The 144179-nt window shown below is 35.7% G+C and overlaps 2 protein-coding genes across 2 annotated transcripts; both read right to left on the bottom strand.

The window, feature by feature from the left end:
• Nucleotides 1-11139: 11139 nt before the first annotated feature.
• On the bottom strand, nt 11140-45977 carry bmp5 (bone morphogenetic protein 5). Its single transcript, XM_034017342.3, has 7 exons — nt 44704-45977; nt 36550-36742; nt 31178-31326; nt 23975-24172; nt 15773-15849; nt 15145-15255; nt 11140-13934 (listed from the first exon to the last, which is right to left on the bottom strand). Exons 1-7 carry the CDS (start codon nt 45191-45193, stop codon nt 13785-13787), a joined length of 1368 nt encoding a protein of 455 aa, XP_033873233.1. The 5' UTR covers nt 45194-45977; the 3' UTR covers nt 11140-13784.
• An 11643-nt stretch (nt 45978-57620) lies between these two features.
• LOC117410412 (collagen alpha-1(XXI) chain) lies at nt 57621-143971 on the bottom strand. Its single transcript, XM_059025029.1, has 29 exons — nt 143673-143971; nt 134449-134585; nt 133166-133726; nt 127940-128105; nt 127536-127761; nt 120480-120653; nt 119506-119583; nt 113826-113915; nt 108857-108919; nt 100682-100735; nt 100533-100586; nt 98280-98333; nt 95509-95562; nt 94977-95030; nt 94372-94425; nt 92992-93045; nt 77705-77749; nt 77288-77341; nt 75882-75935; nt 74734-74787; nt 73740-73811; nt 72060-72095; nt 68412-68456; nt 67988-68020; nt 67405-67551; nt 64220-64274; nt 61580-61771; nt 61285-61362; nt 57621-60633 (listed from the first exon to the last, which is right to left on the bottom strand). Exons 2-29 carry the CDS (start codon nt 134546-134548, stop codon nt 60446-60448), a joined length of 2889 nt encoding a protein of 962 aa, XP_058881012.1. The 5' UTR covers nt 134549-134585; nt 143673-143971; the 3' UTR covers nt 57621-60445.
• Nucleotides 143972-144179: the final 208 nt, after the last annotated feature.

The raw sequence follows: 144179 nt of genomic DNA, 5'->3' as shown, positions 1-144179 counted from the left end.
CATAGCAGCTGGGTCACTCTCATGCTTTCTGGCAAACTCCAGACGTGCTTTCAGATGGTACTTTTTGAGTAACGGCTTCTTTCTTGCCACCCTCCCATACAGGCCAGTGTTATGCAGAGCTCTTGATATGGTTGACTGGTGCACCATTACTCCACTCCCAGCCACTGAACTCTGTAGCTCCTTCAAAGTGATTGTTGGCCTCTCTGTGGCTTCTCTCACAAGTCTCCTTCTTGTCTGAGCGCTGAGTTTTGAGGGACAGCCTTTTCTTGGCAGTGCCTGGGTGGTGTGATGCAGCTTCCACTTCCTGATTATTGATCCAACTGTGCTCACTGAGATATCCAAACACTTGGATATTATTTTGTACCCTTTCCCTAATCTATGCATTTGTATTACTTTATCTCTAACTTCTGTAGAATGCTCTTTGGTCTTCATTTCCTTCAGATTTACAGCCTGACCAATGATCCTTCAACAGTGGGGTGTTTATCCAGAAAATGTGACAGCAACTTTAATGGTTCACAGGTGGAGGCCAATGGTAAGGTAATTGTGTCCTCGATAGGGCAATTTCTTTCATCGGTGTAAACTGGGAGCTTCCACAGTACAGGGGTTGAATACTTATGCAAGCAAGATATTTCAGTTTTTTATTTTTCTTAAAAATATTTCCCAACATAAAACCAATGTCACCTTACAATAATTGATTTTGAGTTTCAGTGTTTTAAAATAAAATATCAAACAGAACAAAATTTCAATGTACCATTTGTAATTCAGTAATATGAGAGAATTGGTCAGGGGTCTGAATACTTATGCAAGGCACTGTATATATAATTAAATAAGATGTGCATATCTCATAAGCACATTTCTTTTTGAGTAGAAGTTCAGTCCTGTTTATATTATATAGTTGTTTGGATAATGTGGCATGGATTTTTAGATCAAGCCTGCATCTGTGAGATTTTATTTGGGTTTTGAGACAGACAGACAGACAGGCATCTCTTAGAGTAGAGGGAATGATGTACTGTATAGTTGTTTAATTTAGGTATGTTACACAGTTTTTTTTTTTACAGTTATATATTATAATAAATATGCCAAAAAACTACTGATATTTTAAGGTCAATTTTACAATACATTCATACTAAATTTGACAGAAACTCTATATAGTGTACCATACATTGTTCAATCTATATGGTTACATTGTTTTAATTGTATTTTCTCTATTTTTTGCTGTAATGCTTCATCTGTATTCTTTTCCATGGTGAAAATATGAAATAATTGTTCTTGGTTTTAATAAAGGTCCTTAATTTTCAGAGCAAATAATTCTTACTAGTATTACTAAATTTAAATTTTCTAACAGGTACAGCACAATTCTAACCAAACTTCTTATTGAGGTCGATTGCCCTCTCTGTAGCATATCCCAGTAAATGGGATGATACAATGCAGAAGCCCAAGTGCTTAAACTGTATCAGTTGAGGGTTGTTTATCAGTGTTTCCTGTAGCACAGCAAGAATTTTACAACCTCTCCGGAACTTTAACAGCCTTCATAAAAAAAGCCTGTTTTAGTCACAGAGGACAGTGTTCAAACTGTTCCCAGAGCATACAGGCAGTGTGTTAATCTACGATCAGGGTAGCAACTGTTTTCCTTTTTCTTATGTGGTTTAGGATTTACGTTAAGAAGTTCATACACTTACATAGAATGTCCCTTAAATAGGAGTCTATTCATTTTAGCTGTGTTATAGAAAGGAAGATAGTTTGCATGATTGGAAGGAATCCATGATATTAAACAGTACATGGGATTGTGAAGTGCGAAGGGTACTCATGCAGAGTAACAGGCCACAGGAATGCAAATCTTCCACACAGCCATGAGTAAAGTTAGCAGGTGGCCTCCTCTATTCATCTAATGTCAACACTCTTTTGAGATCAAGCCCGCATAACATCTGGGTAGGCTGGTGCCTGCTTTTAATTAAGTGAAATACAGTCACTCAATGTTCTTACATGCAAGCAAACCACACAGTAAAAAAAGGATAACTGAGTACATATCCTGTGTTCGATGAAGGTCAACCCAGTTATGTAAATAAATATTAATCTTTAACCTAATCCTTTGGTTACCTCAGTTTCCAAGGCTTTTTGCTGTTGTAACGTTTATGTAAATTCCATGGAAAATTGCATGTTCTTACGCACTTCTGCCTTTAAGAAAACGCTTTCCTGGTCATTGTGGAATATATTTTCCTTTCATTCAATTTAGTCTTTTTTCCCTGTCCAATATTTTCATAGCATTATGCTTCCAGGTAATAATCAAATTACTACATTATACTGATGCAGCAAAATGTAATATAATGTACTGTTTAATCCTCAACACAGAATAATGAATTATTGGCTATATTCACAAAACATTTCCCACTATTTAACACCACTTTCTTCAAAATGCAAATCAAAATGTTTAAAATAAATTATCCAGGGGGCTCCTGCATGCAACATAATTGCTTTGGCTAGTTCTGTAACAGAAGTAGTTTGGTTTTCATCTTATAAAAAAAATGGTGCAAACTTCACACAGTGGTAAACGCTCTGTAAATATTGTCCTACTGTATGTAGCTAAAAGTCTTGATTAAATAAACACCTTTTTTTTTTTACCAGAAATCACAGCAGTATAGTCAATAAAGGCCATTGCACACCATATCTGTTTTTATATCCAAATTTAACATATTAAATTATCATACTGTAAATGCATTGGGCTTCTAGGGTTCATGAATGCAGCCCAGGTTCTTCACTGAGAACAATAGCACTAAATATATGTAAATAATGAATACCCAATTCCACTATATACAATGTTTATAAACCGTGTACTGTAGTTGCATGCATGGATTCTATTGATTGATTCTAAATACACTGGTTTATTGTATAATATGCTAATAACATATCTATAGGATGACATGTCAAAGTACAAACAAATTAAGAAGAGTTTTGCAAGCTCTATTGTCTTTTTGATGACAGACTATAATAAATGTTTTTAATTTGAAGTCACAGTTTTTGGAGCGTACCATTTTTTCCCATTGTAAACACAGCCACAGCATTTGCTGTGTGTAGAACATTTAAATGTAAACAGTATGTAGAGAGCCCATCAAGTCATATTCCTGTAAATGTGTCAGTTAAGGGTTAAAACATCAGTTGTTTCTTTTCCGTATGAATAGGGTGTTAGTTGTAACGATAACAATGTGAGTGGCCATGTTACTGATATAAAACACATTGCCTTTTTTTATCTTAAATAGATATCAGCCTCAGCAAATGAAGCATTCAAGTAGTACATGGGATTTGGAAGCGTAACAGCTTTTTAATTTTAATCAAAGAGGATGTGATCTCTTTTAACATGATTTTATCAATTAAATTGACTAGACTTAGATAAGCCCATTATATGTCTATATACTAATCGGGGTCTGTGAAACCAGACGTATAATTCTTAAGATACAGTAGAGATCTGTATTTATTTTCTCTGCTTTGTTTTTTCTCATGTTTAAATAGATACTAGTTATTGCCCCTTTCCCTGATGTTTGCATTCGTTCTGAGTAGTCCTTATTGAAATTATTCAAATACTGGGTGTGGTTTTCTTTGCTTTTTTTTTTTACTGGTCTCTGTTAAGCTGCTTTCATCTGAGTTCCGGAGCCGCTCTTCATTTCTACAGTAGTTGCCGCCATAAAAATATATAATGTTGGCAAGAGTGCCTTTTTAGAAGTAAGAGCCATCTGGTAATCTGCCACTTTGTAGCAAGTCCCTTTAGTTTTGCTGGCACTTGTGTGCTCTAGATGGTGCTGGTGTTTGCTAATATGAAGACATTTTGGCTGATCTAGCCTAGATTGCTTATTTCTATGAGGAAACTAGAACTGAAGAGCAGCTCCTAAACCCATAGTAACCTATAAGCACCTTTATTTACTGCAGATGCCAACAAATAAAATCACAATGTTTAAGCAACAGAACCACTAAAAAAGCACACAAAGCAAAGGGAACAGTGAACATTTAATTTGAGTCCACTTACTCTTTATGCAATCTGTGTTGACTGATGTATTGATTATTGTTTCTAGGCTGTGATTTAGTAGCACTTTTTTATTATCCAAGGTGACTTACAGAGACTAGGGTGTGAAAACTATGCATCAGCTGCAGTCATTTACAATAACGTCTCACCTGAAAGACAAGCACAAGGAGGTTAAGTGACTTGCTCAGGGTCACACAGTGAGTCAGTGAGTGAGCCGGGATTTGAACCGGGGACCTCCTGGTTACAAGCCCTTTTCTTGTAAAATATAAAAAATAAAAAAGGAACTACTGCTTACTACTAACTTATTGAAGGTACCTCTCTCATTCACTAGTACTGAAAAAAGGAATCGCTTCATGGTCTGCATGGCATAGTTTGTGAGTATTACCAAAGGGTTTACTGTAAAATATATATTGATAAAAGCTATATCAATAACAAAAGGCAAAAATAAATCTGTCTAAAAAAAATCTAAACACTTATGGCTTAAAAGCATTTGCAGACTAGTATTTCACAATACTGCAGCGAGCAGTGGGCCAGCTTGTCCTGAATAAACACACCAGAGGGAAGGATGATCTTTAACCTAAGAAGCAGCGGGTAGATGTATTTAGCTTTCCTATATTAAAGCAGAGATGAGATTACACGGATGTGATGAGATTGCGAAATTGATGAATTTCAGTTGAATATCATAAATTATCTTTTAAGTGAGCAAGGAAAGAAATCCTGCCTGAAGGGTGTCGGGTAGATACAATCTTGCTTGCACAAGGTTGTGAAGGCACACCAGCCGAATGCGTAGGAGACGCGAGAATGCAGGAAGAGAGCTGAAGATGACAATTTATTAAACATGCTTCCTGGAGCTTCAGTTATGTTATAGAAGAGGAAAGCAGCAGAGTAAGCACTGGTTCTAGAAGCTATAGCAAAATGAAGGAGAGCTGGGGGGGGGGGGAGCAGGTTCCAACAGTAAATGCATAGAGAATCCTAAGATTTGTGGACGGTAATGACATTTTTTTTTTTTTTTTTTTTGCTGCTATGAGGACATATACCGTACTGTATCTATTCCTGCATGTATCTATGTCCTGAAACAGTGGAAGCAGTTTATCAAGAATATTATTTCTGTTTACCTTCAGCAAGCTGCTTTTGAAGGAGCCATTTCTGTTTCCGCTCAGCAAGTAGCGTTTCTTTCCCCATGGAGAAGAGGGGCTGACTTGTTTAAATGATTGAGCCAATAATATGAATGTGGTGTTAGAAAAGACACAGAATTGCGAGTTAGATTTATCCTGCACACTTTTTTATGTCCTGGGCATCTACAAGATTTTTTATCAAGAATATTATTTTACCTAGATTACTCAAAGTGCCTTCTCTATCATGTGCACAGCTGTGTATTGCCAGTAATACAAAAAAAACATTATCCTTTGTACCTATTCATTAGTTGGTACTGGTTCCTACTTTTATAAAGACATGTTGGCTGGTCCAAAATACTAACATTTTCTGAAAGCTTACAAAATATCAAGATGAAAAAAAACCAAACAAACACATTTAAGTAATTTAAATAAAAAACACTCAGAATGATTTCAAACATAATAGAAGATCAAGGGACAGTTAAAAAAAAATGATGGTAGATATAATATAAGCTAACTCCAAGTAACTGATAGCCCAATTTCCCTGTGAAGAAAATAAAGGCCTAAACACAAAAGGATTCTAAGCAACAAGAGACAGCGTTTATTAAGTAAGAGGATCTAAGGGAAGAAATGCTGTGAAACAATTAAATGTTATTGAGCCTCTTATCATCGAATCACTGGTGATGAAGGAAAAGAAAGTGGGTGGAAGGCTAACAAGAAAAGACAGAAATTCTTAAATTTATGAGTAAATTTAGACTTATGAGAACCTCAACCATTCAATATTAACATTGTACCATGACACTGAGTTTTTTTATTGAGAGAAAAATGACTCTGTTTGATAATTTTATACTATAAATAAATGGATTGACATAGTATTATTTACAATAGTACGCTTTATAGAAAGGAAACAAATATAAAAGCACAGTACTTACATACTGCTCTAACAGTTAATACCGTTTTTATTAAAAGGAATTTGTAGTCTGTCATGTTTAATGGTATGTACTGTTAGTGATATTGTGGTAATTATTATTCTTAAAACAATAACTGCTTTTATACATTATAAATGTATACACCCATTCTCAAATACATATAGAACGCACTGTAGCAAAACAAATGAAATTAAAAGGACTCCCATCACCATATACGCGGGAAATATACTGTAATAAGACTAAACCAATCCTAGAAAAGTGGCAATTTGCTAAAGCCGGATGTTTGTTATCTTTGTTAAAAGCCTTTTTTTATGTGCATACTGTGCAGCATGAGTTAAACAAGATCCTTAAAAATGTATAATGGCCCTTTTTATTTTAAGGATGTGGATAAATTACTAATGGGTATTTTAATCTTGTGAGTTGCCTATGGTAAGTATATTGGTTTTATTGGTTTGTATTACCATTTTGCTTGGAAGACCTTTAATAAAACAGTGCTTTGCTGCTACATTCCCCAACGCAACTTGTGGTCAGCTAAAAATTAACTCACTTCCGGGCCAAGTACAAAATTAAGAACTATGGGAGATCGTGCCTTTTGCTCTTTGGCCCCTCGTCTCTGGAACTCCCTTCCAAGGGTAATCAGGGACTCAGAGTCTTTGGCCCGGACCAAACCAAAACTTTGACAACCCGCTAATCGCACTTAACAAAACTGTATTTAATAGCTTTTTCTTTTTTTGTAAGTATCTTATTTCTTCTACTCATAAAAAGGAAACACTATTTAATACAGTTTTGTTAAGTGTGATTAGTGGGTTGTCAAAGATTTGATTTGGTCCCAGCCTATGCTTAAATTGCGCCTCAAGACCCATTTTTATTCATTGGCTTACTGCTCTGTATAGTTTTTATTGTATTGTTTGATGTATATTTATGTATTTTTATGTATTTTATGTCTTTTAAAAAAAATGTAAAGCAGTTTGGGATTTATTTTAATGAAAGACGCTATACAAAATAAATATATTATTATAATATTATTATTACGTTGACAATTTTTGTGATATATTTACATCTCATTTTTATTTGCTTTGATTTATTTTGTCTGTGTTCAAAACAATTTTCACAGGGCTTATGTAAAATACAAAAAGAAAAATTAAGGAAGATAAACAAATATAGGAGAGAAAACGGTAAATTAGATTTAATTGTAGTCAGCAGTAAACTGTACTAACAGTTGAGTATGCTTAACTACAAAACAGTACTTTCTTCAGCCAATCTAATTAAGTCGTAAACCTGGTTTATTTACAACTGCTGGTCACTCCCCATTCATTGGCCCTACGCTAATGTTTAAACATCTTGCCACATTGTTACATTTGCTATGTATACATTTTCCTGTTTCTAAGCATTGAAATCCAGTGCCCTTTTCTGACCTTTTATAAACCACCTTTGACTTCCACATTAGAATAAAAATAATGAGATACTCTGTCCTGATGTAACTTTCACTATTATCTGCTGTATTATTGAATTGTGGTTTGTCACACTTGAGAATTATTGTATTTCCTGTTCTTATTGTATGACTTATATTGTAACACTTGAATGTATTTGTATTTGCTTGCGATTGTAAGTCGCCCTGGATAAGGGCGTCTGCTAAGAAATAAATAATAATAATAATAATAAAGTGAAATGAGTCAGTCCCCTATTGAAGTAACCACACAGCTGGAGACAGATGTACAAGTCTCCCTGGGTGGACCCTGGTGTTTATATCATGCTTGTCAGGCATTTTTCACTCTCAGAAAGTTACACTGTAAATGTGCGTAAAACATGCAGAGAATTTAAACAATAACAAATCATATCTGAATTAGGAAAACGTGAAAGACTGCAGCTCGACAAAATAAACCTGCTGCTGCTTTTAACATGCAAGTGAACTAAAAGTAAGTTGTTCAAAAATATACTGTGGCTCCTATTCACAAAAATGCTCATTAGGAAACTTCTTCCTGCTAAGGAAGCTGTAGACACTAATTTCTACTGACCCACAATCTTTTAGACTTAGAAGATACTAGATAAATAGAGTATAGTATACAGGATTTACGGTATTTATGTGATGGGTGGACGCAGTGATAAAAAAAGAGTGAATTTGGTCTTCTTCCGCCACTCACATAAATACCATAATTTATGTTTTTTTCCTGACAAGATTGCTGACATAAAGAAGATTTCAAGCGGCAGGAGCCAGGCCTACTAAAATAAGGACAAAGTGCTTGTGACTTAGTAATAGAATAGGGGTTTCCACTTGACTACTCGGAAAACCACCGTCGCGGAGGTGAGGCTGAATCAATCGACCTCCAAGGCCAGGAAGCGACGGGCTTCCCCCAAGGGGAAACTAAGGAAGGATAGAAGGACAAACCAAGGTCTCCCTGGCTTACTGAGTCGTCTAGTCGAGAGAGGTCAGACTCGGCTGACGCTCCGATGCCACATGGAGAGCCTTGCAATCTATGCAGGGAGAACCAAAACGCTGGAAAAGAGAATAAGAAATAAGCACATATAGAAGGCCAGGGGTCCGTCCCCCCCCCCCCCCCCCCCCAGCTATAAGAGCCACCTTCGATAGGCTGAGTCAAATGACTAGCTCGAAAGTTGGGAGCAAGCTTTGCTCTCCGAAGGGGGAGACCGGCAGGTGTGCAAATGAATAGATTAGCATGAGAATGGAAAACGAAATATAGTCAAGTTATTTGGCCAAGGGTCCCCTCTGGCCAGCGGGAACCTTCCTCTCGGAGGGCGAGGCGACGTAGTCAGCCTCTAAGGTTGGGAAGTGAGCTTCATTTGCCCCTAAAAGAGAACCCCAGGCTCCCCGCAACTGGCCACCAATGCAAAAAAGAAAGAAAAATGTTAGTTAGAAAAGAAAGTTAGTGATTAATTACAATATACAGTACTGTGCAAAAGTTTTAGGCAGGTGTGAAAAAATGCTGTAAAGTAAGAATGCTTTAAAAAATAGACATGTTAATAGATTATATTTATCAATTAACTAAATGCAAAGTGAGTGAACAGAAGAAAAATCTAAATCAAATCCATATTTGGTGTGACCACCCTTTGCCTTCAAAACCTGCCGAGTTCCTTCAAAAACTGTGTGCAAGTGTACTTAGAAGAATTGATGCTGTTTTGAAGGCAAAGGGTGGTTACACCAAATATTGATTTGATGTAGATTTGTCTTCTGTTCACTCACTTTGCATTTTGTTAATTGATAAATATAAACTATTAACATGTCTATTTTTTAAAGCATTCTTACTTTACAGCATTTTTTCACACCTGCCTAAAACTTTTGCACAGTACTGTATATTTTAGACTAATCTAACCGCTTGGCGGAGAGGAACTGGAAGGAAACATCTGGTGGTCCTGACAGAGAGATAGCCCCCACTCCGGGCATGCTAGCTATAATTTGTTGAGCAGAAAGAATAATGGGGAGAGCAGAGCGAATGTAAGAATCCACTGCAGATGACGACCAACGCCCAAAAACTGGCTGATCTTAACTTTAGCTGCTGATGTTGATGCAGTTATAAGGAATGAATGGGGGAATCGAATTGGGGAGGAATACCAGCTTTAGAAATGAGTGAGGAAAGATGAGTAGAAAAACAGTTTATTGTTATGAGAGAATTGTTAGTTAATAAAGAGAGGAACGGATGGGTTAGAGGGGTTTGATGGGAAAGATAGCAGGATAAAAAGGAATAAAGGTAAAGAGGAGAGTTGAGTTTCCACAGCTGAATGATCTGCCCCTGACGTAGCTGATCTGTTTTAGAAATGTGAAGGTAAATTAGATAGTGAGAGTCAGGAATGAGAGAGAGGTTGCAGGAATGGAGACCCAGAGATGGAAAACTTGAGGGAGAGGGGACAGCAAACTCAGAACAATGAAGAAAACCAAAGAATGCAGAAAAAGGGATTCCATGACTAGATCATCAAAAGGAGAAAAACAACCTTGGTGCAGAATTGATATGAGGCAATAGAGTATATATCTGAAGTGATAGGTAGACGGGAGGAAGAGGGAGGAGGGAAACTTTTTGCCATTCCCCTAAACAAAAGGCAAACAGCAGGGATAGAAGAGAGAGGAGGGCAGGGAATGCACACTAGGCGTTAATGGTGTTGTATTCCTGCTAGATATGTTTTGATAGTTCCCAGGGAATCTAGACTGTTCTCCTTGTATATTAGGGGCTGTCCAAAATACCAACATTTTCTGAAAGCTTACAAAGCATGCATTGGAGAGGTTGAGGGCAGTGTGCGCTTTTTGATCAAAAAATGAAATTTTTATATAGTTTTTATATTGCTAATATGTTTTTATTTGTTACTGTATTCCCCCACTTGGCAAATATGTGCATGTAAAAGAGGGTAGGTTATCCACTGACAGATAGGGAGACACACAGATGTGATAACACTGCTCAGGTGTGCAAGATTTATTTACAGGAAATGCACAAAAAAACAATGTGACTCTAACAGCAATGGTGGCTGATGGGGTCACATACAACAAATGTATAAAAGCAAAATAAAACACTGTACAAAACAAACTACTTTTATCATGAGGTACTCTGTTTAGTTATTGTAGAAAGTTGCAGAGTTACGTCACAATCAGGATCTTCACTGCTGAAGTCTAATGAACATATGGTACAGCTTTCGACTGTGTTACCATGCAAAACAAAACAAAAAACTTAATTTTAGTCAATTTGCGCAGCTCTTTACCATGAGAAGTAGGGATGGGAATTTTTAATAGTTTCCTATTCGAATACACAGGGTCCAAAATGTCACTGGCCCCTGCTCTTACACTCCCAAGAATGAAAGGCAAATGCGCATTTGTACTACAAGCAGACAGCATAATATTGTAAGCTGGTAAAGTTACGAAGAGTACAAGTAACATCCAAGGTGAGATTTCTTCGTTCAATACTCTTTATTTCCGTAAGCACAGGTTTTTCCTTTTATTTACTGAATTAATGAAACTTGTACCAAATGCAGTTGAGCAGCAACGTCACAGTGCGTATCTCTTCCAATTAAAACTAAGGTACACTGGGACAGAGCTTGTGTCAGGTGGCGAGTGGTGTGGGTGACACAAAAAATGTCCAGATTGTACTTGGTTTTTAAAAATGTCCATGTTTATTTAAATATTAACCATAAAGCCGGTCCTCTACCACAGATAGTACATGGCAGGTTTAGAGCTGAAGATGATAATTGCCTTTGTTTCCTTCCTTATCTGTTAAAGGCTACAATAACATTCATAAAATAATCTGAATAGTGCACATATTGTAATCTGACCAAAACAATAGAAAACAAATTTCAACGTTACAGTAGTTTAACATTACTAACAATTAACACATTTAAAGTTTGCCGGTGCCATGCTCAGAGAAGTGGTTGACGACTGCCTAGCAACAGCACAGAAGCTGCTGTGTGCAGTTATTACAGGGCAACTCAAGCAGGGATCTGTTAACCCTTTGCGGTCCATTTATTCAGGTGTCTCAGGCGAGTCAGGTCCAATTTATTTTCACGCGTGCAGTTTATTTTAGAGGCGCTGTTTAAAAGTATTTTTTTAACAGTAAAACAGGTGTAAAAGGCCCTGCATATCAACAGGACACTCAGTACTGCATCTCCTGCCCCGCCCCACCCCTTGTTTGCTGTATTTTTCACATACCTCTTCATAGTAATGCATACTGATAAATCATCTCCTGGTCACTCGTTTTATCACCAAACTCCTCAATAATGCGATCCAAGTCATTATTTTATTACTATAACATCTCAAAAAGCTCTGCAAATATCAGTGATATTCTTTGAGTGCTGGATGTGGAAGAAACTATCTTGTTTGTTTATGGCCGTGTTATCTCTGTGGTGCTGGGGCTATGTGTATTGCTCAGATCCGCCCCTTTTTTTCAGCTTCTCTCGGCTCCTATTGCTCTCACTCGGCCATTGAATGGTTTTCTCAGCTTTTTCCAGAGAAAAAACGACTATAGATCTGTGTTTTACGTCTCTTTGATGATGTCGAACAGGGTCCGAAATCGGATCGGAAAGGGAAAATTGTAATGTCGGACCTGGTCCGACATAGGACCGCAAGGGGTTAACATTAGCTAAAAACAAGGCAACAAAATTGGCAACAATTTCAAACAGAATACATTTACTGTAGAATTTTGCTGTTACAAACATTGCATAATTAATTAGGATCCTTCTATTTAATATGCAAATAGCAGTCTGACTTTTAACACTTGTCAAGCCTCAGCATTTAAAAAAAACAAGATGCGTTTTCTTCTACTAGTAGCTCATATATAAGGCTTTTTTGTGTAATCAAATATGTAATATGCTATGTAATATCCTCGCAACTATCCTCGCAATATTCTCACGACAATGGAGAGAGGATTTAGAGTTCCTAAACTTCATGCAAAACAAGCCACAGGGCGCCAAAAAGGTCAGACTTATTTTTATGTTTGCAAGAAAGCCAAGCCATAGCCACATCTATTGTTGTAAGTATTTCTCCTTGGCAAAATAAACATTGCTTGTTGCATACAAGGACGTATCAAAAAATTATGTTTACATAACAACAACGGTTACAATTTTCATCAAGATACTGTACTTTAATATTCTAGTCGAAAACTCCCTATCGGAATCTTATTTTTTCCGGAAACACAAAGATTACTGGAAAAGTTCCTTTGTTCGTAAGCTGTAACTGTAGATTACACAAAAAATGTATATAATTTAGCTTTAATAAAACATAAACACACACCTCAAAAAATAACAACGGTACATCTTTATTTAAAAATATATTACTCAAATACCAACGTCAATTTTAATAATACAATAAAATGAAGGATGAACGTACTACACAAAGGTGATACATTTAGCAAACGACAAGGTACTAATCCTTATATATTAGGCATGTTTTTATTTCCTCAAATCTTAAAAGCATTTCAGTATAATTTGAAAGCTAATAACAAATCTGTCAGGCGCTGTGTCTTTTATATTTCCATACAATGCCAAGAAAGGATTGGGCTATTTGTTTTGCATTGTATTTTTCAATCCAGAACACTACATGCATGCAGATATTTCAGAATATGAAGGCCAAAACACATGAAACATAAAGATCAATATTTTCTTATCTATTACTTTGTATTGTTTTATACTGATTATTTTTTAAATAAAGATACTCTTGGTAAAATGAATACTTTATTGAATAGTTAACTAAACGTTTATAGACTAAGCACCATGTTATGGTACTTGTTTCTCAAAATATATTTAACAAAATATAAATAAGGGGTTTGTTTACCTTAAGCCCCTTATACTGAGTCAGTTCAATAAAAAAAAACAAAAAACCTTTATTTTTATATGTTAGCTGCATTAGCTGCATTAAAAGGAGTTCATGCCTTTTAGGATTAATGAGAGAGCATGTGGTGTTCTAAATTATAAACAGTGTAATGGCCAGCTGTAGATTTAGAAATATTAATTATAGGATTAAACTAATCACTTCAAAAGTTGTAATTAAAATATTAAATCAATCAAATCATTTACCAAGTGTTTTCCAATTGTCAAGGTTTTATCTGTTTTACATTTAAACATTATAGAAAAGAATATTATCACCAAATAAAAATAAATAAATAACACGTACAGGGAACTACTATATACATAATACTGTACATAAAACCAAAGATTAAATAGGTATAACGTTGATATTCTTTTCCAGTAATAGCAGACATCTTGAGAGCTGATAACAGCCATTCCAAAAGCAGCCCTCCCCTTTTAATGACATCCACATGACCGTACAACCATATTCCTGTATTTTTTTAAGATCACGTTTGAACTGTCATCAAAGTACAGCACTGAGATAGCATTCAGTTTGGTTGGTGCACAGCAAGGCTTTGGTACATTGTCTGGGAACATCAAATGAACCTGTAAAAAAATAAGAAGACATAAGAATAAGAAAAAATAATAAAATTCTGCTTCATATAATTAATTTGCATTTATTGCAAAGTATGTTATATAGTCACTTTTGGAAGCTTGTTCACTGTTTATTATCCGGGAATTGTCAGCTGGTAAACAAAAGTTTTTATTAATGTGTCTATTATTTTAATTAGTTTAAGGGATAAAGTTGCATTTTGCCTTCTCTTCAGTTCATTCTAAGTACTGACTTTCCTTAATGTGGCAAATGTTCACTTTAGCAAACAACATACATTCAAGTTGAACACAGAAGTAGTTCTTAGGGTGGGTTACTAATCAACAGAAATCTCATAGTCAGTTCCAGGAAGCTTCAGGGTTCACAATGTCATGAGTTATAGATTGCAACAGACCACTTTTCATTCAGAAGACATTAATAAATTGCACACAGTATCTATTGCATTGCTGAACAAGGCTTATATATACGACTTGTGGTGCATGTTTGGTCAAACTGCTTATAGATTTTTGGTGTCTTTGAGGGCAGTTTTTCGTTAGAGAAATGTGATTTCATTATTCAAAGTACTGTTTAAAAAAAGCATTCCCTTTAATATCTTTTGATCCCTTCCGCTACGGTGCCACTAGAAATCATTCATATATGAATGATGATGTAAAGGTGATGTTAGATGCCCATTTTAAGCTGTTTTAAATCACCATTAGATAGACAGAAAGCCAGACAAGTGAGGTTTTTTTTTCTTTTTCTTCTGTTGGCAGCTTCGACGATCACAAGTACAAGCTTACCAGAAATCATACTAAATTGTACAAAATGTTTATAAACCCAAATATAAATTAAAAAAAATATTAACTGTAGTGAAATATTCATAGGATCAATATCATGGATGACTCTCCAATCAAAATGCATTTCACTAAAGCTCCAGGCCAATAGACCTTTTATTATAAACATTTTATTATGAGGTGCAGCATTTCAGTATCTTAGGTTTCGGTTTCGATTACCATATATACAATGATTTTAAAGCGCAACATTACCAGAGAGCATACTAAATTGCTTTACATAACCAAGAATGCTTACCGACCCAAAAGAAAAAAAAGATTTTTTACAGAAGATGCTGATGAGCTGATGGCAAACTTCTTCACATTACGCATCCGTCAAACAATTTTGTGTTCAATCAAAACTTAAGTGAAAACTAAATAGCAAAACATCACATACCAGGGTCTGCACTATAGCATGGTTAGTAGCATTCATATGAGCATTGAGGGGGAAGGAACATTCTCCATCACAGTAGAAAGCAGCATAGCCCTCGGGTGCGATAATCCAGTCCTAAAAGAATTGAAAAAACAGAATACATTATATTTAGAAACACTAGATTGAGAAATCCTGATCTTTGTCACCTAGAAAATCAGAATTATTACTACTTCATTTTGGATCAGAATTAGTATGTTAAGAAAGCAAAACTATATAAAAGTCAAGTGGGCAGATGTTTCAGCTTGTGTCATTAAAAGTTTATTTCACTTAGTATAACAAATAAAAACCATTCGTGAGAAGACACTTCAACAGGCTGTCATGTATCTAGCGCCCCGTGCACCACATTATCACCCCCAGAAACATAAACCTAAAGAAAATAAAAGTCATGTGGTTTTCATTACAGATGACCTTTCATGCTAAAACTACTGAGGTACATTTTTAAAATGAAAACACATGATAAAATACATAGTGGTGCCATAGAATGTACCTGTTGTATGTGTTGAAATAATGCAAACTTCTAGGTGGTGTACAGTATAAAGAAGATGTTATTCACAACTTAATCACAGAAGAAAGTTACATGAATGTCGCTTACCTGCCAGCCAAGGTCACGAAAGCTTACATAGAGTTCATGCTTCTTACAGGCTTGCTTTTTTTCACTGGTGTTGTAATCTGATGGATGGTAAAAAAAAAAAGCAAAATCATATTATACAATGCTTTCAATGTTAAAGTCAGTAACAATAGCAGATAAATACCACAAAACTTCCCGGTAATCATAACATTTGAATAAAACTAAACTTCTTGGTCTCAGTAGACAAATGCAGGGTAACCACCTGGCCCCACATTTCTACAGTAAGATGCCTTTATCCTCTCCTCTAAACCACAAATTGATTTTAGGAAACACTACAAAAAAAATGAATATTAAATTGCAGGAGTTACCTTAGTAAATGTGTTTTATTGTTTTATATGATTGTTCAATCAATCAGATCTACCTGTATACTATTTGCTGATTTACTGTATTTGTTTGATTGGGTGAGATTGTGTAAAGCAGGACTAACAATGAAATATAGTTTTATTAATATTAGGGAAAATAAACTATATTTCTGTTCCTTTTTTTTAAATGTATTTCTAAAGCATCGGTTTACACAATTTTAATTCCACAAGTGTAGTTTATTGGAATTCTGCAGAAACGTTTTAGCTGAAATTGGTTTAAAGATTTTATCGGTTTGTTCATTTTATCGGTTTGCTAGTTGTTAAATTAGCAACAACATGGATGTTCTAAGCACTTGGAGTGGTATCTTAACTTGAAAGTAAGTGGTATAACTGTATTTTGGTTTATTCATTATGTTTCAAGTAAAATATAAGCATCTCATATCAAAAGAACAGTATATAACTCTAAATACTGTACAACATTAAAAAGAGAAATTCAAACAGTAGTTTTCTTGGCAATATTATAAGGTTTTTTATGGGTGTAACAGGGGAGATCTGTGCTGACTGTCTGGCGCATGCATGATTCTGCAGGAAGAGGGCAGCAACCCGTAAGATCCGCCTGTCAGTCATGGCAATGACACGGACGAGGGTCTGTGGTCTCTCCCTATCTCTGAATGGTTGGGAGGCGGGCCTTGGGGGATTGCTGGCCTATAAAATAACGCTCTGTTGTTCCCTCAGGTCGGCCCCTATAGGACGACAAACAAGCAAGCGGGAGCTCTATTGCCGGACCGAGAACAGCAGGAGAATGAAAACAAAACAAAATAAAATAAAATAAATATAGGGGTAGCGGAGAAACCATGGGCAGGCCCAAAAGTATAGACCGTAGTCTGAGGGAACGGTGGAGTGTAGGACTGAGACCTGGACCGTGTGGGTAGCGACGGTCGGGGAAACGCTGCAGTGGAGCACCTTTATTTTGTAGTTTTGTTAAGAGTGTTTTGTTTTCCTTTTTTCTTTGTGCCTTTTTGCTTTCATTATTATTTTAAGCACTTGTATGTGCACTGGACTGTCTACCGTATTGGTAACCCTGTGGTCCTGATTACTGTTGGCAGTATTCAGGCCACGGACAACAGCGCCCTCTGCGGGTAAAAATAAATCAGTGTGCCTGAGCGGCGTTACAAATAAAGTTTAGTCTCCTGTGTGTCAGTGAATTGCCCACCACCCTTCCACAATAGGTTTAAGCAATGTAACACCACAACACAAAAGGGAATGTAGGCAAACATCCTCCTGGCATCAAACATTTAATAAACATGTTCTGCAAACCAACCAACAACACAAGTTCTCATGTTTGCACAGACATGCTGAGGGAAGTTCCTGTTCAATCAGTTCTGGTTGTATTTGGAATAGCCTAAATCTGTATGGCAATACAATCTTTAAAACATTATTTTGGATGGTATATTTCAATTCATAAATCAGAAACACTTTAAGTTGTGTCTGAAATTATGCAATTATAACACATTTTATATGGAAAATGTAGTTACAGTATGTTGTTCGTTTTTACCACTGACAAGTCCAGTGTGTCAGAGTTTGGGGAATATTGAAAAAATCAAGATACACTAACCATAAACCTCTTTGAGTTAAATTAAATTCTTATTTTCACATCTGTATTCACTTAACCATAGTTAACTACTACATTCTTCTTTCAATCATGGCTTTGATTCCAGTTACAGCACTGTCAACACCGTGCCTTTAAACTGTATTAGATGCCTTTAAACCGGCTTAAAAGTGCTAAATACGGTTAGCGTCTACACTACACAGCGTTTAATACCGTACTCGAGAACCAGACGAGACCACCTCAGGGGGTAGTCTCGAGTCCGGTTCTAAATATCCCAAAATGCTTTCCGGTATGTTTTGGCGCGTGGACATTACAAATACTGTACTCGGAACAGGCATCTGAAGGAGCTGGGAATGACTATCATTACTGCGGTACCACATACAATTTCTGAGGCTTGTTGTAAAATGGTGGATCATGGAATTATTAGATGCAGGAATCAAGGCACATTGATATCAGGAGCGATGAAATCGGTCAAGGAGAATTATGTACCTTATATTTTTAAGAAACAAAGCAATAACAGTCATGCTAAGAAGCGCTATGTCTTCCGTCAACACAGGCTCCATATTTGCCAGGTTGTAAACATAAAATACAGTGAATGGTGGGATAATGTCATATTAAGTCCCACAGTCCATTGTGCTACTAGGAACTGTAACCAGACTATTTTATTAGTATTCGCATTAAGCCTGACTAAACATGAAACGGTACTTTAGTGTGGACGCTTTGAGCTGGATTAATTCAAACATTTGAGTATGGTTCTCAAGATCGGTTATGTACTGTGGACATGGCCTTGTACTACCAGGATTTTTTTCTATTTCATTTATCTTAAACTTTCACATGTTCCTTGTGATATGCAATATCTACTGCCTTTCAATTAGAGAGTTTAAAGATTGAAACAAGACATTTTCAATGTGCTGTGAATAGGGAGGGTAGGCAAACAACCTTGTCATGATTTCATTCATCATTCCTCAGAGGATGAGTTGATAACTGCTGAGAGCCAGCTGTGACCCAGGGGCAACACAGTGTTACACAGCAGTACAACAGAGTGGTACACTAGCTCATAGACACAGGAAGTAGGAAGTCATTTCTGTTGTCATCCTGCTCTTTAATTATGTTTTTGAAGCCCCATGGTCAAAGATAACAGATATTTTTTGGATTTATTATAGAGCTCAGATTAGCAAGAGTTTTGCTTACATCATACTGTACTCTTCATACAAGAAGCAGAACTGCACAGATTTAAAACAAGGGACCCGATGTAGAAAGTTGGCAGTGAAATACAGCAGTAGTAGACATAACATCCTGTACTGTGTAATGGGGGAACCACTTTTAATGTAGTAACAGAAATTGAAAAAAATGAGTCTGACAGACACACAGTTACTAAGCCAGTGATCTTTGTGCCAAGTCGTAGGCTCTAAAATCAGACACGGATCTGTGATTTGTAAAATTATACAAAAGTGGCAGGGTAAACTTCTTTACAAACTATTCAAAGAAAGTAAAGCACTGTATATTAGCAGCATTGTTACCAGTATTATTATTATTTTTACTAAGTACTATTAGAACTATTAGACAGATAATGCCACGTTTTTCTTATATATATCTCCAAGCTAGCAAGTACATGTTAGGAACATTGTGGTTCTGTTATATCTTGCTAGTTTAAATATATATTAAGAGGTGAAAGCTTAATCTCAAACAGTAGCCTTCAGTGTAGTAAGCAGATCTTATACTAGGTCCTCTATTTATAAAGCCTCACATTATCATTACTTCAGGTGACCAGACATCCCATTTTGGACGGGACAGCCCCACTTTTGGAACACTGGTCCCAGTGTCCCCAGAATCTTTCTTGGAATGCTTATTTCGTCACGTTTTTTTTACCACAGCATCGTCACGCTGGTAACAGAATATTGTATTTTCATGCAGGCTGCTGTGTTACTACCATATCTACCTTATTACAGTACAGCACATGATGTGACTACAGAAGGTTGAACAGCTAGTAGCATTAAAAGCAGCTGTACAGCGTGTGCAAATCTGGAGTATTACTGAACAGTCAACGTTCATATTTGCAACCAGTCACAGACCCGAGAGCCAGAAGGGGAGAAGGCTGAAACCCCTCAGCAGCCCTAGCACATGCTGCTGAGAGGAGCTCACAGGAGGCGCACCCGATTGCGACGGCAGGAGGTGCCAGCCCGACTTCAGAGACCGCTAGAATGGCCACAGCCACCACCGCCAATGCCGGAGTGTCTGGAACTGTTGCCACTGGAGGAGCTGGAACTGCTGTTGCCGGAGTGGCCGCCGTCTCCGCCTGCTGTCCCAGAGGGTCTGTCTACTGTTCCTGAGGGTCCACCGTCTCCACCTGTTGTTCCAGAGGGTCCGCCTGCTGTTCCTGAGGGTCCGCTGTCGCCGCCTGCTGTTCCTGAGGGGTCGCCGTTCCTGCCTCGTCCACCAGAGGGAGACGGGCCGCCGTTCCCGCCTCCGCCACGAGAGGGAGACGGGCCGCCGTTCCCACCTCCACCACCAGAGGGAGACAGGCCGCCGTTCCCGCCTCCAGAAGGAGACGGGCCGCTGTTCCCGCCTCCGCCACCAGAGGGAGACGGGCCGTCGTTCCCGCCTCCGCCACGAGAGGGAGACAGGCCGCCGTTCCCGCCTCCGCCATGAGAGGGAGACGGGCCGCCATTCCCGCCTCCACCACCAGAGGGAGATGGGCCGCCGTTCCCGCCTCTGCCACCGGAGGGAGACGGGCCGTCGTTCCCGCCTCTGCCACCAGAGGGAGACGGGCCGCTGTTCCCGCCTCCACCACCAGAAGGAGACGGACCACTGTTCCCGCCTCCGCCACCAGAGGTGCCATCAGCGTTTCTCCTGCTGGCGGGTCCAGGCTCCCTGCCAGCGTTCGTGTGCTTGGAAGGTCCGGGGCCCCCGCTATTGAAGAAAGCTTGGGGGATCCGACATCAACCCCGCCCACTGAAATAGCCCACCCAAGGGACATACTGGGACTCTTGGGGGGAGGGCTTGGGTTCAAAGGGGGGGGGGGGAGTTAAATTCTCCTCCCTGCCCAGGTTGATTGTGTCAGGTGGGAGCAATCAACCAATTAATTGGCATTTAACTGGCATAAAAGGAGGCCTCAGCCTCCCATTTGGGGGAGAGTTCTAGAAGGGGAGGAAGCAACTGTGTTTTTCTGTGTATGCTGTTTTTTTCGTTTTTGCAAACCAGTGAAGGCAATGCCCAGCCTGGAAGCCGTATTTTTGTAAGTTTTGTTTTGTGCTTATTGTCTATTATTTCTGTTTAAAACCTTTTTGTTTGGCCCTCGTGCCGGTTAATTTTGTATTTTTTTGTATATTAAAAACTTTATTTTTGAACCTTTCACACTGTCTCTGAGTCTCAACCTCTATCATCCTGTCACAGGTATCCTCTGAGAAATATATATGCTCATGAATAATACAAAATAATTTATGAAGTAGTTATTTTCATATTTGTGATATTCATATTGTATAAGTTTCAGAACATTTATTATTTCTTTAAGTATATATGTTATGTTGTTTTTAGCAATAATGAAATACAATAGTTTCAGGTCTCCTGGTGCCAATTTAATTTATTTAAAAATATATATTTACATTGATAGTTGAGTAGGCCTACTGTATAGGATACAAATAGTTTAAAACAATTACAAAAAAAGAACCACATCCTCGTTTCATTTTACTTTTCTTTAAATATGTTAATAAGCTGCCTTAGAGGTAGGATACATCTCTTTTTAATTTGGTGAATTGTTAGTATAAATGTATTACAGAAGAAGTATATTTACCCTCAAAAGTTTAAGAATAAAGTAGAGACAATGGAGTACTCATATTTAAGATGAATGCTATCTGTTGCATAGGTGTGATAGTTACATAAGGTATTTTACTTTATCACAGCTATTAGTTTAATAGAAGAAAAACAACACTGATAAAAACATATGTTTGTCCTTCAGAAAAAGAGGCAAATGTCAGGGCTCGAATTATTGGGGATCCCTTTAAGTTTCTCCAGATAGTTTTATTTCCAAATGTCCTTTAACATGTTTTAAGCTGACAGGTATCACTTAAAACAGAAAGGAAACTGTTAAAAACGTTAATTGTATGGTGACATTTCCTGCCTTGTCTATGCAGCTTTTCAGTACCAATCAATGATAATGAGAAAGCATCTCCTGACAATCTGAAAACTTCTCTGCGCATTTTAAATAGACTAATGCTTATATTAAGGAACATTAAATAGTATTCCTTTCATAAGTAAAGAAGTGACAACATTTAATTTGATCAGAACAGGAATACGATTTAATCTTATTAAACGTTGATCCATATCTCGGCCTATACCGTTGACTCAGAAAAAAATAAACTCCAACCAAGATCAGCAAAGAAGTTAAGAAGGCGCTTTCTCATGATCATTGATTGGTACCATAAAATGGAATAGGCAGGATATTTCATCATGCAGCTAACACATTTTTAACAGGTTCCTTTCCGTTTTAGTGACGCCTGTCAGCTTACAGCATGGTAAAGTGTGAATTTGGAAATACAACTATTCAGAGAAACTTAAAGGGTTTACTATTTACCAGACTTAATAACTATTTCAGAAGGAAATTCCTGTTTCTGCAATCAGGGCAGCTTCTAAACAAAACAGAAAAGCTGATTAGAGGGCTTCATTTATTGCACACAGTCAAAAGAGGGTATTTAACACATTTAAACACCTTTAATTAGTAATCATTTAATAGTATAAAGTGGCTGAAAAAAAATCCTAGTAACTGTTAAATCACAGCACACTAATGATTCAAGCAGAAACTGCAATAGAAAAAATACCAGGCCATATTAAATGGTAAGAAATGCAATATTTTAAAATAAAATAGGATTCTATGAAGTAACCATTTAATAAATATAAATATTGAGATATGTAATGTTTTCATAAACGAAGGGCCTGGTTTGCAGATTGGACACTGGAGGATAGCATAGAGATAAAGATAGAGTGAGATGAAAAGTGGAAATCAAAGAGAGAAGATGCAGTTTCTTAGGCAGAAAAGGGACTAGATTTGCAGCAGTAATCAGCAATAAAATAGAATCTTGGAATTTGATATTATTGAATTGGTATTGTGTAATGTAATAACTATACTTGTTGTGTAGAAATGACATTAAAGACAATAAGATCATTTATTCATAAATTCCTAAAAAACATTTTTGAAAGTATAATATTCCACTTTTGAATATCACCACAAGTCTCTGCATTCACTTTCAATATGATATTAGATCAAACATTGCCAAAGTGAAGATAAAAATCTGAGATCTTCCCCATAGCTTGGACGTTGGAAGTTATTCTCAATATTTCCGTACTGTCCCAGTTTCAGGAAATCTGGTCACCGTATGATTACTGCTCTATTGCTTGTCAGGCTTTGTCACCGTATGATTACTGCTCTATTGCTCGTCAGGCTTTGTCACCGTATGATTACTGCCCTATTGCTTGTCAGGCTTTGTCACTGTATGATTACTGCCCTATTGCTCGTCAGGCTTTGTCACCGTATGATTACTGCCCCATTGCTTTTCAGGCTTTGTCACCGTATGATTACTGCCCTATTGCTCGTCAGGCTTTGTTACACCCAGTCGTGAAAGGGAGTTGAAAGAACTACAGGAAATCAATCAAAGGGTGGTAACCTGGGAGGGGCACTTATAAGAATTACAAATAAAAGTATAAATGGTGCATTTAAATGCAAACCAGCAATAAGTTATTTGACTTGCTTCATATAACTAATTCATGCCATTTTCCTTTCCTTGCAGGCCTGCGTGCACTGACTGTACCCTAAAGGCTGGATGATTTATTATTATTATTATTATTATTATTATTATTATTATTATTATTATTATTATTATTATTATTATTATTAACTTGTTTTTATTATTTTTAATCTATGTGGGAGTATACAATGCAATGGGTATATTCTCCTTGATCAGTACTAATAGAGATTTATGAAATTCTATTAAAAAGGTAATTTTGTAATTAAACTCTGTACTGCAAGACAATTCTAAATATCGCTTTTGATTTTTAATTCAATGCTCACGGACATATGTATCTTTCTGAAAATAAGACCCTATTTTGTGTAAAGCCATACATACATACACATTTCTACACCACCCTAAGTATTTGGGCAGTACTGGTGTGCAAGATTCTATCCCTTTTCAAACGCTAATCTACTTTGCAAATGTTGCCTGGATATCAAGACGGTTTAGGAAGGTTAAAGAATGTTGACCTTACCGCCAGCATTGGTTACCCGCGAGGAGTCCTGATGACGACCAGCTTTGTTCTTGTTTAGATTTTTTCTTTTATGGTTGGCAGCCCTCACTGATCGAACCAGCACTCCACTTGCCTTGAAGAAAGCCACCATGAACGGCTGCTTCGACTGAGGCCCACTTCTTCCGACCATGCCTGCAGATTTGATGTGGAGGCTGCGACCTACAACAAAGTGATGTGTAAAGTTAAAGATAAAACTGTAGCTTTAAATGAAAACACCACAGTTTTCATTGTATTATGTTTTGTTATTTCAATATGAGTAGGCTTGTATCACTCACTAACCTTTACTTGTTGTAATGAAACACATAACTAAAGTCTCTAATGACACAGAGACAAACTATACATTACATAGAATAATATTGAATGTCTGTTATGTTGGCTAAAGGAGGGCACATAAATCCTATAAATACAAGCAGCTGCTTAACTTCACACGGCAATGCCTTCTTTTCTAACTTAAAGTGGCCTCTGGTACACCAAATAAACTTTATCCTGCCAGTTCAAATAATTTTACAGTTGTGGTTTATTTATTTAAATCTATAAAATGTGATATCAGTGATTTGTTCTGTTTCTGTATCTTTTGGCAAAACTGTAACATGGTAATAATTGCAATTAGCTGGATTTAGAAAGTATTTCTGTTGTGGTCATGGTTTAGCCAATGTACTTGGAACATTCATTCAAATATTTCTGATTTAGAAGTGAGATGTTAATGACATCCTGGAGTCTTTAAGTGGAGCTGAAGTTTTTAGTTTCTCAGATCTCCAATCTGGTTGGCAGGTAGCCATGGAAGAGTCCAGCAAACTGAAAATTGCCTTCACCACTCCTTTAGGCCTGTATCCATTTTGTGTTTGCCATTTGGATTAAAAAATGCTGCTGCAACATTTCAGGCAGTGGTGTAGTCCTAAATCTGAAAGTACCAGAACGGCAATTAAAATATCGATTTTTCTTTAACAAATTATGCAAATTTCAGTTTTCTTTGTTCATTGAACTTGAGATAACATTTAATAGGTAATGCATGTGTCTCGAATTCGACTTTCAGGCTACTCCCCCCTTGTTCGGTGCTGCCAGACTGGCATTTTTCCAGCCAAATTGGACTTGTTTTGAAAGCAATTAAAGCGGGCAAATGTTGTCTTTGGTGGTTTGGTCATTTTTCGGCTATTTTTATCATGTGTGTATTTTTCTATTCCTTTCGATTTTGAGGTCGTATACGATACCCTGTATAGTGTATTACGTCAACCCCCTCGTCTTTTATCTGGCGCTCTGCGTTCAATAAAATTACGAATTACACAAACGCTCAGTTCTTTTTTATTAGTCAACAATTTAATAACTGTATCAGTACAATTAGAATTGATTTTACATTTATTTTTGAAGACTGTGATGACTGTTCTGGACAGTTTAATGTTACACTACATTCTGAAAAAAAAAAATCCCCTACCTTCAGCAATTGATCTGATTAACCAGTGGTTCTGGTACTGTAAATTGTGAGAAAAAACAAGCAAAGCAGATAAATAAATAGTTTATACCATTATTACTTACCTATGTTGAAAACCGCTGGTCTAAACCATGACTACGACAGAAATACTTGCGCCATGAATTTTACCCGTGAAAAACATGTTTTTTTCCGTTTTTTCCCTCTGCCTTCAAAAAAGCCTCTATCACTCCCCTCCTCAAAAAACCTACCATCGACCCCACCTCCCTCCAGAGCTACCGTCCTGTCTCCCTCCTACCCTTCCTCTCCAAAACCCTCGAGCGGACTGTACACCGCCAGCTCTCTGCTTTCCTGTCCAACCACTCTCTGCTTGACCCTCTCCAATCTGGCTTCCGCTCTGCTCACTCCACTGAAACCGCCCTCCTGTCTGTCACCAACTCACTTAAGTGTGCCCGAGCTGCCTCTCTCTCCTCTGTCCTAATTCTCCTCGACCTCTCTGCTGCCTTTGACACTGTTGATCACTCTATTCTACTATCATCATTCTCTCTGCCTCGCTTCGCCCACGCTACTCCACTACTCTGCTCGCTCCACTGGCTCCCGATCACCGCTCGCATCCAGTTCAAGACTCTTGTACTAGCCTACAGATGCCTTGACCAGACTGCACCCAGCTACCTCCAGACCCTCATCTCTCCCTACACCCCCACTCGACCTCTCCGCTCCGCCTCCACTAGAAGACTGGCTCTACCTCCGCTACGCTCCCCTGCCTCCAGAGCCCGCTCCTTCTCCACCCTTGCTCTGCAGTGGTGGAATGACCTTCCTACAGATGTCAGGACTGCCCAGTCCCTGACCACATTCCGGCGCCTCCTTAAGACTCACCTCTTCAAACAGCACCTGTAGAACTCCTCTGTTTGTATCCTGGGACACTATCACCCTTCATTTAAATGTGCTTTATTTTGCTCTTATCTGCCCCCTATCTTACTGCATTTAATCCTGTACTTCAGAATACTGTAATCTGCCAAGTGTTTAACCTGTAGTATTTTGTATTTAATCATATCCTTATGTAACTATCACTATTTAATCATATCCTGATGTAACAATCACTATTATCTGCTGTATTATTGAATTGTGGTTTGTCACACTTGAACAAAAGTTATTGTATTTCTTGCTCTTATTGTATTGCTTGTATTGTAACACTTGAAATGTATTTGCTTACGATTGTAAGTCGCCCTGGATAAGGGCGTATGCTAAGAAATAAATAATAATAATAATAATAATTTTCACAATTTTAAGAGTCTCACGCCGGCCGTGCAATGGATTCTCACGTTTGTGCATTACGTTTACTACTGTTGGCGAGGCTGCGAAACCCTTTATACAAATCCAATACAACTGTCTAAGTGTATTATTTCATTTGGGCAGGGGGGTCACCATGAAGAGGTGTACATTACCATTCTATATTCCTGTAGCTGCTACGCAAACTCCCCCCTTACTCCAAAGATAGAACTGCCTTTGTTGTCTCAAATTGACGGTTTATTTCTGTAAACAACACGTCATTACTCATACAGAGTCGAAGGAGAGGCTGTCAGACTGTCACTGTTTCGTTCACGCATAAATTACCACAGAAATAAGAAAAATGGACATCAATGAGAAGTTACTTATTAAAGATGAAAAATATAATGTTCTTTATGACGCCAGTGTCAGTGGTTATAAACATGATAAAAAGAAAGACGCCATACAGTAAGAAATATCAGAACAATTGGAAATTGATGGTATGTCTAACTCTCTTTATTTCACTTTAATTTTAGTCAAAGTGACAGGGAGCGCCAAACACTGGTTTTCGTATTTCTGTAAAATGATGGTTCTTTGTTTTAGTAATATTGACCAATAATAATAATAATCACATTCACACACTAACTAAAGATTTTATTAAAACTGCAAATCAATAAAAAAAAAGGTATATTAAACTAATTCTCAGTATTTACAAAGAAATGGCTTATGTGTAGATGTGTTCTTTTTGAATAATTTACATGTTAAACCAGATCACATATAAACATTCACTGTTAAATGTCATTTTTTTTGTGTGTGGTGTACCCTGACTATTTTTTTTTGTCTTATTTATTTTATTTCGACTTGCCTTCTCAAAAGAAGCAAAAGCAGACCGTATTTTATTTTCATGACTAGCTACAGTTGTGTTTTCTTTGTATGTACTCGTGCTGTATTTGTGTCGTTTGCTTCACTCCCGGTGTGCATAGCCCTTAAATCTAGGTCAGTGGCGTAGCTGTCAGCCATGTGGAAAAAGCTTGATCCGCCACCAGCACCCCACCACCCAAAAAACATAATCGAGTGGTCTAGGGTAAGTTTCTTTTTTTTTTTTTTTTTTATCGATCCCAAGGTTTTTCAGCAGGGGTCTCACTGGTATGAACACTTAGGGGTTGACATGTCTGACTTGCACTGGCAGGATAACGGTATTTGGTGTACCAGAGACCACTTTAAGTTAGAAAAGAAGGCATTGCCGTGTGAAGCTAAGCAGCTGCTTGTATTTAAAGGATTTATGTGTCCTCCTTTAGCCAACACAACAGACATTCATATATTATTCTATGTAATGCATAGTTTGCCTCTGTGTCATTAGAGACTTCAGTTATGTTTTTCTGTACAACTAACATTATTTAAGGCTTATAGAAAGCATATGCGTCCCAAATTGGCAATATGACTTTAACTCTGTATTACTGGGTAGAGTAAACATAGGAAAAATCCTAGAGCAAATAAGCCAGGAAGATTCCTCATATAATTCTAAAGTTACTTACTGATGCTTAATGTTAAAGGTATATACACAAATATTGATAATAGACATGAAATAACAAAGGGGCTGAATTTGTGGCTACAATGATGCCGTTCTTTTTTATTATAACAATTTGGTTCAGATTTCCTTTCCCTGACTGAATATTTGACAGTTACTAAAAGAACAGTCAAACACCATACGTCAAACTGACCCACTTCATATATAAACACTTTTACAACATGTTTCTGCAGGTGCTTCTCTCTAAATTGTTTGAAGATGTAGTCAGTGTCATGCAGTAGAGCTCCAACATACAGGAGTATGGTACAGTAAAAGCAAAGACCATATTGACTCATTCAGTAAATGTTTAGTGAAAAGACAAAAGTTATAATAAGTATCACAATGTAACTTGCCTTTTTTATAGACATATACAGACGTGCTCAAATTTGTTGGTACCCCTCCACAAAAAACGAAGAATGCACAATTTTCTCTGAAATAACTTGAAACTGACAAAAGTAATTGGCATCCACCATTGTTTATTCCATATTTAATAGAAATCAGACTTTGCTTTTGATTTTTTATTCAACATAATTTTGTAAATAAGAAAACAAATGAAAATGGCATGGACAAAAATGATGGGACCCTTAACCTAATATTTTGTTGCACAACCTTTAGAGGCAATCACTGCAATCAAACGTTTTCTGTAGCTCTCAATGAGACTTCTGCACCTGTTAACAGGTAGTTTGGCCCACTCTTCCTGAGCAAACTGCTCCAGCTGTCTCAGGTTTGATGGGTGCCTTCTCCAGACTGCAAGTTTCAGCTCTTTCCATAGATGTTCGATAGGATTCAGATCAGGACTCATAGAAGGCCACTTCAGAATAGTCCAATGTTTTGTTCTTATCCATTCTTGGGTGCTTTTAGCTGTGTGTTTTGGGTCATTATCCTGTTGGAGGACCCATGACCTGCGACTGAGACAGAGCTTTCTGACACTGGGCAGTACGTTTCGCTCCAGAATGCCTTGATAGTCTTGAGATTTCATTGTGCCCTGCACAGATTCAAAGCACCCTGTGCCAGGCGCAGCAAAGCAGCCCCAAAACATAACCGAGCCTCCTCCATGTTTCACTGTAGGTATGGTGTTCTTTTCTTTGAAAGCTTCATTTTTTCATCTGTGAACATAGAGCTGATGTGACTTGCCAAAAAGCTCTAGTTTTGACTCATCTGTCCAAAGGACATTCTCCCAGAAGGATTGTGGCTTGTCAATATGCATTTTAGCAAATTCCAGTCTGGCTTTTTTATGTTTTTCTGTCAAAAGTGGAGTCCTCCTGGGTCTTCTTCCATGAAGCCCACTTTCGCTCAAAAAGCAATGGATGGTGCGATCAGAAACTGGCGTACCTTCACCTTGGAGTTCAGCTTGTATCTCTTTGGCAGTTATCCTTGGTTCTTTTTCTACCATTCGCACTATCCTTCTGTTCACTCTGGGGTCGATTTTCCTCTTGCGGCCGCGCCCAGGGAGGTTGGCTACAGTTCCATGGACCTTAAACTTCTTAATAATATTTGCAACTGTTGTCACAGGAACATCAAGCTGCTTGGAGATGGTCTTGTAGCCTTTACCTTTACCATGCTTGTCTATTATTTTCTTTCTGATCTCCTCAGACAACTCTCTCCTTTGCTTTCTCTGGTCCATGTTCAGTGTGGTGCACACAATGATACCATTTAAATAGGCTGAATGACTGATTACAAGATTGGAGACATGTGTGATACTAATTAAAGAAACTAATTCGTTTGAAATATCACTATAATCCAATTATTTATTATCTTTTCTAAGGGGTACCAACAAATGTGTCCAGGCCATTTTAGAATATCTTTGTAGAATAAGCAATAATTCATCTCTTTTCACAGCTTCTTTGCTTTATTCTATGACATGCCAAAGGCATGCAAGTATACATGATAAAATAGCTTTTAATTTCATCACCTTTCAGGAGGAATGAAGCATTATTTCAATGAGATGTAAGGGTACCAACAAATTTGAGCACGTCTGTATGTGCAATGAACTAGGATTTAAGAAACTTATTTTTCCTCCTACTTTTAAAATTGCAATACGATATTTCAAGCATGATGTAAAAACATGTATTTAACATTTAAGAGTCTAATAGCTGTAATATAATATGACTTTTTTAATTTTGCCCCAAAGAAAAACTGTATTATCCTATTAATGTGACATCAACTTTTGAATTCATCATATGCAAAGTCTGAAGTGGATAGTGTCTTTATTCAAAACCAATTCATACTACGCTTTTCAGAAGCATAACTCATGGGTAAGGAGAGAAGTAATGGGGGCTCTGTGCTGTGGAACTTGTCAGAAGGACATACAGGAAAAAATATATATATTTTTCTTTAAGTCCCTCTATAATCCCCCAGCCCTTGTTATGATGTTTTTTTCCATTCCTAAAGTGACTCCCTCCACCCCTGATGGGAGAAGTGTGGCTGGGGTAACATACAGGCTCCCTGAAACCTAGCCGTGCCATTGCCAACACCTGATCCACAGCCAGTCATGGGGCTGCCAGTAAAGAATCTGCTGGAACTGCCAGGTTTTTATTCTTCTGGTGACCTCTTGCTGTGCACTGTTGAGTCCTGGAAACCTTCCCCATTCTGGGATGGATTTGAATCCCAAAACCGTACTGAAAACTGGTAAAAGTCACCGCTTTTGATAAAAAAGGGCAACACTAAAGCTGTAGAATGTACAGTCCCTTCACCAGCAAAGCGTGTTTTTAAAGAACTTTTTTTTTTTTTAAATCCCATCTAAACTACTTATCCGAGCCTTAGGCGACAATAAAATCTGTTTTAATGATGCTTCTTGCTTTCCTGTTTAAACAATAGTTCCCAGCAACAGACAGCCAAAAATAATAGTTAACTAGAATCTGGCAGGACACACAAATCATGCATTCAGCTACTTATTTTTTTTTCTTACCTTCCGTTGTTTCAATACAAAGTTGAAGGCCCATGTTTTGTTGGGGGCTTAGCACCCAGTGGTTGCTTGTAGCAGTTATATCAAAAACCAGCCAGCCACCATCAGAGGCATTTACCTTCTTTGAGTCTAACAAGAAAATGCTTGAATCTCTGAAAATAAAATACCAAAACACATAAATATATTACTATTTACAATGTATTTATATGATATATCATACATCGGAAATGTCTATATGGGTTTTCAAAAAATGTAATCACTCATGATTTTTCCATGTTGTGATCCACCTCATTAAATTATCAACTATTTGCATTAATTCTAAAGTAAAATTCTTCCACATTCCACATGTATGTTTCTTCTAGAAGTCTGTATTAGTGTCTTCAATTGAGTGCACACTAGTTATGGATGCTCAAAACATTAAGATAAAATACAACAAAGTCAGGATGATGAGTGTGTAGGATGTCTGTTACTGTTTAAGAGACGTCCTCTTCTGCAGTTGGCCTGCTCAAACTGTGTGAAATGACATCTCTTGTTGTAAGAGACACCATGCACACAACATACTAACTTATACATATAAATACATCACAAAAGCTAAACTGTATCCGGAAACTACTATAAAACATAAAAAGTGTGAATTATAACCAGAAATTATTTCACACAGATTGAGCAAACAAAATATATTAATAAGAGACCCAAACACACATTGTATTAACTTATAGCACCAGACAAAAAATAATAATATGCTAACATGTGTCTATTCTCCCATACTAAACATACTGTGACAAAATTACTTGTTGCTAACTAAACTTTTCACCAGTTCTCAAACTAACACAAACAGCTACGCCGTTTACCAGTAACCAAACACATACTCTACAAGTATTACAATGCCTTTTCACAAGCATGTTTTCCAGGTTTTTGTTCAGGTCTCAGCCTTAACACCGACCCTGATAAATGCACCAGCCCCACTTAAATGCCTGTGCCAACTGTTAACAGGTGTTTAAACACCTGGGGAAAAATCATGTTCGGCCATGCTACCTAACAGCGTTCTGGGAAATGTAGTCTCTTTATGTCGCATCACGACTACATTTTCCTTTTGCTGAGGATGCAGGCTGTGCAGTAACTGCAAACCAACATATTTGCCATCGACTACTTTACCCAACATTCTGTTACAATACTTAAACATACTTAAAGGCTTTCAGAAGCAGTGGACATACAGTATAAATGACATACAGTGAATATGAAGGGATTGCAAAGCAATGTTGTTTATCTGTAGCTAAACTTATATTGGGCCTTAAAATACAGATCAAAATAATCCAACTGTACACTGTACACAGTATATCTGCTTGCTGTCAGCTCGTGCCAAATCCTTATTTTGACCATTCACAAACTTTCAAAACTTTTGCAACAATAAACCCTTTTATATAGCATTTTATTTCTTTCAAAGGTGATGTGGCGGGGCAGAATCCCTGCTGGTGTAAATACAGCTGGTGCATTTTGTGTTTAATTCCATCCCTGCCAAATACATGTGTGGAATGTGGCTGGGTCTTGATTGAATAATTGATCATCAATCAAGTCCCAGCAACATGGTATAAAAAGGAAGCTAAATCTTCTGTTTGGTGCAGGAGGCAAAGGCGATAGCGATGGCGATGGCGAAGGCGAAGAATCTTTTATTTTAGTCCCTGTGCCTTCTTTCTTTGTTTTGTTTATTCTGTTTTGTTAATAAAAGTGTGCATTTGTGCTAAACTGTAGCTTCCTGATGCTGGGTTTGCTTTCCTGCTGCTGACCAACGCTACCCTGCTACAGGTGGTGTACCTACTAAAGTAGCAGCTGGTATTAAATATGTGTCACGTTAGCTGCAAAGCAGATACTACTGATGGAGGAGTGGTTATTAATGAGGTGTAAACATGTTAAAGCAATGCTGACATTGTGTGACCTGGATACCAAACAAGTCAAAGCTGTTAGAGAAAATATTTTTGGTACTCATGCAAAAGCATAGTTTAATTAGAACCAATGAGTCTGCCCTTTTTACCTAATCTATAAGGCTACTCAGATCTTTTTTAATGGTTGCTTTTGGGTCACTAATACTACAAAATGGGAGATTATTAGAGCTAAAGCAATATTCATTAGTTGATAAAACCTGAAATCAGTATATATTTTGTTAGTTGATTTTAAAGGGACATGATTGTCACAGCATCTGTATCCCAGACATGTACTGTAACTCTGTTTCATACTTCCCATGAGAAAGCTGGTGACTGATTGGGTATGATTGTGACATCTGAAAGCCGTCAATGAATATGCACAATAACCCAAATACTGTGAGCACGTTGTATCAACGATAATAGTTTGCAGCAGAGTGTTTTCACCAAATCGGCACACCCTGTGTAGTAGATACGGGATTATGAAATGTATCTGGTGCTTCAGTTTGTTCAGTACAAGTGGGGCTGTACCAAAGCATCAGTTAAATGCTAGCTGATATTAAGTGGGGGGGGGGGGAGCACACTGGAAAAAGTACTGTTATAAAGACATTATCAGTTACATTAGGGCAGCAGTGTGGAGTAGTGGTTAGGGCTCTGGACTCTTGACCGGAGGGTTGTGGGTTCTATCCTCTGCTGTTGTACCCTTGAGCAAGGTACTTTACCTAGATTGCTCCAGTAAAAACCCAACTGTATAAATGGGTAATTGTATGTAAAAATAATGTGATATCTGTATAATGTGAAATAATGTATAATGTGAAATAATGTATAATGTGATATCTTGTAACAATTGTAAGTCGCCCTGGATAAGGGCGTCTGCTAAGAAATAAATAATAATAAATAAATAATACATTAAAATAATTTCCTTTTTAATTCCCTTCAGTTATGGTTCAAACAAATGAAGGGCCACACACTGAGAAAACATTGACCTCCCCTTTGTGTAAGTAACATGGAAACGATCCTATATTTCAAGAGGCTCTGGCCTACCACTCGTGCACTAATTACATAGACATGGTACCACTGGCTAACAAATGCAACCCGCTGGGGTCTTACATTTCAAATGTATTCCTAATGTAATCCCTAATGAGTCCAACATAGTTAACTGATCGACAGCTTTCAGCAACAGCTTCAGAGTCACCTTCTAAAATACATTATTTCTACATAAGTAACTAATGGATTGTTAGTTGTAATGTACTCTGAACTTTTATGTGAATGATTCTGAAAACAGTTTAAAAGAGTTGCATTCTGTTGGAAAGCCTTAGTAAGTGATATCCATTGAATGGACGTAAAGTAGGTGGTATCTATTACATTTTAGTCAATTAATCTCTAAGATTTATCTGAGAGGTGCTTTCGCGTTAACTTTAGTGATTTATGATGCTTTGACTCCCTTACTTCACAGACACAGGCATGTATAATTACAACCATCTCATTAGTTAAGGTGATTCCCCCTTATCAGCAGGTTTTATGAGCTAATTTTAACAGTACACGGCATTCTCAACAATTCACTAGTAGAAAGAGCACTTGTAATGTTCTCTCTTTGAACAGGAGTAAAACAGGATAGCAGGAGTAATACGTCAATAATTGCTTTTAAAGCTGACTGACACTCATGGGTCAGCACCCCCTTCCTTTTTCCACGATTAGTAGAACTAGCAAATACACAATTAAAACACAGTCCTTTTTGCTACACTGAATTTAAAGTAAGTTCCCGTTATAAGACTGACTTTTGATTGCATTGTTGTTGTTTTTTTTGTTTTTTTTTCATAAATGTCCTGTTATTATTTATAAATTGTGCAGTTATTATACTCTTATAGCATTTTCCAGTTTATATTCTGGCTCAACCTTTTACAGACCTCTTGACCACCCATGGTGTTTACAAAAGACAATCCTATACTACAGTAAACAAGGTCAGCGGTACATATTTACTGTAGCATATGGGATTTAATGTAAATATTATTTCAATGTGGTTGTATCATTTTCAAAGACTGTGAGGAATGTATACAGAACTAACGCATCAAAATGTGTAGGAGAAAATAAATTGTCTAAATATATATATATTTTTTTACCATTTAGGGGCATGTTCAATTATATTGGAATGTTCATTACCCAGTAACAGGCTAACAACAAACAGGCTCATAAGTTGTTTTAACATTCCATTTGAAATGCTTGTGTTTCCCTCCATCTCATGGTAAACAATAAGTGAAATACAAACTCATCAAAGTTTGATTGTTAATATGCAGCAATGACTCAACAAAAGTGTAAGGTTCCCTCCTTTTCTATGGAAAACCCCACTCATTCTGTGACTTTATGTATCTATATAAACCATAAAGATAAAAGGAAACTTGAGACTCATAATTATTCTCTTCCTCAGAAAAAGGGTATGAGAGATTGTTTTTGCCAAGAGACCCATAAAACCATTGAGTGATAAACTGCAGTGCTAAGCACAATGCTGGCTCCCAGTTAGAAGCAGGTGAAAACCATAAGCAGTTTCAACATACAGTTTCTCATTTCTTGGCTATTGTTTAACACAGCTGGCTGTGTAACCAATGAAAGTGTATCTATCATTATTATAAAACAAAACACACAAAAAATGCTTTTTCAAAGAAAAATGAAAAATACAAATGGAACCAAATTTGATACGGAGGGTCCTCAGAATCTGATTAGATAAATCTGTTAATTCATTTGTATTAACAATGTTATTGATTATACCCAAATGTTATCCCCACAGGTATATGAGACAGCAGGCCATATTCACAAATCATTTACCACCATGCTGTTAAGGCCTAATATTACTGAACTTGTTAGAAACCGTTTATTTAAAGCTTTACCACATCATTATATGGTAACTTATCATGGTGGCAGATGTGAATATGCCCCAACAAGAAAAAGTTTGGAAAATTAATGGTAGTTATCATTGTGAGAGATAGACAGACGGACACCTAGATAGACAGATAGACAGACAGACCAAATCAGTGCCATAAAAAAAAATGCCTTGCTTTTATGATACTGTAGCATACAAACATTTGAAACACCTACTGTTTTTCTTTCTTTAATACAATCAGTCGTTAAACAAATGAAGTTAAAATCTACAAATAAAGTCGTATTTTAAAGAAACAATAAAAAAGAATACTGAGAAAGACTTTTAGTCTAAACATTTATTATGTTATTTTAGTATTTCTAAATGTAACACTATTGAGAGTTTAATGGTTATGAATCATATGTATTGTTTCTGTATGCAAAGGCAACTTAACTGACTCCTTGCAGATTCAAAGCAGTTATAATTTACAGTTCTGAGTAGTTTTTTGCTAGTTGTATGACTTTAGAATGTAATTCAATGCAGAAATGTAGCCTTTGTCTTTTCACTCTTTCAAGCAGGGCAATATGTGTTGATATTTTGGTACTTACCTATTTTGGTATTCCTTGATGACTTGATATATGCTAATCTTTAAGGTTTTGTTCTCGTATCGAGCGTGACTGCGATCTTTATAAATCCTAAACTCTGCAGCCGTTACTGCTTCTCCGTCGGGGATTTGAGTGAGATCAAACCGAAACTCCTTGTAATACCTTCTCTGATAGGAGAAATCCTTGTCCTTTTCAACTGAAAGAAAAGGGAAAATAACACATATTGGAGTTACAGCGTACACATAAATCATTCTTACTTATAGTACACAGTGTAAATACTGACATGCCAAATATGCTATTAGGATGTCTTTTAAATTTATCCTCATCACTTTAGAACCTCATTTTTAATAGGACTGTCAAACAAAATCCATGCTTTTTAAAAAAAAAAAAATTGTGCAATTTCACTACAAAAACAAATACTTTATATTTTATAAAAGAAGCCAATTGACTATGGGTAGCAGCTCACCAAATCCTAGCATTTTTTTCTCATCTGGTGATAAATGGTCTGTCAATGAAAAAAAAACAGGCCATCGTAAATTAAAGACACCTTCCCTTGCTTTCTAATTCATTGAAAAATATATCTGAATTCTTCCAAAGGATTCCTTAAACTGAACAACAACCATGTTTGCACATCTTTGACGCACATACATTTGTATTTTAAATAAATGAAAAGGTTTCAATGGTTCCTATTCACACAGATTTAACTTTTTCCAAAGTATGTTTCTATGAATAAAATATTTTGATATTCAAAAAAACTTTCCTAGACTTTATTAAATAGTTACATGGATATCAAAATATATTTTATGTATAAAAGCAGACTTTAAAAAAAAAGATTTGTAAATAGAACTCATTACCGTATTCCTTTGAATTTAAGTCGCCCTCGAATTTAAGACGCAGCCCAAATTTACCACCCTCAATTTGAGGAAAAAACAAAACATCAAATAAATACACATTTATAAAGATACAACCGCAATTATGCTGTTGTATCATACAAAACTGACACGAAACAGTATTGCTGTAGATTACCCACGGAGTTCGTTTATCGTGCTGCGCACTGTATAATACTTAAGATGGCGCCTCTGTCGTACACATACCATCACTCGCTTACGGTATCACACATCCTGGCAACAGCAAGCACGACACAACACTCCACGGCATCAGGCAACATGTAACCCAGCAACCACAACAGCACTGAACTGTGGTATTGCTTGGCATGTTGAAAAACACGGGGTCTGATCAGCATTTCCAATCTGTCCAAGCTGGTACTGTTTGTTAGAAATGCTTAAATTGTCAACGTTTCTCTTGGAATTCCTCAGGAAGCTTGGTTTGTCTTTTCTCAGCAGTCAGTCATGTTGTTGCTTGTGTGTTCGGGCAGACACCTTTGTTGTCTTTTCTCGGCAGTCAGTCACGTTGCTGTCTGTGTACTCGGATAGTCACGTCTTTTGTTTGGCGATTTTAATAGACGCATCACTATACTGTACTTGAATTTAAGACGCAGGCTATTTTTGAGAAGCAAAAAATGGTTAAAAAAGCACATCTTAAATTTGAAGGAATACGGTATTTCTGTCTGTTTTTTTTTTTTTTTTAAATCATTTGCAACTTGTGGCAAATATGTTTTTTACTCAATAATGCATGGTACTGTACAATTACCATCAATTCAGATTCAAATCTGAAAAAGAAAATGCTTTATTTTACTTTGTTTTAGCATTTAATGATGATGATTATATATAAATATGCCACACTGTATACTGAGGTTACTGTATACTGTATATACAAAGCTGAATCTCTCTGTTGCAAGCCAGTTTCAGTCACAATCTGATAGACAGCTTTGATAGATTGACAGTCTGCACTCAGTTAGCAGGTGCACACTGTAGCTTCCTGAGCTTAACAAAGCTTGAATATGATTTTAACCTTCAGCTGCTGCACATATTTTGTTCACAAAATAATAGCAAGCAGGTTTCAGGTGGAGCAAAGCAGTAATAAATTGAATGCACAGTTTTTATTCTGGGCACAGCGAAATGATAGTTTATCTTCAGTGGAAGCTTGTGGTTACTTAACACAAGAATGTCAAAGGTTGTGTGAGCGTTTTACTGGCATTACTCAGTATAGCCTGTAATGACTGGTAATTGGAAGCAGAGGCTGAACATATCCAACATGTTGGGTGACAGATAAGCAACAGATTAATGTAGATGCCTCAGTTACAAGACACTAAAAGGTCAGAGGCTTCTGGAAATCACTCTAATGTTGCTTTTAAGAAACAGAAACCCCATTAGTATTAACCCTTTGATAGCTTGTTTTGTGGGACTAAATTCCTTTTTTTAATAAAGAGCTACACTTACTTTTTATAATTGTATAAGTTTTCATTATTTTGGGGGTTTAGGCATAGACAACGTACTTAACATAAGAATAATGTTTGAGTTTGAGTATAGTTCATGACAGGTTATCAGTAATCTATGTTTAAGTTAAGACTGGACCTGCATTTGTTGCTCCTGACTTAACATTCAACTCCTAAATGTTCTAACAGTACAAGTGTTCAAATTATTTGTTTTACATTTCAGTCTGTAAAATGCCAAATATCACAATCAACATTTTAAGTAACATTTCATTTATGAACCAAAGTGTAATGGTACATTAATTCTAAGTACACAGTTTCAACAGTTTCAATATTGTATTGTGTGCTTTAAGGTACTTCAGGTTAACATGTGGCACTTTGAAGGAACTTTTAACACGCCAGTGCATCTTTACTTAAAGTATCTTTACTATTTTCAATATGCATATGTTTCTCTGAGAACTGGAGAGATTTTGTAATAAGTAACATAAAAATTCAAAGTGGCTGATGGCCATGATGCCTCTGCTAACTTTGAGCTCTGAGATAATTAGTACCAGCTGGTAAATTAAATATAATTTCAAAGAGGCCATTTTGTCATGTAAATGTATTGTATATTGTGTTTCATTTGAACAGTTTCTGGAACAAATGAACATATAGTTAAAAGCTTTTTTAAAAAAGTATAGGCCTCTTCTTCCAAATAAAAGGCAGTTAGTTCAAATTATTTCAACCATAAAGTCATCTCAATGTAAACTTCAGTAACATAAGTAATGTCTGTTTTATGCGTACTATATGAAACGTTGAGGCAAAACACCACACGTGCAATTTTAGGACAGATTGTATTATGCTGTGAATCTCCATATAAAATAGGTCATTTTTGTCAATATGCCATCTGGTGGATATCTATGGAAGATCACATGGGTTAACAGCATGTAATTTAGTACACATTTGAAATATGTAAATTTGCCAGTTTACAATATCTTATATATAACAGTAACTTTTTTTCCCTAATTTTACCGTGTATTATTGAATAAGGTATACTGATCCAACTGCTACAATACGATTGATTAGACTACATCAACATTACCCGTAGCCTGTGGTCGGCCTGCCCTAAGTAAAAGATTGTAATTAATTTACATGTTTTTAGAAAACGTGTACTTATTGATTTAGAACACATCCTATTTTATGTTATGTGATTGTTCCAAATGTATGACATGTAATATTTCAAATTAGAATGCCTTTTAAAATATTTCAAACTTGTACTAAAATACATGCTTTTGAACCTGGTGGCCTTACATAAATACCTGCTGCTACTACACTTACAGAAATTGTAAGATGAATAAAGTGGAACTTGATACATTGTTTGATCAATTAAAATTTGAAAAGTAATTAATATTTCCAAACTGCTTGGAATGCAGCGCACAATTATTTGCCTGAATGCTTCATAATATGTCTCTATCCATATTTATGCACCTCTTGATTTAAAAAAAAAAATGTATTTAGTTACTGAGACTACATTTGGTTAAAAAATATTTTAAACATAAAACAGTTTATTTGTATTATTATTTTGTATCACTGATTTAACAATGTATACCTTTTTTAATCAAATACTGGTAGATATATTCATGATAAGCTTATTGCATATGTGTTGTCCATTCCATGTTTCACTTACAGGTTACTGACTCTTTGGTATGTTTCACAGGCATTTGCCAAATTTCTAATTTTTAACAAGTTACGATTGTTTATTAATCATTAGACAAGTGGTACTGTATATACAAGTATGTACCCTCAGTTAGACATGAATTCAATTTGGTGTGTGGTCCAGTGGTTAAAGAAACGGGCTTGTAACCAGGAGGTCCCCGGTTCAAATCCCACCTCAGCCACTGACTCATTGCATGACCCTGAGCTTTACTTAACCTCCTTGTGCTCCGTCTTTCAGGTGAGACGTTGTTGTAAGTGACTCTGCAGCTGATGCATAGTTCACACACCCTAGTCTCTGTAAGTCGCCTTGGATAAAGGCGTCTGCTAAATAAACAAATAATAATAATAATAATAATAATAATATAAACTGAACATCAGTACATGCATGTTTTGTATCTCATATGGATTTTCCTTTTCTTTGAGCTGCTTGTTTGGGTGCAAATACTTCAGTTATAGCCTACTATTTATAATTTGACCTCCATGTTTCTAACCTTTACAAAAGAAAATAATTAAATACAATTATCTGAAGGGCAAACGGTCAACTGATAAGAATTAGCAAGAAAAGACCACTGACAGGTCAGGGGTCAGGGCTACTGATGTGATGTGTTAGGTAACCCCCATGTTATCTATCCCTGTCATAATTAAAACATTTTAAATAGACGCTCTGATATAAATATTTGTGGACACATAATTTAGGATTACAAACTTCTGAAGGTTTAAATTAGTTGACACAATACATTTGACACAACAACAACTTATTATCATAAAGTGTTCAGTGCCTACTATTAAACAATTTAATGTGCAATTGACTGGCTTCACTGACCCAGATTCGCACTGATCTTGGACACTAATGTTACATTGTGAAACCGCAAATGGGTCTGTGAACCCATCTTGACTGTTTTTCAAATTAAAACATTCTAGATGGGATAATAACAACCACATCACAACCAACCAACCCATAACCTTACTGAAGTCTGCAAATGTAAGATCACTTATTGCTAATCAATGCATATGGAAGTATAATGAAAAACAATAAAACAGTTGGAGGTTTTAGTATTAACCCTCCCTTTTCTTGGTTGGTCACTTCATTAGGAAAATGGGCCCTCCTTTCACCTACAGAGGTAGCCTACAGAAGCTGCTCTTCCAGCTGAAAAGCAAATTAAATAGTCTTACAGTTTAAAGTTGAGTGACTTAAAACTCCGCCTTTGCTGCCAAGGTCAGAGAGGGGGAGAGAGAGAAAAGAAAAAAAAAGAGACATGTGTGGGAAGTAATTATAAGAGAATGAAACAGTAAGGGCTTTCTAAATTCCTCGAGTGCCTCTCTTTAACCAGCAGTGTAATTGGCATCTTGCTGTCTCAACTTCAGCATGTACATAAACCTAAAATGATAAACCTAAAACGAACCGATTCCCATGAAGAAAAGGACCACAGTAACTGGTCGTTTTGAAATGATTTTGTTTGAGTTTAACTAGCTTGGTTTTGTTAAATGTTGGCTAGCCTAAATATTTAACAATTTAGTTCTTTATATGTTAGGGTTCTACAATCAACAGGTGGTCGGAATGGGAATGAAGCACTGATGACTTTACTATTTTATTATTAGAATTTTTTTAAATACATATATTAAACTTCAGAAGTCTCACAAAGTAGGACAGAGTCCTTTCCAAACTGCAGCTATGTGTTTTCCAAGCTTGCTAAAGGTTTTTAGAGCCTAACCCCATTCTTTTTTTTTTATCATTTTTCTGTAAAAAAAAAGAAATTGCCAAACTGCTGCTTAATTAATTTCCTTAACTGCTAATGTTTATGTTTTTGGTCTTTGAAATGACTATACCCTTTTTTTCTAAACTAAAGCCCAACGATTCTAAATGTTATAAAGTCTGGTCTGTATTTCATATTAAACAATATTCATTTATTTTTTGTTTAGATCCTATGCTTAGGCCCAAATCATGAGATGTGTAGGCTGCATCAGGTAGACACAAAAAAAAAACACATCATATCTGGGAATACGTTTATTTCCAGGTACCTGTACTTTGGGCCAGATAAAAACACCGTGGCTTTAGAGGCTGCAGCCTGGGGCCTCAGAATTTGAGGGGCCCCCAAAAATATATTTCATTTAGAATATAATAAATAAGTACTGTGTGACTGTATGGATTGGAAAATAGGGATTTTATCAAGCTGTATTCCGCTGGAGCAGCGACTGCCTGATCATATGACTTGACCTTTTGATCGTTTTAACTTTGATTCAGCTTTACAATTGGATGACATTTAAAAACCGGAACTGAAATAACCAAGGTAAATTAACAATAGTGTTTGACTTCGGGCATGGGTGATGGTAAAAGAGTAAAGGGAAGGAATTGAATATGCAAAGAGGGCCCCCCAAAACTATAACAGCCCCGGGCCTCCCAAAACTATATCAGCCCCGGGCATCCATCAAACTTAGTCTGCCCCTGCCTGTACTACAATTCTTTGTATGGATTTATCATTATTATTTTTCCCTACCGGCTACCAACAGACACACATGTTCAAGATAACAATACATGTACATCAGCCTCTTAAAAGGAAGCGACTGGAACCCCCACATTTGCAGGGTCCAGAGACCAAGAGCTTTTAGAGGATTGGTTTATAGAATGAGTTAATTCGCCTGTGTTACTGAACAAAAGCTGCAGTTGTGACTACATTTTACTAACTTAGATTGTAAAATATTGTACTTAATGGAGTACTGATCTGGTTATTTACACAGCAGACACAAATATAAAACCAGGAACGTGTTAACAGTTACTGGTAGGTAAAGTACTATTGTATACTATAGCAAATACTCTAACTCTAAAATACTAAACTAAAAGTAGCGCCATTTCAAAACTAATAAAATCTCTGTTGACTTCAGGAGTGTACACATTGCAAAATAATTCCATTGGAAAAATGAGTAACATATTTGCCATTGCAATTCACATATCGTAACTTTTACTTTTACGACATCAATTTTAAAATATTACCCTTTGACTTAGATATTGACAAATTAAAATGGGAGAATGAATAAACAATTTAAAACGTGTTTTTTTTTTCTCCTTTGTGGCTCCAAAATGCATTGCATATTTTTGTTGCTGTTTTGGTTGGGTTGGATGATAATAATAATAATAATAATAATAATAATAATAATAATAATAATAATAATAATAATAATAATAATAATAAGCAAAATTACAGTTTGAAATTGAAACGTGAAACGCTGATTCTTAGTCCATAACAACGAACACGTGGACACGTTACAGAAATAGCCCACTGTACAGAAATAGTTACAGGAAGGAAACATTAACAGCTAAATGAGACAGTATTCTGCAACTATACCAACACAGAAATGACCAGCTTTGGTTATGGCTTTGTGTTCATATATATATATATATATATATATATATATATATATATATATATATATATATATCCCATAGCAGTGCAAGACGACATTTCCACAGGTAATAATACTAAATTATTATTATTATTATTATTATTATTATTATTATTATTATTATTATTATTATCGTCGTTGTTGCTGTTTTGATATTACTATTTTACTGTCAAAGTACTATATCAACAAATGTTATTGTACAAATCTCATATTCGTATTATTTCATTCTGCTACTGCAGTCCAAGACAAATGTGAGATTTATAAATGATGCTTACATACCAGTAAACCAGATAGTTAACCGATACCTGCAAAGTGTACACACCTGAAGACTTTACATTGGATGGAAGCACATCCCAGTTACATATTGGGGGAAACCAAGTGCAACACCTGGACAAGCCCTTAAAAAAGTATAGTTCACATGGAACATACATGGTTTAGATACTGTAGTAGGACAACATTTAAACAAGATTAATTAAGTCATATATGCCTACCTTTAATACAGCTATTTAGATCTTACTCTTAATTCCGGAACAGAATTGTCTCAATAATGTGTGTGTGTGTGTGTGTGTGTCACGTAGATGTATCATTTTTTAGTTGCATACATGCCCAGATGGAAGTAAAAATAAATACACTTTTGGAGACACGTGTCATTGTAGCTGAAGGAGGATGTAGGAATAGCCTATAACTTATCGTATACAAAACTAAAAAAATAACTCAAAAAACATACATACCTAAGTTAACAAAGCTCATAACCATATCAGCATCATTCAGAAATGTGGTATCGTGTGAGTTTGCCAGTGGGGGTCTTTGGGTTGTTAGGGGGGATGTGCGGTTCGATTGTGCTGCACGAGAGAATCCGTTTGGAAAGGCATGGTACCCCTTGTGCGGACCTCCCTGTGCTTTTCTGCGTGACCCCTTCGTGGTGCTGTCCACAACCCCGTTTTCCTCCTCGTTTGCCATGGCATTGTACAGGTCCAACATAAAAAGTGGTGCAGATGATGCCTGTTTGCCAGGGGAAAACGGCCTGGGCCGATGTGGTAAGCCCAGAATTGAAAGAATTTCTCTCTGAATCTCTCTTCTTTCATGGTTGCGCAACCTCCTGTAAATAAAACTAGAATGGACATGGTTGCCCTCCAAACCACAGTGAACACAATCCATCAAACCCCAACAGTTCCACACAAGTCCAAGTATGGTTCGATATAGAAGTGTTATGGGTTTCATTTTAATTTTAGTTCAGCTTTCGAAAAATGTATGCAATAAGAGAATACAGCGTTCACGTTTTCATCTCAGTGGCACCTCAGTGGCAGTCTTTCCATTCCCAGAAATTACTTTGTGTCAATTTTATTTTCTCTTCCTTTTTGTTTTAATTTTCACTTCAGCGACTGTGTTCCATCATTTGATATTTGCAACGTTTTTACTTTTCATTTTATTAAAGTAATCCTTTGGGTTTCCTCTTTTAATGATATATGTTGAATATGCATTCCTTTTAAAAGTTAGAAATGAATATATGTTTTCCTTGAAAGGGGTTATATATTTTTTTTTTTTTTTCGTTCAAATACCCCGAAAGTGGAAACAAAAAGTATTCTTCATCTCAAATGTACTTCTGACCAGTAATAAAACGTCCACGTGTATAAAAACGCAAAATGTCAAGTTCCAGCATCGCAGTCTGTATTAATGTGCCCAACACAATTCTCAAATTCTTCACTGTTTCCCCCACTACCTTGCAATTCGGTCACCGACACATGACAAGCAGGTACGTGAGGCTGAGCTCACTGTAGTGAAAGAAATTTAAAAGCGACCCTCTTTTCCCGGATCTAAGATGGCTTATAAGTAAACCACTTTTTATATTTGCATTTCAAAGCTTAACGTCAGCACCTCTGTATATTCCGATGGAATATGCAGAACCCAGTTGTTTTTGCCAGTCCATCCCAGCCTTAACAGCAGTGATGCATCCACCTCTAGCGGGCGCAAACACAAAACTACCGCCTATCTAAACTTACTGGCCGACCAAAAGAGGAATGTAGAGCTACCCTGCTGCGAAAGAAGAGAGCTGTTTGTAATCTGAAACGACCTGAAACCAGTCCCAGAGAAATACAGAAGTCTTCAATTACACGTAATCAATGGGCGAATATGTAGTTTATCTGCCAGAGCCTTTGCAACGTTACTAGAATCAGATTTGTGGGATAAAGTTTCTAAAAACATGCAACATATCTAGGAAAGATGTATACTTTCTTGAAATAAATATTTTTCTTATATATATATAAGAAATAACAAAAATATATATATATATATATATATATATATATATATATATTTGTATATATTTGTGAATAACAGCCCAAAAACTGTGGCTGTTAAATTTTTAACAGATATTTGTAAATGTATTTGAACTATTTTACTGTGTATTCTTTTTCATGGATTAAAGGGGATAACTAAATACTGAATGTATTATGCATTTAATATTTTGTTGCTTTATTTTTTATTTTTTTTGTATAATCCTCTATTGCTGTTTCTGCTTAGACCATTATTTAACAGGCCTACAAACGACTGGCCTTTTTGCATCCATGGGGTCTGCTTCTGAAAAGACTTCTGGAAGCAGAATAAGCTTTTAAAAATCATCATTGGGGTGTGCAACTGTAATTTATACACCCTCTGCAACTGTGGTAACTTTGATGTAGTAAACAAAAATATCTATTCACAATCGTTGTGAATACATATAATAAGTTATTTGACACATATAGAACAACAGTAGCCTATTATAAAAAAAATATCAATGATTAAGAATTCCTTTAATTTGAAGGAGTATTGGGGAATTTTATTTTTCGGTTGCATCCCCTAAGGGGACTGGCTCAACCACCTAGTGTGAACTAGTTTTGGGCTAACCCTAACCAACACAGTGGGGAAGGATCCTGGGCCTTTTGTATTTAAGTTTAGTTTAGGTGTATTGCATGGATGGGACAGTAAATGCTGGTTTGCGGCTGCATGTGGTGTGAAGGACATGGGGTATTTAGTCAGGACCCACATAGCTTTGGGTGTAGATAACTAGTCAGGTTTGGTAGCAGAGAACTATAGGGCAAGACCCAATCTTGATATTGGCAGTAATCAAATATGGTTCCAATTCCTCTGCAGTGAAGTTATATAATCCATTACATCTCAGCAAATAAACTAGAGAACAATAGCACACTATAAAATAGAACAGAGATTGGCACGGGTACCCGAAAACCCGGGTAACAGTCGGGTTTTAAATTACCCGATGCTACATGGGTATAGATTTAGTAATTTGAGAATTTAAAGAAAATGTAGAAAGTACGACAATACAGTTGTTAAGCGCGGGTCTCTGACCGGTAAAGATGACGTTAAAACAAGATTTTACATTAAGCCTTTTCTTAACTGACAGGATATCAATGTTTTACAGAAAACAATAACACACAGAGCGGCAAGTTCACCTCAATAATAATAACTGCGGCGACTATTCTTCTCAGGAACTAAATCAGAAAGAAAACAACATAACAACATCCTGTTGGGTTTATGTCAGTGATAACTCTGTGATCCATTAATAATAACCATGTGGCTCCAATACAGAATGCTTTATCTATAGTTATTGACCAGATATAGTTTCTTACCAAAAAGATCAAATAAGTAGTCTTTAAATAAATAAGCAAATAAAAAAAAAAATAATAATAATAATAATGTTGAGCACATTAAGTAAGTGTGCTTCCTCCTTCGAATGAAATATTTCCTTGGCACAGTTTGCAAATTCCATTTTCTCCTGCTTGGTAAATAAATTCCACCCAGTGCTTTGCTTGGATACCATTGTTATGTATTCACAAGACAGAATTTATCAATCAGGAACGGCACTTTATTGTTACAACCAAACAGACCCACATGTCTCTTTTGTGACTGCCGTCAAAACATCACGCAGGGTGAGGGAATCCACACACAGGCTGAGGGACCTCTTGCACTAAAGCATAGCGCCGATAGCGCTGTACAAAAGAGCCGGCTCTTTTGCAAGGAGCGTATATCGGGCTTATGTCTTTGTGCGAGAGGTTCCGGGTTTGTGCCCGCCCTCTGCCTGTATGTGGATTGCCTTGCCCGGTGTGATGCGCCTGCCTGCGTTAACTGAGATCACCACATTGGTATTAGAAGTGGACACTGGTACCCCAGCATGCACTTGTCAGACTGTAGCCTGGTGAGCAAGTCCGGGGAGGACTTGAGGCTGGCAGGGGAGAGTGTAGCGTGCACGGGGGAAGGCAGCAGCAGGGCTGGTAGGTGACGTAATCACACACAAAGACATAAGCCCGATATACGCTCCTTGCAAAGGAGCTGGCTCTTTTGTACCGTGGTATCGGTGCTGTGCTTCAGTGCGAGAGGTCCCGGGTTCGTGCCCCCCCTCCGCCTGTGTGTGGATTGCCTCGCTCTGTGTGATGTGCCTGCTTGCGTTAACCGAGATCACTATTATATGGTGTATATATGGTGTATACTGCATTGTATTGAGCAGTAAATACTATGCTAATGACATGCCAACACAAGACACCGGCAGAAACGTTAAGTCACTGAGGACAAAGGAATAAATCCAATTAAGTCAAGTTAGAGGTCATGCGCTATTTTGGCTAGTGACAAGATAAGTAAAATAAAGCTTTAATCCTTTTTTATACATCACAAATATACATTGTAGTAAAATTATTTATGATGGTTGCTGTTCAAGTCCTTGACCTCGAAATTGTACATTCAAATTAGATTTCTGAATGACAAATTGTATATTTGAATGAGCTTTTTCGCTGTCAGAATCTCTTTAATATATCCTTCCCACTTGGCTAGATGGAGTTTTGCTTTATGTAATTAACCATATGTGAAAAATGAACTTATTTGTGAAGACCCTCTCCTGCCTTGTAACTCTGGGTAATATACTACACCCTTGTTCTCCCAAATAGTGCAGGTGTTAAAATAATCAGCCCTTGTAAGGGTGGATGTGGTTGTACCTGAAATGTAAAAATAACCTTTTATTTTTTGTAACATTTTAGGTTCCAGAGGGTCATTACAGTATTTGTGTAATGTGGGTCCACCCATACAATCCCTCTAGGGGACTAACCCTTTTACAATTTCTGTGTCATGCAATAGGATGGGGTCAAAAGGGGGCCATCATGATTAAATGTTTTTAGGGGCGCTTCAAACAGAAATGCCCATGTGTGAACTAATTTTGAAAGGTTGATTTATTATTTAACACAAATTACTTGTTAAATGTGCGTGCAAAGGCTCTACGTGAGAATGTCATGTTTAAGCACAATAATATATTTAACATATAGCTGAATGATAACTATAGACCCATATCTTGGAGCTGGGAGATGGGTCATTTGTTACCCATTTTACCCCACTCGGTTTACTAAATATGGACAGTTGTCAGTACTTCGAATGGTTTTATTTTGCACGCCGTCTCAATAGTGCATAGATACCTGTAATATAATGTATTACAATGTAATGTAGTGTATATAATATAAAATACAAAAAAAATTAGTGATTTATATCATTTCTAATTGTTCTATCAAAAGATATAAATTAAAGTAGACATTCAGCTTTATAATAAAACAACAAATTATTACATAACATGCATGAAATGAAAAATAACATGCAAAAACTAATTTCATACTTTGTATTTGGGCACTCTTACATTAGTATTTTGTGTGCCCACCCTTTGCTTCCTTTACAGCTTGCAGTCTTTTTTTTTTTGGTATTTTTAGCCAGTTCCTGGCATCTTTCCAGAGATATTTTTGCCCATTCTTCAACACATACAGCTTCGTTCTGCAATTGACTTTGGTTTCCTTTTTGCAACAGCAGCCTTCAAGTCAATCTACATCTCGATGGGATTCAAGTCTGGGGACTAAGGTGGCCAATCCATAACTAATCCTTTTTTTCAGAAATTCCTTTTAAGTCTTCGCAGAATGCTTAGGGTCATTATCCTGCTGGAATACAAACTTCCATCCAATAAGCCTTCTAGCCTTCGTAACAAATGAGAGTGCAAAATGTATTAATAGTTTGCAGCATTCATTGATCCTTCTACAATACAAAGATCGCCAGTGCCTGAGGAAGAAAAACAAGATTCTTCCAGATTTAGCAGAAATCTTTCTTGGTCTTCCACACCTGGAGCTAGTTGCAGTAGTTCCTGTTCTCCTGTTTTTGTCAATAATAGCCCACACAGTGCTTTTTGGTACACTGAGTCTTTCTGCTATTTTTCTGGTAGTTTCTCCTTTGTATTTAGTTGTATCACTGCCATTTTCAGATCGTTGTTGTACTCGTTCCAATTTATTCTTCAGCACTTGATGATGATGTATTTAGTTATTCTATAATTATCACCAGGTGTTGGTTTTCAATCATGATAATTGTCAATAATTAGCAACGAATGAGTTTCATACGAAATATGTTGATTGCCCAAATACATTTGTCAAAGTATGAAATTAGTTTTTGCATGCTATTTTTCATTTTATGCGTCATGTAATAATTTGTTGTTTTTATTATAAAGCTGCATCTCTAATTTATATCTTTCAATAGAACAATTCAAAATTATTATGTATAGCCTATAATTTGAAAAAGGAACGCTGCTGTGTACCAAAAGGAGCAAAATCAAAAAGAAAAAGACAATGTAGGTATCCAAAAATGTGAATAATCGATAAAAAAAAAAAGAAATGAGGATGTTTGAGACTACAGACAAGTCATTTTTCAGCTGGATGGGAAAGCAGTGAAGTTGTGGGTGGCAGGGTGAAAGCCCTGCTGGTGCACAGGTGTGTGGGGAATATTGGTCTATAAAAAGGGTGTTCATTTGGAATTAGCGGTGTGAATTAATGTTGGTGAAGGGTTTTGTGTGCTGTGCGGTGATGAAATATATATGAAGAAATATTGTTGGGGTTTAAGGGAGTTTGTGAAGCCGTGTTTATTTTTTGAAAGCGATGGCTCAGTCTGAAACTGCTGTATTTTAAAAGTATATATGACATTATAGTATATATATATTTACAGTATACATAATTTTAAAAGTATATATTACATTTGTTTAAACTGTTTGTTTAGGCCATTGTGCCTGTTTGTTTTGTTCTGTTATAATTAAAGTGCACATTAGCGCTTTAAATTTGCAAGTTCTTGTCTCTGAGTCTCGCTTCCTGGTAGTAACAGCCTTGCCAGTGACGCTACCCTGTCACTCCCATAGCAGTGATTTATCCCAGTGATGTCTTCTGCAGTGTCTAACATTTTCTTATTTAAAAGAGTGAGGTGGAATCTAGGGCGATATGAATATGTTTTTTTTTTAATGGTCAATTATTTCCAAACCTATTTATGAACCCCATCTATTCATTACATTTCCTGTAGCTAATTTCCGTAATGACTTTTTTAAATTGTGGGTGGAGGTTTTTTTTAATACTTCAAGATCAAGTATTTATGTTAAGAATACTATATCTATAAAAATGGTGCTAGGTCTCAAAAATGATGCAATGCCAAGACCAACAGTTGCAGGTATACATTTCAGTGGAGCTCATGCTTATTAGCTTGACAGTTGTGTTTGATTTTTCAGCTAAAATAAACTAGTTTAATACTTTAAAATGTCTTATTAGTAAATTATTTCAGTACATATATTACCGATTTCACAGACCCCAATTAGCACTAATCTTGCAGAAGCAAATGTCACATTAGTTATGGTATAGTGCAATGCCAGTGTCTGTGAAAACAGCTTATAGAGTATTTACACTATTGATTCAATGCATTGCTAGGCTAAAGGGACAGGCTGGTCATGAATAAAAATACCTTTGGTAAACACCTCTTCTTAGCTTCAAAACATCTTTTAAATTACAAAACCACACCCTGCAACACCTTGAATGGCAATTCTTCATTTTGTGATTGGTTTTGTATATGCCCCTAAGTGGTGAACAAAGTATAGGTTTTAAACTAAACACAGGAAACACCTGTAACATGTAATATTACCTGTAGTTAAACTAACTTTCATTACAGACCCACGTCTAATGCTTCACAAAACTGATTGATTTGTATGCAAATAGAATACCTGACATGAATTCTGTAATACCCCTATTGCTGCAATAGAAAGAGTGCAAAGAAGAGCAACCAGAATTATTCCTGGGTTTAAAAGACATGTCATATGCAGACAGGCTAAAATAATTTAATCTATTCAGTCAATCGATCCTTCAAGAAGCTGCTTGATGAGATTCTGGGATCAATAAGATACTAACAACCAAACGAGCAAGATGGGCCGAATGGCCTCCTCTCGTTTGTAACCTTTCTTATTTTCTTATGTATGAAATTACACTGTCATACCGATTCAGCAATGTAATGTAGCTAGGCATTCCATCTTCCATAGCAGTGTTCCACTTGAATGTGTACTGTTTGTTTGTGACGAAGAGGAAACATTGAATACAGTGGTAAGACAACAGTGCCATCTAGTGGTAAATTTATGGTACAACTACTGCGATGCACTTATACTGATAGTCCTGTTTTTTATAACAAGCAATTATTGAGGATAACATGTTTTTAAGTGCAGTTATACCAAATGGCAAAACAGTAAATTCGCAACACCATCTAGTGGTTGATTGTGTAACTTCTCCTGATTTAATGTATGAAGCTTGTTTCTTTGTTGACAATCTCAGTAATAATAATAATAATAATAATAATAATAATAATAATAATAATAATAATAATAATAATAATAAAAAGTAGTTTCCCTGAGAAAGACCATGGAGGTGTCGTCTCAGACTCCTATAATATATGTAGCAGCAGAGACTTGAATCCTAGAGTGGCATATTGGCAAGATGTTTATTTTTACAAGGAGGGTGAAAGCACATCCTTCTACTACCTGTAAGGATATTCTAGTTAGCATATGTTAAGATAGTTTTGAACTACTGAGGCTTCCTTTGAAGTCAGAAGATACAGTAAAAGTTTATGGTCCAGAACGTGAGCAGTGGAATCACAAGGCTACAGTGCTGACTGAGCTAGCGCCTAGATCCTGTAAGGTTCTGACTGAAGATGGCAAGGTCCTGCGCAGGAACAGCAGGCCTCCTCAAAAGCCAGGAGACAATGGAGCAGCCAGGAGGAGACACTCCACAGCCACTGCAGACGACTAGTAAGGAAGCAAGACAGGCAAGTGGAGAGACAAAAGCAAACCAGGATGGCACTCTGAGAAAGGAAGGTTCAGAGGAGCAACCACAACAAAATCCTGGTGAACAAAGTGATGTTGTGCAGAGGAAGTCCAGTCATACAATAAAACCTCAAGACAGACGGGCATTTATAGATAGTTAGCATATTTTAGTTATTTTAATAAAATGTTTTGTGGCAGTACCACATCAGTTCTAATAATAACAATAATAGTTCAAAATACAATTTTAAAATGAATGGAAGGAGGGTGTAAGGATATTCTAGTTAGCATGTGTTAAGATAGTTTGAACTACTGAGGCTTCCGTAGGCACCTTGATGTACGACGACTAACAATATAAAAGGACGCCCGGAACATTACCCAGGTTCAGTTGTTTACTGCAGTGCTGTTTAACGTCTGCTCGTTACACTACCTGTGAATGTAAGAAATCTGGATGTCATTCTGAGTGTAGAGAAGGCTAAACTTTAGAAGAACATAATAAACACACAGGGAAACATGAAGTATTATATGTGTGTGGGCCACAGTAGCATTAACCCTTTTGATAGCTATTTTAGACCAGATTACATAAGAAAGCTTCAGGGTGGTAAACAACTATTGTCTTACATCCTATTCACTTGATAAACATTAACACTGTGCTATTGTGTTGAAAATCTTTTGGGTCTACTCTACACATGTTATTGTTTTTTTTAATTTTTATTTATTTATTTATGTATGTATGTATGTATGTATGTATGTATGTATGTATGTATGTATGTATGTATGTATGTATGTATGTATTATTTTTATTATTATTATTATTATTATTATTATTATTATTATGCATATGCAAATATTTCAAATCCAATACTAAAGATAAACTCCTGGAAACTGTCATGTAGGGTTTGAGCTACAACACATGCAATTATTAGGTACCATGCAAGCTAACCTGAGCAAGTAAATCTTGATTCCTGCAGTCTTGTTATTTGGGTCTGGGGAAAAGCTGGAACAGGCGGAACTTGGAACTCGGTTGCAAATTTCAACTCCTGGTCGTCGATCTTTAATAAAGACTCTATCTACCTGGTAAAATGGGCTATGGAAATATAAAATCCCTTTTCCTCATATGTTATAGTCATATATATTTGAAAACACAGCTGAAGTGAACAGGAATCATATTTTAATACGGTTATTTCATAATGCAAGGAGTTGCAAGGTGGTGTGTGCGTGCAGGGGTTGCATGGTGGTGTGTGCGTGCAGGGGTTGCATGATATGTGTGTGTGTGCAGGGGTTGCATGTTGCGTGTGTGTGTGTGCAGGGGTTGCATGTTGCGTGTGTGCGTGCAGGGGTTGTATGTTGTGTGTGTGCGTGCAGGGGTTGCATGTTGTGTGTGTGCGTGCAGGGGTTGCATGTTGTGTGTGTGCGTGCAGGGGTTGCATGTTGTGTGTGTGCACGTGTAGGGAGGTGCATTGGGTGTGTATGCGTACAGGGGTTGCATGTTGTGTGTGGAGGTGTGTGTAGGGGAATTGGGGTGCAGGTTTGGCTTGAAGGACTAATGTATTAAGAAACCAAGGGGAATCAGTTTTTCACAGCTGCAATATACAGCATATCCAGACGTGAGAAATGATTTCCCTTTGGTTTCTTAATACAAAAGTAAAATTATAGGCAATGCAGAATTTATAAATGCTTGCTGGAGCGTCAGGAGTGGACAGTGTACAACTAAATTATTATTAATAATAATAATAATAATAATAATAATAATAATAATAATAATAATAATAATAATAGTTTATAAATGCCTGCTGGAAATACATATAAAACTGAAAAGAAAAGCGCAACACTCAAAACATTCTTTAAATATTTAAATACACTTTACTTTGAGGTGGGGACGCAATTTGTCCTATTTCCGTAGAATAACCCATATATGGCTGTGTCTGATGGTTGGAGGTTAAACTATGAAGGTTAAACTATTGATACTGAATTTTTCATCATTTTTGATACCATACACCCCCCTAGTGGCCATATTATATAAAGTTTGACACTAATTCAATAGCAACCAGCCTTGCCATCCCATACGAAAAGAAAATTACTGATAGCGAAAAGTGTGTTGTACATCACTTTGTTAATTTTAGTAATTTGTTCTGGATATCTCTATGATAACTGTTTATATTAGAATTGTGTTTTAAGTAATTGTGAAGTGGAAATATTACTTTTGCATTTCTACATATTTTTGATACTACGACTACTACTACAACAACAACAACAAATAATAATAATAATAATAATAATAATAATAATAATAATAATAATGGTGGTGGTGGTGGTGGTATACATAATTATGAACCCACCTGCAGCAGCAAAGGTAGCACAAAGTAGCATAACAAAACAACCAAAACAAGAAAAGTTTGAAAAAAGGAAACGTTTCCACAGGCACAGTCTAAAGAGCACTCTCTGAGACTATCTGTTGCTTTTATTTCAAACATGGAAGTTATGAGAAACCTTAAACTTAGAGTGAATGTAAAGTCTGTAGGCAGAATGAGTTCTGACACATAAGGGGAAGCAATTCCATCAACATTCTATAGGAGGGAAAACAGCTCTGTTGGTGCTTCCAGTAAAATAAATCCCCTTTCTAATTTCTGATATATTTGGAATGATGACCTGTATAACCCCCCACTGCTGCAAATATTATAGCTTATAGAGCAAATCTTAAAAAGGGAGGGGTGAGGGGGAAATTTAGTGCCAAAGGAGAAGCATTGGAAGCATGTAATAAACACATTGTGAAAACATGACTGTGGATCACTGCAACTTTAATGTATAAACTGATGTCTCAAGAAAGGAATCCGATTTCGAGAAAGTGTAAGGTCTGGTTTCTAATAGCCTTAAAAATAACACAGGACCAGAAATCCCAGTGTGTTTGCAATGTCGTCAACTGTAATTTACTGACCACATTGCATTAGAGTATGTGCAAATCTCGGAACAGTATATTTTACAGCTTGTCAGAATTATAGAACAGGATAACCAGGACCCTTATCTGTACAAAAAGTACAAACTAATATTTATAATGCATTAACTCCTCAGACCTCATGGTAATTTGGACCTGGATAAGGGTGTCTGCTAAGAAATAAATAATAATCATTTAAAGCTATAAGATTTAATTTTAAAGGATTGCAAATACCATCAACACCTCTTAGTATGTTAGGAGTTTCTATAATGTTTCTGCAGTTACAGTAATGTTTAAATAGATGTAATATAAAATACAATTGAAACAAAAGCATTTAAATATCTGCCATGTGTAGTATTTGATTGCCAGAGGGTGGATTGTAGGCAATTCATTGACAGATTCTTCTGCATCCAGGACTGATCTGGATGTGCAGAAGTTTAAAAAAGAATAACAAAATAAAAAAAGTAATGCTGTGAAAAGTGCCTGAAAATTGCATTGCTCATGAGTTATGTCTTAAACAATATATTTGCAAACACTAGAGGGCACACTTTATTAAAAATAAGAACAGGATGTATAAACTTCAAACATTTAAGTAAATACATTGATAAACACTGAACTGATTTGAAGAAAAAGGGTAGACGCATGCTGTTTAAAAAATGTAAGCTGTCTAAACAGTTAATTTAATTCAATATAAACTTACGTTTTTATAGACGGTAGAATCTGAATAGGGCCCTGTGTTTTACTTAAGGCTATTGAACACCAGGCAACTTTTAGGAAATGTTTTATGGTTTCAGGAACTTGGTGAAGAATCTAAAAAGAAGTTTCCAGAAAGTTGCTTAGTGTTCCATGACCTCAACAATGCAAGTACTCGTGGAGTTCTTATAATTACTGTTTTCATAAGGTATTTCATTGGGCATGCTGTTGAGATGCAATTACTTGTAAAGGTAGCTCTAACAAGTACAGCTTTAACCCTCATTACTAAGAATGGGCTTAAAGGCACAATACTACACTGACCAGCCAGAATATTACAGAATGGCTCTAACAGGGTGTAGGACATGTAGCTCCAAGCACATTGTTCAAGTGGAAACAGGTGTGTCTATTCCAGTGTTGAAGGTTCATGTGATTTGGGCCACTGATGTATGTTAGTTGCTTGTCACAATACTTTGCACACAATCCGTCATGACCCATTTGTGACAGGAGATGTGCTTTCTGGTGTTGGCTTTTGCAAATGTTACCATTCAAGAAACACCTGGAAGACTTTTGTGATGGATGTGTGGGTCAATACAGCCACTTAGTTGAGGAATGAGCTGGTTGCATGGGCACCCACTATCGTGACCCTTGTGAAGTCACTGAGATCCTTCTGCTTTGCCATTATTGTTGCTGAACAGTGACTCTCAAACAGATTTTTATAAGTCTTCAGAAGATTTTCTCACGTTAATTACTTGCTCTTGGCATGTCAGTGAGTCATGCAAATAATGGCAGTTTTTTTCCCAGGATACTATTAGTCACCACAATCAAGGGGTTTAAGGAGCTTTTCCGGGCAGGACAATAATACCACTAAAGATTAAATGTAATGAATAAACAAAGAATCATTTTAAAAAACGTATTTATTGATGTTCAAGACAGCAAAGGTCATAACAAAAGTTGTAATATAAAATGCAAACTAGATTTAAAAACTAGAATTTGCTACAGGAAATGACACTGGCAAACATCTAAATCATTCCATTTCATAAATAATGATCAGTCGATGAGGTGGTAATTCCCAAACTAACAAAGCCACATTTCAAGCACAATTCCATGCATAGAAGAAATGTGTTCTTTAATGGATGTAATTTCAGCATGATACAGAAAGCTTACTTCAAAGAGTTAGTATTAATCTACGCTACCATTAGTCCAAGAAAAATGAAAATACGCAGCAATGAAACAGAAATAAGTAGAATTGTATCTAATAACACACATCATTATTATTATTATTGGCTTTTTGTATTGATAAAACCAATTTACACAAAAAGTAGTAGAGATTACAGCAAATTATTTAAAAAAATTGTTACATTGCTCGTTAATTTGAATTACTGTATCATTGTATAAGCCCTTGCAGCAACATCATGGGAGACGGCTGTAGTTTTTTGGCACCCAGGACTTTCCCATCATTTGTTGGTCATTTTTTTTTCTTTCCCACACAACTTGTTTTTGTTTCTTAGGTCATGCATGCAATTCTGGTATTTTTTTTCACTCCTGCAAAGTTAAATGTCAATGAAAACGTTTGGTTGTGTTCAATAGATTTCGTTTTTACCCTCAACTTTTGAGGTTTTGCATTTCTGGTAGGCACGTAAATAAAATATCCAAAGCTCTAGCCAATGTATACTTAACAAAATAAGTTTATCAGCAAAGTCCAACGTGATTATGTAACAAAGCTGTGGATGAAGTTGAACAAAAAGGTGTTGTTTATTATTGAACTATATACTGTAATATAATATTATTACAAATGTCCAAGACCTGGTTGATCACACTCTTCTCCCTCAAGCAATTTCATTTTATGCATGAGAACAGAGGAAAAGGTAGCTGTGTCAATCCCCAGATGGTTTGTAATGGTCTGTGAGTCCATTTTATCAGCTGTATCACTGCCTAAAGAGAACCACATTATTGTACAACATCTTGAGATCCATAGAATGAGCTCGATTTTTGACTAGGGTTAGGGTGAGGGTTTATCAAAAAGGCTAATGCATTCCCATAAAAACTCAACATAAATTGTGTTGTTTAAAAAAATAATAATAATTACATTCACCAATAGCCACAATCCTGTATGTTCTTATACTTAGAATTCCACTTTGTATTTGTGCTGCAATTTTTATTAAGCATTTAAATGAAGGTAAGCATACATTCAAAGTGCTGCTCTAATTTAAATAGTATTTAACAAAACAGAGGAAAAGTAAATCATGGAAAGTGCCAGTAACTTACAGTAAGACATCTTGCTGTATGAGCTTTGTAAGATTTGCTGATTCTTCTGTCTCCATATTTACCAGAAAATGAGCTGAAGCTACAAGATAATGCATGACTACAAAGCAACATAAAACAATGCATTATTGATGTAAATATAAATATGGGCTTATTCCTTGGCTGAAAATGAACACTTTGGGATGAGCTGTATCACAACACCTTACAAAAGCGAATAGGTCGACAACATCTATTGTTGCTTTCCCAAGTGCCAAAGCATAAGCATTAGCATATAACTGTATTTGGTAATGATCTCTTTGTTTTTTCTAAAAAGCAGTCAAGTGGATGGAAAATTGGACATTTCCATTTAATTAGATTCAATGACTGGCTTGTTTCAGAAACATTTACTGAAGTTAAGAAACTAATCTACATAATCAAAAACTAAAAGCCTGGAATAGTGAAAAGATAACCGCATAGTTAAAATAGTTTACCGTTAATGTTAACTATCAAGAGAAGAGGGACATTTTATTTTTCCTTCTTGTTCACCGTGATCAAAAGGGAAGAAGTATTTATTTGGGAGCAATACAATGAACCATTTTATGACAATAAAACAGCAAATGTAATTAAATGGGCTTGTCAACTTCATGAAAATAGTGCTAGTGAATCGTGAGTAAAATGTGAGACAGCAAACTTGACAATTACATCTGGTAAAGCGTGAGCACAAGTTACTGTGCCACCAGTTCACAATATCAGGAAAGGAAGCCCTGATGATGCTCAGTTCTGTCTGGGTAAAAACAGAATAATGCAGGTATTAATCTTATAAAAGTATCACTGAATACGTTAAAACAGTGGCTTAGCCATGCATTTGTAATCATGGCAATTATCATAACCTAGGTAAAGAATAAGCAACACTGAGTATAAAAGGCAAGTATAGCTGTCTAAGATCAACATACATGGGTGTACATGTATATGCTTTGTGTACTGAATAATACATTTTGATTGTGATCCTTTGACAGGTTTGTGATCCTGAAGTTGCCAACTTTAACTGCTCACTTTTGGATACAAGTGCAGTATTAAAGTGTTGAATGCATGATCATGGCAACTATTATTAATATCTAAACATTTAATCTAATCGTAATACTGCAACCCGTTGGTGTTTTCCCCAAGGGGTGATTTATTTGCTTCTTGTTACCAACCACTAAATATAAAAAAATACAATGAGTGTTGACAATGGCAGTAGTGAGATCATTGGCAACTGTTGTTTAGATCATAAACAGAACCCATTGTGTGAATTTATATTGATCGTTGATTTCAAGCATATTTTTTTGTTTGCCCGTGTATGGCTTTTCATACATGCGAGTGAAATAGAGGTACTCCTGCCCCCATTACAGGAAAAACTGTTAAAAAGTGATCTTCCTGAGACTTGAAAGATGTGTTTTCATTAGTTAAGCACCATATCCAGCCTGGCTGGTCGAGTATCACAAGATCAGTAATTTGGCCCTTTCCTGAAGGGGTCCCTTCCCACCATTACCCTATAACACAAAGATGGGTCACACATTCCAGGTTCCCCAGGGGCCCCTGGTATTCCAGGCTTCCCTTGATCCCCGTTGTGTCCTCTGGGACCAGGTTTTCCTGGATAGCCTTCTTTGCTAATTCCCGGCGGTCCTATTGGACCTGGGGGTATAACAAATATTGACCAATTACTGCCAAAGAACACAATGCATCTGCTACCATATACATTTCTTTTTGAGTAGCAACTCTCATCAGTGATGACTCAGTTCAATCCAAATAGATTCTGCTCCACCTTTTTTTCCCATAATGCAAAATCTCCTGTTTCAGCACGTCTGAAATATAACTTATGAAATACAATTTATAATGTGTCATCTGTTGGTTCGCATGTTTCTCAACAACAGACATGTTATTTTTATTCAGAAGGAGGAAACAGTCATTTGCATTGTGATGTGCTTATGGATATACACTACATTGGAACCACAGGTGAAAATAGCTTCATTATATTGTAACAAAGACCAGTCAGACTAATAGCTTAACCTGTTTAAATTGTTCAGCAAGTCTATACGCCTCTTTATACATGTCTCTGTAACTTGATGATTTGTGTGATTTCAGTGTAATAGTTATTATCTATTGTATTGTAGAAATTTAATTATGAAAACAGGTCAAATTGTTTCTTGGTCTACATTGGTTCTTTGACTTATCTTGGTTGTGTTCTCTTTATTGTTTGTGTATTGTATTGTTGCGTTGTCTTATTATTCACATCATTTCCATGTGCTGAATATCACTTGGTTTTGGGAAGAGTTAAATATTTACCTGGTAGACCTGGACTGCCCGGATCACCAGGTATTCCTATTCCTTGGTTTCCCTTTGGCCCGATTTCACCAGCATATCCTGTAAATACAAGGTTAATAATATCAGATTTGACACTATTCTAAAATAACAAAAAAGTAGTTCCTGATTGCAATCTTTGTTTTTCAGATTTATAAACATAAAAGTAAATAATCTAAGTTATACGTTGAAACTACATCTCTTATAATCCATACTAATCAAGTTTATCATTAGTGTAAACCAATTTTCATATATGTATGCAGTCAGGCATCACGGTTACCTTTAATTCCAGGGATACCAGGAAGGCCAGGTGAACCCCTACGTCCCGGTAAACCATTTGAACCAGGTAGGCCAGAAAATCCTCTGGAGCCCTGGGGCCCGATAGGCCCTGGTGACCCAGGCGAACCTTTTCGTGTTTGACAAACATCACAGCTTCTAGTCCTTCCATTATGTAAGAAGGAGGGCAACTGAGCTACAGTTTAACAGATAACAAGAAGAAAGATACATATGTGTTAATCTGTGGCAGGTAGTGTTTGTTTTGGTGAACCTTCTGAAACATAATTTAGTGTTGAGAAATATAGAGCGCTATTCACATAGCTTTAACTCATGAGTTACAACATTTGCAACTGTCTGGGAACCAACAAGATAGAATAGACCTTTTCATAGTTGCCCATAATGAGGTCAGAAATCAAAATGAAGTGGAGATTAGTGTTTTGTTCCTGTGTTGTACTAAGTAAATTAACTCTCAAGAGAAAGACAAGTGTGGTTTGCTACTTTAAAATCTTTACTTGGGTTTGTTGTTGATTAATGGTTATGGCATAACGATATTTCTAAAGCATCCTGCTTCCCTAATTGTTTTCTGAGCAACTACAGTGGCTCTCAAAAGTATTCACCCCCCTTGGAATTTTCCACATTTTATTGTGTTACAACATGGAATCAAAATGGATTTAATTAGGAGGTTTTGCCACTGATCAACACAAAAAAGTAAAGTGAAAAATAAAATCTACAAATTGTTCTAAATTAATTACAAATATAAAACAGAAAATAATTGATTGCATAAGTATTCACCCCCTTTGCGATGACACACCTAAATAAGTTCTGGTGCAACCAATTGTCTTTAGAAGTCACATAATTAGTTGAATGGAGTCCACCTGTGTGCAATTAAGGTGTTTCACATGATTTCCGGTTAAATACACCTGTCTCTGGGAGGTCCCACAGTTGGTTAGTACATTTCCTAACAAAAACGACATCATGAAGACGAAGGAACATTCAAAGCAAATCCGGAATAAGGTTCTTCAAAAGCACCAATCAGGAGTAGGATATAACATTTCCAAGGCATTGAACATCCCCCGGAGCACAGTAAAGTCCATTATTAAGAAATAGAGAGAATATGGCACAACTGTGAATCTGTCTAGAACAGGCCGTCCTCAAAAACTGAGTATCCGGGCGAGAAGGGCACTAGTCAGGGAGGCCACCAAGAGGCCTATGGAAACTCTAAAGGAGTTACAGTCTTCCACGGCTGAACTGGGAGACACTGTGTATACGGCAACAATAGCCCGGGTGCTTCATAAAACTGGCCTTTATGGGAGAGTCTGCTAAGAAATAAATAATAATAATAATAATAATAATAATAATAATAATAATAATAAGAGTGGCAAAAAGAAAGCCATTGCTGAAAAAAACTCACATCAAATCTTGGCTAGAGTTTGCCAGAAGGCATGTGGGAGACTGAGGCCAAGTGGAAGAAGATTCTATGGTCTGATGAGACCAAAATAGAGCTTTTTGGCCTCAACGCTAAGCGCTATGTTTGGTGCAAGCCTAACACCGCACATCATCCTGAGAACACCATCCCTACCGTGAAACATGGTGGTGGCAGCATCATGCTATGGAGATGCTTCTCTGCGTCAGGGCCTGGAAAGCTTGTGAAGATAGAGAGCAAAATGGATGCAGCAAAGTACAGAGAAATCCTGGAGGAAATCCTGCTGAAGTCTGCAAGAGACCTGGGACTTGGGAGAAGATTCATCTTCCAGCAGGACAATGACCCCAAACATACAGCCAAAGCCACAATGGAGTGGTTTAAAAACAAAAAGGTCAATGTCCTGGAGTGGCCCAGTAAAAGCCCAGACCTCAATCCAATTGAGAATATGTGGAAAGAGTTGAAAATTGCTGTTCACCAAAGGTCCCCATCCAACTTGACGGAGCTTGAGCAATTTTGCAAAGAAGAATGGGCAAAAATTGCAGTGTCCAGATGTGCAAAGCTGGTAGAGACTTATCTAAATATACTCATGGCTGTAATTGCTGCCAAAGGTGCCTCTACCAAATATTGACTCAAGGGGGTGAATACTTACGCAATGAATTATTTTCTGTTTTGTATTTGTAATTAATTTAGAACAATTTGTAGATTTTATTTTTCACTTTGACATTATGGACTTTTTTTGTGTTGATCAGTGGCAAAATCTTATAATTAAATCAATTTTGATTCCATGTTGTAACACAATAAAATGTGGAAAAGTCCAAGGGGGGTGAATACTTTTGAGAGCCACTGTATATCAAGATGAGCTATTTTACACAATTTATTTAACCTCTTGTGAGCCACAGTCATTATTTAATTGTAGCCCTGCACAGTAGTTGCCAACCTGACTGGTTATTTACACCAGAACCCCACTGTACACAATGTATTACAGGCAATTGTGAAATCCTGAATAAGTTGTAAGGTTTCCTTTATATAGCCCAAATATTATCAGGAAACATTAAACAGGGTATCGTATTATAGTTCATATTAGAATAAAAGTTTTACTATTGCATTATACCAATTTTTCATGTTTAAGAACTATACAGAGGGATTATGAGAGAATGTCTTAGCAGTAGTTGACACTCAGGTGTTATGTAATTGTTTCCCAAACCATGAAACTGAACTTACTTCTTAGGACATCCAAGCAAATATGTCGAATGAATTCTTCTGAAAGCTCTCTTCCCTGTTAATATAAAGTACAATTTAGATTTACCTTAGCCATACATTCAAGAACTACAAAGGAAGAAATAAAAAATACAGAAGAAAAAGAATATCAGCAAGGAAGATATTCATTTTTATGGTCAATATTGAAAGTGTATATGTTTGACTAGTGATAGCTATACAATCTATATATTTTTAGTTAGTATGTGGTGTGTAGAGTACTTCTCAAAGTATGTAACACTGGGCAAAATCATTACAATGTGATCCAAGTGAATATACACTAAATACTAAATTAACCCTTGAAAATCAACCTTCATGGAAAATGAGAATCTGTTCTTAACTGACTTACCTTAATTGATTGATTATCTACATTTTTAAATATTTTTTAATCTTACATTAACGGTTAAAAAAGAGTTTCTTACCTAAGATCTGTATCTCATCTTCAGACTGTGCTGAAAATTGTAGGTAACTGGTACATAATGTATTACTTTGAATTAACACAGCAGCGTTTATTTTAAATTGCTAATAACAGCTGTGGCAGTTATTGAAGGGTGGCGGGAATTAGAAGTACTATGGTTTTTGAAAGGCACCATTTTTTATTGCATTTTTTTTACAGTATTTGAGGAAGGCGTATATTGAAGTTTATTTCTGTGGATACGACTTGATCAGGATGGCGAAGAAGTCCTACAGCTTTAAACTGAACGCTGTTGAGCTCGCAGATCAGATCAGTGTTTGACTAGGTGAGGACACATACCAGTGTAGCGTCGACAGGGAAATAATAACAAGAGACAAATATCAATTCAGCACTGAGGAGGTAGGTTTATTTTCCCTTTCTTTTCTTATGGCAGTTTCTAAGAGCCACAGGGCTGAACTCTTTGATATAAGGTGCATTTCTTTCTCCAAAGGTGCATTTCTTTCGCCAAACTCCCAAAATTCGGATAAGCAGTTCTTGTATAAGCCCATTTCTACACAATCACACGTTATACTACTACAATATGTATTACTAAGAAACACAACAATCAGCTTGAACCACATTATATACAATAAGATATGTATATAGTCTGCATTTGCCCCACCCTTATCTGTTGTCTTTTAATACGTGTGTTTATAATTTATATTAGCTCCCAGCGATGCAATACCAAACATCGCCTTCAAAGCCACCATTAACTGAAACAGCTTTCTATGTGAAACAAATACTAACTAAATAACTGTTATACATTATGAAGGCACATTTGTCTTGTCAAAATTACAGATTTCTTTTTTTAGCCAGTAATTGTATTCATGTAAATGCACATCTTTCTAATCTGTGCTCTAATTCTACTGCTTGTTTTCACTGTTCAGGGGGAAAAAAAAAACGTAATCTGTCTCCAGCCTTTTCACTCAGCATAAAAGTAGTGCACTGCATTCAATATTTCTAACTCGGTTGGAATGACTAAATTAAAAATAAATAAATAAATACAACATTAAAACCACAGTGTTTGTAACTTTCATTTTCAACAATATAACAAGTGTTATAGTGCAATTGCCATGGAATGGATATAAGAATATTCAAAATATTTCCATATTAGAAGTTTTTGGAGAAGTTAGCTGCTTAGTAACCAAAGTTATTGTGAAAGAAAAAAAGGTTATATTTGTTGTTTGACTTGTGAACTGTACCGTAGTGTGAATGATCAATTTCAGGTTTAATTTCCAGGTTTAAAAATCCCTACATCGAAGAAGGTTGTGAACCACTGACCTAGAGTAGGGCGTTTCTTTACTTCTTGAGCGGTCATTGCTCCCTCTTGTGGCCACAGTTAATACAGCAATATCTATAAGTTTACTGTATTTGAAAATGTGATTTTGTGATTATATATATATATATATATATATATATATATATATATATATATATATATATATATATATATATATAATAGATGGGCTTCATTGAGTCACAGGAAAACAATTCCAGGTTGAGTAATTTATAAACTGGCACAGAAACCCGAGATGGAATTGTTTTCCTGTAACTCACTGAAGAGACCCATCTATTATTTTTTATAATACATGGATACCCTTGTGGTGCTAATATTAAAGACAGGTTCAGCAGTACAGTTGGGTTTTTTTAAACGTAGTGTTTCAGTGATGTACAGACGTTCTGTGTCGTTATCTGTTAGTGCTTCAGCTTTATTTGGATGATTGCCTTTACCTTGTTTTAATTTCCTGTTCCTCTCCAGATTCTCTGAGATACGAATGTACCAGCTTTATATAATTTTTTTTAAATGTATTCTCATTTTGTTGATCATTAATGAACATTTCTGTACTGTGGGTGCTGACGAGTGATTGAAAACGAGACATTTTGATCTCGAAGAGTTGAATGGGTCAAAATTGAAGTACATTTTCCTCAAGAGGAATTATCACTTTTTGACTTCACTACTGTGGTATTACTGTGCAAATATAGCCTTCATCCATGTATTTTATATATATATATATATATATATATATATATATATATATATATATATATATATATATATATATATATATATACATAGATAGATAAATAGATAGATAGATAGATAGTTAGATAGATAGTTCATACAAATGAGTAGAATTACAACTAAAGATAAAAACTAGTTCAGGGCATTGGTGGTAACTTTTATGTATGTTATTCTTATACATATATTTCACTAGAGCTATGGTCAAAAGTTTTGCATCACCCTATAGAATTAACTAATGTTGCTTCATAAAGTCGAATGAAACCTGCTGAATAATGTTAGGTTAACATATTGAATTACATAATGCTTTGTAGTTTACCACAAAAAAATGACAAAAATTGAAAAAATTGTGACATTTTAAAATCTAACATGAAATACTGTTACTATTATTATGGCTTCCGGTTGACTTTTACGATATCATTTTGTAGTTTCTTTGATTACATGATGTTAAATAAAAGATCTAAATTATGTTCATATAATTTATTTTTTATTTTTTATTATTATGTCTCAGTCCTAAAATTGTAGCTGATGCAAAACGTTTGGCCATAGCTGTGTATCTCTGCAGTTCTGGAAAATGGGATCGATTATGTGACAAGGCTTTTGATTGAATCTATACATAAAAACCCAATTATTCTGGTGTAATCATATGAATTACACAGAAAGAAGGAACATACTTACAGGTCTCCCTTCTATTCCTGGTGATCCAGAAGGTCCTGTAGCTCCATTTAATCCTCTTGGACCTCGAGGTCCTATCATGCCAGGATGACCATGTTCTCCTCTAAGGCCATCTTGACCTCTTATGCCAGGTTCTCCATGTTCACCTTTCTATTAGAAATGGAAATTGAATGCAATGTCTCAGGTAAGTAAAAAGAAAATCTATATTTGTGTGTTTCATATTGTTTTATTATATGGTTGTAAGCAGGGATGCTATGAATCCATTTGATGTGTAATAATGTAGAAAAACAGATTTTCTATCTTGTCCGACAATTAGCTTTATGTTTACATACTTAAACTTACTTAAACGTACATGTCCAATATAACTTTATATTTAATGGAAAAACACAGATTATTATTTTTTTTATCTAAGATTTTTTTTTTTTTTATTCTAAAAAAATGTCACCCCTAGTTATCACAAATTAATTATACACTTTAAACACTGGATTTGTGAAATTACAAGGAATTTGACTATTTACAGTAATGAAAACATACAGTATTGTTGCTATGAACCATATATTAGATCCTATTGGAAAAAACCACTCACCACTCCTTTTAATCCTGATGGTCCTGCTATACCCTGGAAAATGGCACAGCCAAAAATATTATTTAGTCGTAGTATCATTTTGAATCTTTGACAAAATAAATGAGAGAGCCACTGCATTATACAATATTTGTATTATTACATCTGATATACATTTACATGTATTTACATATTTTAATACCCTTATTTGGCCATTTTTATTAATCTTTAATACAGAAATGTTCTACTGCCATTCACATATTTTTAAGAATCAATGTCATACTATTTTGTGCAAATCAATGTTACGTAAATATCTGAATTTTGACATTGAAAGAATGATTTCCCCCACAAAAAAACTAAAATAAGCAACATGCAATCTGCAATTTTTACAAATCAATATTTGTGTAGATATAGTTATTATTTTGTGTTTTTATCCTGTGTCAGTTACCTGATTTCCTGGTCTTCCTGGCTCTCCCTTTCCTCCCACAATGCCCTAAAAAGATTAAACACATACTGAATCCTGAAAGCTTTTGATTGATCTTGTAGCCATTTCAAATCAATATGAGCTTTGAACTCTGCCATCCCCACCTTCTTTACACATATATAGCCAGAGAGGAAGTGGGGCTGGCATGGTTTGTGATCATACTTACATTAATGTTAATAAAATCTGAGAGAACAGGCCAGTAAGAATAGAGAAGCTAGTGACAATGCTACTAATGTTAATACAATGGAAGAAAAGTGTTGTAGAGGAACTGGAAGCCAAGTTGAGTGATATAAAAAGATATTTAGACACTATATAAATAAATAAAATTGAAATTGAAATTGCATAGGAGGTGCCAGGTAGGATAGTACTGTATACTGAATTAGATGTTTGAATACCATGGAAATCATCAGATGTAATTAAACCAAATGTGATGTGACATTTAGGCAAAACAACTACCCTTTGCCATACATTCTGTGCTAGTTAATAATGATTGATGAAAGGGAAAAATAGTTTTGTACAAAAATCTTGTACATTCAGCCTGAATCCCTCTTCATCTGGGAGCTGTGTAGGAAAGCAACCCTTCCAAAATGTTCTCTGTCGTGTAAACACTTACATGCTGGGTTAATGGAAAATATTCAGCCACCTATGAGTCGGTTTATTTTGCCAGTGGCATTAGCATTACCTTAAATGGTTTTAATGTGATTTTTCCACTTATGTCATGTCAGAGTGTAACATATCGCTTCCAAATGACTTGGCACAAGATGTATACTTAATTATGTAATGTTATTGTTTGTACCTTTAAAAAGAAAACAAATCATTACAAGGTTTTTTTAAATATTAATATTTCTGTACGTCATGCCCACTTTTTCAATACTACATTACAAAAGAAAAGTAGAAACTGGAAAAACGGGACTGATACACCTGGCCTGAGGTGTGGTTATGCTAAAATTGTAGAGTTTAATGAAAAGTTAAAATTAAAATACATTTGGGACATGCGGTATAGCAATATAAATATAAAATAAATGTACTGTTAATCACATAGCAAAGCAAAATAACAGCACAGTCTCTTGAAAAAACATAATGATTCAGTTCAGTGATGTGCTGTGTATATGTATTGTATATGTAGCACGCACCATTTTTGTTTCCAAGGCAGATCTCGTACTCACTATAGAAGTCTACTTTGAAATATGTTGCTTAACATGCAGCATTCTGCCTGGTATGTCGTGGTTCAAATCTCTAGAGCAAGACTGAAACTGAACCCTCAGCAACAGGTTTTTTGGTGGGTTTTTTATTTATTTATTTTTTTTACCACTGTTGTTTTTCTATCACCTTAATACAACCTATTGCAAAAAACTACATCATACAGGTTGGCTTTGGAGGAAGATTATTGTTGAGATATCTTCATTAGTCTGTGTGGGCTTTTATGAAATTCTGAAATAGATGGCAGATATACAGTAGACATCAGGCGTGCCCCCAGAAATCTTTCACATGGTACACACAATACAACCACACCAACATCCCATTTCATGTCGATAACGACTCTGCACCAACATGCTGTAAAGTGTTTCAGCCAGAGTGCTGCATTTCTGTTTTTTCCTGAGTTTCCCTTTCTAAAAATGAATAAACACAGCACACTGTCATCAAGACAGAACAGCAACTAGTGACAAAATAGTCCACAATAACAATAAAAGCTACACAAAACTATTTGAAATAAAGACTTAAACTAGGGGAAAAACTAGCTCACAAATCTTTATGCTGGTTCCATTTCTAATCATTTTACTCTCACAATCACTACAACTAATCATTACTCCTCCCTTAAGCATGGCGTATAAACAAACCTTTTTGTTTGTTACAAGTGACAAATAGGCGGTTCAAAACATCAATAACAATAATAATAATAATATAAGGAATAAAATCTTGTGGCAAGATGAATGACGCGACCAAAGGTGGATACAATTACAGGATTTTTATTGCACTTTGGTGTACTTTATTTTTTATAATTAGTTGTAGCCATTTAAAATAGCTTGAAAAAGTAGCACTTATTTTTTGCCACTAAACTTTGTTTTGTGAAGTTTGTTTTGGTTACCGTAATAAATTGATGTGGCATATTTGTGTTGCGTTAAACACCTGTCTTTACTTCCCAGTATATCGTAATGTTGTCGAGTTGCTGTACTGGTATTTGATTAATTTTCCTTTTTTTCCAGTTACGCTTTTACTAAAAGTTTTAGTAAATGTATATCACTCAATGTCTTATTTTCTTGTGGCAGCATTTTCCTGATTTTCAATAAACACGTTTCTGTTTTCATCAGTAACATTTTGAAATCTGGTCATCATTTTCATTAACTGCCCGTTTGTGTGCTGTTGTGAAGTCAGTTTAGGTCTGGGGGTAACTTGCTCTCTAATTTTAACAATGAGAGAGTAAAATGTATTTTCAGGGGGTAAAATGCAACATTACCTTGAAGTCATGAGTAATCTCGATAAATACTGTACAATCTTTAATGGTACAGTAATGGAGTAGGCATTTAAAAACAGCCTTCCATTTTAACTGCAATGTTACTTTGAACTACTGTACAAAAACATAGTATTAAAATAAAATCAGAGATAACAGCTATTCTTATTCACTTTATTGACCACAGCCAATATGACTTTGAAGATAAGCGCAGAAACAAATCATATATATGAAGATAAGCACAGAAACAGAACTTATATTTTAACATTAAATTCTTAAACTCTGTGAACTTAAAACTCCAATATAAAGCTATACAGATAAATAACATAAGGAAATGCGTTAATAAGTTATGAAACAGTTTGTTTAATATTATAGCTGGACTGGGGTGTTTACTCTTCAACCTGGGTAGCTTTGAATTTTTCTTATTCTTACTGTGATTGGCTGCAAAGACAACAGGACTAGCCAGAGATTGGATAATGTTTTGTTGGGTGGGTTTTTATTGTGCACAGTTTCCTTGTGATTGAAAACATTATATTCTGGGAGATGTAGTTGTTAGTGAAAGTTTTAGGGGAGGCAGACAAGCTGTGCAAAATTGCTATACGCATTTATTAAAATTGATTGCGTATTTTGGATTTTTTTAATGCGTATAAACAGCAGGTACGCAGCTTATCTGGACCGCTGCATGCGAGTGCACTCTTATGAAGACGACATTTTGCAAATCAAAAGGTACACACAGTGCGTAACGTGCGTATGGCTGTGTGCGCTAATGGTGGACATTATAACTCCATAAACAAGTTTAGAAAACAACCCAGTTTTAACTTCCACTTTCGGATACATTTTTGTGCTATCCTAATGTTAATGCTTTCTTCAAGGAATATAACATTACAATTTAAAGTTTAAAAAATAGCGCTTTATTTCTGGACGATTACATTGCAAGACGCTGGTTGATTCATAAGTGTAAAAGAGGAAAGACAGCAAAAAAGAATTACCTGGTAACACCATAATGATATATTGTTTATGCATTTAAATGGAGCACATAATGTAACAGTAGATCAGCAGAAAATTACTCATTGTAAACAGCTATTGATAGTCTTTTGTCATTTGTTCTCTGAACTTACAACTGAATAACCTCCATTTGTTTATTTTTCTTTAGTAAACAATACCTGGTTTCCTGTTTCACCTTGATTGCCCTTGTCACCCTGAAAAGTAATAATTAGAATAAGTGTTATTATTTTTTTTCAGTACTACAAATTTTGTTATTGTATATTGTTATTAAAATTCCGTATAATATTGTTTTAGAACTGATATCATCTAAAACTTATGGCATTATATTACAGTGAATTAATATGTATGCCCAGGAGCACATAATGTAATAACAGAAAGCAGCTTGTTATTCTAAAACACATTGGGGTTAATTTAATTATCTAAAAAGTGGACCTTTTTTCTGCTACACCCTGAAACTTGTTCTCAATGCATACTGGTCAGAAAGAAAGGTTGACCACATGATAGATTTCAATGCTTTATGCATGCACATGATAAAGTGAGACAGTGACTTTATGTAGGGAATGTAGGAACCTGCTTGTTTTTGTAAGGGGGTATCTGCCAGTCTAATTAAATTAGAAGCTTTTTATCTTTTGTAGTTTATGGTCATTTGCAAATTTGGACAAGTAATCTGAAAGACTGAGAAGTATAGCCTTGACTCTAGAGATCTGAGACAAATTGTGTCCACCAGCTGGCAGTATCATTTTTTTCTGCAAAATATTTAATTTAGTTAATAATTGTCCTGTAGTAATAATGTAAGTTGTAACAGCAATTTATCACTGATGAAGTCATTTAAATTCAGACTTTTTCAGATTTTAAAGTGTGGTACCTGCCATAAAAAACCCTATCCAGAATACACACAGTATAAACTTTTTATTTTTTTATTTTTTATTAAATTCTTTAACAAAGCATACACAATCAATTTTTTTGTGAATTGAAAATATCTGTAGTTCCTCAATTGATCTTTAGTTCTCTGTGTTTTATTGTAAAGATTACCTTGTCTTTAATTGTATCTGTCTAGTTGTCTTTGAACTACAAACGCTTTTTTTTATTACATTTGAGTCATATGCATTTCTTTGCAGTGAATAATACTGGGCACATTTGTTCATTTTGTCAGGCTATATCTGCTTATTTCTTTGTTGTTTTTCGAAGACTGATTTTAGTTTATAACTATATTAATATGTGATTTTGCAGCAACATACTGCAGTATGTTATTTGATGTATGAGTCTACACTATGATAATATATTGGACTACTGTATAAGGTTTCTTTTTTTTATATACAGTGCCGAAATCTGACTGAGGCGTGAGTCTGGCAATATTTAGATTCATGCTTCGCTAACAGCTATAAGTAATACAGATTAATGCATTGGTTGATTTTAAATCAATACGTTCATGAAGTGAATGCATGCATGTATGGATATACTGTGTACAGAACGGTTCTTGTTGATCAGTTGTTTTGCATTATATTATTCAAAACTGAATATCTCATTCAGAGCTATATATTGGGAATTTAAGACTACCACAGTTAAAAGTAATATCTAGTAAACTTAGAGCTTGGTCGCTGGGTCACTTGTTGCAAAACCACAGTACCAATTACTGCTGCATCAACTCAGTTTTGAACTGTAGACTGCATATGCATGTACATTTTGAAAACATTGTAAACAGCTGAATATATCTTATGCATGGATTTCTCTTCTGTCATGTATTGTTGTTTGATCTTCATGGAAATGGAAACAGTTTATTAAATCTTAACACTAACATTTTAAAAGACAGGGATATTGTATTATAAGCACATAAATACCTTGTGTCCTTTAATCCCAGGCAAACCTGGATGCCCTTGTTCACCTGCCATTCCTGGTTCACCTGGCTTTCCCTAGTTAATAACAACATGTTGCAAATTAAATTTAATGTTGTTTACAAGCATATTTATATACAATATCTAGGGAATAAAATATTTTATTTGGAACAGTACTGAAACGTATTATATGTAGAAAAATAACTGATTTAGTAAATAACTGAATGATCCCTAAAAGTGTGTGCTATTTAAAGCAACACTGCATCCTTTTGTGATGAGTGACAAAAAAAATGTATGTACTCCATTACAGTTCATATTCTAGGAAGCACAGTAATTAGAAAAACAGGTATACAAATGTATGCTATGTCTGGAGGCGTTTTAATATAATGGTACTATTCGTGAGGTAATTTGCTCTCCTCTTTTTAGTGTTTCTCGTCACCCAGCTAGCTTTGTCTGGACTGCCTTCATCTACAGCCTGTATTATGAGTGTATTATATGGCACTCTATGAAAACCGATCCTCATCTAAATCAGACGTGTGTATGTGTTCTGGGAGCTGAATGTAAGTCAGCATGGAGTTTTTTCATGCACCCAAACTTCTTTACTAATCTATGTTGGCAGCTGTGTCAGTGATCCTAGTGACCCTTCTATTTACCTGCATTCTTCATTAAATAACTGGTTTGCCATACTGATTTTTTTTTTGAAAAGTAACATTTTAAAGTTACCACAAAACAAACTTACACTAAACACATGCACCATATTGCTGAACCTCGCATGCAATGTGGTACTGAACATTGTGTATAATTTACATTTTATTACAATTTTTGGTTAACTCCAGTAACCCACCAGAGACAAACTTAAAAAAAAAATGGCTTTGGCTGTAGAATATAAACCACCAATGTTTGGAAAAAAAATATTAAAAAAGAACATTTTTATTCCAAGTCCTTTATAAGATTATATTTATCATCATGTTGCTACAGTATTAAAACAGCAACAGCCTACCTGTATTCCCTGAAGTCCAGGCATGCCTGGCAATCCAGTCCCACCTTTACTGCCCTGTAGAATTATCAAGCAAAAAGTATTTAAAAAATTGAAATATCTATATACTACAAAATGGAATATGGTGTACAACTGTGCCCAAAATGAACAATACATCTGGTTATGACAATGTGGTCTTTCCAGCATCTTTCAGTATATTTCAGCACAATTTCAAGCTTATTCGGAATCATTTCCAGCTGTATAATTAATTTAACACTGTTCCAAGCTATTAGTATTAACCTAAAACACTTATTTCTTGCTTGGCTTCGTCTTTGGAGTGTACTTTCTAATGAGAGGCTAGGCATACTCAGTTGGATTACAGTTGGGTACTTTTGATTGGTAATATCCAAAAACCTTAAGATTCCATTCCATAGTAATTATGTGGCCATAACTGTGATAATTCACAGTAGACCAGTGAACATGCTGTTTTATAACTCCAGCATTTGTAGTTATTTAAAAAGGTTGATACTAGGGGTGTACAGAGGTGCATTACTCGTATTAAAAACATTGCACTATATGACACACACAAAAAAACAAACATACCCGTTACAGATACCTGTTTATTATCAGTACTCGGCACACCCCTAATTAATGGTGATTCAGTCAGGTCTACATGTATTCCCTATATAGCGCTAACAGTATAAAAGCAACCTATTTTATTCCTGCTTGACTACTTCTGTGACCTCCCCCATGTGGTAATTTATGAGCTTATGAAAACATGCATGTCCACCATTTAACTAGTGTATAGTGTGCCTTGAGTGTAGCCCAGCACATGCAGTGGTACACTAGTTCCAAAAGGTGGTTGTTGACAAACATAGCAGTAAGAAGGCTACATTCTGACTGACTAAGCACAGCGTATTGAGGCTATGTTTTGGTTTAGCTTGGTTAGTAAGCACTAAGACTATAGTCCAATTACAATGTATCAAGATACCCAAACCTTTATTAACACGTTTGCTCATTAATTGCTACCTTTCCAGAAATTATCACTATTACTCTAATAGACTGTCATAATCAGTTATGTGTTGAATAACCAAATAACTAATCAATAATAATAATAATCATTTTGAAAAAATATATGAGATAAAATGACTATAAATAGTATAGCTCTTTACCTTAAATCCAGGAATTCCAGGTGAACCAGGCAAGCCAGGTAACCCCATCTCTCCCTAAAGAAACATAGCATGGATTATTCAGTGACAATAAGAGCAATCACATTTTAAAACTTTTTGTAAATGAGAGAAGAGATACACCTCACAGAGATATTTTATTCATAAAATAATTCTATGATGGAAATGCCATCATCTAATTTGGTACCATTGGTAAAAGACATTTTGTATGATTTCATTTTATTTTCCCTAACCTTTTGTCTCAATCCTAGCCTTAACATAATTCATATTACCAGTTATTACTGTGTAACAGAATCGTTATGATTTACCTCATTAATTTGCGTAATTACAACTGGTAATTGTTGCCAGATAATATAAAATGTGACCCATAATTCATGTTCAGATGCTGATCAATTAGTGGAATTCTCTTGAGGAATAAGGGCAGATTTATAATATCTCACATTGTAGTCATGCATTGACTGTTTATTTTATGTTAGATGACATAAAGAAACTTTCTTCCATTCACTTAAATTGTAATTCCAAAACTTGGTATCATAAGCTGACTCGACTTTCTACAATCTGGATAACCAAATGTCACAAACGGTACATTGACTGTATTGTGACAGCAGCTTGTCACCGGGTCGTATGATTGACTTTTTAAATAAATAAAAAATAAAACACCACCTTAAAACAAGGAGACGGAAACACTTATCAAATACTTGTACCCATGATATACACTGTATTTATCAATTAAGTATACTTAAGTAGGAGCTGTTTATTTTTCTGTTATATTGCTGCTTAAATGATTCCGAGTAACATTTTTAATTATTTATTTTCCTACCTCTTGGCTAACCTTTTTTTCTAGGCCTATCCAATATGTTTCCCACTGCCATCACTAGTACAGTAAGAATAAAACATATTCAGCAATCTTGAAAAAAGACGCCACCTACTGGGTCTATAAACCACAGCCAAGGCATGTAGATCACGGAAATTCGCTCTTTTATTAGGCAGCAATGCCCAGCCTTACAATCAGGCCAGAGCCTCTGATGAAGGCCCTACCCCTTGAAAGCAATGTTGCTAACAAAAAACAGCAACTACACAGACTTTCACACTCTGTCACGGTGACGACATCCACACACACACACACATAAACAGCCACCAAACTCTCGCACAACACGCAGACAAACACTAGGGAACACATAAAGGGTGACCCAGAGTGAAATACAACAATCATTTTCCCAATTCCCACAGTCCCTTGCGGCAACTATGTACAGGGCTGGCAGTGTCATCTCCTGGAAAGTCCAGTAGACAATGCTGCCACGAGTGTACCCTCCGACTCGCTGCAATATTAAAAATGAGACATATTGACGACTAAATATAGAAAGTATTAAAAATAAGAAACTCAGACTCACAGAAATTCCAGTGGAACCCTTTGGCCCCCTTTCACCTTGTAACCCTGTATCACCCTGTATTTTGAAACAGTTCTCAGTTAATATGGTGTTCATAAATATAAGGCTTTTCATAAAAATACACATTTTTGCACATTAACAAATAATATGTACTGAACAATTCAGCATTCTGGCTATAGTAAATTGCATCTACCAAAAGTAAACTGTCTATTGTGTTATAATTAAGTTGCTTACATTCTAAACTATGTCCAATAAACAATAGAAACAGAGTAGGCTTTACGTTAAAAAAAAAAAAAAAAAAAGTATAACCTATTTTCTTGTAAGTACCAGAATATATATTTCAATAGCTAACTTACAAATTACAGAGATGGCATGGCGTTTAAGCAATAAATACTTAATAAAACACAACTTTATACTCACCTTAACCCCCATGGGGCCCTCATTTCCTGGACTTCCAGGGATCCCCTGTAAAAAAGGGACACGTAATCCATAAAAAAAATATATAAACTATGGAACTGGTTCCTTCCTGCCAAAAAAGTGACTGCTTTTTATAGGCCTTGGATATAGTAGTGTGGAAAGTCCAGCAATGTTCAGATTGTATGTAAACCAAGATGGTTAGTTTTCATTCCCATTTTTATGACGAACACCTTTTAAAGCATCTGGAATTATTTTATTCTGTATTGCATAAATAAATGGTGTTACATTGCACATACTGCATTGTATTTTATGGACAATTAAATATGTCTTTGATATACTCTCTCCAGAAGACCCCTAATAGTTTCACTGAGAATAAGACTTACTGGAAAATGGAACATTTAAGAGCACTGCTTGTAAATCTAGTGAGTCATTTTGCTGAGTGATAAATAAGTGGCAACGTGCAAACATATCGCAATTTGCATTTTCGTTGCGACAATTCGCAAAGTGTACATTTTGTTGTATGTACTAAGAGAAAATATGTTAATGAAAAGAGTCGCAATATACTAATTTAATTTAGCAAGATCTCTATTGCGAGAGTCGGGCGAGATTGTTCAAATACATAGCTGGAGCTGAGTTGTGGTTTGCTGCAGCAAAGGGGTCCGAAGGATAACGTCTATGCAGTCGGCACCACTTTATCGGGATGCCTCGGGAGAAAGAATAAGCGGCTGTCCCAATTAAACGAGAGGCAGTTGATATGACCTTAGTCATACTTTTTTGATTCTTAATGAAAAGAAAAAAGAATGAAATTACATCACATTATGGTTAAATATTAAATACATATAAATACAAATATGAGTCAATGTTTTTTCTATTCCTAAACAAAAATAAATCACACCTGTGATGTTGACACACCAACTTTATTTGCAACAGCAACCTGAGAAACCACAGGAGACTCCTCATTCTTAAAGAGTTCAACGTGGTTTACGCAAGTCACAGTATAATCACGTACTCACTGGACTGTGCTACGCAACCTGTCTTGCTCTGAAAGGCGATCTCCATTCATCATTTGAAAATACTGTATCCCAAATAAAAGAAGTGATGTCTCAATTAAACAACATAAATAGTATTAGGAAGAACCGCCCATTTAAGCAGCAATCCCAATTATCAGTATCCTGATTAGGTTGTGCCGACTGTACATTCCAGGTGTGCAAGAATCAAAATAACACACACATATATATATATATATATATATATATATATATATATATATATATATATATATATATATATATATATCTTCACCCCCAAATAAAAAATCGTTTCTATAGAAAAGCTTTTCATAATCATACAGTAGCCCCTCGCTAAACCGGGTATGTCTGTCTGACATTAGGAGGTGTCGGGTTTAAAAAAATACAATAAAAATGTACACACATACATTTATAGTGCTCAATGTATTTTAAATGTATAAATCATCACTGCACTGATATTACACTAATGTGTTTTGAGTAGGCTACACATTACATTATTAACAAAAATATAAATCTATACAGTATACAGTACAGTAGTAAAATCAAATGAACACCTAGCATACTTTCTTTTTACTTTAGCCTAATGCAAATCATGCTGCTGCATTGTACACATTGGCGAATAAAAGATTATTTGAAATTTATTATTATTATTATTATTATTATTATTATTATTATTATTATTATTATTATTATTATTATTATTAACTTGTAAGCCTAGAAAATTAACACAAAATAGATCATGGTGCCGCATTGACAAGTTATGATACTTAGAGGAGGACAGTCAATTCTCGTTAATACAAATTTCAAAAGGACCGGCAACAAATTTTGCATTATACCTCTAATTCGTATTATCATTATTAGCCTAAGCCAAATTTATACTGTCAGTTTATATTTAAGTTAGTCAGGGGTGCAGTGCTAAATTGTGCACAATTACAAACCATCTGCACATTAATAGAATATGTGTGTTTCCTATTCCTATACAGATGTTCAGAATGAGCTGGAGGGGTTAGCGCCACATATGTGCAGTCTATTGCTCCCAACACGTTGTGGAAACCAGAAGTGTCATAGAAATTTGTTTTCAAGGTTTATAAGTACACCCTGCTTTTAGGAAAAACAGGTATTTGGCTGTTCGTCTCAAAAATGCATTGAGCACAACTTGAAACGCACAAGAAAAAGTGGACTGGGAACTGCCAGCAACAATTGCGACTGTTTAAAACATGTTTTCAAAAGTTCTTAACAAATTGATGCAATTGTAAGTGTCGCTATTGCCTGCAGCTTTCATACATCTTGTTATTATATTTGCACTATCTCCACCCCCTTTTTGAGAATTTATGCAGGAACGTCCATAATTACATATTAATCTGAGGTTGAACCGCAAAGAAAAACTGCTGCCGCAAAGCATTCCCTAAAAAGTCGCAAATAGCGTTGTGCTTGTCTAGAAGGCTGTGTGGTCCATTGGTTAAAGAAAAGGGATTGTAACCAGGAGGTCCCCGGTTCAAATCCCGGCTCACTCACTGAGTCACTGTGTGACCCTGATCAAGTCACTTAACCTCCTTGTGCTCTGTCTTTCAGGTGAGACGCTGTAAGAGACTCTGCAGCTGATGCATAGTTCACACACCCTAGTCTCTGTAAGTTACCTTGGATAAAGGTGTCTGCTAAATAAACTAATAATAATAATAATTTCATCCAAGACTTCTGACTCGTTTGCGACTATTGCGACAGGCGCAACACTATTAAACCTACGTCTAAAAGTCTCATTAGGGATATAAATGTACAATGTATGTGTTTGCAATTGCAAATAAAATTGCTATAGCTATCCACATGTTCTGACTGCTGTGCTGCAGGTCCCTGACATGTGGAGCAGCTGGGATCTCACGTTACACGCAAGATGCTGTTACAGTGAGATAGAAACCTGAACGACTCCACTGAAAAGTCAGTAGCAAGATTATTCTTTTGTTCCTAAAAACTTGTGTAGATGCTTGAACTGTGATCACATCTTGTTTCATCGTACCAAGGCCTCTTCTCATGAAATCTGTTGGCCTCAAGACCCAAAACAGATTTTGGAATGTATTCAACTCTCATAACTGTAGGGGCTCTGAAATGGACCTCAAACAGTCGCGTTTTGTCTAGTTTAACATCTCTCTCGAATTCGGACTTTGACCGGTCCTGGTTTAGGATAGATTGTATTATGCACCGATTTAGAGGTAACTCTCAACCGCATTGCAACAGCATTTTCCAGTAGGATTATGGGAAAGGGAAGCACAGGGTTCAGTACACATGCCAGCGAGCCAGGACATAAGGGTCAAACTGAAAACGTGCATAAATCATCAGGGGAGCACAATTCAGGGGAAATAAATCCAATTTGAATGAGTATTCCCCTTTAAATATGTGGTGGAAACATTAGGGTTCTTGGCCAGTATATCCAGTTCTGAATCCAATAGATCATTGCTGATCGAGTTGAAGAGCGCGAGGAAAAGAATACAGTCTTCAAGTGCAAAGTAACTGAAATGGAAATAGCATTTTATCTGTTGAGAAGACTGGCAAAAGATATAACTCACTACCACAATGAGTCATAGAGTTATACAATTTTTAATAAGGATAAGAGAGGTTGTCAGTACTTTCAAACATACTATTGCCATTTTTTTTTTACTAATGGTAAAAAATATGGGTAAGTAACTTTCAAAGATATTACTAAAATAGACCCTGTACCCTTATAGTAATGGTTACCATGACTTCTTTGCTGAAAATGAAATGCTTCATCAAATACAGATTTCCTAACCAAATGCTTACAGAAACATTAAATTGGCCGACTCACTGTCTAATAGTGCACTTTGAAGTAAATGTATTCAATTGTAAGATTTCTTTGTTCATACTTGGTATTAATTTAAGACAAATTAGGGCCTTGTTTTACATAATTAAGAAATACAACCTTTAATGTTTTGTTTTCTGTTCCCACTGAAAGAAAGAAATGATTGGTATAAATGATATCCTAAAGTAATTACATATGTTTACAAACTACAAAACAGATTGTTGCAAAGCTTAGAACCTATGTAGCACAGCTTACAAAATCTAACCAGGCTCTAATTAGCCTCTTAAACAATACTCACTTTGATATCTCTACTGCCAAGATCTCCAATCAGCAATTTCATAATTAGCCAAAGACCATGTGGTGTTCATCGTCAAGAACTTATCGTCAATAACTTTGCATTCCATACTATAAATGACTTATTTTTCAAATACAACAGTGTGCCCTCTTGTGTCACTGTCCTTTATAAGAAAAGTACTGTATGGTAAGTGTTTATTTAAATTAAAACACTATCTAGAATTCACTGTATAACAGCATACACAATTAATCATAATCACTTTGAAAATAGACATCATGCGTAGTGGTTAGGGCTCTGGACTCTTGACCGGAGGGTCGTGGGTTCAATGGATAATTGTATGTAAAAATAATGTGTAAAAAATAATGTAATTGTATGTAAAAATAGTGTGATATCTTGTAACAATTGTAAGTCGCCCTGAATAAGGGTGTTTGCTAAGAAATAAATAATAATAATAATAATAATAAAGTGTTACCAGTAGGAGCTAATTCAATCTGTCACAATCCTTTCCTAAACACCCTCTGCCTTGGCTGACATCACAGGTCCAGCCTGTAGCTAAAAATACTGAGTCAACCCACATGTACTCCATTAGTGATTGACCAAATACAAAGAAAAAACATTTCATGTTACAAGGACCAAAGCAAGGTAATCTTTTCTTTTTTTTTTCCAAAGCCACAACATTGATAGCTGTCCTTGCCACCTTATATATTTTATTTATACACTGTCTGGCCAGTTTATAAGTACTATTATCAGGTTGGGCCACCATTTGTCCTGATCACAGCCTTGCCATGATGTGAAATAGACTCCACAAGGTGCTGGATGGTGCCTCGAGTGATGTTCATTCAGACTAAAATGTCAATTGATCTGCAGCAATGATTTAGTAAACCACTGCATTTGTTTGGCCTTGTAGAGGGACACAGGGTAACCAGGAGAGCAAGCCCGACACCATGGTATTGCTGTATCTAACTTGGTAGACAGCTTCGAATAACAAGTGGCCAGGCTGTGTATATTTCATGTAGGCCACTTGAAACATAGACTATTTATCAAATCCTAAACTGGATTAAAAAGTTTCCAATTTAAACTTCAAACACTATAAGCAAAAGCTTTATAATTCCTGCACATTAGAGGGATATTATGTTGGAAAGGCCTGTTTTAGTTTAAATTGTGTTTTAATACATCTCTTTGACCAGAACATAATCTAAAACAGATCTGATGTGCAATTTTTAAACCACTCAGGAAAGCAGACCACAGTTTGGAATATAAACCGTTTCACCAACTGGAAAAGACTTTTGGAATATTTAATTGTCTGTTGGCTTTGAAGAGGGGGTGATGTAACTTCTTTAGGAAATCCTCTGCAAGATTAACCCAGTTTCTACAAGCTGATAGAAGTAGTGCAGAAAAATTAAGCTCTATTACCTTGTTTCCATAGTCAAGCCAACTCGAGTGCACTCAAGTGCTCCTGGGTTAGCCTGAATTTTCCAAAATTCGAGTTGAGGCGCAACATGAGTTGGTTAAAAAAATTGCGGTTCCAGGGTTTCCTGAGTTTCTCGAGTTATTACGTGAGCTGGACAAGTCTCACTCATGTTATCGCGAGAGGTGGCCAGATAGTAACCAGGTAACCAGATTACTCTATCATTGTTATTGACATTGTAACATTGTTATACTTAGAAACACTTTTTCATTTCGAAAAGATCCTTGAAGCTGACTTTGAATGACCCGATCTCCCCAAACAGTAATCAGTGATAACGTTTCATCATGATTCCACGTTGCATAATTACGGAAGCGTCCTAGTGCCAATGAAAAAAAAAAAATGAAAAAAAAAATCTCCTAGCTAGGACTTTTTATCTCCTAGCTAGGACTTTTTATCTCTTAGCTAGGAGAAAAAAAGTCCTACGTAGGACTTTTTATCTCCTAGCTAGGAGAAAAAAAGTCCTACGTAGGACTTTTTATCTCCTAGCTATGACTTTTTTTCCCCCTAGCTAGGAGATAAAAAGTCCTATGTAGGACTTTTATCTCCTAGCTATGACTTTTTTTTCTCCTAGCTAGGAGATTTTTTTGTTCAATTTTTTTTTTCATTGGCACTAGGACGCTTCCGTACATAATGTGCTGTCATGTTAAATCATTTTTTTTTACAGAGTTAAATTACAGGTAAGCTATTATTTTGTTTTTTCTAACCATAATTTGCAACTGACACTGGCTTTCATAGAGATTGTTGCTAAGACCCGGGATTCCATGATTAGTGACATATTTTCTTCATAGTGAAATGGTACCAAAGAACTCGGGTACGCGCCAGAATTGGAGGCCAACTCGAGTTTTACAAAAACATAGAAACGCAGCATTGGGGGAGGGGGGGCAATTAGGGTGTATACTCGAGTTGGCTTGTCTATAGAAACAAGGTATAATATCATATATATATATATATATATATATATATATATATATATATCTTTAACATCACACCATGATTATAATAGTTCTAGATCTGCACATGTAACATAATTACAGTCTGCATAAACCCAAAAGCTTAGTAGCTTCATTTTGAGTGGTTCTTATTGTGAATACTCAAATACTGTGCTGTTTTTATTAGGCTAGATAACCCACAGTGTCTTAATAGAAGTCAATGCCAATGTCACCTAGTTATCTGCCAAATTTCCATTTGCTTTTCTGGCGATACACTGCTTTGCACTAGATGGTGTTGGTGCTTAATAAATAAAGGCACTTTGGCTGGTCTAGTCTGCAGTCCTATTTTCTCTCTACACTTGCTCCTTGGATGCCCTCATCTTCCACAGCTTCTCATATCATCTCTATGCTGATGATGCCTAGATCTTCCTCACCTTTCCCCCCTCTAACGCCCACATCTCCTCCCGTATCTCTACCGGTCTCTCGGCCATCTCTTCCTGGATGCACTCGCATCATCTTAAACTCAACCTCCAAATCAGACCTCCTCTTCTTCCCTCCTCTTCCTCTATTACTGATCTCTCTATCTCTATTCCTCTTGAATCCACCACCCCTTCTCCCTCCTTATCCACCGAGAACCTCTGTGTCACCATTGACCCCTCCCTCTCCTATCTCAGCACATCTCTGGCACACTCCTGTTGCTTCTTCCTCAGCAACATACACAGAATTCATCCCTTCCTCATTGACTATTACACAGAGCTCCTGGTCCAGTCCCTGGTACTGTCCTGCCTTGACTACTGCAACTCCCTCCTGGCTGGCATCCCTGCTTCCACTATCCGTCCACTCCAGCACATCCAAAACTGCTGCTTGCCTTGTCTTTTCCATTCCCTCCACTGCTCTGCTCCCTCCACTGGCTTCCTATCGCCATTCGCATCCAATTCAAAACTCTTGTACTTACCTATCGCTGTCTCGACACCCCCTCTCGCCCCCTCTGCCATCAGCAGATTAGCTGTACCCCCCACCCCACTCCCCCGCCTCCAGATCCCGCTCCTTTTCCACCCTTGGTGGAATGACCTACCCACGGATATCAGGAGTGCTCAGTCCCTGACCACCTACCGGCGCCTACTCAAGACACACCTGTTCAGACATATCTGTACATTTCTGTAAACTCTCGAAAATACTGGACTATATGGCACCCAACTGTATCAGTACTTGCATCATCTTGTACTTGCACTTTGCTGTATTCAACTACTGTTCTCAAACATAATTATACTTTCTGTATCTTGTACTTGATTTTCCTCTTAAAGGTAACCGTATTCACATTTCTTTTGGTAATTGTTCTTATCTGAGATCGTGCTTATCCACTTCTTGTACTTATTACTTGCTGTTAATGGAATGTACTCTTATAACCAAATATTTGTAAGTTTAACTGCTCTTAGTCATAATCACTCTCAAATGTACCGTATTCCTTCGAATTTAAGACATGCTTTTTTAACCATTTTTTGCTTCTCCAAAATTCCCTGCATCTTAAATTCAAGTACAGTATAGTGATAAGTGTACTGAAATTGGCAAAACAAAAGACGTGACTACCTGAGTACACGTGACTGACTGCTGAGAAAAGACAATAAAGGCGTCTGCCAAAACAGACAAGCAGCAAGATGACACTGCTGAGAAAAGACAAACCAAGCTTCCTGAGGAATTCCAAGAGAAATTTCAGCATTTCTAACAGTACCAGCTTGGACAGATCAGAAATGCTGATCAGACCACCATATTTTTGGACATGCCAAGCAATGTTCAGTGCTGTTGTGGTTGCTGGGTTACATGTTGCCTGATGCCATGGAGTGTTGTGTCGTGCTTGCTGTTGCCAGGATGTGAGATGCCGTAAGTGAGTGGTGGCATGTGTATGACAGAGACACCATCTTAAGTATTATACAGTACGCAGCACGATAAACAAGCTCTGTGGTTAATCTACAGCAACACTGTTTCGTGTCAGTTTTGTATGATACAACAGCGTAATTGAGGTTGTATCTTTGTAAATGCATATTTATTTGATTTTTTATTTTTTCCTCAAATTGAAGGTGGTAAATTTGGGCTGCATCTTAAATTCTAAGGAATACTGTCATTATTTACTGTAATTTGTACTCTCTCATTTTAACTTGCTCTTACTTACTACTGATATTATTGTATTCTATAACTGCTATTATCTGTAACGTGATACTTTGTAATGTGATACTTGGTAACAACTGTAAGTCACCCTGGATAAGGGCACCTGCTAATAAATAAGTAAATAAATAAATAAATAAATAAATAAATAAATAAATAATAATACTGCATTTGCCTTGTAAGATTTAAGTATAACTTGAAATCCTTCCATGCAGGTCTTCAAAGGAGCCATCAAGAGAAGCAGGAAATACTGAGGCAATTCTCAGGGATTGAAACAGTCATCCCTACTTATTCTAATTTGATAAGTGCTTCTCAAGATACAAGTATACGTAAAACTGTAAAGTGTGACACACACATGGCAGCATCCACTGTCGCCCTGTCGCCAGGGGAATAATAGCTGGGAGAGTACTCTCTGGATTTAATGCAAAAGCTAAAAAGAAAATATTTATATACAGCTTTTCAAGACAAAGGGGTCTATTCAGTTCATAATAACAGAGGCAGATTCAAATACCAGATAATTATGAAAACAGTTATCTCTAACAGTGTATCTTTTTAGTATGGAAAAGACAAGGAATCATTAATTATTCAAAAAGCTGCTTCAATTCAATTTGACCAATTCAATAATCAGCATCTAATGTGAGACAGGAATCCAAATTATTATTATTATTATTATTATTATTATTATTATTATTATTATTATTATTATTATTTAAATGTTATGTTAATCTGTGTTTCCAGTTCACTGTCAGGGAGTTTAATAGGTTCAAGGTCCTGAGCTAGGAAAGCCCTGTTGTTGACATCTGTCAGGAGAGGGAAACCTATGCCAAGTCATTCCTTAGGTCAGCCTCCTCCAAACCACGTTCCCACATCAATCCAGCTACAGCCCTGCCTACGGATTGCTATACTTTGTGAAATCTGAATCCTTAAATTTTGGCTGCAACAGTTGTTTATTTGCACTGTGATTAAGCCAATAAATGGAATGACCAATTTCACATTCCACACTGTAGAGAATATACAAGTGATAAACCATAGCAATGATAAACTCTTTTCATAGGTGTTAGCTTATCAAGAAATGCTAAGAGTTGTCCAAAGCTGTGGAACAATAAGACAACAGTAAATAAGAGGGGTATTCTAAAAAACAAGAAAACAATGTGGTAACACAGTGAGAGCTATGAATAAAAATCAGATACGTTAATGTTAATGAGAAACAGCGCAAGGTGTTTTAAACACTTCAGGATGTGTTCCATAAACAAATTCATGAAACTGCCAACTCTTTTGGAAGATTCCTTTCAGAACTGGGGGAAAAAGATAATAAGCACCAGGTGGTCTTAAAGCTGTGGCAGATGTAAGGAAGCTAACAATGGAACGCCTATACAAGACAGCTTCACTTAATGATCCAAATTAACTACAGAGATACACTTTAGTAATTTATGGCAGTGTAACATCTGTTTTCCTGTGAATGTTACTGCTAGCCGTAAAACATAGTGTTCATGCCAAACTTTTTTTATAATTTGTTAGAGTTCATAAGTAGTACCATTGCAAAAAGCATTTTTCTTTTTGCACTAAGGTATTATGTCATGTTGATCTGGAGACCTGCCCTCTATAGCTGTTTTTTACAGTAAAATACATTTGCAGAATATATACATTAAACAACAATAAATAAATAAAATAAAATACAACTGCGGCCTTTTTCAGCCTTTTTGGCACTGCAAAGTGTTAAATAATATGTCTTGCTTTTTTTCCATTTCACTAACTACCCCGTCTTTGTGGAAATTAGTTTTTCTTTACTTTTTGGTCGGTGCCATTGGGTACTGTTTCTTTCTGTTCACTATGCCACTCTTTGCCAGAAGGAAGTTCTAAATCTTGACTTTTGGCATTACAAATCTATTTATAATTATAAATCACATATGAGAAAGCAGCATTTCCAAACATTCCTATAAAACGCTCTAAATAAAAACATAGCAAAATGGAAAATCTTGTTACTAACTTCAACCTTTGTTTTAATTTGGGTAAGTAATTGGGACATATTATGTACCAATGTCACTGGCCGTGAATATGTCCCAAACATCAGCATTACAGACCAAAAATCACCACGGTGGTCAAAATATCACCGATATACGAATGTACTCGCAGCCAGATTTCAAAAACTGTCCTGTAAAAAGATTTAAGCTGTACGTGTCCAAGCTTCAAGCTGTACAGCCAAGGCTTTTTCAAATTCCACAAAAAAATAAAAAAATAAAAAAATCGGATGACATCTGGTATGGGAAGAATCCCCTCGGTGAATGTTTTATTGCCAGTTTGACGAAAAAAATCTCTGTAGAAGCTGCTCTCTCTACAGTATATACCAACCACTGTGTTCGTGCCACTTGCTGCCAAGTTTTAAGTGCTGCTGGAGTTGAAGACATGCACATTATTTCAGTTTCTGGACACAAGAGTGAACTCAGTCTCAAGCATTAATAAATACATTTCTTCACGCAAGTCTTCAGGAACAAGTCCCCCCTGCTGTGACAGCGATGCTAGTAATACCTTTCCTACACCAAATCAGAGCAACTGTTTCAACTAACGACGCTTCAGGACACTTACATGCTAGTGGTGCAAGCTTTACAGGATGTACATTTGTTTTTAATAAATACATTCGTCACGTTTAACCAGTCTGAAAACAGAACAGATCGGCTACTGCAGGTCAGTTACGGTCGATCCTGGACCAAACCATTATTAAACGGGGAGAAGGGGGGTTGAATGTAATATTTAACGAAAATAAAAATTATTTTCACTGTAAAGATATTTGTGTTGCCTAATCCTTATGTGTGTGATTTATAATAAGGGTGTCTATAAGCAATATCATTTTGCATAGTTTGTGCAGCTAGAACCTCTTATACAATAAAAGACACCCTTCACACGACTTATATGAGATGCAAACTCTGATCTCTCCTGTATAATGAGCAGTAATGTATGCTGTTGGTAAGCTTGTGTGATATTACGGTGGTTCACAAAAATAGCTGTTTAGTACATTGCATGCAAAAATCCTATGAAGGAAGGAGACTACGAATTTGCAGTATTTACAAACACGTAATATTAGTACATAGAGCCCAGTGGCTTTTGAACAGTATGCTGTTTATCATTAAGTAAAAACAAACTGCCACTACCCTAATTTTGTTAAACTATTTAGCCTCTTGTGACAAGGCTTTATGTTGACCCTAATGTCAGAGGGCATTACTACCATTCTAACTCACTGTAGTTTGTTCAGTGTGGCCCTGCTTTCTTTTTACAGATATTTTTGCTTTTGGCTCTTGATTGTCCTTTCCATTTGCCAGCGCTAAACATAAACTCAGTAGTATTTCTTGCATGACAAAATGAGATAAGATATTTAAGTAATCAGATCATTACGAAAATCCATCTTAAATATCCAAAATCTTAACATGTAGACAATAGTACTTAAACCAGCTGATCTGAGGAAACAGTCATGTGGTTTATCCTGTTATAAATGATCTGTCTAGTAAGGTAATCCTAATTGTGGACAAGACATTTTAAGGTAGTACTAGCTTTGAAAAGACCCAAAAAAATGCTTCCCTGACTGAGATACAGAACTCAAAGAAGTGAGTGATATGTAGAAGAGCAAACAAAGTGGTAGTGTAGCTGTCAAGTCACTAAGGAAACCAAAATCATTGTTCAAACAACATAAGAAAAAAACAACTTGGGAGAGATTCTTCTGTCTGAATTGCAATGGGCAATGAAACAAATATATACATATTAACATCTCCCCTGTCTCATCTAACAAGACTTTTTAAATACATTTTTTCCACAAAAAAACTGGATACAAACTGTTTTACTTAACCATTAAATTAAATTAGAACCTACAAAAAATGGTTATGCATTTGTGGTAAAGCAGGGGGCGGATGTGTGCAGAGCAGAGGTCCTGCACATGGGTGAACATGTGTGTGGTTGTCTGGTGATGGAAATTGTGTTTAATTGTTTAATTGAGTGATTGCAGTATGGTTGGAAAAGTGTGGAATGTAGCCAGAAGGAAATTGAATGATTAATTGTCAATCTACTGCTGGCCACACTGCTGGGGGTTGCGTAGGTGAGTGCTTGGAGCAGAGAAAACAGAGTGGAACAGAGTAAGGTACCGTGATAGCTAGGCTTGGGTACTGTTTTGTTTATTTTGAAGAGTTCAGTGTGTAGGGTTTTTTTTGTTTAAACTGTTTTGTTCCTGTGTTTGTTTTGTGTTTACAAAAGTGTGCCGAAAACACTGAACTACAAGTCCTGTGTTTGTGCTATTTTTCTCCGCTGTCTTCCTTGGCCGCAAGCCACTCTACCACAATTACATAGATATGATTGCTAATCATATAAGTATAGTTTAGTCAAAACATACTAACACAAGCTTTTAAAAAATCATGCCATAGTTATTGTGTTTTGGAATATATGAAGAAATAAATCCTTTTATTTCAAAATTGAAGCTGTAAAATGTATTTGTAATAAGCATTCATAGCTCTGAATTCTGTAGCCAAACCCCTACAAGCTGTGGGTCCCCAGAGGTTTCAAGTGATCTTCTGGTATTTTCCTCTGTACTGTGCTCATGCTGTTATAAAAAAAAAATACAAATTTAACAGGTAAAAATGATAATGTAGTATCTGCCTTCCGCCTTGGGCTTTTAATGATAAGAACATAACATGGCTACTGGAGAGGCTGGTATTGAGTTATTATATGATTTTAACCTTGTTTTCTAATAGTGTTGAGGTTTATTTAGGCAATCGATTTGGTTGGTTAAGGCTAACAGGGTTACTCTCCCCTTTCAATATTAGGAAAAAGAGTTGTGACTATCCCAGTTGAAGTTACAGCCTGTGGATTTCGCTGAGCAAGATTCTCTCTTTTTTTTTGTTCAATCTTTCTCCGCCCAACTATGAATGCAATAAAGGTGCTTTGCTTGACGACATATTTGTCTTCTGCCTCTTCCTCGGTTAGCTGGCTTTAGGGCCCTGGTGGGAATTCTGGAACAATTGCCTTGCTATAATATATTATTGATATTCTTCCACGCTTAAATACATTGATAACAGTTTTCACAGATAGTACTGTGCATTGTTGAAATAAGTATAATGAAGACATGATGGCCATATCTGTATGCCAAATATTTCATTGCTGAATCAATTTGTATTAAAAAATAAAAATGATAATAATAAAATTGGTTTTCCTTAGTGTTCAACAGGGAAATACATTTTCAAGACAGGAAAAAGCACTTACAATCAACAGGACTTTGGGGATTTAAATACAGAGACACAATTTTGTATTCAGCTTTGTCACAGAGCAACTGTATTGATACAGTCGGCCTTGTTTCACATCAAAGAGCAACAATATGATGTATACAGTATAACAAAAAATATTAGTGGTGCAATCAGCACCCTAATTTCGTATTCGATTTTCGTATAGACATTTATCAACGATAATCGATACAGTGATGTTTTATTTTTCAAAATAAAGAACATTAGGTTTTTTTTAACAGAAGATCTAATAACTAAAAACACCGTTGTGCATAATAGTTAAACAAAAAGGCATATTCAAATTGGAATACTTCTGATTGTAAAAAAATAAATAAAGGGCCAACTGAAAAGAATCTGCATCGTCTGCATGTCCCTTTAACATTGTAATAATAATAGAAAATACTATATTTTAACAGAAGTAATTTTTATCTGAACTATGGTTGTTCATTACGGTTAACATTATATTTCCAAAAGCAAGACATGTGAATTAATCTCACAAATCCTGACTAAATTAACTATCGTACTAAATTCAGCTTCTTTTTATATAATATTGCCATATAATCCAAACACAACATGCTCTGAAACAAACAAAGGTAAAATCGGTAGATTTAATTTAAAGTTAAAATAAATAAATAAATAAATAAATAAATAAATAAATAAATAAAAACCTATTGCCTTAATTTTTAAATAAAAAATGTAAATACAATAGGCCTACTTAGGCTTGTTCGCGAATGTAGAGGCCTAAAGTGTGTATCCTAGCAACGCGTTAATCTACCGTTCAAGCACTAGAAGAAGCGCATCCTCACACACTCAAGATTTTAATGCAAACCAGCAACAGGAGACTTCAAACTGGGTTCTAATTTGATGCATCGATTCACCAATGTGTAATCAAAGCTCAGCAAATTTAAGGACAGATGATCAATAAATCGATGCATCGATTAATTGTTGCAACCCTAAAAAATATGTTTCATATATTATTACAATAATACCCGTGGGTAACTGCTGCCAAACCAAAGACTTCCCACAATATTAAACTATTATGTTTGGGAACAAAATAAAACATACTGCAGGATATAATACTGTTTTAGACAGTTTTTTTATTTATTTATTTATTTATTTATTTTATTTTTTATCGTAACCACAGATAAAATTTAGGAAATGTTTTTTTTTTTAATAGTTTTAAACACATATTGGAAATGTTTTTTAAATAGTTTTAAAACACTAGATATCCATTTAGAACACATCGGGCAAAGTTGTCTGGACAGAGAATACAGTAAATGTGCCACATTAATAAATGATATATATGTTCATAATATTGTCAGCTTTGCAATAAAAATACTACTTACAGGGTGACCCTGAATTCCATCTCTGCCAGGAATGCCCGGCTGTCCAGCTTCTCCCTTAAAATAAAGAAAATACTTTCCTTATAGCAAGAACACATTTCAAGTTTATCAGTAGAATTATACTTTATTTTGTTCCTAATATAATGCAATGCATGTTTAATCTTTATAGTAACAATTGCATGTAAAACTATTAACTTATATTGACTCAATTATAATAAACCAAAATGTATGCCTACAAATATTTTAGGTGTCTTAAACACAGATAGGGCAGTGAATCAGCCTGACTATGACAGGGCTCAAGACTTTGCAGTAGATTTATTTCATTTGACATTTGCAAAGTATTATTGTAATTAACAGAACATCTGCTTGTTGCAATGTACAAAATACTGTTTCTGCCAATTGACAGAATAAATATGTACTTTTCCATAAATGCTGTGTACTGTAACTCTTCTTGAATTAAAAGATTAATTTGTAACCATCAGGGAGGACAGCGTTAAGGTGCTATGACATGTAATGAAAAAAAAAAACATTCTGGCAATGAAAGACAAGGTTTTCCTTAAGCATGTTATAATAACAGAAATAATACAATAAAGAGTTCACAGACAGAAAGCCAATCACACAATTTACAACAGAGGCAACCACCTAGCAGAAGATGCCCTGCCAGATAGGTAATTCAAACCAGATGTCTGGGAATGCATGGGGAAATGAGCTTTTAAGGGAAACTATACAGTATGAAACTATTAAGTAAAATATAGCAAATGTGAATAGGGTCAGATCAAAGCTGCTACTAATAGATGCCACAACAATAAGCTGTGTTGTATAATTAATTTTCACAGCAAACATTTGAAATCATCCTTATTTGTTAACATTATCTATGATGAGAACATAGAATAATCTGTTGCAAAATAGAGCCTGGGGCTGCATTTACATTATTATAGTGTGTAATGAAATAAAGTTTTCCTGGAACAGCTGTGTAGTATTTTATGTTCTTTCATTCCACAATTCACAATTAACCGGTTCTTTAAATAATTAATGTGTTTTAGTTTTTATTTAATACTTTTTAGATTAGTTTACTTTTTACATTCGTTGTTACATTCAAACATATCAGTCTATGCATCTGGATTATTGAATTCTGTTTTAATACATCTTTAAACTTGCTTTTTTTATCATTTCTTATTTTTTGTCTTCTAGTGCAATTGGAAGGGGAACAATTGAACGCCCCTGTGCATCCAAACAGCTACCACACTAACATACAGTTCCGTTACTCCAAGGTAATAGCTGTTTACTGTTTTTTTTTCTTATTTTAGATTTAGATACATAACAGATATTTACCATTCGAGATATTTATTGTACCTCTTTATATTATTGGGAAGCACTACCAACCTTTTGACCATCAATTCCAGGCATACCATCTTGTCCGTTACGACCAATGGTTCCCTGTAATAGAAACCATAATTATGTCCACTGGCAGAGGTACAGAATTATATATTGTGGCACGGTCACGGAGAACAGGTACATAAGTTTAAGGACTATCAAGGTCTGTCTTTCCTGTCAGTGGATGGTAAAACTGTAATTACAAGTACCTGTACACTAGAGGTCACTGTTTAGCAAAATGTCAAATTAGCAATGTAATGATCCTTAATTAAAGGCAACAATTGTTCACTTGAAACAGCCAGTCTGTTTCCAACTCTGGGTGTGTAGAGTAAGAAGTGGGTGAACAACAAATGTGTTGTGTTTGCGAAACTTAGGTAAGAAAAACAACGATTGACTGTGTGAAATAAACATGTTTAAATTTGGTTTGTTGGTTAAACAGCTTACCTGTCCTAACTTTAGGTAGGGAAAAGTATTATTGTTTGACAATTTCAATTTAAAAGAATAAAAGTAAATGCAACTGTGTTTTGAAAAGAAGTTTCTAAAAAGAAGTTTCTTGTTGCATGCACACTCAGCCACCTTACTATTATATATATAGTATTTAACAAAAAACATACACGAGGTCCAGATGGTCCAGGCAATCCTGCAGATCCTTTGTCTCCCTTTTCACCCTGTAATAATAATTTAAAAAAATCAAATACTATACATACTGTACTTAAAAATCTTACAAAATCTTCTCTTAAGGTCATAGATTGCTGTTTACTTTATGTTTAATCTGTTCAGATATGGACATCTCCAATTTCTAATCAGCACACCTTTATATGAAGGTCATCGCTCAATACAATTAAGATATTCAGTCAGCCATTTTGGAGCCAGACGGTTTCCAGCTAGTCATATTGTTGAGCCCTCCAATTAGTCAACACAAAAAATAGTCCCAGACACACAGTGACAACCAATAGATCAATTAATTTTCTTAAGTCGTTTCTTGTATTAGTTGCTGCTTTCATATTTATGTTTCTGCTACCTTTGCTCCTTGGGTTCATAACTGAATAGGCTACTGTATATTCTCCGCTACAAACCCATTCATTATATTACATCCACCATGTTGACTATCTTTTAAACATGTTTAACACATTAAATGGAACTTACAATTTTCCCATCAATCCCGGGCAGTCCATGTTCCCCTCTAGGACCTTGAGAGCCCTGAAAACACAAATCCCCACACATGCTGTAAAGCTTCCGGAAAACATTCAGAGCAGTCTTCAATGAAGCAAGTTCTCACAGACCAGCACTGACAAAACTTGCACAAAAAGAGTACAACACCACATTGAAATCCCAGGCTTAAACTTTTTTTTTTTTTTTTTTTAAGGAAAGGTACATAAATACACAGACTTGAGAAATAAAACTAACCAAAAACTAACCAAAATACTTGAATACAGATATAACAATGAGTATCAAAGGAAAAACAAACATTTGCCTCCCAGTGGACACTGAACCACTGAAGTAACATCAAGCATTATCACAATTCACATAACTCCTTGCACCCTTACAAGAAGCAGACATTTTTTGGAGTTTCACATACATATGAAAAAGTAACAACATTTATTATATTACTGCCAAGAATCTAGCAGTATTGATGAGGACATTACTTTTCAATGAGAGTAACTACAGTATTTTGTCAGTATAAATTATGTCTTCATTATTATTGTTGTTGTTGCATTTATGAACACAGAGCTATCTATACTGTTCCATAATACCATTATAAAAAGTTATAATACTGTACATACTGATTTACATTAATACTGATATCTATGTATATCATTGTATTAATACACTTTTTTCCAGGTTTGATTTTACACTCCCTCTGTGTTAAAGTGACAATAGTAAACTCACACATGAATAGTGTAGTTACTATTTATCTACAGATGCAATCACAAAATGAAGGGTGTTTTATGTAAACAGGCATTGCTGTGTAATGAAATCCACTTAATAAATAATTCTCAGGCAGGATAGGGGGTACTATGGTATAAAGATCTGCAAGATCTGTATCTGGATGAACAAACACATCCATTTTAATCACAGGCAGCACAGGTAAGATTCACAATTCTGTTAAAACAGTGTACTTTCCAGGTCATTTTGCCCATGTACAAGAGCTCCTAGCTGCTTCTGTTGCTTGCAAATACACAATTCAATACTTTAGTTCAAAGTAAACCACTGCTTTACACACTTCCCAAAATTTGTGATTGAAACTATTTGTTATTTAGTCTCTTTGCTCTATAGTATTGATGTCAGAGTGGATTAATAATACTGTACCACACTTTTGAAAGGATTTTCAGTAGATCAACACACATTTGTGGTTACATTAAATAATCTGTTCCAGATTTGCTGTGTCAGTCACTTAAGCACATTGAATGCCTCAATTCCTTTAAATACCTTGCATCACTTAATAGCAGTTATCTTGAAGTCTCTGGGTTTTACATACTGCTGCAGTGTTGCCAATAGGCACCCCATACACTTGTGTTCAGTGACAAGAAACAACTCAATTGTCTGAATGTTCAGCTATATAGAATGTGATGCTTAATGTGCCATTGCCAATGACTTGGCAACTGACCTGGAGCATCTGTTAATTTTTTTTAGATGATTTATATTATAATAGCAGTTAGAAAGCAGTTACATATGGATAATACTTGATAATTACATTTCTCTAACATGTTGTTAGACCAACAATACAATATGGTTACCCCCTATGGTGTTTACAGGTACTGTCTACTGCCCATGCCACAAGGCCCAGGGGAAGTATGGGGAGTTTGAGGAATCTCTGAACTGTAATTGTAACGCTGTGCTATAAAAGTCTCAATCTGGGACTTAAATTGCTATTGACTTTTAGTTCAATATTTGAGTAGTATGCTATGTTTTTTAATGGATGAAATAGCTCACATTATATTCGATTGTTGTGCATTCTTTAAGAATACAGAGCCTCTTACTACCAGTCATAATGATCATATGATGGTAACAGTGTTTTTAATTATCATTATTTGTGCCTAAAGCCTGAACAGAAACATTATTGTAAAAACTTGCAATTTCCAGATAAAGCAAAATGCATGATTTACAGCATTCTATTTAACACAGACATTGCGTTCATTATTGTTCAAGGACATTGAAGAAAGAGCTTTGGCTAGGCTTCTATCAAATGCTGGAATAGAATTAAGCAAGAGACAAGTATGGATTTTTACAACAGTAGCTGGATAGGATTTTCAAGATCAAAGTTGGCAATTTGATTAGACCTCTGCGAGCAGGCTTGCAGAACACAGAGAGCCACAGGCCTTTGTACAGTTAGCATTCCTTAATGAATTGCCTCACTTGGAGATTTACTTTTTTTTTGTATTCTTTTAGCGTCTCTCATTTTGTACTGGCTAGTTTAAAAGGCTCTACAGATTACTTTACCTAAATCAGTAAACCACTGCTTTAAGGTCATAAATGTTAAATATTGGGCTATGCTGCAGTGTACAATGAGAAGAGGTCTTCAGACAAAATATTTGTGTGAAATAAGAAAAGATAAATCTATCATTTTACCAGCATCTTTTGTTCAATGATATAATTTAATTCACACATGTAATTCACACATGTAGATACGGTGAGGTACTGGTCGCCATTTTGTTTCTGTTCCTAGAGAATAGCTCCTCATAATTCAATGGCTGTCCCATTGGAAACTCAACTCTCACCCTCAACTACATCTACAAATGTCCACTTGACATTTCTTTTTTTAAAATAAATGCATGCAAAACAAAACTCAAGGCTATAATAAATATACACATACATTGTATGCTGATGAGTAAAATCCAAAGCATTTTTCTTAGTCCATTTCTCAAAATGGGTTGTCTTTGATAATGGCATATGTAACACATAGGCCTGCCATTTACCTTTTCTCCTTTTGGTGCAGGTGAACCAGGTAATCCAGGAACTCCTCGCTCACCCTGTAATCATAAAAATAAATGTGAAATAATTCTTCTTATTGTGAAACATAACCGATTTTCTTTGTACCAGGTATTTGTTGGACATGTGGCACAAATTGGGACTACAACAAGTTGTCTGGTGGTTACTGCTGAACTTTGAAAAAGAAACACCTAAGAAACCTTCTAAAACAAAAGAAGACCTGTGAATTGACCAGTGAAATAAGAGCTGAAACGATTGCTCTTCACAAACAAAGCTGTTGTTAAAGGAAAATTGCAGAACAATTTAAAGTCGTTCATAATTTAGTAATTCCTACATCTATTTCATTGACAGTGAAATAAGGTTTAAATAATAGCTTTTCTCAAAGAAAAAATGAAAACCTGGCAAAAAAGCAATTTTTAAAACCCCAAATGGTCATAATAATGTCATTCCTCACTGTCAGATAGTTTAACACCAGCAACCCCTGAAGCGGAATGACTCATGTTATCCTTCAAACCTGCAATAAATCCCTCCCTGCCCCCCCAAAAAATCATGGAATGCATAAACCAAGCCAGTGAATGGACAGAGATTCCTGCTGTATCATGAAGCGTCAGGTCATTTTCCAGTCAGACTGCTTAAGGGTTTAATGTGATGCATAAATGAAAAAAAACAAAAAAAACTATGGTTCAATTCAATTTTGTTAAAATCATTTATCATTTATTAATTATCATCCACTATAAATTATTCTGTTCAGTCGGGAACATTTTCCTGGACCTCATTCAAATAGCAATGCTAATTGATGTACAACGTTAAATGGTGAACTATAATGCAAAAATATTATATGTTTGGAAGATACGTCATTTTTCTTTTTCATTAGGTGATAGCTTTGAAGGGGATATATATACTGTTTATTTGCTTTTCTGCCTCCCTAAAGTTCTCTAGACACAAATGAAAGCCCTCAGGCAAGAGTCTGTTTGTAACAGAACTTCTCCACAGCTGTTTAAGCAAATGCTGAAAGCTACTTGTAGTGTTTTCTGAAAGAAACCCCAAACTTGTCAGTTAAATGCCTGAAGAATTTAAACCAAACACACATAAATCTGTAATTATTAATTCAGATTTGTATTTATTGTCTAACTATTCCATGGCATTAAAAAAAGAAAATTGGCATTATAATTTCTGTACAATAAAAACTAGGAAAAGTATACAATAGATTATGTATTATTTTAGGATACATATTTAATAACTATAGTCCTATAGTTCAATCATTTTATGACTAATCAACATTTCTTGAAGAACTATCAATGACAAATGTTCTCTATTTAAAGAACTGCAGAAATTGTTTCAGCACTGAAACACATGCTGAGTAATTGGCTTCCAATGATAACAAACACAATATGTATTAGAAAGTAGCTGGTAGCATCTGAATTTATCATCACCTATGGTGATATCAATACACTGTACAGTAACAGTTCCAATGACATTTAACTCAGACCAGTTCACAACCTTCGGACAGCTGTTTAGTGTTATGTAACGTGACAAATCGGTAACAACTTTTGGTAGCATTTGTTTTAATAGGAATATCATAAAATAAAATAATGTAAAAGGTCATTTAAATAGCTATATCACTCCTGTGAGGGGCCAATAGAGCATTTCTGTACCTAATTGTGATCAATCTTTTCTTCAGCTGGGACCAAATCAAAACTTTGACAACCCGCTAATTGCACTTAACAAAACTGTATTTAATAGTGTTTTCTTTTTATGAGTAGAAGAAATAAGATACTTACGAAAAAAAAAACACTATTAAATACAGTTTTGTTAAGTGCGATTAGCGGGTTGTCAAAGTTTTGATTTGGTCCCAGCCTTAGTCACACTGCATTGAATGTTATCTCACGCAATGAATTTAAACAAATGGATCGCTAAACTCTTTGTTAAGTATATTTAATACATCACTCTTTAGACATGAACAGGAGCCAGTCAGGATGCAAACCATAGATGGAAATACCACACGTGTCATTACTCTATTTTAAGCGTCTATTCACACTGTAATTCCATTGTACTTACAAATGCAATTCTTTTGTAACTACACAAAATTACAAAAAGCTCTACCAAAAAAAAGCAGTTGCATGTGGTTATACAGTAAATATACATTAGTACGTACAACTACAGTCTAACTACAGTGTGAATGGCACTTAAATAAAGATTTTTACCACAACACAAATACATTTACTTTTCGACCTTCCTACCGAATCACCAGGACCTCCAGGCTCTCCTTTGTATCCTATCATCCCACGTGGTCCCTGAAAAACAAAGGAAGGAAAACACACTTAGCTGAGATTTTTGTGAAATACGAACAAGTTCTATAAAGTGTTAATCAATGCAGATTTGGTGTTACCTGAATACCTGGTGAGCCTTGCTGTCCTGGATTTCCATGAAATCCCGGCATACCCTACAATGTAATAAGAGGGGCATTCAATTCAGGTTTTTAAAGTGATTCGTTTCATTAATTAAGCTAGGTTTAATCATTTAAAAGTACTTAAAAAAAAAAAATCAGATCTGTAACAGGTAGAGGCTGGGCTCACACCAGCATATATATATATATATATATATATATATATATATATATATATATATTTAAAAAAAAAAACAGTATTTAATCTCACAATACTGCCTGTCACTTCACTACTGCAATATAATTCTCTATTCCCTTGAGGGATTAACTCATTTGAAATAAACTTATTGAATTGGATCACAGTGGATATGTGCCAAAAGTATTAACATAAAGAATATCTTATTCCATTATAAACGCTGCACACATTACAAACTGGTCAAGATTTAAACTACAGTATAATCAATTTTCCATTTGTTATCTATCAACCAGTTCTAAATGTTTCCAGACTTCCAAATTCACAGAACCATATGTTAAACATTGCGAGTAACTGTCCTGTTTATGTAAATTGAAACAGTGGGGCATCGTTGTCACTTAAAAACTGTTTGGACAAGGCAGTATCTGGCTGCATGTATCTCTCTGTTGTTGAAAATAAACGTCATTCTAGAACTATACAGTATCAATCCTAAACTGGCTGCCCTTTAAGGGATCATTTTGACAGGAAACTATCGTATGAGTTCAAGGATGTTCTCCCGGACAGCTGGTCGGGTGGAATTCGGATCTTTACTGATTCGATGCCAAGGTGCCTTCAAGCAAAAAAGGATATTGGCAGAGGGTCAGCTCATAACTCAGCAGTGGATAGGTTTTCCTTTTTTTTCTGGCTACAGCAGCTGCAGAAAGTATTACTGAAATGTTCAAACTATTCTGGCAGCGAATGTAGAAAGGGGTTAAAAAGAAATTATTCTGTAAAACAAAGAACAATACTGCATGATCTGCTAAAAGAATCTGGGCATTTCATCTTCTAACGATTTGGCCTTCATCTGAACCATGCAGTCGGCACAGTCATCTTTAAATCCCCTGCTATTTTTAAAACAATGATAGACTTCACTTTAAAAAGGCATATCTTTTGTTAAAACATCCTGAAACAAACAGCTTCTTTAATACGCTTCTGGTGTGTAAATGTCAAGTAGGATGTGCAAGGAATATTTCTGTATGTGTACAAAAGACTCTCTCAGTAGCACTTGACCTTAGCATTAGAAATAAAATACATTTAGCTTTCATAGCTACACGCCCACATACTTAACTGACAATTACAGTCTCAGATCTTTAATGGAAATCTGGAAAAACTATAAAAACCCTAGGATCAAAAGTGAATTTATAATCCAACCATATTCATAAATGCTGTTATTGCAAAATGTTTGGCAGTGAAGTGGGTGAGGAAGTGGTCTTTCACTGTTAGCATGAAAATCTAGAAACTTTTCAAAAGGTTTGAAATCAACAGTATATTCTGGAGAAAAAAATAGATAAACTCCACAAGATGCGCTCTAAATGTCTGTTTAAAAATAACAATATATTTCTTTCGAAAAAGAAACATCAGACCTATATAGTGAACTGAAGTGTATAGCGTGGACCATGTACGAAACTATTTTGTTGAACTACAGTACAATCACTTTAAACTCGATATAAAGGGGGTTGTCATGGAGAGTTTAACATTACAGGTGCTCAGGGATACCACTGACCTCTATATGAGGGCATGCAGTTGTAACAGGGCAAAGGATGGACGTTAACTGACGGTCATGTACAACGAATGTGAGCATCTTAACAACTATGCAAAACAGCCATGCTTGTCTACATTCATAGCTATCGACCTTTTATCTTAATTGCATCTTGCCGACAAGGAGCAGACTCTGTAATGGCACACAACACTACCTCTTACACTGTCATAGCGTTTAGAGTTGTTCAACGTGACCAACAGCTTGCAAATGTGGGATGACTTAACCCAAAGTAGAAAACAGACATTCCACAAAAAAATTCTATATTTCAGAAAGGACTTAAAGCTACTGATTCTTTGGATTACACTTTTTAAAGGAATGTTAAAAGGAAATAAGTGTGGCTTGTTCAGATTACCTATGTATTTCCACATTGGTGCAAACAGTCAGAGGTAAAATCACCTCTTTATATTACACACAATCTTGTCCTTTGTCCGTTACCTGGTTTTAAGTATTTCAGTACCCCTTTGTGTACATTTACCAAAAAAAAAAACCCTTTCCACATTCATAATCTAAAAGTCTATCAATGTGACTCATTCACTGGAAAAGCTTAAAGTTTGCCAAATTTTTATCCCACAAATGTCTACAGAATCAATGTATTTTTCCTTTGTGATTCACAAAGTTATGATCCTCTAGGGATGATGTATAGCATTTAAATGGGAACAATGAACATCAACCCCCATGCAAATACAGTATGATATTTCCATTAAATGTGTGCTTTTATTGCAACTAGGCTAGGGGTAGAGGGTCCAGGTTTCCTCTTCACTACTTCTGTGTCTGCATGGTAGAACAAGAAGTATCTGCAATAAGCAATCTTTCCACACCCCATTAATCTTTTTTTTTTTTAATTGAAATATTTAACAACAAGTATACATTAAGTTTGAATATATATATATATATATATATATATATATATATATATATATATATATATATATATATATAATTTGTATTTCTACTGAAATCTGCAAATGTCTACCAATAAAATTAGATATTAACTCTCAATATTGCAGTTTTTCACAATTTCACAATACTAGCTGAATCAAACCAATACATATGAAAACATCTTCTATCAATTTTAAAACAGCGAGCATGTTAGTAATAAAACATTTTTTCGCCAACATCTCATAAATGAAGATAACAATATGACTCATTTATTACTTTAAGTACATGTCCAAGATGTACGCAAATACAATTTATTTAAGAAATCTGAGCTGCTCATAACTGGGTTACAGTCTGGTCTGGCACAGAGTGCAGCAGTGCATAATGCTCACAGCAAAAGCTATGTCTGCATGGTCACTGGAATAATACTGTAGGCCTTACACTGTCTGATTGTCTGCTGGTTATTGAGATATTCGATGATATGAAGTGTATTCTAATAAGCACAGGGATGATAACGTTGGTGCACAATGGAGAATGTCCATTCTGCACTGTAACATCAACTTTTAGGTTTGTATTAAGGTAATGGTTTGTTGGTAAAGTTTGATTTAAGGTTAGGATTAGATTTATGTGTCGACGCTCCTGTGGAACTGTGGATGTTGCTGGAGCATTTGGCTCAGACAAACTGACAATGTGCGATTCACTTCCACTGTGGAATAAATGATTAGGAAACACAGAAAGTAGCTCCCCACCTCCCAGCCCTCCTAACCTCCTCCACACACACACCTCTGGGATATTCTCAATGCACCCGACCACTCCCCAGAATTATGTGAAAACAATGATCCTAGTGAAAGTCTTCACTAAAAAAAAGAACTATTGAAGTAGCCAAATGAATTGATGAAACTCCACACACCAGAATCAAAGTAACACATTTAAGAAACCCATACGTGGCAGGGGGGGGGGGGGTCGGCTGCACATGTAAATAGCGAATTTGTGTCTGTAATTAAATGATGTGTATTTTGTATTTCAGTTCGGAAGGGATGGGGTTAGGGTTAAGGTTAGAGTTAAACTGCCAAATTTAAATACAAAATACACAATCTTTATTTAGACACAAACACAATATTTACATGTGCAGGGCTTTCCTCCTGCCACACCATACAACAAATGTAGAATTTAGGGGTGTACCGATAAAGGTTTTCTTGGCTGATACTGATAATACTGGACAGTGCAGGTAAGCTATTGTAAACGACTAGAACAAGAAATATGACCTATATTTAAACTGTTTAATAATTATAAATGTTAAAAAATGAACAGATATCATTTACGTGTTGTATTTATAACAAAAATAAACAGGTATTGTTTACTTGTTGCATTTACTTCAAAAAATGAATACAAAGAATAACGTAGTATTATCTGTCCTTGATAGCAATTTATACATTTGTTTTACAACAGTCACACAAAAACAACATTTTGCATTTGTACTAGTAAAAACACTTCTGTAGAAAAAAATATATAATGTGACATTAACTCTTACAGCCACTTGCTGTCAAACATTGCGTATTATAACATAACTACCTGTGATGTATAAAAAATAAAAATGTAGCCTACGCAATGTCATCTACAACTTTTGTTAAATTTTTATTTTAAGAACACACTTCTTAAAAATGCAGCCCAACTTAAAATGTTCACTTAATCAAAAAAAAAAAATGTCATAAACGTTACATTTCGGGTTACAAAATTCAGTCAAACAAAAGACGGCACAGTAATCGATTTCTATTTCAAAATGCCACCGAATACACCCGCAACCAATAAACATATATATTTTTAAATATTAATAATATAATGTAACGACCTGCGCTAACTAAAGCCCCTTTCACAGTAGCATGATCTACGCGGGTCAGAACCTACACGGGCAGGACCCGGTGTCATGCAGGTCGGGTACGCGATTTCACACTGCTTTTGATAAAGCAGGGTTGACCTGGGTGACAGACACAAGTAAACAATGCGTGTCTCAATGCCCCAGAAGCAGCTTGTTACGGACGCTTCCATCCAAGCTTCTCTGGATTGAACCGTCTGACCAAATGTTGATTTAGAGAAAACGTGTCTTCATTCCTGCTGCAATCTGGCTCATAGTGTGTCTCAAGCAACAAAAATATGGCTAAACAAAATGAACAGCATCACTATAATATTCTACTCACAGTTCATTGTTGGATTTAATGTAACATCAAGTCTGTTCTGTTGCACACAACTCGGCTATCCTATTGTTGTCTTAAGATAAAAAAAAAAAAAATCCAAACAACCTCTTTTGAGACATATTTACTGCATGTTGACCGCACGTTACATAACACTGCAAGTAAAATGACTGTCTCCGCGTTCTTGTGTCATTAGTATAGTAAGCGCGCCTGACCAAACACTACATTCTGTGCTGGAAGAAATTCAAGCATGAATAAAAAAATAAAATCTTCTCTTTGAAAGTGTTTCCATATTGTCTAAGTTTAGGCATATAGGTTAATTTATTATGAATAAATAGCCTTTATTTCAAGAGATTTAAAAAGCATCTGACAAAGTTGCTGACTGTAGCTGTTTCTTACTTAGGCCTGGACCAAATCAAAACTTTGATCCACCCGCTAATCACAAATTTGTCAGAAGGTTATTCCTTCTACCCCAGAGGGAACCCGGCATTAATATTGGTTTGTAATTTGCGATTAGCGGGTGGGTCAAAGTTTTGATTTGGTCCAGGCCTTAGACATTGGAGAAATTGAGAAAAAGAAAATCGTATTGCTATCCATATATTAGCTTTGATTCAATGTACAGTAGGCTGCACATGGAACCTTATATATGAGACTGAAAGGCTCAGCTTTGCAGTAGGGTTTATAAATTATAGTAAAGAGATCTGTCAATATACAATATACTGTCATTTAAAGTGATCGCTTTCCCTTAGGATAAGGGTGTCATCCAAATTTGTATCATTTCCTGCATCAATATCTACAACCTTAACCATCCTGGCCTTGACTGAAAGCCATGTACAGCTGTAAATTGTAGCTATAAACTTAATGACTTTCTCAGATGAAAAAAAAAAATCAGCCTCTGAATAGTTCTGCAAAACAGTGGAGATTTGGCTGAATTACATCTTTTGATTTCAAAGTCTGCAGATATCTTTCCGTAGTCCCCAAAAAATCTAAACTAAATTAGGTAATGTTTATTAGGCCAGCTAGGACAAAGGTTACTGTAGCGATTGTGGGGTGGTCGCCCCTATAGGACAGTGTGGCTAAATCTCCAGCTTCTGTATAGTTCACTGAGGTATTCACAGCCTGCTGGTGATGTTCGTCAGATCCATAATTGGAGGAGGACTCCTTGATAATTGAGTCCCTGTGGTTTGCTTTCAGTTATGATTTGGGTGTCAATCTTGAGCAGAGCACTTGGGGATGGGTTCTTTCTATCTAATTATATAATAAGACTAGTTTTGCCTTTCAACAACAACAAAAAAAAATACTTGGGACTGCCTGGGCTAACCTTAGAAGAGTGGTACTCAAAGGATATCAAACAGCTATGGCCAAAAGTTTTGCTTTACCCTATAGAATTAACATATTTTACTTCATGAAGTCGACTGAAACCTGCTGAATAATGTTATGTTAACATATTGAATTATATACTGCTTTGTAGTTTACCGTATACCTAACTGAAAAAAATTGAAAAATTTAACATTTCGAAATCTAACATGAAATACTGTACTACTATTATGGCTTCTGGTAGACTTTTGCGATATTATTTTGTAGTTTCTTTGATTACATGATGTTAAAAACAAGATCTAAATTATGTTCATATATATACTGTATGTATATATATATATATATATATATATATATATATATATATATATATATATATATATATATATATATATATATAAATTTAATTATGTCTCAATCCTAAAATTCTAGGTGATGCAAAACTTGTGGCCATAGCTGTAGTGTTGTGTATGCTTTTGTACAATTTGATCGGTGTGTATTGTAATGTCATTTTATTTTACATTTTGGAAAAAGTAGTTAATTAATAAGAAAACAACATATTATACTGTACCCTCAACCTTATAAGAAACACACACATGTGCCTGTGGCCAAAGAACTGCCTTAGACCTTGCCTGCCTGGTCTGGTACTGATTAGCTACATTTCTAACAAGAATACTTAGGCATCAATAAAGTCAAAATAACTACATCTGGCTCCTCACCATTATATCCCTTTGAGTTACAACTCACAAAAGCACTGACAACAATGGTCCTTTCCACACTTAATTGTAGTCTAAAGGCTAGATGTACTATGATGCAAACACTTCTATTCAACATGCAATTTCAAAAGTAAATACGAAGCACAAAAATGTATTTTTAAAAGGCTGTCTAGAAGATTGTATATAATTATGACAACAATAGTTAGCACATGCCAAGTGACTGGCCAGTTCTTGAGGCTATAAATTAATAAGCAAATTATTCCAACATGTTTAATGCCTTTATAAACATAAATTAGTTGCACAATGATAGTCACTTAAATTACAGTACTAAAATGTAGGGATAATATTCTGTGCATAACTGTGCATTGTAATATTACGTTACTTCACCTTAAAGTAAACCCTATCAGTGCCAGTACAAGTTCCAAACTAGAAATATAATGTTATAAGTCTTGTAAGAAACACTTACTTACTGTTTGTACAAAGAGATGTGTTTAATTAAATCTGGTAGTGCCTATTTATTTTAACATTAACATCTTTGTGGGGAAAAATTACAAACATTACAATATGCCCACTATGCAAACTGAGATAGTCTCAGCTCATAAGAATAAAAATGATTCATATTTACATTAAATGTATGACATTATAATGCAACTACATGTTTAAATTGCTATATAATATACAGTATGTCTCTTTTTCAATCCCTCAACAACACCCACAGGACAGAAATGTCCAGTAATGATCAACAAAATGAGAATATGTTAAAAAAATGATGTAAAGCAGGTACATTCGTATCTCAGAGAAACTGGAGAGGAACTGAAAACTAAAACAAGGTAAAGGCAATCATCCAAATAAAGCCCTAACGGATAACGACACAGAACGTCTGTACAGCACTGAAACACTACGTTTAAAAAAACCCAACTGTACTGCTGAACCTGTCTTTAATATCAGCACCACAAGGGTATCCATGTATTATAAAAAATAATAGATGGGTCTCTTCAGTGAGTTACAGGAAAACAATTCCATCTCGGGTTTCTGTGATTTATGATGTCACAGAACCCTAGATGGAATTATTTTCCTGTAACTCACTGAAGCCCATCTACTATATATATAATTGCATTTACACATGTGGTTATGTACAGTAGGTACAATGTAATACATAACCATAATAATAAACACTTAAAAAACACATTGCAAAGTTTTACCAAACTCAAATTTTGAATTGACCCCAGTTTGTTCAAGTACACAGATTTCAAAAAACAAACCACATGTATATATTGATGTTTTTATATTAAACTATATAGTACTCACAGGCTTACCATCTGTACCAGGTCTTCCTGGGTCCCCTGGATCCCCAGGCCGCCCACACTCTCCCTGTAAAAAAGCAGTTCATCATTAGCATCCAACTAGCTTTAACCAGACCTCTTTCTGCACCCCTCAAGCAGATATTATTAAAATACAGTGTTCCATAAAAGTTGGCTGCAAGCCTAGCTAGGGTTTGAAATACAAAACATATTGTAATAATGAACCATGTCAGAAAGTAACTGAATGTTCATGCTAGAATGCTCATTGCTAAAATGGCTCATTTGAAGTCGGGATTATTAAGTCTAAAGACTTTGAAACTTTACTCAAACATTGAAGTATTTTTTTAAGAGAAATATGCTGAAAATATTAGTATATAACAAGAAAAAATGTAACTTTTTTTAATAAGGTTACATTAGATATTATTTATCACCATGGTGTGCATGAATAGATCAACAGAAGATTTAAGAATATTAAAAAAGTTACACCCAATGGATTTGGAAAGTATTGCATGGTCTTGATAAGGTAGCATATGGGTCAGGTTAATATGGTTTCGGTACAGCACCAAAGTTGTTATAAGGTTAGTTTTTACGTAATAATGATCCAAGTACAGTACTGTGCAAAAGTTTTAGGCAGGTGTTAAAAAATGCTGTAAAGCAAGAATGCTTTCAAAAATAGACATGTTAATAGATTATATTTATCAATTAACTAAATGCAAAGTGAGTGAACAGAAGAAAAATCTAAATCAAATCCATATTTGGTGTGACCACCCTTTGCCTTCAAAACAGCATCAATTCTTCTAGGTACACTTGCACAAAGTCAGGGGTTTTGTAGGCATATAGTCAGGTGTATGATTAAACAATTATACCAAACAGGTGCTAATGATCATCAATTCAATATGTAGGTTGAAACACAATCATTAACTGAAACAGAAACAGCTGTGTAGGAGGAATAAAACTGGGCGAGGAACAGCCAAACTCAGCTAACAAGGTGAGGTTGCTGAAGACAGTTTACTGTCAAAAGTCATACACCATGGCAAGACTGAGCACAGCAACAAGATACAAGGTAGTTATACTGCATCAGCAAGGTCTCTCCCAGGCAGAAATTTCAAGGCAGACAGGGGTTTCCAGATGTGCTGTCCAAGCTCTTTTGAAGAAGCACAAAGAAACGGGCAACGTTGAGGACCGTAGACGCAGTACTACCCTTAAAAAACCTTATATAAAAACAAATCCAGGAAAATGCTAGTCAACTGGTTGACCATGCATGTATTACCATAAGATATTTAAATGCATTTCGCATTTCATTTCTGGTAATTCTCATTATTTTGTTTTGTAATATCGATCAAATCTCAAAGGGTAATTTAGTCCTGGTTAAATAAATAAAATTACTGAATTCTACAGCAAGATTATAAGTGATTCCAGTTAAAAAAAAAAGTCCTGGCTGCATTTTATTAGTCAGGCTCAGATTTATTTCCAACATTTTGTGGATGATGTAGCAGGCGTTAGCCAAACCATCATTTCAAGAATAGTTTATCCATTCCTAACATGTAGTCATTACAAAATCTAAACTTTTTTTTTAATAGAGTAATAGATTACATTCATGTAGATTCTAAACTTAGGTAGATTATATTTTTATGAGAGGACCTCCAGCCTAATCACTTGATATACATCGTTTCACAAAAAGGTGTCAGGAAAATGAATGATAACACCTTAAAGAGTAAGTAGCGGGGTTCCAAAAAATATAGCGTTCTACGTCCCCACGTGTTGCTACGACTGTTTAAATACCGCGACTGTAATTTTTTCTTTTCCTTGCAAACATCCTGACAACTTTTTATACTTATAACTTTAAAGTCTGTTTCAAAGCTCTTTTCAAAATGTCCACTCTCGCACTGGGGTTTGAGATCTGTCCTCTAAATCACTGCAAATCAAAAGCAATTTAAAAAAAAAAAAAAATAATTAACAAGAAGTGCTCTGGGTTTTCTGTTCCATACCATATCATGGATCGTTAATGCTGTGTTACCTGTTTGACAATGTGGGCAATAATCAGTGCACCAGAGCGGCCATTTGGAAAACAGCCTTGAAATCCTGACACTATCAGTGCACTAGAGCTGACGTCAGGATGTTTGCAAGGAAAGAAAAAATACAGGTACGTTATTTAAACAGTTGTAGCAACATGTGGGGACGGGTAACGCTATATTTTTTGGAACCCCACTACTTACTCTTTAACTTAGATCAAAGGTGCGACTATCTTGATTAAGGAAGAAGCAAATGGTAAACAGGGCACTAGTTCAAGGAACAATGCAAATCTTAGGGCTATTGTAATTGATGCAGAGTTTACACGGCAAAATCAGTCGGGTTCGGAGGAATCACTGCTTCTGATCCTATGCACTTGAATCTAATTAAACTCCCAACCTGATCCCAACTCATTTACATGCAGAATACAATTTGAGAACTGATTCCTCCAAACAGGATGCTTGAATCTAAGACCCTATTCACACTTGCAATTTAAGGCGGCCTATGAATGGTAATTATTTCTACATCACACTACTTTAATTATAAAAATATTACATAAAAAAAGAATCTAGCAGGTTAACGTTCAGGTTGTTTCTGTCACATAATATACGAGCTGCAGTGCATTCATAATTCAGATTAATTTGTCATAATTACCTTTTCTTCTTGTTATTTAGTAACCAAGCAATAAATATAAGAAGTGCAGGATTGTGGATCTCAGTAATGATCAATAATGCAGCAATTTGGCATATTCAGCCACCATTGTTTAGTTTGCATGCAACGATATACATAGCTACAGAAGTGTGTGTATTTACATTAAAATGCCGATCATTTCTTCTATATAGATATATATATGTATACCATACAATTGCTACTGTGCTGCACTGAAAAAATATATATTAATAAGAAACATCTGCTACAAATCAAGGATTACTTTATATCCCGGTAGCTCTTCCGTTCTGCGTGCAGGCTATCGTTCGATAACATTTCTTTTTTAAAAAAAAAGCAATTCGCCACATTTTAGGCCTGCTTTTCAGTCACATATGTGAATGCACAAAAGCACCTTTAATCGCAAATGTGAACGGGGTTGTAGACCTGAATATGCGACGGCCCTGGTCCAGCACAGTAGTGTGAACTGGGTCTAACTGAATCTGAACGAGGTACATGAGCAGCCAGGGGAGGCACTAACAATGTGAGTCTACGGTTTAAATTGTTCTGTTGGAATATGTGATCATTTCTCAAAGATTGTTACCTCTAATTCACTCAGGGAAGTTGGGGTATACATTTATACATTTTCAAATTTAAATTTGTGCTTCTCATTAACCATTAATCAGTTTGACAATTTTGGATACAAAAGCGTCTGCTAACTGAGTGCCTACTATCAGCCCACTGTCAAAGTCTATCTACTGCTCTCTTTCCCACTGATTAAAAAAGTGGGGTACATGTCAGGGAGGTCACTACACTAACAAATAGATCAGTCATGTGAGGGATAGTCCATTTACACAAAAGTATATGCTACATGTTGCATGTATTTCTAATTTATTTTTTCAGTCCTTGTATTTCACATTGGCATTCTCATAATGGCACTGTGTTCTTAACTGCAGTTACCAATATTCCCTTTGGAAATAAAGGGCATTGTTCCATCTTTTAAGATCAAGGACGAAAGTGAACCCTGGAATTGACGGTAATTATTGTAGATATATTGCACTAGTGAAGTCAGATTGATTGTAATCACCATGTTTGCTTTACTTTATGAAGGAAGACATATCATGTATTTGGATTTTTCCTCAATGCATCACTTAAGACTTATTTCAGCAGTCAAAGCATGTCGCCAATCTGCCATTACATAGTAATAAAAAATAAATATTATCACTGGTGGATAAAATGAAATGTTAATTTATTACTGCATTAGTTACTGAACTTAATAAATGCAAAGATATGTTGATTGAATTTGTTCTTACAAAACAAATATTTTACTTCCCTTTTTTGTGTTAACATATCTCTACACATGTTCTGGGAGTTGCAAAATGAACTCATTTACATTAGATTCAAACATTATACTGTATTCCAGACCCAACAGAGAAGAAATGCCCTTTTGATCACATTTACAGGATATGTGAGATTGATCTTTTTCCCTGCCCACTGGCTTTCCTGTGCTGATAAATGTTCCTTAGTGATTTTAGACATCAAGCAGATCACTTTGGGAACAGACCTGGGTCACTTTGGATTAGTTTTCCATATGAATGGAGGGAGAAGGATGAGCAAGGACACTTGTAAGTTAATCATTTTTCTTTGGGAAGACGATGAAACCAATATTTTAATAAACAAGGTCTGATACAGTGATCAGAGCACATGTGGATGGTGCCGTAAGTATGGCAAACCAAATGGTCATTTAGAGATATCTCAAATTTAAATATTTCACGTTATCTCTAAATCAAGTACATAGATCTTTAAACAAACTGCAGATATCTAAATATTTTGCAGCTATCTAATTAAGGTCTCTTTGAAGATATCTAAAATAGATTTAGAGATATCTGCAAATTGTTTAAAGATATCTCAAATTGCTTTACAGATACACTGAAATTATTTTTAGATATCTCTAAATGTGAATTGTGTTGTCGGACAAGTTAGCATTTTGATATATCTTTAGTTAATTCATTATTGTTCATTTTAAGATATGCCAGAAAACCTTGCTACTTATTTAAAGGTATATAGAAATGTCTCCCTGTTCATTTTGTGATATCTGAATTTTATTTCAAGGTATCTCTAAACAACTTCCTGTTTATTTTATGATATCGCAACAGGAGGCCATTTAAAGATATCTCTAAATAAATAACCGATATCTCAAAATGCACAGCAAGTCATTGGGTGCGATAACTTATTGGTACATTTATCAAAAAGTAACCCTCATTAGGTCCCATTTTGAAGCAAGAGCAAAAGGAAAGGCAATTTGTAATTTGTAAACTGACCTTCAAACCTGGTAGCCCAGGTGGTCCTGGAGGGCATGTGCAAGGAGCTGAAGTTGGCTCAATATCAATATCACCAGGACCATTTAGACACTAAAACAGAAATAATTGTTTGTGTGTGTGTGTATATATATATATATATATATATATATATATATATATATATATATATATATATATATATATATATAACAGGGAAATGCATAGCAAATCTTAAATTATCACATTATTAACAGTAAAAAATAACTGTCTGTATAATATATCTCATAAAATACATATTTAATAATACAAATGTTATTTTCATCAGATTTCTAAAAGTACTTTACTCCTTTGTATTCCTATTTAAGTTTATTACTATAATAAAATAGGATCCCCTGATTTGGCAGGAAACAAAAATAGGAATAATCTTTCCAAAACTCACCAACTGTAGTCTGTTTATTGAGGTCCAAAATGAAAATACAAGGGACATTTACCTTGTAAATTAGTAGGATCACAAGCCGCAATACATACCTCACCATTCTGAAAACAGATTAAAAAAACATGCTAGTTTCCTATACAATCATTTTTAAAGTAGCTAACAAAGCAATTTAATAAGTCTTATCTGTCATGCATTTTATACACTTCATAGTTTTCAGATATGCAATAACATGACATCTAGCACTACTAAGTACAAAGAAAGTTCTCAATTTTCTTGCCTTGCTTTCCATGGAGTCTGCTACTGCTATACCTCCTTAGTAATTTCACTCTATTAGTGTCTTCTGGGCAGGGGCATCATTTGCTATGGGGCAGAGTCCCTGTCCACCTTGTCCACATCCCCAGAACTTGTACCATAAGACTTAGGCTCATGCTGTGCTGTGCCTTTTTTGGGTTTCAATTTGACTCTATTTCGATTTTAGATTCTTGTAATTTCTTTAAATTTCAGGTTTCTTGATCGGGGTGAATACTGCATTATTTAAATTATCAATAGTATTATACAGCATTGCAGTTTTCGCAGAATATAATTTAAACACCAAAAAAAGTGTGCAGGCAAATTGTACTAGTTTTAGCATGGTACAGGAATGCATAGCTGCTGTATAAACTCATCACTGTCTTTTTCACAGTGGATCGGTAGACAGTGATATTAAGGTGGTACACTACAGTATTAGATACATTCTGGCTGGCATTTACTGACTGAATAACTGTTTTCAGATGTTATGTTGCTTACATATACATTTATATGGAAAGAAATGATTAGGCAATGTTATACATGAAAATCAATGGATTTATTTTTCTAAAACATTTTTGCCATATGCAAATGTTGGTATTAGTTTGGCAAATGAAAGGATATTTTTGTGCATGAAAAGGGTCAAAACATACCTGCGTACAGCTACTGGGGAGGAGAGATTGAGCAATCTTTTGATTATTGTGAGCCAACCCGACAAAATAAAAACATTAGACTTACAGGCTGGTGTTGACAAATTGTGCGCGGTACACTTAACTCACACACTCAAAAACACAAAATTCTACCAACTTTCTCATCTTTGACATTTATTATATTAATATAAAGAAAAAAATGCTGAGAATACAAAAATTCAAAACTTATTTACAAAAATATATGCCTTTTGGACGAGGCAGGAGACCTCCATAGTGATTGTAATTAAGAAAAGTTCCTGGCAGAGATAGAGAGGTGAAGGGAAAGGAATGAATCAAACGCGAGAGAGGGTGAGTTACATGGGTATTTATACATTTTGATAGGTTACAATTAGATGACATAATGTGTAGGGGCTGTCCTTCCTCCTGAACTTCAGTTTATTAAACTTCATTAAACAGGATATCTTTGGCAAATGTGGCAAATCATATTTTTAAAACCTTTTTTCCTCCCTTCAACAGAACTAATTTAACTAAATGACACGTTACTCCATCATTCACCTCATTTACAATTACTAACAACACCATTTATTTGTTTGTGCGCAATTTCAGTCTGTGCCACGTCACATGCAATTTACAACTCCTAACCCCATAAATCTAACCCCTACCCCTAAACCTAACCCTAAACCTAATTTTACTATCAAACTGTTACTATTATTTCAACACTGTTTGTTTTGCACCCTCTAGTGGCTACTACATCTGATGTTCACTGCCTGAACTGAAAGGTAATACGCAGTAATATTTTAACCTATATTTCATAAATTCATAATTTCTGTATTTTCCTCACTTTATTTTTCTTAAAATGACCTATTAAAACTTAACGACAAAAACTGTTGCAGAATTTTCTGTTTTTGAGTGCGTGAGTTAAGTGTACCGTAACCGACAAATTTGCCAAGATGAAAGCGAGACGCTACCCCCTTTATGTTAGTTTATTCGTGATTATCTGTGTAAACATGTTATTTAAAACATATTTCTGCTTTCGACATTCACAGGAATGTGGTGCTTATTGAGCTGTTTATGTTCATTGGTTTATATTTGATACAAACAGCCTGATTTTCAGAAGGGGCAAAGTTAAAAACAGGTCACAAAACACCTTTGTGACACCAGATAGGTGGCAAACTGTATTTTCAAAAAAGTCTGACAAGTCAGTTGCGCAGTGGCATTTCAGAATAGTTCATCCCCATCAGACAGTTCTAGATCTAACTCCAATAGAAGTTATGCGTAGATGCAGATTGTATATAGGCACTATAGTAGATCTGCTTAAAGGCCCCTACACACCAGACACGACGCCAAGAGTGACACGACAAAGCAACATGAAAAAATCAATAAAACCTATACTTTTCAATAGCGCCCTTCACACCAAAGACGACACGACAAGCGACGTCGCCGTGACACAAATTACAACGCGAGCGATGAAAAAAAACAACCTGGTCCTATTTTTGCGAATTCGTCGCGCAACAACTACACAACTGAGCAATCAGAGAACAGCTTCATGTCATGTGGTTTGAAATCAAGCTCTGTTTCACTTTCACTGATAATGGAGATCATACTTGCAAGATCTAATTTCCCTGACCTTTTTGACAAGAGTCAAAGCAATTATAAGAACACCGAAGCCAAAAATGTAATATGGGAGTCGATTTCTAATGATCTGGACGTGTCTGGTTTGTATAATTTCATACATGATTAAATGCATATTGCCTAATATATTGCCATTATCATCAGGCCTATAATAATAAGCTATTTTCTATTTATGTTTTATTTCCAGCTGTCGCGTAGTGTCTGTGATCCTGATGTCACAGATGCACTTTTCCATTGGGCAAGGGAGTATATAATATTTCCAACTGGGGATGTGGAACAAAATAAAATGCATATTTTATCAGTTGTCTGGCTTTCCAAACATACTAGGTGTAATAGATTGCACACATGTTGCAATATCCCCAGATTCAAGGAATTAAATTGCTTTCTGAAACAGAAAACATCATAATTCTTTAACTGTGCAGGTTTTATGTGCTGCTCAATGTATTATCACTGATGTAGTTGCCAAGTACCCTGGCTCATGCCACGACTCATTTATCATGGAGAACAATCCCTTGTTCAGAAAATTTGAACAGGGACTTTTAAGTGGAGGCTGGCTAATTTTAGAATATATTAAATACATAATTAACATATGACCATTTGAAAACATATCTGTAACAATTAATATTTAACATTTTAATTATGATTGTTCACAAATATACAGAAACATTCAGATATTGTGTATAAAGAATATTAATATTAATATTGCTTCAGAGAATATATTGTTATAATTAAATAAATTAAGGATTATTATTATTATTATTATTATTATTATTATTATTATTATTATTATTATTTATTTAGCAGACGGTTTTATCCAAAGCGACTTACAGAGAATAGGGTGTGAACTCAAGGAGGCTGTGTGGTCCAGTGGTTAAAGAAAGGGGCTTGTAACCAGGAGGTCCCCGGTTCAAATCCCACCTCAGCCACTGACTCATTGTGTGATCCTGAGCAAGTCTCTTTGTGCTCCGTCTTTCTAGTGAGACGTAATTGTAAGTGACTCTGCTGATGCATAGTTCACACACCCTAGTCTCTGTAAGTTGCCTTGGATAAAGGCGTCTGCTAAATAAACAAATAATAATAATAAATAATAACTCTGCATCACAACTGCTGTTCTGTGCTTTAGGTCCCAGAATCTTTTTTGGACTTCGTTTTTTGACCGTTTTATGGAAGAGGTTGCGTATATTTCTTCAGTTATATCCTTCTGTATTTTAAATTCAGCAGTGGCTCTGGACCTTTTGCAGAAAAGAACAATTTAATGTGCTAAAATCTCATTGAGCAAAAGCTAAACTTATTTATTTTTCCTTTCCTTTTTCACATTGTTGCGACGACATTTGCGCTTCCTCGTTGTTTTCCAGTTAAATGGAAGTCCAGACTATTGAAGTGTGACTAATTGGCTTGTTAAGGAACCAGAAAATCAATTGCCATTTCAATTGCAGAAATCACAAAAGGCTTTGCGAGTAGGAGAAATGAACCTGCTCCGATGAAAATAAAGATGTATAATTAGGTGTAAGCATTGCGACCTCTATTTTCTGTCTAAAAATGCGCCTTCTGAAAATCAGGCTGAAAGTGTCATTCTTTGTAGAAAGCAGATGAAATGCATCAAACTTAACTCTGGGTTGTAAGTATGTATGTATCAAATCTGGTGAGATGTGTTCGGATGGGTACTCTAAAGAGTTTTTTTCTTCATGATCTGAAATAAGAGTAGTCTAATGTCCCTAGCAGCTACTCTAAAATGATTGATATATATATATATATATATGTTGTACCGCTATGTGTTTACATTTACACTTAACTGTGATATCGGAAGCTGGCAGCAGAGCAATTAGGTTAGCGTTAAAACATCTACCCACTTTTAAAACACAAATGTTCAGTGAAAACAACGACCCTAACCTGACACACTTTATTACCATAAAATGAGACTTAGTGTAATCACATTTTCAAGTTTGTTATAAACCAGTGCCATGCTTTAAAAATGCTTGCATTGCACATTTTGTATAATTTATTTAAAAAATAAGAACGATGTTGACAAAGCACAGCAAACTATCTCGTTGTAAACTAGCCCAATTACTTCCTCTTTTTCTCATTCATGATGCTATTTGGGACAGAGACTCTTCAATGTTTACACAACTTTGCACCCCCCAGCATTTTTCTGAAATGACGCCCCTGCTTCTGGCTCCAACGCATGCTAGTCATTACAGGAAGCAGCTGGTTGGTTATTGACGAGAAAGAATGCCCTTAAGGAATGGGGACAATTTCACCCGGGAAATGTAAGCCAACCTGAAAGCATTTTTTGCAAACAGACGTTTCTTTAACCTGCTGTAGTTTTATATATCATGTTTTAAAATTAAAATACATGTTTGTTAAAACATGTGTTTCTTTCAAAATGGCACCTTTGAGACTTATACAGTAAATTGAGATGTCTGGCAGGGAAACTTTATGGAACATTGTTAGCTACAATTACCGGTACTTAACAAGTAAAATAATACTTAAGCAGATACTAGAGAACAAGTTGCAAATCATATTTGATTATGAGTACATCGGGTCTTGTTTAAAATGCTCTGGTTTCATTTTACTCCAGTACTGTGGTTTGCCATAAATATTTGCTCTTATCCAATGATTATACCTTTTAATGTACACATGGCATCTGTCGTGGTTTTTGTCCAAAATACTGTGTTAGAAATGAGTAATTTGTACTTACAATTCCAGGGATTTCACATGCAGTTTCACGATTATTTTGCTCTGGGTCACAGTAGATTCTTAACTTCTGCAGCTCAAACTGGAAACACATTATTGCAAAATCACTGCACATGGCAATATTAGGTACTGGAATTTATGAGAGTTTATGAGATAGGAGAAAAGCCCATCTGGACACAGTGTTAAACAGCAGCATTTAGATCTGCTGCATTTGGATCATTTAGACCCACAATCTTCTGTGGCCTGCAAATCAATGTAACAGTCACATGGGAACTACAAATCTGTTTTTTTCCCCTGGATCGATCCATGGTTTGTGTTAAGACTTCATACAGAATGTCCTGGGTTGTTTTTCCACCATTTTGGATCAAACTGTTCTATGGTATGCAGTTGGATTTGAGCATGTTTATCAGGCTAGCAGTTAATCCAAAATGGCAACCCATAAAAATGCAGCCTTGTGCTTGCTTACCCTCTGTTTTCTATACATCTTTGGTTAGGTGTTTCACACAAAATTACATTTCCTTTTCCACTGTTTAGGGCCTCTTTATAAGAAATGAAGAATGTATCTGTTTGGAAGTGATACACATACAGCTCTGGGCAAAAGTTTTGCATCACCCTAAAGAATTAAATCATTTTGCTTCATAAAGTTGAATGAAACCTGCCAAATAATGTTACGTTAGCATATTGAATTACATACCACTTTGTAGTCTTTCAAAAATCTAACATGAAATACTGTAGTACTATTATGGCTTCCGGTACACTTTTGCGATATCATTTTATAGTTTATTTTATTACATGATATTAAATGAAAGATCTAAATTACTTTCACATAGTTTTTATCATGTCTCAAACCTAAAATTCTAGGTGAGTCTTTTGGCCGTAGCTGTACATTAAAAATGATACTTGTCGAAATATTTGTCTTATATGGACTTCTGTGTTTTTTACAATCAGCTTATGAAATCTATTCATAATGAAACTTACCGGTACAGTTTCTTCTTTGCTGAAGTACTTTCCTATTTGTGTTTTCCCACTGATGTAGATACCAAGAACAGGACCCAGTTTCACAGTTTCAATCTGCTGGCCATCAACATACAATGTAGCCTCCTCCTGTGTTACAAGGAGGCGTAACTGATGCCAGTTTTCATCAAACAGTTTCTAGTAGAAAAAAAAATACATTTTGCAATATGATAGAATAGAAAGAAAAATTATTAAAACACCAATGCTCCTAATAGAGAGCTAGTCATTGTAAAGGGAGATCTTTAGATGCACTACTAGATACTATCCATTCCATATACACATATTAATAGCATAGTATACAAAAGCAGGCAAAAATACAGTTGCAATTAGTAAACCAAACCGGTTCCACAGAACTAGAAAGAGGTATTTCTTCTTGTGTCTAACAATTAGCAATTGTCACACTTCTCTGTTCAGGTACAATAATTCTTCAACAACTCCTGACGTAACACTTTAAAATAAAATTAATTCCAGCTGAATACCACAGGAATAGCACCTGTATATCTTATGCACTTCCTCTGTTCTGAAATATAGGAGTCTGTCGCATATCTGACTGCGGTTGGACCAGAGTAAGGGCGGATGTGTAAAAAGTCAGATAAATGAATCCTATTTTAAATATCATTACACACAGCTGTAACAATTACTATATGTCACACAATTATTGTTTTGAGATTCAGCTTTTATTAGGGAGCTCCCTTAAACCCCTTGCTTAGAAAGACACAGGGTATTAATGCTTGTGACAGAGTAGCCGTCTGCCATGTGGGTGCGTGCATTCACTGCTGAGTGACAGGCAGGAGATCGAGACAGAGGTTGAAGTTGATATGCCCCGCAGGCGAACATGATTTATTTACATATCAAGTCAACACACTGAACAGCTCATGTGACAACCAGCAATGGTAGCGCATGGAGCACATATAACGCAATGTACAAAAGCTTTGGTAGGATCTACAATCTCTGAACTAATCTCTGTTCAATAATAAAGTAACATTGCTGAAGAGCTTGATAATGGCGGATAAACGGTTAGGGTGGATTACTGTAATTCCTTTTTAATTCAGCCCTGTTAATTCGTCAAAACATTTAGTTCCCCCTTTCCCCTCTATCAGTTCCTAATAAATTCACTGTTTATTCTTCACTAATTCATACCCTCTTACTCACCCACCAGGGGATTTTGATTAGTGTTAATTCATTCATGGATGAATGCCTTATACGCGTGATCAGTATAACTTGTTACAAAGGAACATGGAATGAATACAGGTAATTAAAACCACATGAATTAACAGGGCTGAATTCAAAATGAATTACTTCAGAACTCAGAGGAAGTGCAAAAAGATATGTAGGTGTTATTCCTGTGGTATTCAGTCGGAATTCATTGTGAATTTGCGGCCGTTATTTTAAAATGTTACCGCTCCTGATGACAAGCACATCATCCAACATGAATCCAGTAAGTATTGGCATTAACCTCAGTAGGCCTATAAATTCTGCAGACCTTGAGAAGGCAGCCATCGAGGAAGGAAACAATATTGCTGTATGAACATTGTAAATAAGTTTTGCTACTTCTTTCAATTAGCAACTGAATAATATATTTAATGTCCTATACATTAGGTTCTTCAGCTTTGATGAGATATATGTATAATATATGTTGGTATAATCATTGGATTTTTTTCCATGATTTAAATACATGACTAGTAGCTGTACATAGTAATATGAGAGTTTTATGTAATTGTGGTATTTTTTTTTTGCTTTCCTACATTTCATGTTCTTGATTTTATTAAAATTAAGCAAAATAAAATATCTAATTAGAAGCATTCATTTCAATCAATGTATTTCATGTGTATTTTTAGATACTGTAGCAGACAAATAATCAGCAGGAAAAAAAAACGTGGAGACTAAATACATTTTTGCTTGGAAAAACATTACAAGTTGGGCATTCTTTTACCAAAGTATGGCATTGGACCATTTCAAGAAAAGAGCCCTTGCAGCCAGGACTGTAAATTATGTCATTTGTTGGCTTACAACCTGAAAGCTAGTTGGCTTCAAAAGGATAAGACATTTCTTTATGTTATTTTATATATTTCTGTTCTCTATGGAGTAAAAACTTGTTAAATTGGAAATGTATTAAATTGAACGATTAAATGGCTAGCGGGGAAACACATAAACTTGAACAATTATGACAACACACGATGCTTAAGTTAAAGAACACATTTTTGTACTGCATCATCATAGCCCAAGCAAAACATTTAGGGCTAGGATTTATATTTTAATGATATAATCTGTTTGTTTTATTACCCAACAAATTTTCTTTCAGTCTGTGAGTAAATATAACTGCCCCTGAAGTTACTGATTTCACTTCTCATTATTTCTTATATTGTATGTGCGCACAATTACTGTCCATACAGTATGTAGGAAAAAGGGAGGGATGTGATCTTACAGACAGTATTGGACACGATGGGAGTGACTGTTTAACATCACTTTACAATACCTCTCATTTCATATCTTTCAAATAAATAACATATACAGTATATCAAAGATTCAAAAGTTACTACTTGCTGTTGATGCACTGTTACTTGATAAACAAAAGCATTGACAGTGACCATCAATTTTTCATTTCACACGATATCTTTCAATGCAGTACTTCATATTATTATTATTTGTTTATATAGCAGACACCTTTATCCAAGGCGACTTACAGAGACTAGGGTGTGTGAACTATGCATCAGCTGCAGAGTCACTTACAATTACGTCTCACCCGAAAGACGGAGCACAAGGAGGTTAAGTGACTTGCTCAGGGTCACACTGAAATCAAATAAATTCCAACCAATACACATAGATGGCTTACGGTATTTTTTTTTTCTTTTTTTCTTTTTAACCAAAGATTGCAAAACTATTACTTAAAATAGTTGTATATAGTAAGCTGTGGCAAAACATCTGCCCAAATGAGGGTAAATGACTAGTGGGGTTTAATTATTATTTTATTAATCCATACTGTCTGATTTTTGTTAATTGTTAATCAGCATTTTGTATGTGAAGTGTTCTAAATAAATGTACATTCTTCATGACAAAATGCACAATTTTAAATTAAGTTTACAAATTATACACAAAATAGATATTCCCATTATTTTTTATTTCCATTTGGCTGTTGCTCACTGGTGGGAGAGCTGTCTCCCTGTAAGAAGTAGTTTCCATTCAAAGCGAATTATGCTTCCATTCACTTTTCTTGATTTTTTAACATGCATTTTGATGAACAAGTTCCCCTTATCTAGTCGGTGAGACAGGAAGTGATCTGCGACAATTAAGCTTTTTAATGAGAAATGCGTTCATTAACAAATTGCATGCAAAAACGAAATACTTATTAAATGCCACTGAGTGATGAATGTACTTAAACTGCTTTCTATACAATGATGAATTTGGCTATTTAGGCATAGTAAATAAAATGATGACTTTCAAGGGAAATCCAGTAAAAACTATCCTACTGTAAATAATGCAGTGCAATGAAAACCACTGAGCAGAAAGGATAATAGAAGTTTTATAGATTAATTCCCATGAAAGTTAATCCACGTTAGTCCAATAGTCCTTGTTTGCATTAGCCCCAATTCATGAAACTTGGAGTCTCGTTCTGCACTGAAGGTAGTCAAAGAAGAATTAGAAAACATACAACATACAACATACACATAAAACACAGTGTATGAAAACTTAGGATCTACAATATCTGAAGTAATCTTTGTTTAATAACAAACTAATGTTGCCGAAGAGGTTGATCATGGCAGATAAACGGTTAGGGCAGATATCTGATGGGCAGATACGCAACTGATTTCTGTATAGGGAAGAAAACAATTGGCTTGCAAACTGGATTAAAAGTCTCATGGATACACAAGGTGGACTAAAGATGGGGATACACCATTATATTTGGGTATCTGCAGTACTGGGGTAAACTTGGCTTCTAGTACAGATTACATTCAGATTTAAAAAAAAGGAAACCACAGTGGCAGCAGCTCAGATTTAGGTCAAAGAAGAGCAATCTATTGAATCCAAGTGCACAGGTAGACAGCACAATGTTAAAGAGGAAAGTAGTGTGCAACTGAAAAGGAATGCAGAGACAGTCTCTGGAAGGTATTGTGTGACCCAGCAGAGGTGGGTTCTTGAGGATTTCCAACACATATAATATGTGGAACACTGAGGATTCTGGGTTTGTTGGCTGAGGAGGTGCAGGAAGACCGCATAAAGTTACTAGAAGCTGCAAATAAAAGCAACCTAGTTCCAATAAAAGGGTCTTTCTTGGCTCGTGACCACATTATAAGAATAATCAAGGTTAGAAAGAGCTTACACACCATATGTCTTTACTGCCAATGAATCACAAACTATTCAAGATACTAGAGCTCAACAATTCAGAGAAAATGTGATATAAAGTTTTGTCACACAGTTGTAAATAAGACAGATGAGTATTTAGAAATGTCTGTAAATGCATTACAGCAGTGTTTTATATCAATTAACTATTGAAATAAGTGACAGTAAATATAGTCAAATGCTTGTTATTAATGAGTAAAGACAAAAACATTATTTCAGTATAAAAAAGATGTGTAACAATGACTCAATGCCCTTACATTCAGAGTCGCATGTATAAAGATTAAGACCACCTTGATTTGATATCTTTAAAATGTACAATTTCTAATAATTAGTATGTGGATTTCTTTTAATGTTTTCGTTAAGAAGGGATGTATGCTGAAGTATATGCCTTTATTTACCATGAGGATGCAAGCAACAACATTAACGAGCATTTGGAAAGTGACATCTGATTATTAAAATAACAGAGCCGTACAAAGAAAAACTACCTTCCTGGCTTTAAAATAAAATACTGTTTATGTCTGCAAGCCAGTTTCCAGTGTAATAAAGTTTTCCAACAGGGGTCATTAGAATCTGATTTGTTAACCAGGTGAAGATGTTGTTTGTGCCTATCGGCTAAATGTTATTTCCGTAGTCAGTGGCTTTGAAATGATATATCTTTTAAGCTCATTTGGAAACATGTTTAAGTTATCAGGAATTCATTTCCTTTATATGCATACTGTACCAAAGAGTTGCTTAAATAAAAAATTAAAAAAACAGATGCTTTGGTGAGAGTCTGTGGTCCAGTGAATGTTAACGGATCAGAAATAATGTTTATAAGTGGTACGTCGGTGAATGTGGTAGCGCTACAACACATGGAAGTAAGTTAAGATTTTCAAGTGGTTTTAATTAACTTATTTGTTAAGAGTTGTTTATGTAATGATATTATAATGTTTTCAACTGCTATAGGTCTCACTAATACTGTATGTATATTTATGAAAGTAACTCTTGCGGCCAATTCTTGTTTGTCAGAAAGGAATGGAAATGCTGATTAGAGAGATACCAAGGCTTATTTAAAAGTCAGCCAAAGAGTTTTCATTGCTATAGCTGGATAATGGGAGAAAGAGGACATTTAGGCTTCTAGAAATGTAATAGTTTAACAAAAAGGCTGTGTACACTGTTTGGTAAAATAGTGCTCGCTGAGGCCAGTGCAGTACTCGATAGTTCCAAGATGAATAACAGGCTATGTTTGTATATCACAGTCTAGCACTGAAAATCTCAATGCAGGGTTTAGATTCAGGTGAGCCGTAAACACAACAAACCACTGGAGCCCTGTGCAAGAGGTCCATTTCCCTACATTTGATTTGGCAGATGTTCAGCCCTGAAAGCACGATGCCTTTAATGCTTTTACGCAGCCTGAACTGCTGTTACCCATGTGTGTGTGTCCGTAATGATTTAACCTAATAAATACCAAAACAGATAAAATCTAGTGGGGCCCCCTTCCAGATTATGCAAGCCTAATTATTCCTCCACCTGACCGTGTTTGCCCCAAGGAAGCACTTGTGCCTGTCTACATGTAATAGACCAACATAACCACACTACCCATTTAGTAAAGATCTACCTCTCTGGCTTACAACAGTCAAATTCACTACATACCTGCCTGCCTTACATCATTGATATTCAAGTGTCAGTCTTTGCATGTACCACTGTTCTGTTTTTTAATGTTATCTATCCATATGCATAATGGGCCGAACACCAAAAAAAAAACAATGTTTGATGTTTTTTTGGTGTACATTGATGTTAAACTGAGCTTATTGATTTTTCTCTTGAGTCTTTTCGGGGGAATCTTGTGACCTTATGGCAGAAGGAGTTGATAACACTTATGCTTAGCAAGTGTGGCTGTAGTATTAGAGAAGCTTCAGTCGTCCAACTTTCCAGCTCCAGACTGTCTCCAAGAAATACAGCCACACAAGCAATTTTTTTTATAGAATTAAGGCTCTGAAGCCAGTAAGAAAGTTCTTACTCATGCGCTTGATAATATTATATTAGGATCTTTGAAATCAATGCCTGAGGTTTATAGATTGTCCTAGTTACAATAATTCATGATTTTATTCATTTGTTATGTCGGACAGGTCCTTTCACAAATTCACTGTCCTTAATATTTCACGTTCTTATATATATATATATATATATATATATATATATATATATATATATATATATATATATATATATATATTTACCAATATTTAAATATAAATATACACAGCTAAAGGCGCACATTTCTTTTAAAAGATAGAGTCACATGAGTCTAATTCTTGGTGAGACCTTGGCCCATGAGATATATAAACTAAAAGAAAAGCTTCCTTTCTGGTGCTCTTAAAAGGTGCTAAATTGAAAATTGAACCTGTACATTCCTATGGTACCTAAACATTCTGAAGTGAATGCTTTACAAAAGCACAGAAAAATAAGAACGGAACCCTGTTCACATTGTTTCTTTTCTGTTTGGGTCACATCAACTTGATTATACTGCGTATACGTAAGAATTATTTTTTAATTATATGAGCAAGATTTGATATGGGTGTTTTCAATGAACACGATATTACAAGCAATTCTACTAGTAAATAAAATGGTAAGAGGGGACTCAATTTGAAAGCTTCTTATTGAGCAGCTTCTTATTCATGCAGAGGATATTTTATGGCGTACCTTTAATCCAGATGATGTAAAGGTCACTTTCTGTGTGCCATTCCCCATGCTTGTTGTAGTAAACTTTACTGTCTTGTCTTGTCCATTAAATGTAATAGCAATTTGGGAAGTCCCATCAAGAGCTTGAATCCTCCAGAGGTCCCACTTCTCCTGAGTTACTGGCTCTTTAAACCTCATTGTGGTGACGAAGACATAAGATGGAGGTAGACCATCAGGGAATATATTGCTACAATAAAATAAAAAAGTCTTAGCTGTTGAATTCTCATATAAAACCCATATATGATCTTAAGTATGATTGATATTCTTTTTTTTTCTTTGATTTTTTAATTTTTTTTATACAGGCTCAATTTAATGAATCACAATTGAAAAAAAAAAATCAAAACCCGACTCTTAGAAGGCAATACCTTGTGCTTTCAGTTAAGTCAACCTGTGATGTCACCAGATAGGCTTTACTACCAAAGTAAGATCCTTGAGTTCTTTTCGCTTTTTTGGCAATGTCTACACCAAGTAGAATATCAAAGCCCTTTTCATCACGAGCTGCTACTGGGATTCTTGTTGGACAAACCGTTTCTGGAGAAAAATAAAATGTTTGATGAATCCTTGTGATATGCAATGACTCAATTAGTAGCTACTGCAGGAGAGAAAAAAATATTACATTTCTCAATCAAAACATTTTGTCAGATTGTACAGCAGAGAGAGATAGAGAGAGGGAATAAAGCTGAACAAAAACAGAATCCCCCCTAGGTAAACCCCAGCACTCTCCATTTTAAGAGTAACATTTTGACACCAGTGGCTCACTATTTGGCAGTTCATGTGCTTTAAACTACATGTACTGTTTAGTTTTCAACATACACGTTTTGCAATCTTTGGACCCGGAATGATACTGTGTCAATAAAATATATTAAAAAAATGTTATGGAGAAATTAAATGACCTTATAAGGTAGAAGTAATACGTTTCTCATAACTACAGTGTTATTCAATATCATTTTTGTTTAATATTGAAATTAACCTTTAAAAAATCTTTTAACCTAACATAGCATTTTTCAATGGACATTTCTGTTTATGATGGGCTTAGATAAAACTCTACTGTAGATGATTTTACTGTCAATGTAATATATTTGGAAACAAAATGGCGAAATAGTTATCTAAGGGGATGAGACTTTTCTTTTGCATTCTATGTTTCTTACTCTCCAATTAACAGAGATTTGTTTTAGCTTTATATGAATCATATTGAATTCATTATCAAATATATTTGTGTTCAAGGAAATGTAGCTTGAAGTATAATCTGGGTCTCACACAGAGCTTTTTACTATAACCACTAAAATATGTCCTTTATTAGAGCAAGCTGTCATACTGACAGAAAAACTTTATGTATTCCATTAAGTAAAATGTAATAAAATTGTGTAACCACTGGTAAGAAAAAAACAAAATATCCAACCAGGGGAATTAACAAAAAAACATTGTTCACTTTTCAACATTCAATGGATCCTATTCACTTTAAGCAGTGCGTTAATATATATATATATATATATATATATATATATATATATATATATATATATATATAATTATCCATTTATACAGTTGGGTTTTTACTAGAGCAATCTACCTTGCTCAAGGGTACAGCAGAAGTGTCCCCCACCTGGGATTGAACCCACAACCCTAACCACTACTCCACACTACTGCCCCATATATATATATATATATATATATATATATATATATATATATATATATATATATATATATATATATATATATATATATATATAGCGTTTTTTATATTTTTATACAAAAGTATCGCAAAGCACTATACAGTACATAGCAGAAAAGAACAAACCACAATTCATTTGTATAGCATGTCACACATACAACTGCCAAGTCAGACCATTTAAATAAAAGTACACATAATACAAAAGCAGTGGTTTTAAAGTTACAAGTTTTATAAAAGTAAGTTTTTAGACTTGAAAACAGCAACCCCACATCCTGTGATCTCGGAGTCAGTAACGCCTGCAAATAACTAGGTGCTAATCCATTCAGGGCCTTGTAATTTAACAGCAAAATCTTAAAATCAATTCCATACTGCACAGGGAGCCAATGTAAATAGGCCAAAACAGGGGTAGTATGTTCACTTTTCCTGGTTTTAGTCAGTTCTAGCGGCAGAATTCTATACTTCCCTAATATGAGTCTCAAATGATAGATCAGAATCAAAGATGACCCTCAAACTCTTATTTTCTAATTTAAGTTTTGATGGGAGACTGCAAGGTTCGAGCTCATGTAATCCCATATTTCCTTTTAGTTGGTTCTGTGATCCCACTAGCATAACCTCTGTTTTATCTGAATTCAACATTAGAAAATTCTGTGACATCCAATGCTTGATGTCTGTAAGGCAAATAGCTAATAACACCCAGGCAGAAGAAATTCCTGGTTTTTGGGGCAAATATAGCTGAGTATCATCAGCACAGCAATGGAAGTCCACTCCGTGTCTGCGGATAATGTTACCTAACGGCAGCATATATAATGAAAACAGCAAGGGACCTAGAATGGAGCCCTGTGGAACATCACAGACAACTTCCGATAATGCCAATTTTACCTCCCCAACAGAGACGATCTGAGACCTGTCAGACAGATAGGATTTGAACCAGGATAGGAAAGGTCAGACAGTCTACTGTGCTTTCAAGATGATTCAGTAGGATGGACTGGTCTACAGTATCAAAGGCAGCACTTAGATCCAGAAGAATTAATACTGATGGAAAGCCTGAGTCAGAGCTTATCAACAGATCCTTCACAACTCTGACAAGGGCCGTCTCTGTGCAGCACGAAAACCAGACTGAAACTTCTCGAATATACCATTAAGAGTTAGACATTTTTGTAATTGAATTGCAACAATTCTCTCTAGAACCTTATCTAAGAATGGTAGGTTGGAGATTGGCCTAGTTATTGAGGACTTGAGGGTCCAAATTGTGTTTCTTAAGCATAGGCTTTCCTACAGCTACTTTAAGTGCTGAGGGAACTATACCAGAGGAAAGTGAACAATTTATATTTTTTTAAATATGGGTGTTAATAACACCAAGAGCATCTTTTAATAGTTTTGTAGGAAGAGGATCGAGAGAGCATGTAGCAGCTCTCATATGTTTAAAGGATGTTTTGCTTAAATAAATATCCAATTCATTAAACCTTTTCCAGCTGTTTTAAGAGGAAAATTTCATTTCTCAACCAAATACGAGCTTAAAAGTGAATAGCTGATAAATCATAGACAAGATGATTTCACTATCACTGTAAGACTGAAATTAAACAATTAATTAAAATGCAATTACTTACCATTTCACTTTTTCAGTGTTATGTAATAAATTAATTAATTAATTTAAAATATATATTACAAACCGAAAATAATGGCTAATCAGAAAATGAAAGGACTTGTGTTAAAGGATTATCATTCACAAGAAATGACAATTTTATGGAATATTTTGCACTGTTTAACCTAAGAGAAGGATTTTGAACTTTATGAAAAGGGCTGTGCGAGTTAAATACTTGAAGAGAGTAGTACAGCTTTCATGGTCAATGCTAAAATAAATGAACTGGGGATTTTGTTTCTTTTGGTTTAAAGCTGAACTAATAGAGCCTGTAGTGAAAATTCCTGGCACAAAATACTGGACCTTTAGCAAGTATGCCGTCAGTCATTCAGATCTCTTCCAGTGTGAAAGCCAGAAAATGAACAGGGGTGGGGTGGGGGGGAAATAACCCACAACTTTGGTCTCTGTTATTTATCATTCTATGCTAATCCTGTAATATCTTGCACGAATTATCACAAGAGTTTATGAAACCTCAAACATGGCCCTAGTGGGCAGATTTGTACATCCCAGCACCCTGGAAATTTGGCACATAGCTGTTTTGGCATTGTACAATCATGGGCAGCTAAATGTTCTCAGCAAAGGAAAATCCCTTAAGAAAAAAAAAAAAGTTATTTAGCTCCAGTGGGAAAGTCTGAGACTGCTTGTCACAACATCTGCTTATTCTTAGAACTGTATTATTCCATACAAAGCTATCAAAAAATATTGGGACATTAAAACCTGTGACTATTACAATTACAAAAACAAAATCAATGTAACAGGATATTTTACCCTGCATAATACAGTTTTGATTTACATTTATATTGTAAAGATTCTAATATTTATTTTAGAATTCCAGTATTTATTCTTAAAAATGAATGGATGATAGTACTTGCCATCATGGTGTCATGATGGATTGGCAAATTTAATAATGTTCTATGTTGTCAGTAATGTTTATTAGAGTTTCATTGGACCATTACCGATTCTAAAATCTCAACTGCTTGAATCCTATATTCTGACTAAAAAAGGTATGGATCATACATGGGCAGAAATCAATTTGCCTTTCATTCTAAGGACATTCATATAAAAAAACAACAGTTAACACAATGTTAGCAGTGAACGGTATCTGACAACATCTATCTAGTCATTCATGGTGTTACTCATTACAAATTACATTCTCTGAATGCATTTTTAATGATTCAAAGTGTTTGTTTTATTTCTTTATTATGGGTGACTCCAGTTTCTTTGGCTTAACTTCTTGTTCTGCATTTTGGACATCTTACATTCAGTGTAATAGGATGTAAGCCAAAGTTAATGTCAAGAGACATTAGTGATGGCTAACGTGCAATCCCAAAATGGAATGCATGTAAGTTCCTGCATAATTCAATGACTTAAGAGAACTTTACACAATGTGATGATCTCAACTCTTTAACTGTGTTTCTTTGGTGATATTTTATACGTTGGAGTGTATGTGATCATCAAAATCCACAGACCCTGTATCATACATTATAAATTGCTGCAGAGTTTATTTAGTGCACTTAATGAAATGATATAACACAGGGACTTCTGAGGGGGTCTGTATTATTATTCTCTCCCCCCCCCCCCCCCCCCCACACCTTTTTTTTGGAAGCAGACAGCATTGGCCTAAATAGTTACCAAATAATACACATTGGCCAAACTGAAGTCACCATTACCCACACCCACAACCTTTAGAATAGTATATTATATAAAAACAGTTTGCATCTCGATCTGTTAGATCTGCCTTTCTTATTATCGATCCACTAACACCAGTGCAGTACTTGACTGGAGAAGTTATCACGGCCATGTCACTCTCCCGATCATCTCTAACAGACACAAAGTAAACCAAATACAAATAAAATTGAAGGAGATTCAGGGGCCCCTACTAGATTTCACTAATGCCAGTAGAAATGCATCACCACCTGCTGTTAAAAAAAAGGCATACATGCAATTCCACTAATGTATATTCCAGTGACTGGGGATATTCATCACCCACGATGACTGAAACAGCTCATGCCTGGCTGACATAGTAAAACAGGGTTCATATTAGTAGTAGTAATGGTTGTAAATTATTGTGCTAAGCTATGTTGTAATAAGCAGCATTTAGTTCACTGGACAATGCAGAGCCAATTAAGTCCAAACAGAACAAGAGTCACATATTGCAGAACTTTGATGTGAAGAATAATTATGCAAGGAGCATAAGAAGACTTAAACACAAACAATATTTACATACAGTACATATATAAAACATGCAGATTATATATATATTAAAATGTGCTATACCTTCACAGAGCTTCTGGCTCATCATTTCTCTAATTCTGGAAATTACTAAGTAGTCGTCGACATAAAACACGTAAGTGGATGATGGCTTGTTGGCAATTGCGTTTAGTTCTGCTTCCTCTGTTTCTGATCCAATTCCAACGGCAAACAGAGTGATTCTATTCTTCCTTGCTTCCTCTGCAGCATGCTTCACTTCATCCTGGGATTTTCCATCAGTCAGTACGACTGCTATTTTTGTTACACCATTAGCAGCTCTGACAGAGTGAGCAAACATATTTTCCCAAGCAAATTTTATCGCTATACCTGTTTGGGTATTGCCCCCCATGTATTGTATTGATTCCATGGCTTCTATAAGTTCTTCACTTGAAGCATATTTTCCAAGTGGGATTTCCAAGAGAGGGTTATCGCTGTATTGAACAACCCCAACTTGTGTAAATGTTTGGCCAATATCAAAGTTACTAGTAATATTGACAAGCCATCTTTTAATTATTTCAAAATTTGTATCCCCAACACTCCATGAGCCATCTAAAATAAAAACTAGATCACTAGCAGCAGTTCTGCAGCCTAGGAGAAGAGAAAAAAATACACAATGGAGGCAAACAATTTAAAACAGCATGTTATAATTTATCTGCTAAACAGAAATTGCAAATGTTAATACAAATATAAATTAATTTATGCCAGTATTATTTAATTGTAACTATATCGTAATAACATTTAAATTCATATGAAGTAGATATTATTTGTAAATTACAGACATCTGTTATTAAACGCCAATCCTACATTATAAAACGCCCCTGTGTCTCAAATTCAATGACATACGTTTTGACAAAGTCATTTTGTAATGCCTTTGAAGACACTGAAAAAGGCTAAACATTTGTCATTGAATTGATTCAGTTTATTTTAGTGTTTCTAACTTTAGCACTGTTGAGTGTTGTATATGGATGCTTTATTAATTAATTAAGAACAGTAGCAGTGTTATCGTAAACAGAAGGCAGATATTGTAAATATTCTGGTAGTTCATATGTAACTGCAGTGTTATTAATGAAACCTACAATAACACATTATTAAATATGTTTTCCCATTTAAAGTTAGTCAATTCAATTCAAAATAATTAAACCACAAATCTGCAAAGAACATAATTAGAGAAATATACACAGATATACATCAGCTAATACATGCACATGTAGTAGTATTTTTGTTTCCATTTTGTTTATACTGGTGAGTCTCAGTACAGCACTTAAAAATAAGCCAGAAATCATTTTAATTGGTACAGTAAACATTCTTACTGGATCTCATATCTTCATGCTGTGCTCCAGTAAAATTATGAAGGGCCAGAACCAGGAAGGACTGAAGAAAAAACTTCAAGGACTTTGTTTTTTGTTCCATGCTGCATATATCCTAACACTTCAAGCTCCACTTCAACCTTTAAAGAGAAACAGTGAAAGAAAGCATAACTAATTAAACCTGCAGTGTACCAAATCTACATGGGTTTGATAACAAAACAAAATGAAGCTTGCATCACCCAAGTGGCATCCCTGACTAGAGATAAATGCTGCATCTCCTGTTACAAGCACTGTACGTTGAGCTCACATGTCCAGAGCAGCAGTTCAGTAAGACTTTGATAGACGACCATACAGAAGAACCAATTTCAGATTACCCTTAGATTCCCTGATAATAGGAGATATTAATCCTCAACATTTAAACCTTTGTAGACCTTGTTGATAGTTGCCCAATAACAGCAGTAGCTGTACTTCAAGATATTGGTAACACTTTACATTTTGTCTCTAATTACTATGTATTTACATTGAAGTTACTTAGTAAAACATGTGTACTTACACAATTACAATGTTCTTATGCATAGTTACAATGTACTTCATGTGTACAAATATATATATTGTGCAAAAATATTTACACACTAAGGGGTAGATTTACTAAAGTGTTGCGGGTGTCGCAATAGTCGCAAACGAGTCGGAAGTCTAGGGTGAAATATACTAAAAATGCGCAATGCTGTTAGTGACTTTTTAGGGAATGCTTTGTGGCAGCAGTTTCTTTGCGGTTCAGCCTTAGATGAATATGTTATTGTGGGCATTCCTTCATAAATTCGCAAAAAGGAGGTGGAGATAATGCAAATGAGGGTTTTCAAATATTGTAATGAATGTACTAAAGCTGCCGGCACTTACAATTGCATCAATTTGTTAAGAACTTTTGAAAGCATGTTTTAAACAGTCGCAATTGTTGCTGGCATTTCCCAGTGCACTTTTTCTTGTGAGTGGCAAGTTGAGCTCAATGCATTTTTGATGCAAACAGCCAAATACCTATTTTCCCAAAAAGCACGGTATACTTACAAGCCTGGTTGTCAATGCGGCACCATGATCTATTTTGTGTTAATTGTCTAGGCTACTAAGTAGGCGACCACACACTACATTGTAATATGCATAATAACACTGTAATTATGTGTAAGTACATGTGTATTTAATAAGTAACTACTATGTAAATACAGAGTAATTAGAGACACTTAGGGAGTGATGTAAGTATAGGCACAGTGGAAATAATTGCGGTTGCAAAATTCAAATTGCATTGCGGCCAGGCAATTATTTTGCACTGCTCCCTATGTAAGATTAAGAGCAATGCAAATTACTCAACACACACAAATAATGATCCGCAATTATGATAATGAGGGTCTCTATGAGCGCATCAGTCTATTTAGTGGCTGCACTTGCAGAGTTAGGAGTACAGAGAGCAGTAGTCGCTGTATGACATTTGTGGAGCACGAAAATATAAAGCAAAAAAGTATGTCCGAGGAAGGGCAGGAAAGTCCTCTTGGCGCACAAAAACAAAAAAAAAAGTTTTCTGAGAAGGAGCTGAGAGTCCTTACGGCTGAGGTCACTCAGCATGAAATGAAGTTGTTTGGAAAAGTCCTAGCCAACATCAATTATGCAAGCATCCTTAAAAAATTCTATGTATTGGCCTGTCCTTTTCAGCATGACATCCAGAAATTTGCCTAGCACTCTGGAAAAGGTGGATTGGGCTATCCCTCTAGACATTCCAACTGTGGTCTGAAAGGAACCAGAGGCTAAGTAGCACAGAGAACACAGCACTTTCACATGTGCAGGGATAGTGGTCCCTAGACTGACGCTGAGGTCTAGCTCATCCCTCAGTTCAGCTATTAAGTCTAGGAAGAACTGCGGAGTGAGATGATAACGCTTTAGCCCTCCCAAACAAAGTGACCCTGTTTGCGACCACTTAGTATACAGATCCTGCTCAGTGTCATGCTCTTTTCTTCATTTGAATGAATTTTAATGCATTAATGATGGCAAAGTGCAAATTTGATAGGCCAGGTGAACACCATGCTGCATTTTGAGTGGCCGCTAAACACAATTTACGGCAGCATTATGGGGGATTTGCACTTTGTGTGTTTCCTTACATCACCCCCTTAATGTAAAGTGTTACCAAGATATTTTGCAAAAGGTGCAACAACCCGATCAGTTTTGAAGTGTGCTTTCCAAATACCCTTGAGAGAATTGAACTTTTTTGCAGGATTCTCACAAGCACTAACACAGGACACTCTTGAGCTAGCTAGAAGTGCAAAAGCCCCTGGAGACACAGGGGAGTTCCCATATAAAAGAAATACTATAGTACCATCAAAAACACTATTGTTTCCTGAAGCATACTGCAGTACATGCAATAGTTTATAATAGGAAACTGTGTTTTGGACAGGTTTTTTTATGTGGTAAAAACGCTGGACTTCAGAATTGTTGTTTTTAGAAAAAAAAAACCCTTGGAAAACAGCCTTCATTGTTAGTTATAGGAACAAAATAATTCTCCCCCCTTGAAACCACTTTAAACCTACTTCACTCTGGGAGTGCATGAATGCTCTTGCTGCTGAAGTACTTGTAATAGGAGGGGTTATACATGGCAGCTTCAAGCTCTGTTAAAGCTAGCTCAAGAAGAAAAACGCTTTTCATTAAATGCCTATTTTCAACATCGGTTTGTAGGGCAAAAATATTTTAAACCATCTTAAATAACACACTACACTTTTAAAGGGTGGTGTTAATTGAGAATGGAAAGGAATAGATTGCTGCAGCTCTTTTGTTGGAATAATTTTACTTTAGGCATGCTTACAATAATGGAATACAATCTATTGCAGATGTTGCAGTTTTAAATAAAGCACAATTGGCTAAATGCTATAATGTATTTATTTGAAAAGCTAATTAGATTTGCTATATGGGTGGGAAACAGAATAAAACTAAGAAATTCCAGGAATTAGAATTGCAAATTGATGCATCTGGGAGTCATGAAATTCTAGTGAAGAACTTACATTTACATTTAATTCAGGGCTTGTTATGTCTAACACAAATTCCACTAAAATAAAGATCAGGTTGGTGGTTGAGTTATTCTTAATAATTATCCTTGAACGGCGACACAATACACAGAGCTCCAACATTATAGACGAAAAAAAACGGTGTATTTCTTGGTTATGTGAGGAATGGTGAGGCTCCCAATCTCCACAATTGTATTTGTGGTATCAACAAATCAGTCTTACTGATGTGTGAATTTCGTCAGAGATTACAATGCTTAATGTCGGACCAGCATTGTTCTAAACAAGCTACAGTTAGGTAACTAAAATCAGAGCAGGCATGTCTTTCGAAGTTTTCCCTTGCAATAAAACAAGAAGGTGTTCTTCTTCTACATGAAAATAATTAGTATCATCAAGCTGCAGTGCTAGACAGCAGGAACCGTCCTTAAGCATTGATAGCATTCTACTTAGCCAGAGAGAGAAGGAGTATATGAGAAACAAGGAAGCATTGCGAAACATAGTAGAAAACATCGTTTTTTGTGGTAAACAGGGAATACCTCTTAGGGGCCATAGAGATGACAGAACAGCTCTAACAGAGACAAACCAGGGAGACCTATAAGCTTTGATCCGTTTCCAAGCTAAGACTGATGAAATGTTGAAAGAATTTATCATATACAGCGAGGCTATATACAGAATGCGCCCACGCCATAAACTATATTAGAGAATATTCCGTACATTAAATGTCAAAATATTGTTTACTTTAACGATATGTTTCTTATCAGGTATCCCCCCTTCATGACAGTCTTGCCCCCTAACCTCCCCCCCCCTTCATGAAAGTCTGGATCCACTCCTGTTGTTTGTACGTAACTACATTTGAATTTCAAACAGTTATTATAAAAAGTGTTACCCCCTGTGGCAGGGCTGAGGCCTGCCCCTGCAAATAGTGTATTTTTGGTTGTGTTTATAAAAATAAATATGGTTTGCATGGTTTAAAAATAGCATGTGTGTAAAACAAAGTGTGTGCAAGATATGGCAGGGCTGGGAGGTTAGACTTCCCTCTGTGCCCAATTGAAACTTAATCAGTCTTGTTGCGTGCAGCGTTTGGAGAGAGCGCGGCACCACACTAATCCTAGGGAGGAGTTTGGCAGTACAAAGGGGATGCAACTAGGTGAGTACAGTCCCTTATGCTGAATGCTAATGCTAAGGCTGTTGGTTTGTTTTGTTGTGTGTTACAGAGGAGGACTGACAGGAGCGGAAGCCACGGCGCCAGCACACACCCCTTGAGCATTTACCCCTGCTCACAAGCACGACCTGCACTGGCACCATTTCTGCACCGGAGCCTTGTTTGCGCTACGGGGACGCAGAGTCTAATGTGGACGTATTATTTATTAGTGTTGTTGTTTGATTTCGGGACTCAACCCGTCGGTTATTGTTTCCCTCCCTACCATTGTTGGTAGTGGGGCTACAGGAAATAAATAAAGCCGGACCATTTGGAATTTATTACTTGTTGGACTGGTTATTTTTCCCACACAACTCACCATTCTGACACCAATATTAAACAATTTGAGTCACAGAATGACCTATATAACAGGCGGAGACTGGACATGAACCAGCAACCTCACAATACCCAAGCAATTACACACAATGCTCAGTTGTTCATCGAACCGATGACCAGACACTAGTTAGTCTCTACTGTATATCACTCTGTAAAATTATATAGCTGCCCCTTGCTTTTTGTGGTCAGAATCTGAAATGGTAATATATCATACAGCATTACCATCTTAACCACTTTACAAAATGATGAATCCACCAGGATGAGATGGTTTTTTCAAGCTTGTATCTTTTTGCCTTGCCTCCCCTTCAGCAGTACCCGTAAAAACAATCAAAGTTAAATCTGCACTATCAATTCTTATTGTTGTTTGGTTTAGATTTCACACCTATGGTGTAAAACTAACTTTAAATTTTGTCCACTGCGAGTACTCATGCCTTTCAAATGCAGTTAACGTTAAAAATTGAATCATTATAAGAACTGAAAGGTAAAAGTATGAGCACGTTTTAGGAAAAAACCTTGCTTCATTCCGGCTGTTTTCAATTGCAGTTCTCGTATAAGTAAGGTAATAAAATTGATCAATACGCCTGAAAAGATACTACCCTGCACAGCGTTTTTAATTAACACAATGTACTACTAAAAGCTATCTATGACAACTATGTTATGCCTTGAAAAACATCAAGCATATTCTGGCATGTAATCTTTTAACTGCCTATACCATGATGACCTTGTTTTTCCATACTGTGTGACCTCAGGTTAGGATATATGTGAAGAGTTATACGATTTCTCAATTGGCACTCATCTAACAGTTACTTGGACTGCAGCTGTGAGATAGCTGGAAAACACCACAGCTGTAGAGGCACCCACCATGGCTTCCCGTTTGTCTTTCCAAGCTGAATATTTTTACATCATTGTATATTCCACATGGAACCCATTTGTACAGTCAGACAGTGAAATCCCAACTTGGAAGTGTACCAAACACATGTACCTTCACATTTTACACTGCATCAAAATTACTATGCAGCACCACATTAGTACAGCTATGGCCAAAAGTTTTGCATAACTAATCAAGTGAAATCTGCTAAATAATGTTACGTTAACATATTCAATTACATACCGCTTTGTAGTTTTCCATATACTTAATGCAAAAACGAAAAATTTAAAAATGTGACATTTCATAATCTTCCATGAAATACTGTACTACTATTATGATTCCGGTAGATATCATTGTGTAGTTTCTTTGATTACATGATGTTAAATAAAATATCTAAATTATGTTCATAAATTTTTTTGTTTTTAGTTTTTTTAAATGATGTCTCAATCCTAAACTTCTAGGTGATGAAAAACTTTTGGTCATAGCTGTAGATTGATCTGACTCATGCAGCAGAAGGTGCTTTTCTTTTTAACCAGCGCTCCATTTCTTTTTTTAACTCTTTACACTCAGCCCTGTTTCCACTGTGACAGAAAGACAATGATTCTTGGTGGTAAATCTCCCTCCCAACCTGTGAGGGCGCTAAGTAACGGGAACAGAGTACCCTGGAATGCTTGGCCTGACACTTAATTCCTAGGGTTAAAAGGAAGTCGGTCATTTAGAAAAGGGGCGGAGCTTCGGTACATTAACTCATCGACCCCGAAGAGAAATGATGTGGCAGCCGCAGATTGGAGGAGCAGCTGCACTCGTTTATCAAGGGGTCATGAGTGATGGTATAAGTAGGGGTCGTAGCGACCTAATCTGTTCATTCTTTTTGGTTATTGAGCTTTGAGACCGGAAGGACCCGTATTATTGTATCGTGAGTGTTTTGTTTGTTTGTCTAACTGTTGCTTGTTATTTGTTAGACGGCTAAACACATTCCGGAGCTGTCGCCAGAGGCCAACACCCACCCGGAACATCACTGCACTAAAGCACAATAATTGTATATTCACCATGAGCACTACTACACTCACTGAGGACTGGTGACCGTGTATGTTTTGTCTGTGTGTGTCTATTTGTGAATTTGTGTGTTATCATTTGGGACTGCCCTGTGCATTATTAATACAGAGTAGTACTCCTGCCTGTACTCCTTATAGTTTCTGTTGGTCAGTTTCGACCGTTGGATTATAAATAAAAACCCATCACTTCATCAGAACTGTGTTTGTCATTGTTTAGAGCACTGCATCACCTCTACACCTGCGCACTATAACCCACTTTCCCATGAGCCTGTTTTTCACTGTTTTCATTTGTGTATGTTTAACTACTGGATAGTTTGTACTGCATGCATATAACATATCAAATGAAAGGCCACAAAATTTCCTTTCATATTATGTAAGTTGCAACAGGCATACTTTTTGTGGTAGAGATGATAATATATGTAAAAAAAAAAAAAAACGTTTTTCCAACGCAGCCACTGAATACGTCTTTGGAAAGACCTGAGTCTGTACTTTTAAACAAGCCATGAACCAGGTAGGTGGCTTTTATGATGCCTGAGTAGTATGTGCGTAACCTTTAATGTGCTGGCGCCCCAAAAAGAATGGGGCTGAGTTTTAGAGTTAAAGCGACCGCTTGCAAAAGAGTTTCTATTGTACGAGAGAATAGTCTCAAAGCACTTAAACTATCCAGCACTACTTTTATTTATTTATTTATTTTGACCAGAACTACTCAGAATGCGGCTCATAGTGCTTTCGTCACTGACACCCACTTCCTTATAGATTGTTGTAGCGTTTCAGGCATTCTAAATTGGGTGAAAAATACACTAGCTTGGTGTCTTAAAATATCTCTGCAGGATTTTCCCGCACTGAAAGTTGAAGATATGCAGGAGCAACTTGGAAAATGCGTGATTCCCGCAAATCCCACGCTGAAATTCAAGCCCTGAAATATGTTTCAAACATTAGTATAACACATGGGGACTTTCAAGGGGTCATAAGTCAGATCTAGGGAAGTATTTGAATGACAACTGCTCATTTGTAATTTAGTCCTACAGTTTAAAGTCAATCAAGGCTACTGTTAAAACTCTGACATCTATGACATGATATTTTCACACACATTATTTGTTCAAAATATATTCTATTGTGTTTCTGATACCATACTGGTTTGTTCTGCTGTTGCTTATGTTTCTGGGGTATTTCTTGCACTTTCCTGTATGGGTTATTTTTGATCTACCTATAGTTTTTTGAAGGAGCTAAACAGAACTGTAAACAACTTGCATTCTGGATTGGCTAACTAAACCATTAATAAGTAAGTAAAGGGTTTTTCTTTTTAAGTTTGCAATCAATGTGAGAGGTTCTGGGTTCTGTGTCTCTAATAGCGAATATTGCCAAACAATTTTCCCATTGAATAGACCTCCTCATTCCATTCAGATCATGTGACAAGGTGACCTTTTAATTCTCATAGAGGGAATAGTTGAAAAGTCACATTATCAGTGTAATGAGGGTGTGTGTTAAATGCCAGGCAGCTATAATTGTCAAGTATGCACAAAGCAAGTTCAAAGACCGATATAGAGAAAAATGATAAATCAATATTGGACCACCAAAACATTTTTGTTTTATAAACAGCTTTTCTTTTAAAAGTATTATTTAAGGCATACACTAGCAACAATCGCCAGTCCAGTCTAGTGCTCATTTAAATTGCTGTTGTCATTGTTGAGTCTCAAGTCCGGTTCTAAATTAGATCGCATCAGGTAATATGCAGGAGGCTGTGTGGTCCGGTGGTTAAAGACAAGGGCTTGTATCCAGGAGGTCCCCTGTTCAAATCCCGGCTCACTCACTGACTCACTGTGTGACCCTGAGCTGTATGACACTTAACATCCTTGTGCTCTGTCTTTCGGGTGAGACGTTGTTGTAAGTGACTCTGCAGCTGATGCACAGTTCACACACCCTAGTCTCTGTAAGTTTGCTAAATAAACAAATAATACTAATAAAATAATAATGATGTTACATATATTAGGCTAACCTTTTTTTTTTTTTTTTAGGAAAATTCCAGTTAAAACAGGTATTAAAGTTCTTCACTGAAATAATAATGATAAATTAACTTAAGTTGTATATGTGAATGTTACATTCTTATAGTTTAATATAAAAGACAAACACTTGGTAATGTTCCAGTGTAAACAGCATTCTATTTTAATTTCTGAAAGTTTCTGACACTAATTTAGAACTACACATTGTCTCTAAGCATATTTAACCCAAAGCAAAAAAAAAGAAAGTTTTCTCCATTCATTTAATGCATGCTGAAGAAATATTGGCACACGGATGACAGACAGATAGCCATTGCCTAATATCTTTAATATGCTTTTGATTTTGCACACATTCCCAATTTTGCATTCTTTATAATCTGAAAATAGTAACATGCAAAACAATCCTTTTTTCTTGAAGAGAAGTTAGCAAACCAAATGTATTCAACATCTACTTTTTTTTTAAATGTGGATACATTTCACATATAATTCAAACAATAGAGTGCAAAGCATGATAACAAAGAAAAGCACAATAAATGAATTTGAAAGTTTTCTCAGATTTAGATTTACAGTATATAATATATTTACTTATCAAGAAGTATTTTCTTGCTGACCAGTAAGACCTGTTACTTTAACATGACCTACAAAATAAAAACCAAAAGATAGTGCTAATTTCATTAGTCTCAATATTCATTGAATACATGATCTTATAAACTATGCAGTTCCCAGTGTTACACTTACCAGAATCCGAGTTAGTGGCTCACCGGCTCCTTTCAGTTAATATCTCACCTCTTCATTGACTTGTACTTAGCATTGCTGAGCAGATGTGATCTGAAGGGCGGCTGTTTGACAGCTGAGCTGCTGCAGTTGTTCTGTTTAGAATAACGCCTGCCCTTTCTGCCTGCTCTCTCCTTCACAGTCTCTTACTGGCGCACTGCAGTTTGCAGTTACCATGGAGGAGAGGCTCAGATAAGGATAAGTTTAACACTAGTGAATTATGACTGTTCTTTGTAACATTAGCAACAGTTCCCAGGGTGGATTTTTACTCCTACCAGCTTCAAAATTACAATCATGAAACAGAAGTTGTTTCTGGAAATGCAGGAAGACTATAAAACCAAGCATACTTATATTAACCAGGGGTGTCATATGCTATGGGGCAGCACCCCACCCAATGATCTATATCCTAAATGATGTCTTCCACCTGCCCCCAGACACAGCAGGATATAATATAATCACATATAAGATGGT

The sequence above is a fragment of the Acipenser ruthenus genome, chromosome 6, assembly GCF_902713425.1.
Source record: "Acipenser ruthenus chromosome 6, fAciRut3.2 maternal haplotype, whole genome shotgun sequence".
In the NCBI taxonomy this organism is placed as follows: Eukaryota; Metazoa; Chordata; class Actinopteri; order Acipenseriformes; family Acipenseridae; genus Acipenser; species Acipenser ruthenus.
Note: the sequence above shows the minus strand (reverse complement) of the source record. Positions and strands in the feature narration are given on the sequence as shown.

What these genes read in the sequence shown, in the direction of transcription:
- LOC117410412 (XM_059025029.1), bottom strand. Translation starts at nt 134,548, where the DNA reads ATGGAACAAAAAACAAAGTCCTTGAAGTTTTTTCTTCAGTCCTTCCTG. An exon ending in AGGGCCCCATGGGGGTTAAG is followed by an intron (nt 77,342 to 77,704) that starts GTGAGTATAAAG and finishes TTCAAAATACAG; the next exon opens with GGTGATACAGGGTTACAAGG. An exon ending in CAGGAAGACCAGGAAATCAG is followed by an intron (nt 68,021 to 68,411) that starts GTAACTGACACA and finishes GCCATTTTCCAG; the next exon opens with GGTATAGCAGGACCATCAGG.
- bmp5 (XM_034017342.3), bottom strand. Translation starts at nt 45,193, where the DNA reads ATGAAACCCATAACACTTCTATATCGAACCATACTTGGACTTGTGTGG. An exon ending in TTGTATTGAAACAACGGAAG is followed by an intron (nt 24,173 to 31,177) that starts GTAAGAAAAAAA and finishes ACTTTGTTGTAG; the next exon opens with GTCGCAGCCTCCACATCAAA. An exon ending in ATGCTATAGTGCAGACCCTG is followed by an intron (nt 13,935 to 15,144) that starts GTATGTGATGTT and finishes ATTTTTTTACAG; the next exon opens with GTTCATTTGATGTTCCCAGA.